A 132739-nucleotide genomic window follows, 5' to 3' on the forward strand; every position below is an offset into this window, starting at 1 on the left:
CTCAATTCTGTTTCTATGAAAATGTGAAATGAAAACTTTTATAAAGGAGAAAGCTGTCAAATGAAAAAAATTTTAAAGGAAATATTTTTCATTTCAAATTTTCATAGAACAAGAATCCAGCCCCTGGATAGGTAGTTTATTCTGAGATTTGTAGTGAAATTTTATGTAAAGTTTTTCTTCTTTTGGTACTATTTGTCTAAAAGTAAGTTTCATGTTAGTTTCATGCATCACTTCGAAAAATGAACGAAACAAATTTCATTAAAACATATTTTTGTGTTTTGTTGGCAAAATTGATATACATAGATATTTAACTGTTATATAATGTAAATAAATACATATTTCATTTCTTCGGTGACTTATAATAGAATTTAACGGAGAATATTTTTGTCTCTGACGTCATCCATCTAGAATGATGTTTTGTGGGACAACTTGGCATAAACATAAAGTACAGCATTAACCCTAAAAAACCTAAAACGTGTTTTTTGATTTTTACAGATTCTCGGCTTTCAGGTAAGATATAGAGTTCTGATGTATTCTAGGGCCTATAATGAAATTATAGCAAACATTTTTGTAGAATATTCGGATCCGATTCGATCATATTTTAAAGGGAATTTAAACGTTTTTTGGAAAAAGGGACCAAAAAGAACAAAATGCTTGAGTAGTGAAGTAAGAGGTGAAGTGTGTCTCAGAACATACCCGTAGGCTTCTATTCTGTTACAACAACAACACAGTTTTACCCATGTAATTTCAATAAATTTAAAACCCTGTTAAAGGGATGGAACGTTATTGGTACGAAAGTATATATGAGCTGAAAGTGGACAATCTCAAGAATATTTTTGCGAAAACGAAACGTTGTTCCATGTTGTCCCCATAATGTTCTAGTCCACTGAAGTTGGAATTTCACTAAAATTTAGTACCTGAAGAAAAATAGATCACTACGTGTAAACGCTATAGGAATTTATTAAAACGTCTGCTAAAAGCAACAATCCTATCTTTCTAACAAAAAAACAATGAACACAATATTTTTCTCCAGAAATGTGCAAAAATTACATATTTTCCAAAATGGGGAAAAATTGTCGTCTCTAGGAGCACGCCATGCCCATTAAAAAATAAAAAAATTACAATGTGCTTGGATGCGATTTTAGTTACAAAATCGTAAGGGGTATTATGTCTTTGTGCATTACTTTGTAACATGCAAAAGGAAACGAGATAGACTCATAGTTCCTTTTAGGGATATACATATAATAGCTTTCTGAGTCGATTTACGTATGTCCGTCTGTCTGTCTGTCTGTCCGGCTGTCCATGTATTTTTGTAAACAAAGTACAGGTCGCATTTATTGTTCGATTCGCATGAAAATTGTGGAAGATAGTTGTTTTGGCCAAAGGACGAACACTATTTATTTTGGTTCAGATTTGGATATAGCCCCCATACATATATATTTTCGCCAGATTTGAGGCATTTGGTGCACCAAACACGTAGGTGATCAAACAACGAAGATATCACAATCGTCGCAAATAAAACCCAAATTTTCATTATTGCGATTTTAATTATAATGACGAATATCACAGCTTTGGCTGGGGACTTTCCAAAAGCAAAGCTTGACTATGAAAGTAGAAGATTCCACCTTTACAATGATGCAAACTAGGTCAGCGTAGGTGACCAAATAGCGGAGATATCGCAATAGTCGGGATGAATTATTTTTCCATTTTTTTGGAAATCACGCTACAGGTGTCAATTTTGATCGGATCGTCACGAAATTTCGAGGGTTACTGAGGGCCTTACAGAGGAAGAAGCCTATTGATTCTGGTGATGGTCGGATAATATTTAGGGGTCGGTATGAGCAAAAACTTTATTTGGAGAAAAAGTCAGTAGGTTGTCGTAGGTGGTCAAACAACGAAGATATCGCAATAGCCGCTAATAGAACCCAACTTTTCATTTTTGCGATTTTAATAATAATGAAGGATATCACACCTTTGGTTGGGGACCTTCTAAAAGCAAAGCCTGACTAAGAAAGTAGAAAATCCCATCTTTAAAATTATGTAAAATAGGTTGGCGTAGGTAGTCAAATAATAGAGATATCGCAATAGTCGTTAATGCATCCCTTTTTTCCACTTTTTCTGCAATCACACTACGAGGGCAGTTCGGAAACTTCTTAGCCTAGCACAAAAAGCGCGGTATAAACAGAAAAAAAGTTAAGTGTTTTGGAAACTTCCATCTCTGTTATGAGCACATGTTAAATTTTGTTTCGATCTGGCAACTCCTTCATATAGAAACCGGTGTTCAAAAAAGACGCATCCGCAATTTTTTTACAATGGAAAAATTAGAAAAGCGTGCTGTCATTAAATATTTACATAAAAAAGGTTTATCGGGACAAGAAATTCATAATTCATGTTAGGTGAAAGTGCCCCTTCATATGCAACAGTAAAAAATTTGGTTGCTGAATTTAAACGTGGTCGTACAAGCATTGAAGATGAACCACGTAGTGGACCATCTTAAAAACAGCAACAACAACAGAAATTGTAGCCAAAGTGCATGATATGGTATTAAATGATCGACGAATTAAAGTGCGTGAAATTGCTAATATCATGGGCATCGCAAATGATCGAGTCCATTTAATTTTGCATGAAGAACTACAGATGAAAAAGCTTTCTGCAAGATGGGTGCCGCCTTTGTTAACAGTCGATCAAAAACGCATAAGAGTGAACATTTCTCAAGCTTGTTTGGATCGTTTTAAGCGAAATAAAATGGATTTTAAGCGTCGCTTCATAACTGTTGATGAGACATGGATCCACCTCCAGAGACAAAAGAACAATCCAAACAATGTACTGAAGCTGGAGGAAGTGCCCCCACGAAGGCAAAAACAATTCAATCGGCTGGTAAGGTTATGGCAACGGTTTTTTGGGACTTCAAAGGTATTTTATTGATTGACTATCTGCAAAATGATAAAACAATAAATTCAGAGTACTATTGCAACCCTTTGGATCAATTAAATGTACAAATTCGAGAAAAACGTCCTGGCTTACAACACAAAAAATATTTTTTCATCAAGACAACGCACCAGCGCACAAGAGTGTTTTAACAATGGCTAAAATCAACGAATTAAAGTACGAGTTGCTTGACCACCTACCTTATTCTCCTGATTTAGCTCCCAGTGACTTCTACTTGTTCCCAAGTCTAAAAAAATTCCTTGCTGGCAGGCGTTTTACCTCAAATGAAGATGCAATTACAGTTGTAAACCACTACTTTGAAGACCTTGAGGGAAACTCTTTTAATCAAGGGATAGAATTGCTAGAAAAGCGTTGGACTAAGTGTATTGAAGTTTCAGGAGATTATAAGTGTGTGTGCGTGCTCGATAATTTGTAATAATTATTACAAATTATTACAGAATGTTGTTTTTTTACACAAATATTCAGTAAAAGAGAATGAATTGAGAAACTTGTTTTGAAATTTTTATTACTGAGAACTTATAATTTTTACTGAAGGAATTTTGTTCAGTAAAGGGGAGTACACACCAACAGTCAAAACTGACAGTCAACGTACTTTTAGGACAATTTTCCGGCAAATAACAACATTTATTTAGCTAAAAACGTTTGAAATACAATATTTACGGTATTATTTATAGATTACAAAAAAAATTTCAGTTAGGCTTTGATATTCACGAAATAGACTTCGATGACTGTCAGTTTTGCTTGTCAATGTGTACTATACTTAACATTTTGTAGCTGTAGGCAGTTGTCAAAAGTTTAAAATATTCAAATATCATAGTCGTAAATATTAATCAAATTGAAAATTTTTACTGAATGTTGTCCTTTTACTTTTTTAATTTTTTCATTTGAAAGAGTATGAAATGCTTTACTCTCTAAAAAGAAGTTACTGAGTAATATTTACTGAGAATGTACAAGGACAAACCTTATATTGAAAAATATAAATATTTTTGAAAAACTAACTATTCTCTTTCATTGATAGGCTAAGAAGTTTCCGAACCGTCCTCGTATAGTCCATATTTTAACCTGATCTATATCTGGTACATACATTAGGATGTGTAAAATATAGACCAATTCGGCCACTCCCTTCAAGAGTTACCGTATGAAAATTTTTTCCGAACATTTTTGAACTTTTGTGGGGGAGGTACCTGAAGGAGTGGGCCGATATGGCTTATCTTCAAACTTAAACTATGTTTGGACAAAATATTACTAAGGCCAAATTTTGGACCGAATGAGCAGATCCGTTCGAAAGTTATCTTGCACTCCAACCACTACACGCGGTGTCATAGGGGTTTTTGCAACTTTCAGGCTATTTTCTCGGAAAGTATGGACTTGCCCCTCATGAAACTTGTACCGTCGTATGGAGGGCAGTGAATACAAGTTGCTAAAAAAAAATCAAAACGATTCGAGAGCAGGTCCTAAACTGAACTTTTCCGAAATTTTGAGTGGGAGGTACCCGAAGGTCTGGACCGATTGAGTCCATATTGGAACCTCATATAAGTTTGGTAGAAATTTCACTATGTGCAAAGTATGGACCAAATCGGTTACTCCCTTCAAGAGTTATCGTGCGCACAAATTTTCCGAACATTTTCGAATTTTTGTGAGGGAGGTACCGGAAGGAGTGGACCGATATAGCCCATCTTCGAACTTAAACTAAGTCTGGGTAAAATATTACGAAAGCCAAAATTTGAACCGAATCGGTTTATCCGTTCGAGAGTTATCGTGCGCTCTAGCCAGACAGACAGACGGACGGACATTGCTCAATCGACTCCAAATTGTCTGAAGAACATTTCGTCCAAACATACTTGGGGTCTAAAACCATTATTTCGATGAGGCACATTTTGCCCGTAGCATCAATGCTGAGAGTGTAAAAAATATAATTTGTGAATATATGTATTAAAATTTTTTCATAACTTCAACTAAGGGTGAAACCTATAGCTCTGCGTGTTGCGTGTGCGTTCAAAAATACAAAAACGGAATACATGTATGTCAAATTGAAAACAACAACAAATACATGTATTTTATTTTTGTATTTTTGAACGCACACGCAACACGCAGAGCTATAGGTTTCGCCCTAAACATCGTGTTTTGTAGGAAAAATTACCAATTTTGGAATATGGATTGAAGAAAAACGACACACTATTCAATCACACAGGGCAATTTTTCTCGTTCCCTTTTAAAATTGCCTCCTGCGTATATAAAAGGCGCATTTATATAAGGTAGATGTATGAATTACAACAACTAACAAATTTACAAAAACAACATTGTTGTTATTGAAAATTAAATGTCGAAGAAAATATTGTATAATAGGGTGTTTTAAAAATTTTCTCGGGAAAAACATAAATACATTTTTAAAATACTCTAAAATAGAACAAATTTAAAGGATCGATTATGGATAGCAACCCAACTCCAGTTGCGCTGCCAACAGCAAATTTAATAATATGAAATTCCAATTTCCTGATTGAAATTCATACATTCTTACAATTAAATTAATGGCTGAATATTCAAAATACTGATATTGGATGAATTTGACAAAAATGTCTGTTGTTTCACATGTTTTAATTGTATGATTTTCTATTGTGGCAACTACAACTACCGTTGAGTTGATATCCATAATCGACCCCTAAATCAAAATGTAAATATAAATCATTCAGTACTTTCGTAGGTCATTTTTATTACAAGTTTAGGATGAAAAGAAGTATTTTATGGTAACAAATTTCGAAGTTTCAAATTTCATGAGTAGACTCTATTACATTTTGAAGCCCAAATTTACCAAAAAAATAAAAATACAGCTGATTGTCACTTCTAGCTTCCATAACCCTGGGTTTACACATGACAGGACAGTTGAGTACATGTATTGATTCCTTTTGTTTTCCGTTCACATATTTTGTTTTTTTTTCATGTTCTTTTGTTTTTAACACATTTCAATTATTATCTCACACATTTATACAAAAAATGTCAAAAATTTTTTAACCCGGCTGTCTGTGAACAAGTGGGAGACAGCCGACAAATGTATGTATGTGTTAGTAAATCAGAGTTGTATTTGAAGACAAATTGTCTGGTGTAAACGCCTAGTAAAAGTGCCTTGCGTCTATACCAAGGCGAATTTAAGAAGGTGATCCATAAGGCGAATTCATACCGTAGTCTTCATTTGCTGTCAAAATTTTTTGCGCGAAATATCCATAAAAGGTAGAAGAAAACTGTAAATTATTCTTCGGACTGCTAAGAACATGATCATAGATGATGTGTTGAAAATAAAGCTCCGAGCCCTTTTATGATTATAATGTATACCGAACAATTAGAGTTGTGCCAATATTAACTAGATGGGACGATCTAGTTCACTATTTGATTCCAACAGTCCACATCACTTGTATGAATCATATTGCGTATACACGTTAGTTTTTATGACGTTACTCATACGTTTTTGAAGTAGAACAGCAGTATTGCCCAACTCTACTAACAATCCATCGGAAGCGATAGTAACTAAAAGCTCCCAAAAAGCTCAAAGAGAAAACCTATATAAGAAATCAATGAAATGATAAACTTGACTTTCGATTATTATTATAATAAAGTTTTTGGAACTTAAATTAATTCTCTTTTTATTAATTATTTTAATATTATTATTAATTTGTTGGTTTTGTTACTTATAAACAAGAAAAAGGAGTAAATAGTAGATAAATATATTTTGTCAACAACATATTGCTTAATTATTTGATAACTGCTTAGATATTAAAGATGCGTATTTTGTTAGGTCAGCAAAAAAGAAAACAATGTTTAGTTAGAGGTTAGGTTAGGAAGGGAGATTGTGAAGCTATGTATGTATGTGGGTAGATTTCGAATGGCATTTTGCATTTTTTTGTTTTTGTTCAAGATTGTACTGCCTAAGAGGAGTTGAATTTTATACTGCTGCTGCGGTATTTTATTGGGCCAAATTGAAGTGAAACAAATAATGGAGAAAAAAGTTTGTGTTTTTTTGTATTTTAATTTGTGGTGTTATATTTTATATATATTTTTCATTTATTTATATTTCTTTTTGGTATTGGAATAAGCATTTTTGTTTGTTATTTAATCTTTGGTATAATTTGTTTGTTTAGTTGTTGTTATTATTATTTAAATTTAAATATAATTTGTTTATTAATTAATTTCTGTATATATAGAATATTTGACTTGTTTTTTTCTCTTGTTGTTTTTTTTTTTTTATTTCAAATGTAAGTAATTTGCCTAGTAAAAATTAATTATTTCTACTGCTACGTCTGCCACCAAAATGCAATACATGTTAATATTTTTGTTGTTTTTTTTTTTGTATCGATTTGTTGTTTATAATATATAATAGTAATTAAATATATATATGTAATAATTATTCATTAATTCAATAATAATAATGTTAATTATATTATTAATAATTTATAATAATTTTTTGTTTATATAATTCATTATGTAATATATTTGTTTTTTTTTTTTTCGTTTGTAGATATAATTTAAAATTTAAATTTTTGTTGTTGTTATTTTCTTCTGGTATCTATTATTCGTTAATATATTGTTCCATAAATGTGCCTATATATTTCTTGTTGTTGGAGAAGTAAACATAGAGGTGGTGTATATATGTGTGTATATATGTTTGTGTGGGTGTGGCTGTTGTAGTATATCTATGATCGTGTGTAATAATTCATCAGCATAGAAAAAAACAAAACTAACAGCCAGCCGCAAATTGGTGTTTGGTTTCCAAGGGGGGTCATACTATCCATTATTTTCATTCACGCTTTCGCGATCCATCATCATCATCATCATCTTATATCTCTTATCACCATTGCCATTTTATTCTATCTATATATCTATCACCATCACCAGCAGCATCACCAAAGAACAGAAGGAGTACAAATTGTAGTTTGTGTAACACCCTTTTGCCAAATGAGATCGGTGCGTTTGATCGGTTATTTGAAATTTGTTTAAAACCAACCGCCAGTACCAAGTTTTGAGCTTAAGCCGCCGATGCCTTTACCGAGGAGATTACCGACGCGACCGGCCACCACGTTGGTAACAGCCGCCGCCTGAGCCGTAACGTCTTTTGGCTGAGGCATTCTAACGCGTGGCCCTGGTTCCTCGACGACACCGTCCTCGCCTTCGGCGCCGTCGAGTGCTCTACCATCCTCGACACCCTCTTCACCTTCGGCGACATCGGGCATGGTTAGAGCACAAGTCGCTTCTTCGGTAGCCATTCGCTGTGCAACAGTTTGATATGCTTTCGAATTCAGCTTTTCCTCTAGCATACCCTGTAACTCGAAATCCGAATAGATCTTTTTCACGATATGCGACAACGCCTGCACCTGAGCATAGTGGAGTGAATGATCCAAACGCTCAGAAAGCCAATTACAAAGCATATTAATTTGCTGCGTGTACCATTGTTCGAAGAAATTCAATGTCCAGAGATCGTCACCAATTTTGCCGCGTATCTGTTCCATATTATTGCGGAAGAATATGACATAGCTTTGGCCGAGATCTTTGCCCGAACTTGAAACGTTGGTGAAACTTAAAATCGAACCAATTAAGCTACCCTCATCGTAGCGTGCCAATTTAGACAAAGTCGACTCTAGCACAGACATAAGTTTGCCACTGAGGCCTTGTGTCATGGCTACATTCGCTTTATCCAGCTGATCGTCAATTTTTGCATGAAATTTGTACAAATCAATTCCGTCGATGGTGGTCAATTTGAAGCTTTGATTTTTAGCATTTAATATCACATTTACCATGGCGCACATTTCCGTCGGCACAATGTAATCGGTTGAGGATACGAAGACGATGTTCTTTTTTAGCCACGATTGGAATGAGGCGTCGGTACGGGCTATACATTGTTCAATCATTTCGGCGGCCATCATTTTCAGACGCTGTTCCAGGTGTTGACGGAATTCGGGCTCCGGCCAGTGCAAATCGCGGATAAACGATTGTAAGGCATCCAATTTCCAAAAGAGATCTTCGGATGTGGCACAACCGTTACCCTTGCTTTCCCAGCGTTCCTTTTCGAAGCCTTTATTGATGGACTGAGCTATGGATGACTCCATCAGGTCAACGTAACGTACGACCAGCGGAGCAAAGGTGTCGCGCAGATGTTGATGGAAGCGACCGTTTCGCAGATTGTCGTCCGCCCGTAAGTAGTCGTTGAGAATTTGGAATAACGGAAAAGAATCCCAGGTGTCCGGTGGTTGCTCAGAGAGGACGCGGTCCATATCGACAGCGAAGAGAGACCAGAATATTTCAGCATGTTCAACCAGCAGATCACTGAACCAAGCAAATGCCTCCGCATAGTGTTCCTCGTTCTGCTGTTGCAAGTCGACGCATAATTCCGCCAGGTGGATTAAATCCTCTAGCTTCTTCGCTGCCGGTACCGACACTTCGCCACGTAAGTCTTCTTCGATTTTAGCTTCCGATGACAAGCGTGTATAATTAACCAAGGCCGCAGATTCTAAGCTCTTTTTGATCATTTGCCGCACCTCTTCGGGGGGCACAGGCGTGACGATGTCTTTCATAAGAACACGTTCCAGCAGTGAGAGTGTGGCCTTGAGGGCACCCTCCGGTCGGCCGAATGGAAAACAAAAACGGAAATTGGTTATCTGGTATTCGAGCAGGACGCGCAGTCGCTCCTTGATTTCGGTGAATTTCTCTTTTTCTTCGTGTGTTATGCTGCCCACGCCGTCGGGCCGATTGCCGTGGACGTGACTGGCGCAGAAGGCAAATGAGTAATGGATTAACGTTGGATCGATCATGAAATCCTTCTCGGCACGATCCAACAGATCGGAGAGGTAACACAAGTGCCGGTAACAGCCTCGCACCCCGTAGCGGGCACAATATTCGTCCAGCACAAACACCTGGCCGGGACTGAACCAACCTAAGGAAGCGTATTGATCATTAAGGCGATATTCTAAAGCGAGATTCTGCAGCAGCTTGAAGAAAAGAGCGTGATCGAGAGAACATGGATCGGCACTGATGTAATCCTCCATGCCGTGTTTGCGTGCCTTGTCGGCATCACCCTGAATTTTCGATATGGCCGAGTTTTTGTCCTGAGTAACTGGCGGTGTCGGTTTGTGTGATTGGCCAGTGGCGCGATACATTGCCATTACCCAGAGGCTACATTCGTTTTCGTCATCACAGGCAAAGGCAATACTATCACCCTCTCGCACAGCGTTAAAGAAAAAGCGGCCACCATTTAGATCGGTGCCGAACATAAGGCTTGCGCTAGCTCCTTCAATGTAATCGACCGTATAGCCGTCTAGCTGCATCATTTCCGACGGTTCGGACTTCTTCTCTTTGTAACTGCACATGGCAAAGGTGTACTGGGAGACTTGTACTAATACAAAATAACGTTTCTTCCATTTCTTCCATACAGATTTGCCAATAGCATACAAGTGGCCGCAGTGTTTCATGTTCGGTGGCTTCTCGAGACGACAGGCTATCTTGATGCGCAAATCCTGATCCGGTAGATTCTTCGGCACCACCATACGATGCCACTCAGGAGTTTTCGATGACAAGGCCGTCGGCTTTAGTGTCACCTTACCCAGCTCTTTGTCCTCTAAAGCTAGCATACCAGGGTTCTCTGTGTACAGTTTAACCTTGACTATGGGCAATGGATGTGTCGTTGTAAAATCGCCTTGTGTGTCCCACATAGGCTTAGAGGCCTCTGCTTGGTCCGTTTGCAGTTTCTCGCCGTTCTCCACTTCCATGGTACAGTAAACGATACGGTTGGGCGCCAACGATTTCAGGCCCTTCACCTCCATTACTATCACTTCCAATTGGAAACTTAAAACTACATCCAATTTTGAAAGCTGAGTAATGCCTTCCTCCGAATCCCCCTCCAGCTTGGACAGGGAGCCGTGAGAACGCAAAATCATCTTCAAAAAAGAAGGCGTGCTATGATTGTAACGTTTCAGCTTCTGTAAACCATATTTACTGTCCATGTTACCCTTGGTAACGGGCAGAGATTCCAAATTGGCCATCAACAGATTGATGGAGGATTTCAGCTCCTCAATGTACAGCGATTCCATCTCCTTGAGAACGAATTTTGGCATCAGTTTGCGATTCTTTTCCATTTCATTTACCCTTTGCATACGGCCGTCCAGCTCACGTCGTATGGCGGCCGCCTGTTCATCGGCCGAATCCAACATTAAGGCATTAAAGAGAATTTGATGTTCAAACTTGCGAATGCTCAGAATCTGTTGAAACATGTCGTACAGTTGCTCCTTCGAAAGAATTAATTCGGAATTGAGTGACTGTTGCAACCGAGCCGGTTTCTTGGAATCCTCCTCCCCGGTGCCTTTTAAGATAACATCGAATTTCGCCATCCACGATGTGAGTACGGTGTCTTTGCTCAGTCCATCAATTTCGGGTAGTGAACGTACGCGTTTCTCAATATTCTTTCGAAAAACCTCCGTAAAATCTTGTATCGAACACGAACCCTGTTGCACCATTTTGAGAACGCGATCCGATTTCAAGAATACATCGTGATAACTTTGTACTGCATTGCGAAAAGCCTCATCGGCCATGATTTGGGTTTCGCCCTTGAGGAATGCCTGAAATCTTTGCGTTATCGAGTCCAATTGTTGTTTGGTAACTTTGGGCTGTCGCTTTGTCATGTCTGTGGGTTGTTTAGCATTAAAGGGGTATGCTATGCAACGCGAAACGAATACATAGAGTTGTATGCGTTTCTTGCGCTCCTCTTCCTCAATACCTGGCTTTTGCTGACCGCCCGATTCATATTTATCACTGGCCACTGATGGGGAAGGTGATATGGGACGTGGCAGAGAATTACCGCGTGACGATGACCCAGCACTTTGGTTGAGCGTCTCCTGGGATATACTACCGGCAGCACCACCTGCACCGCCGCTGGCACCACCCGTTGCTCCGGACGAATCATTGGCAGTTAGCTCATTTTTACTGGCCACACTTGCAGCTGCCAGGGATGTAGGTCCTGGCGACTTGTCTAGACTATCGGAGGCCTTGTGGGGTACATCACCATTTTGTCGAGCCGCACCCACAACAGGTTTGCTGCTGGTATCCGTTGCGGCTGCTGTAATAACTTTTGGCTTGGTGGGTATGCTACCGCCGCCGCCAGCAGCCAAACGTCCCTTGGCTGGTGGTTGGATTGGGACAGTTGAATCATCATCACCCTCATCTTCACTGGAGCTGGGATCAATCATGGCTTAAGCGAAGAGCAGTAGTGCCGTTTTAAAGTAGATTTGTTGTGGTAACAAGTTCACAGCACGCTTGGTGATAACGGTGACGAAATACCAGCCAGTCAGTCAACCGGGCAGAACACAGGGTATATAACTGTAACACACGAATACATACATATTTATATATTTTAACTATCAAATTCAAGGCAAAACAGCTAAAAGAATACAAAAGAAGAAGAAGAACAAAAAAATAAACTTCGTTAATCAAAAGTGTGTGTACGTACGTGCGACGTGCGTGCGTGTGTTAGTATGTGTGTGTAAGTTTGTTTGCACAAAAACAACACACAGAGCTACAAAAAAGAATAAACAGAAAAGAAACGTTGTGCCAAAATACAATTACATTTCGCTGATAAGCAGTAGGTAGGTAGTATTTGCAATGGAGCGGAGCTACCACTTGTTCCAAGAATCCAATTGGGAATATTGGAAAAGGAATGTGGGCCAAATAAAATGTAGTTGTATTTTTGTTTTGTTTTAAGTTTGCATTTGGAATAGAATAGAATCTTATTGGATACGATATATTTACGGTTGATTCAGAGAAATTTTCTTCTTATAGTTGAAGGATTGTGTATTTGTGGTGCGTGGCGTGTGTGTGTCGTCCTGGTCTATTCTGGTATTCCATATATTTCCACTTTTCGCTCTGATTGTGATTAGGGGTGTGAATGGAGAATGTAATCAACAGCAATCAGCAGAGGCAGCGACACCAGCAGCAGAGCGCCGTCTGAGTAGTCAACAATGCAAAGTGAAGAATGTAAACTGTTAATTTTTCGCCATCACTCGCCGTTGTTGCTCTCAGTGGAAGTTGATGTTGTTGTGTGGCGTTTTTTGCCGTTATAGTTGTTTAGTTGTTAAAGAGGAAACGAAACAACGAACGAATAATAAAAAGGATGTCATTGATTTCGTCGGTGAACAGGGTTGTATTTTATGACAACACTACACGATTAACGAACGATTAGTTAGTTAACACTACTACACGACACGACTCTGGTGGTTGCTGGTTAATTCCTTAACGTAATCGTAATCCCCAAAAGCTGCATAGCCAATCGTCGTACTCCAAATAATGCCTTGGTTGTTATTTAATCAACAAAATTTCACTCTTTTTTAGGTTTTAACTACTTTATAGGCAAAAAAATGAACAAGAACACAAAACAGAAACAAGAATATTAAAAAATGGGAGCATTAACTTGTTACATTGATGTGTTAGGAGGTGGTATTATTTTTTTAAACACAAATTTTCTTTTGGGGTGTTACACTCCACCATCACATATACACACACACAACATGACAACATAAACTGCACAAGTACACAATAGTCATGTAGGTGTGTGTGTGGATATGTGTCCACCAACATTCATTCGTTCGTACATATATTTTGCAGGATTTTTTTGGTTCCTTTTTTCTTTTTTTTTTTGCTTTCAATGGTTGGCAATAAATATAAATTTCCATTTAATCATTTCCATTTCTCATTATTTAATTAAGCACAAATTGCTTCTTCTTTTTCTTATTTTTTCAATACATTTTCACTTAATATTATTTACTTTTGAAAAACACTCCTTTTTGTGCTGAATTAAGAAAATTCCACCTTTTTATATAAATATTTTATACTTTTTATTGATTTTTCTTTGCTAACACAGTTATTTTTGTCCTCCGGCGGCCGATACGTTTCAGCTGTGTTTCTTTATTTTATTTTTTCTAACCCCCTTGGAGGAGGGTTTGTTGCTGTATGAACGCTACGTTTTTAAATGTTATGCTCGCAAGCTCTTCTGGTTACTGACTAGTTGTGAGTGACTGAACTGAACTGGAGAGTGTAAAGCAATTTGACTTTTAACGGTAGTTTTTTCTCTTTCTGTTGTCCTCGCCGTCGTTCTGTTCTGTGTTGTTGTTGCTGTTGTTCTAGCCACGAAAGTAACCACAAACATTTTTAACCCCTAAAAACAAAAACATCCATCCAACCATCCAGAGTTGTATACTATGTTGGATACATTCACTGTCCAATAACGGTTAGATATTTATAGACTACTTGAGTAGAATATAGGATTTTGAATAGTCTCTCACAAGAGTGGTGGAAAAATGTGAAATGTTGTGTACAAGTGTAAACAAGTGTTGTATATTAGAGTGGTAGCTTGAAAAAAAATGTAAAAGCAATATTTTAATGAGAATTGGATATTTGATATTGAATGAATACTGACATTCTAATAAGAAAACGATTATTACTATGTTTACATTTACGAAATCCACTCGATATCAACTGTCAATTCCATTGTTCAAACGTGAAATGAAATCCAATCGATTTCAGATGAGTTTTCATTTCACGTATACACAAAGGAATTGACAGATGAAATCGAGTGGATTTCTTAAATGTAAACATAGCATATAGTGCATTTGCGAAATCGTGTGGATTTCAACTGTCAAATTTGACGTTTAAGCAGTGGAATTGACAGTTGAAATTGTGTGGAATTCGCAAATTTAAACCTAGCATTATAAAACATGAAGTACCTACACCGTTTTGTGGTGATTGACACCAGTAGAGGGTATGGCAGGTTACATAAGGCACCCAGTTTAAGGGAGACCTACTAATGTACGACTGGGGAGGGCATGCGAACTCTGTCGATTTTTAGAAGTATTGAAACTCCTTTGGAAGTTGGGAAATTGAAGCTTAAGGAACGATGGAATCTCTCAGAACCCGGCAGCGGGTTTTCTCGTACCTGATTGACCGGCATCACACGACATCAGCGTTCCGGTCAGCTGTTTGTATTTGTTACGTTTTTCTGTGTTGGGAGCAGCATATCCCGGAATGCCTGCTCCGGATTCTTTTGATCGGTGCCGGGTTTGTCACATCCGCATCTTCACCCATTTACAATCTTCGGTGAGATGCAATAGATGTCAGGAGTGGGTGCATCTTAGGGATTACGACAGTGACTATGTTGCTGCATGCTGCGCAAACACAGCCACCAGTGAGTTGTTGTCAGATTACGAAGCTCCTTCGCAGTCCCCTCAACAGCAACCGCGAGCTCTTTATTTAACACGAGCCGTTGTTTCAATCCCAGAAAATGCTTCCTTTTTGCATCGTAAAATAGTGGAATTTATGAATCGGAAGAAGATCAAGGTCGCGGCGTTGCAGAAAACCAAGCTCAACGACAACTGCAGCTTAGAGCGTTGTGATCGTTATAACGTATTGTGGAAGGATCGCACGAGAAGTTGAGGAGGGGGATTAGCTTTCCTATTGCACCAGTCTGTTCAATACAGACCTATCTCGCTTGAGCCTGACTCTAATGACCCGTACATGGAATGAATGGGTGTAGCAGTCAGGTGTAGCTTTACAGGCATGACATTAGCAAGCTTTTGGAAGGTCATAATCGTCTGGTCTTGGGGGACTTTAATGCGCATCATGAGATGTGGCATTCGGCCCTCGGAAACGACCAGAGGGGTACAGCGCTGGCTGAGCAGATTGATAGCTCTACGTTTTGCTCGGTCAATGAGGACGCACCTACTAGAATTAGAAAAAAGTGTCACAGTTCGCCAGACATAACCATCGTGTTTCGTGGTCTGACAAATTATGTTACCTGCCAACCCGTCATTTCCCTTGGATCAGACCATCTCTCAATAATTGTCTCCTTTAGCAGACCACCCGATTTCATCACCTCAGAACGCGGCACATTCGTCAATCATAAGAAAGCTGATTGGCCGGGTTTCAGAGAGTTCACCAATTGCCGCTTTAGGGAACTGCCCAATACTTCTGATGTTCGGGTAGCGGAAAAGACCGTCCGAGACATCATCACAGCTGCAGCCGATCGCCATATACCTGCTGGTCGAATACCCGAAGTAAGACCAAACTTCCCGGCAGAGACGACGGGATTAGCAAATGAGCGTGATGAGCTTCGTCGAACCAACCTTAATGACGGCGAGCATAAGTGGAACAAGTGGTTAAATTATCTGAAAAATGAATTGTGAAGTGAATTGTGGAGTGAATTGTGGTTAAGTCACTCTCGAACCCCGGAAGGAGGGAAGATAGGACCTCAGTCACGTTTGGCGACGTTGCCTTGACTGACCCGAAGGGGTGCGCAAGTTATTTCAATCGACAGTTTGATGCCAGCATAAGTGAATATTGTCGTCTGTAGCAAAGACCCTTGAGGCCTTATAATACGTGGAATTCAGGAAAAAGAAGTCCAAATCCCGTTGAGTGAAACAGGGAGTTCCCCAAGGTGGGGTGATATCTCCGGAACTGTTTAACCTCTACCACTCCTGTATTCCGCCCCCTCCAAACGGCATTAAAATCGTAACGTATGCGGATGATTGTACGATCTTGGCGTCAGGTACCTACCCGGTCGATTGTAGCAGAATTCCGACCACAAACTAGCCCAACACTTCGTTCACGTCATCAGCGCATGCCGCAGCTATCTGCGACAAACTGAAATGTAGGAACAAGGTCCTCAAGTCTCTAGCCGGCAGCATTTTGGGTGCAGACAAATAAACCTTCATGACCACATATCACGCGATAGGTCGGTCTGTGGTAAGATATAGGGTGCCAGTATGGTACCCGAATTTATGTGATGCGCATTGGATGAAGATTCAAGCTTGTCAGAATGCCGCCCTGATAACAGCAACAGGTGCCTCCTCAAGTCTTCAGTAAACCATCTACATGAGGAGGCAATGATTCTTCCAGTAAAGCAACACAATGAAATTCTGTCGTTGCAGTACTTGCTCGGATGTTACCGTGTACTTGCTCGGATGTTACCCACCATCTGGTGGGTAGGCCCGACACATTCAGGCAAAACAAGGAGAATATCCACGATCTTGAGGCAGAGGTCTAACGATACAGGAGAGAACACCTAGATCATCAAGCAGGCTTAAATAACATTCACACGGACGCAGCTGCTAAGGCCATAAGCAAATATAGTGTGAATAAAGTCCTCTGAGTACATCCCCCATCTGTCGCAGCTGAGGAGCGTCAACTGCCACGACAAACCAGAGTAGTTTTGGCTCAACTGCTGCTTTTTTGATTGCAAAGTTCTCAGCTTGGAAAATACTAAAAATTTCGTTCAACATGCATGAGAGCTCTAAATTGAAGTTACCGCTGTAGACGCCTGCTTCTATTTCCATCTTGGAGCCATCGTTATATACCTCTATACCGTGTAAAGGAGGGGAGTTGTGGGTCCAAGTTTCTCTGTGTGGTATTTGTACATTAAGCTCGTCGAAGTTACTTATATTTTCAGTCCCCAACTCTTACCAATTACACGTTCTGCGAAATTCTTTTTCCACATTAATTGGTGGTTCAGAACGATGACGAGGCGTTGCGTTGGTAGAATGAATGGTTTGACGTTTGTCTTATTGAAAAACAGAGCCAGCTGGTCTTAGGTGGGTTCACTCCAGAACCATTGTTGTGTTTCCATCTCGATAGTTTGATTAATGTTCCAAACGTCACCTTATGGTGACAGACTTCCAAATGGAATCCTCACCGATATTTGAGTTTATTATCCAGCTGATGAGCTCTCCGTCAATCCAATTGATAAGTGTAGAGGAAACACCTAAGTTAGTTGATTCAAGCTTAACGTTATTAAAGGCACCTTCTATGTCAAGAAATGCTGCTAACGTATATTTTGAACATTCCATATTCCTCTCTATAAGACCCACCACAACATTCTGTGCGATCTCCACCGATTTGCCTTTGATATAGGCATTCTGTGAAGTACTTGAAAGCCTGGCCATCCACCGATTTGCCGTTGATGTAGGCATTCTGGGAAGTACTTGAAAGCCTGGCCCTGTAGTGCGATTCTCTAACTCATTTTTTGAGTTACCGACAAAAATCGGTAACTTAAGCTCTGTTCCAGATCTAAAAAGTTTTTAAAATTTTTACCACTTTTACACATTTTGCGTTCCCGTACCCAAAATTTATATGAAAATCGTTTACGACTTTTACAACTATTACGACTTTTACCACTTTATAAAGTACGGGAACAGGCCAATAAAAACGCAAAATTTTGAATGAAAAGTTCAAATAAAAATTGACCACACTCTTGCTATCGGTAGAACTTTACGACTACTTTTTGCTCGTCGCTAACTTATCGAAAAACATCGGTAATCACCGAAATTATAAGCATTTTAATTTTACCGACAATTGTCGGTAACTCAAAAAATGTGTTAGAGAATCACACTACTGGTACCAGCAGCCCTTTCAGAGGGTTTTGGGGTCCTTCCAGAGTACCCTATGGGATCTGGCTATGTCCTTTATTTCCTATAGCAGATCCAAAATCTGCACTAAGCCTTCAATGTTTCACTGTGGACAACTTCGTTTAATTCTGTGGGGAATTTGATCCCTTTCTCCAATTTCACAATTTTTTATTTACATATTTATGTCTAAAAAGGGAATATTTATATCTAAAAAGGGAATATTTATGTCTAAAAAGGGAATATTTATGTCTAAAAAGGGAAAAGGGCAGTCTCATAGCTGTCCACAAGAACCTTTGTCACTTGATTCACTGCGCTACAACCTCCTTGGCTGCTGAAGGGTAATTGGAACGTATTCGTTCGGTGAATTTGTTCCAACCAGTTTTCCGAAGATTTCTATGTGATGGTTGTCGAATTCCGTCATTATAGAATTGGAAGAGTGTCTTCAGGTGACCCAAAAAGGAGCACTCTTCCGATACTTTCCAGTAAATAATGAGGAATTTGTTTATGAGGGTTATATCGATAATCTTCCTAACCAACCTCCCCACATCCTGGCATCTGGGCTTTGGAACGGCATGTAGATGGATGAGAAGATGGTGGCCTTGATTAGGCTCATTTTCATCTTTACTTCCGTGATATCTCCTCCGCTGAAATTAGTCTGGAGATTGGAATTTCGACTACTGTCAGTATTCGCGCTGGATCCACAGGGGTTGGTGGCGCCCATGCTGAAAATACCCTTCTACAGAGGATCTCATTCATAATAACAGTCACTAGTCAGCATCCTTCCCAGAGTTCTCCAAGGCCTATCGTGTTGAGAAGGACATATATTTACAACAGATGATCTTGATTCCTCAGTAGGGACAGCGCTACCGAACTGTGTGTGTTTGGAAGGTTCCCCATCACCTGAGAACTCAACGTCACGCGGACGTTCTTCATTTGCAGCCATCTATCGACGACTGCTACTCGATGTTCATCCGGTACCATTGGTCTGCTTGTCTTCTGTCCAGTGCCGCTTTCCTTGAGAGAAGATCCGGAAAACACCTTTTGGCTCAGATTAGCTTTAGAGGCTGCCTTCGCTTTAATGTCTTTCCGGCTCTCACTCTTTTCATAGCCGGCCTTGGGGTATGGTTCTTCCGTTGACCTAACCCCCGTCTTCTTCAAGCCACACGTGCAGGTGCGGTGGCCGATTCCGTGTCAGACTTCCCAACCATCTGCGTCCTTGATTTTAACTGGGGTTGATTCATCAATTTTGCCTTCCTCGACTTTCGAGGGGGACTGTCTTGTGCAGGACCTCTATTTGAAGAGGAAGTTGAAGTCATGAGTGGCGAATCTTTTGCAAGCATTTGTGGCTGCATCCGTATGAATGCTATTCAAACCTGCTTCATATGCTTGTTGATCTAGGGGTTATCTCTTTTAACGCTGGACCTCTCCTTCTAGATCATGAAGATCCCTCTTGACCTGCCTGAATGGGCGGTCCTATCCATCAAATGGTGATTGGGATAGCTCTCACGGTAACACCCGAGCAAGTACTGCAACGAAAGCATCTCATTGCGTTGCTGTACTCAAAGAATCTTTGCCTCCCCTACTGAAGACATGAGGAGAAACCCCTAGGCGGTATTCTGAATATCTTTCCATGGCGTTGCAGTTACGTTCGCGGACCAAGCTGGGGCAGCATGGATTTTCACAGACCGATCTATCGCGTTATATGTGGAGGAGAAAAGGTAGAGGTTAAAAAGTCTCGAAATATCACCCCACCTTGGGGAACTCACTCTAAGCGGCTTGGACTTCTTGCTCCTGAATTCCATGTACGACATATAATTGATTATCCAACGTTTCAGACTTCGCCAGATGGTTGTCTGCTCCATCTCCTCAAACAGCGTGGAGTGTTTGATAGTATCAAAGGCTTTTGATAAGTCAAGCTCCACCATCATTGTTCTATCACACCGCTTGCTCTGGTTGAATCCCCGATTAATACGTTTGGAGATGACGAGCGGCGCTGTTGTCGTGATGTGCCGCATGCAACCCATGCGGATGTTCGGCAACTAGATCGTTATTGCTGACGCTGGGGAGGATTAAAGCAAGAGATTTGCAACAGGCGATAAAAGCGAAATCCGTCTATGCGGTTCAGGGGCATCCGCCCCTGGCTTCAGTGGCGGGACAAACCTCATCATTTTTCAGACTTCAGGAACGATGTGGATGGCTAACGACATGTTGAGAACTTTAGTGAGATACTCAACTTCTGACAGCTGTTCCAGCATTACCATGGAGATTCCATAAGGGACCAACGCTCTGGATGAGTTAGCGTTCCGGATGACATTCGCAACATCATTCATTGTAAACTGTGCCAGTTCATCCTTGGCAGGAAGAGATCTAATGCGACGTAGTACCCTGTCACTTCCGGGGTGCCATCAGCCAGCGCAACGTCGCCAAACGTGATTAAGGTCCTATCTCCCTTCTTTCCAGGTTTCGAGAGTGCGTTAACCGTTGCCCACAATTCACTTATTCCGGCTCCAGTGTTGCCTCTCTTCACATTGATTTAACCACTTGTTCCGCTTATGCTCACCGACCGACCTGTTAACTTCCAGTGTCAACTTTCTGACTCTAGGGTCACTGGGGTTGGCAGGACGAAGCTCATCACGCTCATTTGCTAATCCCGTCGCGTCTGCTGGGAAGTTTGGTCTTACTTCGGGTATTCGACCAGCAGGTATATGGCGATCGTCTGCAACTGTGATGATGTCTCGGAATGTTCATTCCGCTGCTCAAACATTAGAAAGTTTGGGCAGATCTCTGCCACAACTCATGATAAACAATAAAGTCCCCCACGACCAGACGGTTATGACCTTCCATAAGCGGGCTAATGTTGGGCCTATAACCTGCTATTTATCCGCGGAATGTATTGAGCTAGGCCCATTTTCCAAAATTATTTTTTTCCTACATTATTTGACAATATGAATAAACTTTTATGAAATTTGTCGCAGTTCATCCTTTTATGTATTCAAAAATGCACATAAAGAGGTCACTAAAGTAGGAGATAGGCGTGAAATCAGAGAAGGTACAAAACCGTGACTCCAAGGTAGTGGTATCACACCAGCTGTTCGAATATGAAATGTCAAACACCTTTTATAAAAAAAAAATATTTTGTTGTAATTTCCCCAACAATATAAAGAAAATTTTTAAAACCCATATTCAAAATTTTACGATACCACTACCTGGGTAATTGTGCCATGGTACAAAACCCTAAAAATCCCATGTTAATAGGTTTACAAATTTATTTCAGACAATTGGTCTGTTCCAGAACTTCAAGAATCTACTAATTTTTACTATTTTTTCCGATAACATAAAGGAAAAAATGTTATCGTAGTAAAAAATAGTTGCTTCTTTCTGGTTCTGGAACAGAGCAAATTATACACATTATTGGACAAATATGACCCATTACTTGGATTTTCAAATTTATAAAATGGACACTCTTCATTCTGAATAATGGCTGGCTTCCGTATCGTCATTTGCTTTGTGTTGTTTAAACTTTGTTAAAATATGTCAGTTGCACACTCATGCATTGTACTCAAAAATGCAACTGTGAACATTGTTTACATTGACGATGTGAAACAGATGACAGATTTTAAGTCTGCCTGGTTACCCCAAAATTTGTACCAACTTGTACCAATTGTTGCTGGAAGTCGTCTGTTAACGCAAAAAGTCAGCAAATGAGAGCGATTCGAGAGAGACATTTTGACAGCTCTTTCACTGGGAGTTTGCAAATTCTTGCTGGACAAATTTCTTCTAGCAAGCACTACCAACTTTTCTTTTTCTTAAAAACAATCAAACATCTGTTTTTATACCCTCCACCATAGTATGGAGGGTATATTAAGTTTGTTTTTCCGTTTGTAACGCATTGAAATACTCATTTGCGACCCTATAAAGTATATCGTCACCATAAATGCCCGAAGACGTAACCGACATGAAAATCGAAATTCGTTTTTTGACGTACTCTGATACATAAAGCTAAAATACATGATCTGGCAAAATTTCAAACTTCTACGTTCAAAAACTACGATGCTATTCAAGAAATGGCATTTCGGAAAATGGGATAATATTGCAGATTTTGTTGTAATGGAGGATCTCAAAACTAAGTACTTCAGCGGTTTTGGCCTCACTACTAATTCCCCTTCGTATATGATCGATAATATCCCATATACTCGCCTTCATCAGATAAATATTCCATAAAACAGTTTTTAATTTTATAAGGTTTTTTGCTTCTCCTGTAAAGTTTTGGTTTTGTGGGTTACGTCTTCGGGCATTTATGGTGACGATATATATTCTTGATCAGGGTAAAATTCTAAGTCGATCTGAGCACGTCCGTCCGTCCGTCCGTCTGTGGTAATCACTCTAGCATCCACAAAAATGGAGATAGGACGCTGAAATTTTGGGAAAATGCGTCTTTTGTTTGCAGGCAGGTCAAGTTCGAAGATGGGCTATATCGGTCCACGTTTTAGTATAGCCCCCATATAACGGTACCCCCCGATTTGCGGTATTTTGACGTTTTTAGCTACATTTTCAGACCGATATAGCTATAATTTGACATTTAGGGTTCTTAAGTGTAACTAAACTTATATAACAAAAGTTGGGGACCTAGGTCCACGTTTTGGTACAGCCCCCATATAACAGTACCCCCGATTACGGCATTTTGACGTTTTTATCTACATTTTCAGACCGATTTAGCTATCAATTGACATTTAGGGTTCTTAAATGTCAATAAACTTATATAACTAGTGGACATAGGTCCATGTTTTGGAATAGCCCCCATATAACGTTACCGCCCTATTTCAGGTATTTTGAGAATTTTACCAACAAGTTTTAACCGAATTATCTGTAATTTGAACATTTGAAATTCTTAGTGGTCACCACACCTCTCCACCAAAAATTGTCAAGAAAGCCCCCATATAACGGTACCTCCCGATTTTCAGTAATTTGATGATTTTAGCTACAATATTAAACCGAACTAGCAGTAATTTGACATTTGAAGTTCTTAGTGGTCACAACACCTCTCCATCAAAAATTGTCAACATAGGTCCATGTTCGGATATAGCTACCATGTAACGGTACCTCCCAATTTTCAGTAATTTGGCAATTTTAGCTACAATTTTTAACCGAACTAACTGTAGTTTGACATTTGAAGGTTGTAGTGGTCACCACACACCTGCATCAACAATTTTCAACATAGCCCCAATATAACGATACTTCCCGATTTTCGGTACTTTGAGGATTTTACTTAAAATGTTTAACCGAACGTAGGTCCATGTTTTTGTATAGCCCCAAAACAAACCTCCCGATTTTCCGTACCTTAGCTTTATTTTTTGGACGAACTTTCTGTAATTTGAAATTTAAAAGTCAACAAAAATTCTGCAACAAAAATTGTTCATTTAAGTTCATATTTTCGTATAGCCCAGATACCTCCGAACTAGCTGTTAATGACATTTGAAGTTCCCACGTTATGTACCGATTTTCGATATTTTCGATATTTTTAACCGAATTAGGAGTTATTTGACATTAAAGGCTCCCATCAAAAACTGTCAACATAGTCCCATGTTTTATTATAACCCCTATATAACAGTACCTCCCAATTTCTAGCCCACCAAAATTTGTCAACAGTTAGATATAGGCACCACAAAAAAGGGCCTCCCGAATGAAGCATTTTATGTACATTATCTGACATTTTAACGTACTCACTTAAAGTTGGGGACAGGAATGAATATTTTATGGTGGAGGGTATGAAAAGTTCGGCCCGGCCGAACTTAATGCTTTTTTACTTGTTATTTTTTCATTGATTTATGTTTGTGAAAATTAAAAACAAATTTTTATTGTGGAAATAGACAGCCTAATTGTATTGCCTTTTTGGAGAACAAAATTGCAAAGTGCGAAAAGTCCTTTGTTGGGTAATTTTCTTCTTTTGTTTTTAATAAAATACAATATTTTTGCATCCTTCATTGGCGGACAATTTGTTCTGTTTGGCAAGTCAGCTGATTGCTTGCTGGTTTTTGCTGGGAAGGTGCCTGTTTACTTTTTACAATTTTCTAGCAAAAGAGAATAAAAACTCCCTACTCTCTGAGAAATTTCTTGCCGGACAAATCAAAAAACGAGAAAAATCATGAAACGAAAAAAAAAAATCGCCGAGGGATTTTCAAATAAATCGCGGTCAAAGTTCAAATTTTTAGGGCTTTATTATGTTTTCACGATTTTGCTCGGAATCCGCAAGCCCTTTCGAAATGGTATTAGAGCAAATCTTATGGCAGTGAAAATTCTCTACAAAATTGACCTTAATGTTATTTTCGTAGGTTTTACCATTTTTGAGATATAGATGTTCAAATTGGGACAATGCACTGACTGTATCGCCTTATAAAACAATGACATGAAGGGTGCACCTTAACTAACTTTAACAAAATTTAAATGAAAACCGCTCCACACCTGGGAAGTTTTTGCGGATTCTGAGACAGCAATGTTAATAGATGAAAAAATTAAAAACAAGAAAAAATCGCTGAAGAGATTTTGAAACAAATCGCGGTCAAAGTTCACATTTTTATGCTTATTTAAGGTTTTCAGGATTTTGCTTGGAAGCAGCACTGTAATACAATCCCTGGGCATCAATTGAATCAGAAATGTACAATTGTCCGAAACTTTTCGCCCCTATATTGGCGGTAATGATCATAGTACGAAAACTACGTTGTTCACAGTGTAAATTTCATGCTTTTTGGTAGTTCTTATATTTTGATGCTTTGGGAGTAGGTTTTTAACAGAATATTTCACATTTCTGATTCAATTGGTATCCAAGGATTATATATGACCATATTACAAGACAATTCAAGGTCTTTTGTATGTAGTTTGAGCCAAGAATTCCGCGGAATCTATTAACTTCCTGAGATATCCCAGGAAAAATGTGAATTTATCGACACCCAGGAAGGAATATTATGCACAGGGACAAGATCTGCAATCTGACATTAATATTGTGACTTTTATAAACTCAAAAAATGTCGTATCTACGATGCTCAATTCTTTAAATTTTTCAAATCCACGTTTACGGAATTTAATGAAATACGCAATGATCTCCAGACTTTAACGGAAAAGTTTATGAAATATAAGGAAATATTCGATAATACGTCTTCATTCGACCAATTTCTACAGTCTCCGAATGATTCTCTCCGTAAACGGAAGAAGCCATTGAACAGCACTACAAACATACTTAATAATGAATCGAATAATATTGCTATCCCTACGATTTCTATTCAAAATTCTCCATCAAAGACAATATCGACATCTCAAACAATTGAAAAGAATAAGCTAACTGCAGAAAAAACTCCATCAGGTTCATCAGAATTTCATTCAGCTTTACCATCACCAACATCACCGAACGTTTCACGTGCTACTAATCGCCCTATTCCGATCTTGAGGGTAGTACCTCCAAAGAAAACAGTTTTTTTAGCTCGTAATTATGCCATTACAGAGTTAGAGTGCTTAGCCGTTGTGATGGCTATTGCAAAGTATAGATCATATATAGAAGGACAGGAGTTTAAGGTGGTCACTGATCACGCACGTGCTACTAATCGCCCTATTCCGATCTTGAGGGTAGTACCTCCAAAGAAAACAGTTTTTTTAGCTCGTATTGCTGCAGAAACTTCCGAAGCAGATGTTTTGTATTACATTAAACACAATGTAAGTCGATGGTCAGACTAGTAAGGTTTCTTGAAACCAATTTCGGTAAAGTTTCTTTTCAAGTTTCGTTAGTGTCCACACACGTTAACGTGAAATTTAAGATTTTTGCGTGTCCTCTTTATTTTACCATTCGCATTTGTTGTGTTTCTCATACCAATAAAAACAAAAAAAGACATATGTAAATAAACCAAAAAACAACATAAAATAATTAACATTAATAATTAAATTAATATTAATAGCTAAATTTTCACTATTTCATTAATTAAATGTTTTTATTAAATCTTTTTATGCTTGTTTTGTTGTTAACGTTTGCTTGAGAAAATAAAAATGAAAGAAAATGGAAGAAATAATTTTGCAACGAAAAACAAGAAGAGGCAACATAACAAACACAGAAAACCATGTACATGGGTTTCACTACTTCATACCCCTCGCCTATAAACTTGACGTCGCCATGTTGAAATCGTGCTAGTCTGACCATCGACTTAATAGTAATTTTGATATCAGAGTAGTTAAATATAATTACCCTCCAAGGTGTAGTAAGGCTTCTCTTAGAATTATTGTCCCTGTTGAAATATTTGATACTGTAGTAAATCCGTCTTTTTGGCCTCAAAATGCTATAGTACGTGAATTTATTTACAAAGAAACTCCAAGATCTTATATTGCTTATTTGCCAACTTCTAATTCTAATTCAACTAATTCTGAGTCAAAAAACTAATTGTCACTCCCTCTGTTGATGAACTTAAAATTATTTTTTTCTCTAAAATTTATCTCAGACACCCAGAGACATTCGCCAAAAACAATAAAACGTATACAGTATGCAAATTTCATATTCGTACACACCTAAAAAATTAATAAAATCGTTATTAATTCCATATTTTATGTGCAAATATGAAATAATTGATAGGAATTACCATAACGAAGAAAGATTTTAGAATAACAAAACAAATTTTGAATTTATTCCGTCATTTAGGTATAGATGGCGCCTGTGTGTGTGGCAAAGTTCGTATTCGTACACCTATAAGCGCTACATATTTGGAGTTTTTAAGGATTTTCAAAGCAAAATACAGCACATTTTTGTACTTTTCTTCTTTTGGAATGCCTCTGCTATAGAAATATGTAAAAATAACGGTAATTTTATTAAAAATTTGGCATGAACAAAAAGTCGGACGAATATTTGAAATACTTAAGAAAAATGTTCTAGATATGATTAACTATTGCGATTTATTCCAGAATTTTGGACGAAAATAGCTAATAGCGGTCCTTCTGTAACAATATTCAAGGTCTAATATGAAAACAAATGTTGTCAGCGTTTGGAAATGCAAAGAAACCTAATCCGGGCTTAGGCAAAGTAAACACATTTTTGGTTTATACTTGGTGAAAATCGTAAGTTTCGTTTTATATTTGACATTAAATGTATTGAAGTTTTAGAATACAGCTTCGAAAATCATTTTATGCCAAGACATATCGGAAATTACGATGAATAATATTTTTTTTAGGAAGAAAATTTCCCCGAAAATAATGCATTTCTTCAAAAGGTTACCCCACGTTCTTTCCTGTACAATTTACTTCATTCTTTTGACATTTTTGTACTCATTTTGGATCCTTCGGTAAAGAAATATAATTTTCAAGAAGTAAAAACAATTATTTTCACGATTTTGGCAGTCATAAACCTCGTTCATAGTAAGCGTGGAATTTCAGTCGTACGCAGACAGTATGAAAACTTGTACAATTTCATGTTTCTTCACAATTTCTCACAGTTTTCGACATAAAATGATTTTCGAAACTGTATTCTAAAACTTCAATACATTTAATGTCAAATATAAAACGAAACTTGCGATTTTCACCAAGTATAAACCAAAAATGTGTGTACTTTGCCTAAGCCCGGAATACGTTTCTTTGCATTTCCAAACGCTGACAACATTTGTTTTCATATTAGACCTTGAATATTGTTACAGAAGGACCGCTATTAGCTATTTTCGTCCAAAATTCTGGAATAAATCGCAATATCTAGAACATTTTTCTTAAGTATTTCAAATATTCGTCCGACTTTTTGTTCATGCCAAATTTTTAATAAAATTACCGTTATTTTTACATATTTCTATAGCAGAGGCATTCCAAAAGAAGAAAAGTACAAAAATGTGCGGTATTTTGCTTTGAAAATCCTTAAAAACTCCAAATATATAGTGCTTATAAGTGTACGAATACGAACTTTGCCACACACACACAGGCGCCATCTATACCTAAATGACGGAATAAATTAAAAATTTGTTTTGTTATTCTTAAATCTTTCTTCGTTATGGTAATTCCTATCAATTATTTCATATTTGCACATAAAATATGGAATTAATAACGATTTTATTAATTTTTTAGGTGTGTACGAATATGAACTTTGCATACTGTAAATATTGTTACGGAATTAGATTTAACTAATGTCCGTGTAGACGTTGTTTTATTCCCCAGTACGATTTGTACCAAATAAAACAGGGTTCGTTTTAGATTACGTTTCTACAATGCTTTATTTACTTTATTACACTTATTCAGAACCGACTTTAATTACTGAGCACACAGCTTGTATCTAGTTAGCACGCAGCACTTCTTTAACCGATCTGTTCAGTTCAACGCTTAAAACACAACTACTCCGTCATTGCCAGTTCCCCTGTATTTATATCCCAAAGTCTCCCTGTTCTAGAGTCCTCCAGAACACATATGGCAACATCTCGAATCTGTGCAGCGAACACACAGACGCACATTCGCACTAAGCGAACAACCATACTCACATACATACATGGGGGAATACAATTGGACGACAAGCACAGTAATGACGTAACGACAACAAACAAGTGCAAAGAAGTAACAAACTAAACAATAATTACATGATTATGGCAAAACAAAATAAAAGCACATTAATGAAAGGTAAAGTAACATCTAGAATAATGAAGAGAGTTCTACATGGTAGTTGTTGTTGCTTAAATAAAGTAACTGCGTAATAAAAACTTTACGTTACAATTCAAATTTTTAAAAAACTAAACTAACTTAAACCTATCAGTTACATTCGTAACAATATTGCTGCTAATTCCAGAAAGTTTACGAAAATACTCAAATTTCTTTTGGGCGTGCGTAAACTTTTGTAACTATAATTTTTTGGTTATTGTAAAATTTACCGTTATTTATATTATGGAACATACTTTTGTTGTATAAAATATTGTTTATAAGTGAGACGAAATAAAACTTGGAATTTCATAAATATCATTACTTTTTCTAAAACCCGAGATTTATGGGGCGTACGTAAACTTATGTAAGACTGTGTACATTACTAAGGTTTACACAGAGAACCCAAACATCGGCCCGAATATATATTATAATTATATGGATCTGGCTAGACTTAAATCGGGTACACACGATCAGATTTGACTGACAGCTTTGCTCAAAAAAAAGTTGCTTGATGGTGTGGCCACTCATTTTAACGAAATACTTAAGGAATTTGACCAACTACGAATAAAAGCAGTAGCATATTATGACGTGGTCATAATGCAAGGAGCTCTAGTCAATTTATCAAGATGGGCACACAACAATGGACTTGGAGTGAACACATATAAGACAGAGCTGGTTCTATTTACGAACAAGAGAAAAGTCAAACCATTCACCCTACCAACGGTGGATGGAGTGGCCCTAAAGCTCTATCTAGAGGCCAAGTACCTTGGCATTATCCTGGACCATCAACTAACGTGGAAAAGGAATGTCGAAGAACGTGCCAAGAGAGGCCTTATAGCCCTTTATTAATGCAAGAACTCTATTGGTAAGAGTTGGGGATTAAAACCACAGGTCATCCACTGGATTTTTACGACCATAGTTCGCCCTCTTCTGACTTATGGTTCATTGATATGGTGGAATGCATTAAGTCCCTTCTCCACAATTGAGAAATTATTTTAGAGAGGAGAGCGAGTGAGGAGGTTTTGCCATATTAAGGCCAGGTCAGGCAATGTGCGCTTGCTGAGAGCAAGTGAGCATACATTTCAATGCATTTTACATTGAAGTTTTCGCTCACTTGCTCTCAGCAAGCGCACATTGCCTGAACTGGCCTTAATATGGCAAAACCTCCTCACTCGCTCTCCTCTCTAAAATAATTTCTCAATTGCCTTTCAATCTATAGCACTTACTTAACTATTCTTAATTACTTACTTACTTCTTAAGGCCTGCGTACATAAGCTGCTTTGCCTGGTTGGCTTGCTTTCCTGCTTCATTTTTGACATAATAAAAATAAAAGAATAAAGGAGGCCGAGCAAATTTCGTTCTGGGTTGCCATTTTCTTTTTTATTCTTTTATCAGAAGCAAGCAAGGCAACCCGGTAAGGCAACTTATGTACGTAGGCCTTTAGTTCTTCCCTCTGTTTCTATGAAAATGTGAAGTGAACAATTTTGTAAAGGAAATAAATGTCAAATGAAAAAAATTACAAGGAAAATATTTTTCATTTCAAATTTTTATAGAACAAGAATCCAGTCAATTCTGTTTCTATGAAAATGTGAAATGAAAACTTTTATAAAGGAAACAAATGTCAAATGAAAAAAATATAAAGGAAATATTTTTCATTTCAAATTTTCATAGAACAAGAATCTAGCTCATGATACAATAAGAAGGTAGCAGCAACTGCCGGTAACATAAGATGTCAAAATTTGACATAAATTCAATGCAATTGACACATTATGTTACAATCAGCTGGGCTGATAATGCTACCTTCCATGGTAGAGCTGGCAAACCATCGATATTCCCAACATTAGATATTTTCGATATAATGTTTTAAAATATCGATTGCTATCGATATTATCGTTAAGTTGTCATCGTCATTAATTTGGAGATGAAAATGGCGGAAATATCAATGATTTTCTTGAAATTATGCAAAAATAGTTCACAGAAATGTTAAGGAGAATAAACAACTGCTTTTATTTTATAAAAAACTAGCGGACCCGGCGAACTTCGTCTCGCTATTAAGGAATAAAATTTCATACAAAAACTCAATTTTCGTTTTTTCCAATTTTCCGACTTTTCCAGAGAGATTTTCCAAAATTTTCTTCCGTAAAGACCTTCTCCTCGAAAATACGAATAACTGACAAACAATTTTACAGAAATCGGCCTAGCCGTTCTCATTTTATGAATTACTATACATTTTTTACACCATTTTTATATATATATAAGATGTAAAAAATACATTTTATTTTAACGGAAAATGTGTACGTGTGACTACGGACGTACTTTCTTACACACATAACCGAAAAGCAGCGACATTTCTATTTATTTCAATGGATTTCAGGTTAGGGGTTTTTATTCCGATAATATCGATAGGAAAAACTATCTATCGATATTGAATTTTTAAATAATAATCGATATTATCGATAGTGCCATCGATTTTTTGCCAGCTCTATTCCATGGTTTACTTATACCATGCTACCTTCTTATTGTATCATGATTTAGCTCCAGGTGTCCAACGAAGGATTAAATGAATGACTTTGACTGACCTAGTTCTATGGCTCTCACAGTGAATCGGTAAATTGAATACTTCGTCGTACAGAACAGATATTTGCGAAATTTCTAGTGTGAAAGAACTGCGAACAAAAGCAAAATAAATTCAACAGAAGTATGTAAGTGAAAAACAATTATATTATGGACATTCTGAAACTACTACACAGCTCTTAAAAGGATTTTTAATATTCTATATTAAAAACAAACATAAAAGATACATTAATTTTTGCAGAAATTGAATTTCACAATATGTTGCGACTTGCATCATCATTGCCGGCGGGTCGTTTGGTTGTGACCAACATTTCATCATCAGCCAAACAAGTCCTGTTGGCACCACGATTGATTAAACCCAACAATAACAATGTTCTTGTGCGTAATTATGCCCGTAGTCCACGTGAAAATCACATCGTACGTGGTGAAGTACGTCGTGAACCAACTATAAAGGAACGTTTAATGGCTCCTCCATCGGCTAAAGGTAAGTGCAGTTCGATTTGGGCGGGTTTGCAAGTAGATAATTGCTAATCTTTTGTTATTTTGTTTATAGCCTATTCATTGGGTAAAGGAGCTGCTGCTGGTGCCGCCGGTGTTGGTTTAGGTGCATTGTGTTACTATGGCTTGGGCTTAAGCAATGAAGCTAGCATTCAAAATAATATGGTGTAAGTATGGATTGATTATGGTGATAGCAAGCTACGAATGTTGGCAAAAAGAAACCTTAGGCAATCGAAAGGGGAACTGAAAAGGCGACTTGAAATACGATCAAGAGAGAGACCCAATAAACGCCCAGAAGGGAAATTTAATAGACGAGCAGAAGGAAGTCTTTATAGACGACCAGAGGGGACTTTTTATAGACGACCAGAAGGAACATTTAATAGACGACCAGAAGAGAGTTTTTAGAGACGACGATGACAGTTAATTTCTATAAACGAATAGAAGGGAGTCTTTGTAGACGAACAGAAATGCTGGTTTGTAGAAGGAAATCTTTGTAGACAGGAGTCTTTATAGCGAGATGACTGTCGTCTTTGTAGGCTACAAGAAGGGGAAACATTCAAGTATTCGGCCCAAACATTCCCCGTGAGTTTTCTCACTCTTTCCTATAAGTTGAATGGCAGAGAGGCAAAACTCGGGCGGAGTTTACATTCATAATCAGGTTGAAAATCTCTACAAATTGTTACATTTCAAACCTTTTTTATTACAGCCTCTGGCCCCAATACGTTAGAGATCGTTTGCACACCACATACGGTTACTTCGGAGCATCTTGTGTACTTACCGCTCTCTCAGCTGCAGCAGTTTTCCGTTCACCACGTCTTCTAGATTTAGCAACACGTGGTGGTTGGTTGGTAAGTTAAAGAATAATATGAACATGTTCCTTGTTTCCTCTGTTTCATGTTGTCCATTTCAAAATAATTTTTTTAGTCTACCTTGGCAACCTTTGCTTTAGTTATTGGTACGGGTGCAATGACACAATCGATACAATATAAAGAGGGTTTGGGCCCCAAACAATTCTCATGGCTATTGCATTGTGCTGTTTTGGGTGGAGTTATTGCTCCATTATGCTTCCTCGGTGGTCCTTTACTAACACGTGCCGCCATTTATACGGGTGGTGTTGTTGGTGGTCTATCCACCGTGGCTGTTTGTGCTCCAAGTGATAAATTCTTGTATATGGGTGGTCCTTTGGCCATTGGTCTTGGTTTGGTAATGGCATCATCCTTGGCTGGTATTTGGTTGCCTCCCACCACAGCTTTGGGAGCGGGTAAATAGAAATACTTTTCTAGTTAAAACACAATAATAGTAATTTTCTTTCTATTTAAGGTTTGGCCTCTTTGTCCCTCTATGGTGGTTTGATTTTGTTCAGTGGCTTCCTACTTTATGACACCCAGCGGATTGTACGCAAGGCTGAGGCATATCCCCAATATGCAATGCAACCGTTTGATCCTATTAATGCGTAAGTATTGAGACATGTTTTGCAGAAATCCTGCAGTGCTTGAATGACTGCAGAGCTGCAGGAATAGCGTATTGAAAAAACTAATACTTTGCCGCCCTTTCAGGAGCCTTTCTATTTACATGGATGTCTTGAATATCTTTATTCGCATTGCCATGATCTTGGGTGGAGGTGGTGGTAATCGCCGCAAATAAATTTATTCTTTTCGAACGGAGTATTTTAACTTTTTAAAAGATTGAAGAATGTCTTAATGCACTGAGTGATTTATCTGAGGCTTAATAGAAAAAGCTGAAGGATACAAATTATAGCTGTAGTTACTATTATTAATATATTAACCTGAGAATAAACTATTAAAACAACTTAAAAATTTCTTTCATCATTATGAAGTGTTAAAAAAGACAACTTTGATTGAAATTTTGCTGCAAATCCCCGAATCCCCCACTATATCCCCCTATACATAAGCCGAAGTCCCTCTATGTTACACTCAAGCCATGCTCCCTCCATGTTATATACAAGCCATGCTCCCTACATGTTATACTTAAATCATGCTCCCTCCATGTTATCCTTAAGTAACCCCTCCAATTGTTATAACACCTCATCGGTTGTTTATTTCTTATAGCTTAGTTATTGTTTATCCAAAATGTATTTATTTTTATGTAAATTAAATTTGCATATAAAAAAGATATCAGTCATATAAGCAGCTTCGTGTTTACATCATTGCAGCCATTAGCAAATTTACAGCCTGTTCAATATTTCCATTGGCTAAATTTAAGAAATTCAAGTTTTCTTCATGATTCAAGAAGCCCATCTGTTGCATTGTCCTCAATTGCTCAGCATATGGATGTGTTCTCAAGGCCGCAGGGATATCACCATCATCTGTAACGGAAGTATTGACAGCTTGCTGTTCTGTAGTGTCCATTGGTTGGACTAATGTGTCCAATGCTCTTTGCAATTCATTGCGTAAAACATCAGCCGAAATACGCTCTCCACTTGCTAAACTTGACAAAGGAGTGGATGTGGTTTCTGATGCAGATGCTGCCACAGAGGTTTCACTATTTCTCTGGGCAATATTCGATAGAGAATTTGCCGAACCAACATCGATTTGTGCCAAGGCAGCCTGTAATTGTTGACGACTTATCATACGTATTCTGGCATTTTCAGATTGACTGCGTCCCCCACTACTGCCACCCTCATCATCACGGCTGCCGCGCTCGTTGCTACCAACGGAATTTTCTTCTTCTGAAGAATTTGTCGAATCTGTTGCCGGCTCGGAGAACTTTGAAGACGAACCATTCCTGGCCAATTCCTTACGCACTGTACTGACAATAAATGGTGCAGCTTCTATGATAATGGGATAATGTTCGGCAATTTTCTTAATCACTTCCGGTTGATGCAATGTGTTAAACAATACCGAATCTCTTATCAAAGCCAATGCAGCCGAATTTCTACGAAATTCAGGATATTCTTGTAATATCTTTTGCAAGATATTCACCCTGCAGCTTACATTAATTTGTATATTGCCTATAGTATAGAACAATGATTGGGCAGTATCGACAGCATCTTTCAATTTCTCTGATGGTACATAGGGAGTATATTTCTTTGTCTTTTGGAAACAATGAACCGTGTGTATTGTGTTGTCTCCCACAGGCTTCAGGGTCTCACTTAGTTTCTCCTCATCTGTCAATGCTAAGCCGTCATAGATGACTTCAAGTTTTTCAGCTTGGAATTTACATTTTTCGGCGATTTGTTGTTTCAGGTGCAGTACATTTTTGTCAAGATCTACGTCGTCCAGGGTGAGAAATTCATCCGGCTTATTTGGTAAATGTAGACCAGCGTATATGGATGGCATTTTTGTATTTATTTTTGAACTGAACTCGAATAACTTTGCTTTGTTTTCTTTGTATTTGTATGAATCGTATGAAATTGAAATTTGCAAAAAGTAAACAAACACAAAGCCCAACAATTTACACTTTGACGGCGACTTGTCATTCGTACTAGTCAGCCGACAGCGCTGCCAGATTTGACGACTGGATGAAATAATCGAAACAAATGTAGGCCACAACCTATAACTCTGCGTGTTGCGTGTGCGTTTTAAAATACGAAAACAAAATACATGTATGTATTTCAATTCTGACGGCATAGAGATCGTAATGAATGCGGATGATTGTACGATCTTGGCGTCGGGTCCTATCGTCGATAACACGTGTCATATGTTAAATATCTACATAGCTGACCTACCGCAGTTCTTTCATCTGAGGAATACGAAAATATCCGACGTTAAATCTACTATCACCCTGTTCAGCACCTGGGCGGCTGAAATGAGGATCCCCCTGAACACATTGGATCACTAACTACCCAATGATATTGGGTGTAACGTTCTACAGCATGCCACAGCTATTTGCGACAATATCAGAAGCACGGATAAGGTTCTCAAGTCGGTGGCCGGCAGCACTTGGGTACTTGATGTGTACAAAGAAACCTAGTTGACTTTTATAAAGCAATAGGCCGGTCTTAAGAGGTAGTTTACACTATCTATCAATGTCATATGACACGAAATAAAAACATTCCATATTTACCCACGGAGGCAATGTGGAGACGTAGTTTTTTTTACATTTTTGCTGGTGTGGACGCACAGAGTAAATGGCGTAAGGAAAATCTCCAATATTACACATATTAGCGAATATATAACGATGGAAAATTTCATGTCATATGACATTTACATATAGTGTAAACTACCCCTTAGTAAGCTATGCGGCGCCGATGTGGTATGCAAATGCTACCGCTACACAGGGCAAGAATATTTAAACCTGCCAGAATGCCGGCCTAAGGACTGCAACGGGAGGAGACGAACAATAGGTTGTCGATGGACTACCTGATTGTGTGTTACCGCCGTGATCATTCCTGTTACGATTTAATGAACATGCTTCCCAGGGAGATTTCATGATCTAGAGACAGAGAGAGGTCCAAATGTACAAACGAGCACCTCTAGATAACGAACCTTTCGACCAGGCTTGAATAGCATTTACACTAATGTAGTTACGCAGGAAGTAGTGTGATTGCCATACTCGGAGACCACACCCGTCCATCGCAGCAGAAGAACGACAGCTGCCAAGGCAAACATGAGTGGTTTTAGCCCAATTAGGATCCGCATGATGAATCCGCCTCAATTCATATTGGGGCCGAATTGTTAGCACGGTACCCAACATATGCCCTGTATGTGGATTGGGACCGCACGACCCCCAGCCTTTGTTGGAACAAGTCAGGATTACACGCGACCTACAGTTTCTTCTACTTTCGTGTCCAGGACAATAACCTCTATTTGAAAAATATATCAAAGAAATCGCAGTGGCGCCCTAAGCCCTACTAAACCCCAAATGTTTCTTATAAATAGTTATATTTCCCGAATAGCCGGCTTTCGTCCCGGTATTTAAGGCTTTCTCCTATGGACAGATGCAAAAGTCGGCTACGCGAACTAAATTTTCTTATAAATTATAAAATTGTCCTAATAACCGATCTCTTGACGGGGATCTAAGAGTTTCACGGCATTTTGTAACGATCTTTTGGAACTTTAAAGGCCTAGATCTCGGAAGTATCAACTACCCATAGAAAAAATATACATTGTTATAATTAGGACAAAGAGGCATGCTTCCGGTAAATATTTCAAGAAGATTTCGAAGGTCACACGTATAACCGCCTACTTGTTTAAACGGAGTTTGCATTAGAGCTTTTTGCCGGGTTTACCTTCTTTATGAGAATTTATTTGACAATTGAAACACTGTGGGTTTATTAAATGCGGTTAAGGGCAAATGAGGTATTAGCTGCCCAGCAAACCCCACACACACATGTCTCCCGATTGTTTAATTGCCGCTAAAATATTTGCAAACTTTCAGCCGATTACACAAAAAATGTTTGAGTGAAGTTTTGGGCCATTTCTGGTAAAAGATTTTTTGTTATTGGAACAATATTGCTTTTAGGGAGGGATCTCTAAACAACTGCAAATAAAATATATCAAACGGTGTGCATTTTTCTCTATTCTATGTGGACTGCATCGAAACATGCAATGAGATCACAACTTCCAAATTATTTGCTGGCTATATTGTGTGTGTTTGTTTACTCAAAATTCGTACAAATTGTTACTGGATGTTGTTCGTTTACTCTACAGTACAATGCAAAAGACCTTAGTCGTTTACAAGAAGTTACTGGACTTGTACAAATTTGTACAAATTATTGAGTAAACGAACACACCTATTGAAAACTGTCTGTCACTTTAATGTGTAATCTGTGCGATTCTCCAACACATTTTTGAGTTACCGTCAAAAATCGGTAAATCGCTATCTAACCGAAATATATCGTTAATTACCGAAATTATAAGCATATTAATGATTTTTGTCGGTAATTCAAAGAATCGCACTAAAGGAGATAGCAATTATTACCTAAATAATTGTTATCCCCTTGTCCCCATAAAATATATAACACTGTGCATCACTGAAAGTGCAAACAACTTCTAGTGGACATTTTCTGAAAGTACATATTGAGATTACAAAACCCCTAGTTGGGTTTCGTATTTTTAGATCGGGTTTGGATTTTAAGGCCTCACCTATATCGGGCTAAAACGGCAATTTTTTCCATTGATCCGGGCTTGCGGTCTTCAGCAATATTGTAGTTCTAAAGTAGTAGAACTTTGAGTTTTGGTCTAATGGGTCAGTACTTTCATAAAAACCGCATTAGAAGTTGTTTGCACACAATTACCTTGAAAATCTTGCACAGTGTAATATGAACAAGATATAATAGCACGTTTATATATAACCGGATTTAACAAACCCATTGGGTTTCAAATGTCAACTCCATTGCTTATATTTCAAATAAATCTTCATAAAGAAGGTTAACCCAGCAAAAAGCTATAATATAAACATGACTTAAGTCAGCAAAAAGCTCTAATGTAAACAATTGGTTTGTCTTTTTACGTACTGAACTTTACTGAACATTTTTTCTTCAGTAAAGTTTTGACAATTGTATAATTGAAATGTTGCTAAACATTACTGAAGAAACAATGTTCAGTAAAGTTCAGTACGTAAAAGGATAAACCTATTCTATTAACAGTTTTGTGAACAAAAAGAGCCTTCAATTTCAACCAGGAAACCAAAAACTATTGAATACTCCGAGCTTAATGTCATTTAACTTACAACCCTTTATCGTTCAGTTATCCCATTTAATCCCAACTTCCCAGTTTTTTCGCCGAACGACATCCCTATAAAAAACATCTGATTTTTGCTATGAATGAATGCCCAGCATTGCGCAACAACCATGACAGGTTACAAAAAACACAACAAAAGGTACCAAAGTACTGCTAATACTCATCACAGACCCCGGCATTTGGCATTTATTTTTACGTTGCAGGATACTACGAAGCGAGCGAGAAGTTTTAACTCAAAATTTACTTATTAAAGTTTATTTTAGTTGCAGAAAGTCTCGAGAAAATTGTTTATCCCCATCACAAGAGGCTTTTATACGAATAGAACGGGTAAGAAAAAATTAATCTATTTTATTAATATAGAAATAAAAATAGACCGCACCCTGAACATTTTTTAATGACCTACCACTCTTAAAAAGGCAAAAGGACTAGACAGGACGACAACACATATACACAGTAGAACGCGACACACAACGAACGATGTCAATGTCAAATAAGCTATTAAATCCTGTATCCTTTTGCTTTTTTGCTTGCAGAATCAGAATCAGGTGATAAACACAATAGCAGCAATATGGAAAAACGTTATTTGGAAAATCCTTTTCCCGACTATGTTAACAAACAAACAACGCCTCTTAACTTGGATGAGGAGCATGTTAAGAATTTAATATGTACTTATGTGGATGCTATACTGGAACATTGTCGTCCCGGCTGTGATGATGAGGATAATCGTGGTGATTTGTATGTGGGCAATGCTGGCATAGCCTATATGTTTTGGAAAATGTCACGGTCGAATCAGTGTCATGATTTGTATCCAGCCTCATTGGAGCATGCCCATGCCTTTATACGTAATGCCAAGGCAAATGCAGATAGATATAAGAAGCGCAGGGAAGAACGTTATTCCTTTTTGTGTGGCAATGCCGGAATATATGCGGTGTCGGCAGTTATATCCCAGGATTTAAAGTTGGTACAAGACTTGTCGGATGATTTGACAAATTTTAAGGCTGGTATTGCACCCAGCAAGGAACATTTACACACCAAATATGGTTGTGATGAGGTGTTGGTGGGCCGGGCTGGCTATTTGTCAGGCTGCTATTGGTTAAATGATGTTTTGCCGGAAAAGAAAATAACCGATGATGATGTTATATCGATATGTCAAATGGTTATAGCCAGCGGACGGGAATATGCCAAACAGACAAATGCTCCATTACCGCTTATGTACCAATATCATGGTACAGAGTATTTGGGAGCTGCTCATGGTCTATGCTCCATATTGCACATGTTATTGGATAGTCCTTGGTTTAACAGTGATCCCATATCGGCTCCTTCGGCGGAGCTAAGGGATATCAAAAAGTCCATTGACTTTTATTTAATGTTGCAAGATGAAGAAGGTAATTTCCCAGTGGCCTTAGAAGATTTACGCAGTGGCCGCGAGAAGAGATTGGTTCACTGGTGTCACGGGGCGCCGGGCGCTGTGTATCTATTTGCCAAAGCCTATTTGATTTTCAAGGAAGAAAAATATCTGCAATCTTTGAAAAAGGCAGCCGATTTGGTGTGGAAGAAAGGATTTCTACGCAAAGGTCCTGGCATTTGCCATGGTGTTGCCGGCAATGGTTATGTGTTTTTGTTACTTTACCGCTTGACAAATGATCCAAAATACTTTTATCGGGCCATTAAGTTTATGGAGTTGCTTAGCAATGCTGAATTTAAGCTAAGGGCTCGCACCCCCGATCGCCCACATAGTCTGTATGAAGGTGTGGCTGGAACGGTGTGTTACTTAATAGATTTACTCGAGCCAGATCAAGCCCATTTTCCCTTTATGGATGTTTTCCATTGAAAAGAGGAGCAAAATTGGAATGAAATTTGTGGAAAAACGTCGTCAGGAACACAATCAAAATTTGATGCAAATCTGTCGGACAGCAGACCTCAAAATGCAAAGAAGAGTACTTCAAAAATATATTTTGTTGTCTTGTTTACAACTTTACACTTAAAAAATAACCTCTCTATCATCATCACCACATCACGCATATCAGGGAAATTACTTAAGCAGTTTGTTTTTTCAAGTAGAAAATTCAAAAACAAAATAAAATATTTCTCAAATTTCTTTGGCCAATAAGAATACTTTTTGGAAGCCATGGTTTAGTGTAGAATTATTGATAACTTTTTCTTCACTCAAGTGGCAAGGTATGTGTCTTAAGACTTATATAATCTTATGTATGTTTCAATTAAACAAAAAACAACAAGAATAACAAAATATTTATAACTATTATATTCCCAAAAAATAGTAAGTAGTATTTATTCGACAATGAAATGCAAATTGGTAGTGAATGAATTCCCAATATCCCAAAACCAAAAAAAAGCTCAAACCAAATCCCAAGTTTTTCCTCCAGCCAATCAAGCAATCCATAATAACATAGCTAAGGAAAGATTGATAAAAAAGAAATGTTTCTTTGTCCATATTGCAAAGACATCATCAATATTGTGCTTTAAATATATTTACATACTTACGTACATATTTAGTATGTTTTCTTCTGTATTTTTTGAAATAAACATACATACAAAACTACATATTAAAATTTAGTGTATATGAATACAAAATGTAAAATCGAATTCAAACTTAATGAAATTGCAATATTTTTTCTCAAAATTTAAACAATAAATAATCCAAAATACATGCATATATACACAATTCAAGTGGTGTTTTATTTCAAAATGAGAGTAATTATTATTCAATGCTAATGATTTTTAGAAAAGACACTAGTGGAATCCCACGCTCAGTGGTATTATTGATTTCTTCAAGAGGACCGTACAACCTGAGATAATGGACCATAAAATCTAAAACTCCCATCCATAAACCCCATAAACCAAACATATAATAGAGTCCTTTAATTGGCCGGCTAAACCCATTCAACTGATGCACTTCGCAGAATTTTTGAGTTTAAACACATTGGATAATTAAATTTAGGCATGAATAAAAATATTTGAGTTGATATAACTACAAGAAAGATTACATAGTGGACAGGCGAGCAAGGTAATAGGATTTGTCCTCTCGTTTTTAAAATTTAATCGTTTTGAAACTCGTCTTATGTCGAATAATTATAATTTAAATAAAATTGTGTATCGACTCACCTCTAGTGTCTGTGAGAGTTCTTCCCCACTCCTTGCTTGAATCTTCGGGGTTTCGTATGGCCTGACATATTCCCGCTTCTACTGAAATGTCACAGAGGACTGATTCTATCAGGCAGTCCAACTACCCTGTTGTATGTTATTTATGTTATTATTGACGGGCGTAGAATGTATGTAGTTGGAACGATCTGACCACACTGTCGTCGTACGCAATGGTAATGTTGAGTATTTTTTATTTATTTATTTATTTATTTTTTTTTTTTTTTTGTGGCGGAATGAATATTGCCTCTTTAGGGATGGAAACTGCATCGAAATTACTCCTTTCACTTAACTGGTTTTGGTTTTTCTGTGTCCAAATTCAAAAAGTCTCCTAGTATGGAATTCACACTGTTCCTTCCAACTGTCTTGCGCAACTGCATCAACATGAATGCTATTGAAGCCTTGGACCCTCTATCAGATCATGAAGATTTCTCCGGACGTGCATGGGTATAGATCGTGGTAGGGATGCTCACCCAAGCAGATACTGCATTGACATCTTGTGTTGTCATCTATTAAAGTCCTCAACGCGGCATTCTGGCAGGTTTGAATATTCTTCCACTGCGCAGCGCTAACATTTGCATACCACACTGGCGTCGCATTGCTTACCACAGACCTGTATATTGCTTTATAAGAGGTCAGCTAGATTTCTTTGTCAACCGTGCTGCCGGCCAACCTTGTTCCTACTTCTGATATTGTCGCAAATAGCTTTGGCTTGCGCGGACGACTTAAACATTCTGCTCCCAATATCTTGGAATATTCACTTATAGGGAAGTTTAAGTTTTTCATAACACTTGTTTTGTGTGCAAGGCCGGCATGTTTGCAAATGGATTATTTCTGTTTTAAATTTTGACTTTAAAATTATCGTCGCCGTCAATACTTATATTTTTGGTCTGCTCCTTCTGTTGCTTTTTCGATAAAGACTATCCATGTCCAAATTCGCACATCACAGACTTTAAAGCGTTGGCGAGGTCGTATTTTTTATTACTCCCATATTATTTAATTTAACACAAAGTCACTTTCAGTTACAGAATTCAAAGAATTCGACGATTCTCAAAGCTACACGATGAAACTTTCATACGAAACTTTCATATGGCGTTTATAGATCGAATTCTATAGTCTTATGTCAGACTATGAAAAATTTCATTAACATAAAGATGAGTTTAAAGGTAAGAAGTGTGAAGGGGGTGAAACTCTGTACCCAAGGTTCTGTAATCTGAAATTATTCTTTGTTTTTAAATTCGTAACTCTCAAACCAATGCAAAGCAATGAAAATATCAATATTTTCATATGATTTCATATATATGTGTGGACGTCAATGAAAATTTAAAAGAGAATAACAAAGAATTTTCTAATGAAAATTTTCGTAGTCTGGCATAACACATACTAAAGTGATTTTATGAAATTACTGCATTGGCACACCAAGAACACCAAAATAATGGGAATATGAAGGGCTGTTTACACCATCTATCAATGTCATATGAGCTGTCATTTCTTTCACCCATTCGACATTCTCTATGTTTGTCAAAATTGACGTCATCCATACAACTTTCAATTTGTGCGTTCATACCTACAAGTGTTATTTTCGTATGACATAACCTATAAATATAAAACAGCTGTTTTTGTCATTGTTCACATTTATTGTTGAGTTAAAAATTTGCGCAAATTTTTAATTTTAGTTGAAGGAAAATGAATATCTAGCATGTTTGATGTGGTAGAATAGGTTTTTGGGGTTATAGAGGCATTCATGTTTTGCCACAAAGCAATAATTTCCAACACTGCCCCTTTCGACCAATCGATCTGAAAATAACATTATAAACACCCTTTATTTACTTTTATATATATTTAAATATACATAACTTTCCATTTTCTTTTTTAAAAGATTTTGTTTTTCAATTTTTTTTGGGAATGCCAGAAAACAGCTGATAAATTTATGTTTACATACGAGAATGCCGTATCAAATAGAGCGCTCCCTAAAGGGTTGTTTACACCATCTATCAATGTCATATGAGATGCCAAATTTTCTACCTGCGAATGTTGTACACATAGTGTAACCACTATGAAAATTTTCATCTATCAAAATGATTTGGCAACTCATATGTAAATTTTTCAAACTATGTGTACAACATTCGCAGGTAAAAAATTTGACATCTCATACGACATTTATAGATGGTGTAAACAACCCTTAAGAAAACCAAAATAATGGGAAAGTTTCGTATGAAAGTTTCACCGTGTATCTTTAGAGATACTAAGTCTTGTGCCAGACTATGAAAATTTTCATGAAAATGTTTTGAGCTAACTCTTATGTTACACGCTAAAACTTTCATACGAAACTTTCCCATTATTTTGGCGTTGATAGATCGAGTTCGATACAAAAGTAATTTTATGAAATTACTGTAATGGGGAACTCGACCTAAGAACGCCAAAATAATGGGAAAGTTTCATATGAAAGTTTTAGCGTGTAACATAAGAGTTATGGGTAAGAAGGGAGAAAGGGAGCTCCTTCACCTCCGCTCTCTCCTAAGAGCTAAAATATTTTCATGTGTTATTTTCAGTGTCTGGCACAAGAGTAAAGTGATTTTATGAAATTAGTCCCGGGCCACACTAGAGTAATTTCATTGAAATTTTGACATGAAATTATGCGTCTATAGATCGAGTTCCATAGAAGAGGAAATCATGAAAGCTGTGTTCCTTTACTTACCTGAGGTTACCATTTTTAACTTGCAAAGCGCTCCTTAACCCCAAAAAGTGGTAAATCTGGCAGCAATTTTTAAGAGAGTGATAGAGGAGAGAGAGCACATATGCCTTTCTCTTCTGCCACAGGCATGGCACAATAATAAAGGTACAACGGCAAAAACATCTGATTATCACATTAGTTGTCAAAATGTATTATTGTGAATAAAATTACATACAAAAGGTAAACAAGCAATTCACAGTAATGCGTTATTTTGACGTTTGGTGTGGTAAATGGCCCGATTATTGTTATCGATGTAACACCTTCTTATTCCGCCATGACCACAGGCTACCAGCAAAATGCCTGCAGGTAAAAAAATGGTAGAACTGATTTTTCGACTTTTTTTTGCGATTATTTCACAATGAAGAAAAAAATGGACGAAGAACAGAAGAAAAAGTCGAACGCTGACAAAACCAAATTAAAAACTATGAAATAAAAGACGAAAATTGATTTTTATGTTTCTTTTTGCCATTGCTACCAGTAGTGGGATTCTGTAACTAATTTTTGCTGTTACCGACAAAAATCGGTAAAATTAAATCGTAAAATTATGACTAAAAACATAAAGAAAAGTTGGCATCGCTGTTTGTGTCGGTAGAGGCTAGCGACTACTTTTTTTTCATCGTTAACTTACCGAAAATTTTCGTTAATTATCGAAATTATAAGCATTTTAATTTTACCGACAATTATCGATAACAGCAAAAATGAGTTACAGAATCCCACTACAGATCTACCATTTTTCCGTTCCTTTACTTTTCTGGTAGAAATGTTCATGAGAGAGCAATTTTGAAAAATGTTGACACTTTTCTCTTTTACCACTTTTACCAATAAAAAAGTAAAGGACCATGATGAAATAATAAGGTGGCGTAAAACGACCAGCTGATTGGTTTCAATCTGTCAATTTTTTTGTTATTGTGAATAAATTGTATGAAAATGTAAACAAACATTTTGACACATTGAAGAATTTTTGGCTAAAACAGAGTTGTATTGGTGCTACTTACGTGACCTGTTAAATAGATCTTGTAAAGGACCAAAGCTGAAATTGCTGTAGTGGGGAATTCAAGCTAAGAACACCTAATTTCATGAAATTTTTTAATGAAATTCACTCTAGTGTGGACCGGGACTTACTGCATTGGGAAACTCGACGTAAGAACGCCAAAATAATGGGAAAGTTCCGTATAAAACTCTTATGTTACACGCTGAAACTTTCATACGAAACTTTACCATTATTTTGGCGTTCTTAGGTCGAGGTCCCCATTACAGTAATTTCATAAAATTACTTTTGTATGGTTCTCGATCTATGAACCCCAAAATAATGGGAAAGTTTCGTATGAAAGTTTCAGCGTGTGGCTTTAGAATATGTTTCAGAGTGGGGCTTTAGAGTTTGTTACAGAGTTGTATTTTCCACTAGGGACACGCAAGTCGACTTTCGCTTACTAGGCTTTTACACCAGACAGTTTGTCTTCAAATACAACTCTGATTTACTAACGCATACATTTGTCGGCTTCTTCCAGTTGTCCATCATTTTCTCACAGACAGTCGGGTTAACAAATATTGAAAAAGAAGTGAGATGATAATTCAAATGTGCTAAAAACAAAAGAATATGTACAAAAACAAAACATATGAACGGAAAACAAAAGAAATCGATGATTTTCATTCATAATTTTACAATTGTTTTTGCAATTGTCTGGACGCCTACGTCACACAGGCAAGTTTGGGGGTTTTGAAATCAATAAATGAACAAAACTGTTGTTAATAGAAGTGTGTCCGATAACTCAACAATTTTTACAAACTTTTACAAAATGCTGTTCATTAACAAATACAATTTACTTTTACGAACAAATTGCAAGTGTAGCTACGAACTAACTTTCTCACATTTATGGGTACTTTACACGATATGTTTTTTACATATGAGTTGTCACTTCGCATACACATTTTGTATAGGAGAAGTGACAACTCATATGTAAAAAACATATCGTGTAAAGTACCCATTACAAAACCGGAAAGCCGCAAAATTTCTATTTATTTCCATAGATTTTTAAGAATTTTTAATCCAATAATATCGATAGCATGGCACAATTACCAAGGTAGTGGTATCACACCAGCTGTTCAAATATGAAATGTCAAATGCCTTTATAAAAAAAAAAATATTTTATTGTAATTTCCGCAACAACATAAAGAAATTTTGACATAACATATTCAAAATTTTACGTACCACTACCTGGGTAATTGTTCCATGATCGATAGACAAAACTATCTTTCGATATTGAATTAAAAAAAAAAATAATCGATTTAATCGATAGTGCCATCGATTTTTTGCCAGCTCTAGGTTAAAACTGGGTTTACACCTGACAGGACAGTTGAGTACATGTATTGATTGTCGAAAACCCAAAACTTGCCTGTGTGACGTAGGCGTCCAGCCACTGGTGTAAACACATATTAAAGTTTTTTAATCCGAAAAGTCCTTGGTCACACTAGATGGTTTCATTGAAACAAATTCATGAAATCCAGGGTTAGGTTAGGTTAGGTTAGGTTAAAGGACGCGCAGCTGTCGTGTTGGACAGCCACTCCACTCGGAGACCTTATGGTCCATTGTGTTCATCCTATAGTAAGGGTAGGAGAAAAGAAAAGAAATAATAGCATATCGAGTTTAGAAATAGGAAAAAGGAATAATTAAGTAAGTTAGAGGATAGTTGAGAATGATTAAGTAAGTGCTACGGATTGAGAGATTATTTGTAAGGAGAGAGAGAGAGAGCGAGTAAGGAGGTTAGCCGTATTAAGATGCTGTAGTTTGTTCGTGTTGAAGCCACTTCAGACCCTTGGCGAGAAGATGCAGTGTTGTCGGCTCGGCTTGGCAGAATGTTGTCAGAGATGATAATGTATGTTCACCCATTGTTTGAACTCTCCTGGTCCTGAGCATTGGACAACGGCATAATAAGTGCTCAATCGTCTCTGTTTCTTCTTCGTCTTCGCATAATCTGCAGTAGTCCGTGGGGTCATCTCTATCCCATTTGCAGGTCATTGATCTTATCCTGCAGTGTCCCGTGATAACTCCAATCATTAGTTTTAGATCGGGTTTTCTCATAGAGAGTAGGGAAGTGGTCTTCCTTTTGGAGAGGTTGGGCCAGATTGCCTTTGATACCTTGCAGCCAGGTTCGTTATTCCAGATCTGACCAGCCTTCTCCCTGTATGTTTGTTCTAGGAGCCGCATGAAGTGACACAGGGGTGGCCTGATTGAGTTATCGATTTCAATGTCGTTTGACTCAGATCCGCGACGTGCCAGTTCATCCGCCTTTTCATTTCCCTCGATGTCGCAATGCCCCGGGACCCAGCACAAGGTAACGATTGATCGTAGGGCCTCCAAAGCTTTCCTGCAGTGCAAGACCGCAGCAGATTTGATTGAATGGGATTTAAGTGATTTTAGGGCCGCTTGGCTATCCACATAGATAGTCACCGGTCCGGCTATATCCCCTTCCATGTTTTTAATCAATTCTGCTGCTTTCGTGACCGCAAAGATTTCGGCTTGGAAGACGCTACAATTTTCGCTTAGCTTGTACGAGATCCGTAAGTTGAGGGTATCGCTGTAGACGCCCGCTCCTGTTTCCTTTTCCATCTTGGATCCGTTGGTATAAATCTCTATACCGGGTAGAGGTAGGGAGTTGTGGGTCCAGGCTTCTCTGCCAGGTATCCGAACTTCAATGTCGTAGAAGTGTAATTGTGGTGATATATAGTCACTGATTACCTCCAAGCCCACCGATAGTCCAGATTGTCGTAAGATAGCAGCATGGCCGTAGTCGAAGTTACGCCATGAATTTAACTCCTTGAGTCGGAGAGTACTCTTTGCTGCCAACTCCTGTACCACGAGATTCATCGGATGAAGATCCAGTAATACATTGAGAGCAGCCTGTGGAGTGCTTTTCATGGCACCGGTAATTAGGAGAGATGCCGCTCTTTGAACGACATTAATCTTACGGAGAAGGGATGTCTTACTCAAAGCATTCCACCATACCAATGAACCATAAGTTAGAATGGGGCGAACTATGGCCGTAAAAATCCAGTGTATGACCTGTGGTCTCAAACCCCAACTCTTACCAATAGAGTTCTTGCAAGAATAAAGGGCTATAAGTCCTCTCTTGGCACGTTCCTCGACATTCCTTTTCCACGTTAGTTGGTGGTCCAGGATAATGCCAAGGTACTTGGCCTCTAGGGAGAGCTTTAGGGCCACTCCATCCAGCGTTGGTAGGGTGAATGGTTTGACTTTTCTCTTGTTCGTAAATAGAACCAGCTCTGTCTTAGATGGGTTCACCCCAAGTCCATTTGTGGGCCCATCTTGATAATTTGTCCAGAGCTCCTTGCATGAGTTCCGATAGCGTTTGTGAGAACTTCCCGGTGATCATTATGACCACGTCATCAGCATAAGCTACAGTCTTTATACGTAGTTGGTCAAATTCCTTAAGTATTTCGTTAATCACCAGGAGCCTGGTGATTAACGAAATACTTAAGGAATTTGACCAACTACGTATAAAGACTGTAGCTTATGCTGATGACGTGGTCATAATGATCACCGGGAAGTTCTCACAAACGCTATCGGAACTCATGCAAGGAGCTCTGGACAAATTATCAAGATGGGCCCACAAATGGACTTGGGGTGAACCCATCTAAGACAGAGCTGGTTCTATTTACGAACAAGAGAAAAGTCAAACCATTCACCCTACCAACGCTGGATGGAGTGGCCCTAAAGCTCTCCCTAGAGGCCAAGTACCTTGGCATTATCCTGGACCACCAACTAACGTGGAAAAGGAATGTCGAGGAACGTGCCAAGAGAGGACTTATAGCCCTTTATTCTTGCAAGAACTCTATTGGTAAGAGTTGGGGTTTGAGACCACAGGTCATACACTGGATTTTTACGGCCATAGTTCGCCCCATTCTAACTTATGGTTCATTGGTATGGTGGAATGCTTTGAGTAAGACATCCCTTCTCCGTAAGATTAATGTCGTTCAAAGAGCGGCATCTCTCCTAATTACCGGTGCCATGAAAAGCACTCCACAGGCTGCTCTCAATGTATTACTGGATCTTCATCCGATGAATCTCGTGGTACAGGAGTTGGCAGCAAAGAGTACTCTCCGACTCAAGGAGTTAAATTCATGGCGTAACTTCGACTACGGCCATGCTGCTATCTTACGACAATCTGGACTATCGGTGGGCTTGGAGGTAATCAGTGACTATATATCACCACAATTACACTTCTACGACATTGAAGTTCGGATACCTGGCAGAGAAGCCTGGACCCACAACTCCCTACCTCTACCCGGTATAGAGATTTATACCAACGGATCCAAGATGGAAAAGGAAACAGGAGCGGGCGTCTACAGCGATACCCTCAACTTACGGATCTCGTACAAGCTAAGCGAAAATTGTAGCGTCTTCCAAGCCGAAATCTTTGCGGTCACGAAAGCAGCAGAATTGATTAAAAACATGGAAGGGGATATAGCCGGACCGGTGACTATCTATGTGGATAGCCAAGCGGCCCTAAAATCACTTAAATCCCATTCAATCAAATCTGCTGCGGTCTTGCACTGCAGGAAAGCTTTGGAGGCCCTACGATCAATCGTTACCTTGTGCTGGGTCCCGGGGCATTGCGACATCGAGGGAAATGAAAAGGCGGATGAACTGGCACGTCGCGGATCTGAGTCAAACGACATTGAAATCGATAACTCAATCAGGCCACCCCTGTGTCACTTCATGCGGCTCCTAGAACAAACATACAGGGAGAAGGCTGGTCAGATCTGGAATAACGAACCTGGCTGCAAGGTATCAAAGGCAATCTGGCCCAACCTCTCCAAAAGGAAGACCACTTCCCTACTCTCTATGAGAAAACCCGATCTAAAACTAATGATTGGAGTTATCACGGGACACTGCAGGATAAGATCAATGACCTGCAAATGGGATAGAGATGATAATACACCTCCTTGTGGTGTGCCCCTGGTGACAGACTTCCGAATGGAGGTCTCACCGATATTTGAATTGATTATCCTGCCGCTAAGCATTCCATCGATCCAATTGATCAGCGCAGTGGAAACACCTAAGTTCAAGAGTGAATTGTGGATGGATTCGAGTTTGACGTTATTAAAGGCGCCTTCTATATCTAGAAACGCTGCTAACGTATAGTTTGAGCCCATCATATTCCTCTCGATTAAACCAACGACTTCATTAAGTGCAGTCTCCACCGATCTGCCTTTGATGTAGGCGTGTTGGGCAGGACTAATAACACTATTTCCAAGTTTGGACCTTATTCCTAGGTCAAGCAGTCTTTCTAACGTTTTCAATAGAAAGGAAGATAGGCTGATTGGTCTGTAGTCTTTGGGAAGCGTGTGACTTGACTTCCCCGCTTTGGGGATGTATGTCCCCGTGACCTCCCTCCACAGAACCGGTGTGAACGATAGACGTAGACAGGCCCTATAAATATGATCCAGGTGTGGTATCAACACCTCCAATGCGTTTTGTAGCATAGCAGGGAAGATACTATCTGGACCAGGTGATTTAAAGGGCTTAAAAGTGTTTATCGCCCAAGCTATCTTTGTGTGACTTATGATCTCCTCGATGACACTCACTTCCCCTGTGGCTTGGTTACACATTGGTGGATCGGCTGAGCGATCTGGTGCATCCATGCAGTTGGGAAAGTGGGTTTTGGCCAGGAGATCCAGAGTTTCTAGACCGGAGTTAGTCCATGTGCCATCATCCCGCTTGATACTGCCGATGGATTTAGGGTCCTTCGACAGTACTCTACGAAACCTGGCTACATCCTTTACTCCCTCTATAGACTCGCTAAAGCAGACCCAAGATCTGCGTTTAGCCTTCTTTATTTCGCTGTTGTACTTATTGAAAGATACCTTGTAGTTCTCCCAATCTGTGGACAAATTCGTTTTGTTGGCTTTATTGTAGAGCCTTCTGCTAATCTTCCTGAGATTAGCCAGATCTTTCGACCACCAGACCGGTTGACATCTTCTGCCTGGGTAAGTGAGTGGGCAGGCGGTCTCATAGCTGTCCACCAAAACCTCTGTCACGTGATACACTGCACTATTAACCTCTGTGGCTGTTTGGGGGTATCGTGACACTCCCAGCTTGGAGCTTACTAGTTCATTGAATTTGTTCCAGTCGGTTTTCCGTGGATTTCTAAATGGTGGCTGTCGAATGCCATTAACAGAGACTTGGAAGAATATCTTCCGATGATCCGAAAAGGAGCATTCTTCCGATACCCTCCAGTCACTGATAATAGATTCGTCTTTATTAGTGAGGGTTATGTCTATAACCTCCCCCCTGATTCTATTTTGAAAAGTGTATTCATTTCCCCTGTTGCATATTCTGAGATTATATTTTAAGATAAAATCGAATACGGACTCACCTCTGGCATTTGTGTCTCTGCTGCCCCAGTGGAAATGGTGAGCATTGGCATCACATCCTAGGATGATGAGGCAAGTGCTACCCATCTCTTTGACAAGCTTCTCCACGTCATTACCCGGTGGGTCAGGGCTCTCGAATGGCATGTAAATGGACGAGAATATGATGGCTCCATGGGAGCTGCATTCCATCCTTACAGCCGTAATATCACCTCCGCTGAAATTAGAGAGGAATATTAGTTTAAGACTCTTCTTAGCAACTACACAGGTTCTTATCTTGTCCCCGTTGGATGTGGCGAAGGTGGTGTAGTTGCTATCGTTTAATCCAGCAACCTTATTCTTGTATAAGTACCCAGCAAAAAGTTTGCATCCACGGAAGCAGTTAAATCACTGGTGCAAGTGTCACGAAGTGCTTCTTTTTCTATGAATTCCTCAGTGAATTTTACAAGGGAGCGCGCAGAAAGGAATCACTCCATTTTGCTTCCGCAGCACGCAGTTAGGAAGCACTCCATTTTGCTTCCGCAGCACGCAGCTAGGAAGCACTCCATTTTTACAATTTTTACCACTTTTACGAGTTTTGCGTTCCCGTATACAAAATTTGTATGAAAATCGTTTACGACTTTTACCACTTTGTAAAGTACGGGAACAGGCCATTAATAAGACATTTTAATTTTATTCTTATAGGCCGTTTATATATAACAAGGTTAACCCAGTGGGTCTGGGTTTCAAATGTCATTTCCATTGTATATACTTCAAACAAATCCTCATAAAGAAGGTTAACCCTGCAAAAAACTATAATATAAACGCCGTATTACTTTAATTTCATTTGTTGAATGAAAATTGAATTTTTTATCGTTTATACATAAAAGTGCTTGTTGGATGTAATCCAAATGTGAGGAAAAGGATTGCCTTTTTCATTAGTCCACTGGAAGCGCATGCATGCATGTAATGAAATCCTCACTCCAACTTACACCACTTCCATTTTTTTTGCTGGGTAAGGCTCCTGGATTAAGACGATGTCAACTTCAGACTTCTTGAGGGCTAGAAGAAGTTCAGCAGCAGCCGCTTTGCAGTGATGCAGATTAATCTGCATTATGCGAAGCGGCTGCTGCCTCCGTTCCTCCACTACTTTCGTCCTAGGCGGAATCTGATCCATCCTAGACCAAAGTGTAGTTTGCCCTCACGAGTCCTTAAGTACTCTTGCCCCTGAGTGTCTATTGACACCCTGATGGCAACACCTCCATTTTCCGGATTGTGGCTGACCAGATTCCATGTGCTGGTCCGGAGATTGGGGTTTTGTCTGCCGAGTATGTTCAGTATGCGCGCGGGATCCACAGGTGGAGGTGGCACCCAAGCTGACAACACTCTTCTGAAAGGGACCTCGTTGACCCCAACGACTGCCAATTGACATCCCTCCCAGAGTTCGCCAAGACCCTCTATCGTGGAAGTGAGGAAATCCAGAGATTCCCTATTTTCACAACAGATGACCCTAACGCCTCTATATGGAGCGGCACTGCCAAATTGGGTGTGTTTAGGAGGTTCCCCTTCTCCTGCGAACACGATGTCACGCAGACGAGTTTCGATAAGTAGCCATCGATCCTCTCTGATTATCCAATCAGGGTCAGATTTATCGATGACCGCTGCTCGCAACTCATCCGGCACCATCGGTCTGCTTGTTCTTTTTCCCCTGCTGTTGGTCTTGAGATGGGAACTGGAAGATTCCTTGTGGCCCAAGTTAGCTTGTGAGGCTGAACTGGCTGCGGCATCTTTCCTGTTCCCAGTCTTAGGGCAACCGGCTGGGGAGGTATGAATAATGGGTTGTTGACCTGAAGTGGGCCTCTTTGCACTGGGGAGTGGCTCCTCCATTGACCTGTCTCTCTTCACCGCGATTTTTGGTGAAGATGGATTGGGCTTGGTAGGTGCTCCCCCAGGCGCGGAGACCGGTGTTCGGTCGGACTTCCCAGATTTTGAACTTTTATGATGCGTCCCCTTCGGCTTGGCTGCCTTCTTCTTTGAGGTTTGCCCTGTCTGTGTGACGGGACATCCCTTTGAAGAGAGCTTTGAGGTCGAAGGAGGCGAATCATTTGATGGTTTACGGATCATGTCAACATCGCTCCCAGTTTGGCCCTTGGGGGCTGTGGGAGTCGATGTAGGCATTGACCTAACCTCTTCGTTTGTCGTAATAAGAGAAAGCTTGCTGATATCAGGTTTTCCCTTGGGTAAGTGAGGGTGAGATCTTTCGATCTTTTTCACTACCTTGAGATTAATCCTGATCAGCTTGCATTCTCTCAGCGTTATGGATGAGGGTTCCCTGTCAATGAACTTCCTGAGGAAGTGCATTGCTCTGTGGTACGCCTTCCTCTTTTTGGCCCATTTACTAGCAGAGCTATCTGAGGTGGTGGGAGCTTTTCCGGCCGTTATTTTGGTCGCAGCTCCTTCCTCAACAGCAGCCAGTCCTTTTGAGCCAGCAACATCGGCTGCGGCCGATGGTTGGGTAGCTGGTGCATCGGTTGGTCCAGAGTTCATACAGGTGGCTGCTTCCACTGAGGTCGAGGCCGACTCATCGTTGACTACAGTCGCTGGAATGACTGTGGTGTTCATTTCGTCATCCGATGAGCCGTCCTCGGCCCCAGTAGAATAGCCACCCTGACTGAGACGCAGGGCCAACGTCTGCTCCAGTATCTCCAGGAGTTTCCGGCTTTGTTCAGCCAAACTGTCAGTGACAGCTCCCAGAGTGGGTACCTTTGGTCCGTCCCCTCCCGACACTACCGTCCCGTCAACCGTTGGCTGGGTTGCCCCAGACTTGGTAATAGATTTTGAATCTGAAGAATTGTCCTTTGGCATTGCATTGTTGTCATCAATCGGATTAGTTTTGGTTGTTTTTTTGTTTAAATTTTTGCTCTCCATACGTCATAGATTTAGTGGGGGAAGTGAGGTCCACCATGGCATAGCCCTCCTGTACCATGGCAAGGACATGACAACTAAGCCATTACTGCGTTGAGATGCCCAGGTATCAACGAGGCTCCGTTCTAATACAGTTGGTACCCTAACTGCAAACCTTAGAACACCGATGGGCACGGTTTCGCCTGACACCCCGGCGTTAGGGGGTCTCTAATAAGTAGGAGACCGCTACTTGGATAACCTTTGGTCGGTCACAGTTCCCCAACTAAACACTTCCAGGGTGTTGAGTGTGGAAACTGTGACCTTAAGCCCCCGCATCGCGTCAAGATTGTTATCCCTGGCGAGGGATTCCTAGGCCGATTTCCATACTAGAATCTTGAAGTTGCTGTAGTGGGGAACTCGATTTAAAAATCCCTAAAAGTTTCAATGAAACCAGCTTAGTGTGACCTTCGACTAACATCGATAGCCAGAACTATATATCTAATCAATACAATCGATAGTGCCATCGATTTGTGCTAAAAATTTGTTGCTTGCCAGTGTACTCGTTCATTTTTGATTGTCATCAGGCTACTACAGTTTGACAATTGAATGACAAAAATGAACGGCCACACTAGCAAGCAACAACAAAGCTGTCATTCAAAACTGACAATGTGTACCCAGCTTAAAGTGCAAAAGGTGTATTATAGCTCTTTTCCAGAACAAGAAAGTTTTTACAAATTTTACCACTTTTACACATTTTGAAAATCGTTTACGATTTACGACTTTTACAACTTTATAAAGTACGGGAACAGGCCATATATAAAAATTAAATTTCATCATCTGATGGTGTGTACCCCGCTTAATGCTTGGTTAACATTTACGAAATCCACTCGATTTCAACTGTCAAATCCATAGGTTAAACGTCAAATGATATCCATGCTATGGATTTGACAGTTAAAATCGAGGGGATTTCGTAAATGTAAACTTAGCATAAGGTAATTTTTTAACGAAAGAATTCCGATCATTTTTCGATAACGATTATTAACTACAAACTAGAGTTGTATAGTTCATGAAAGAACTAGTTCAATTGAACAATTCATTGAAAAGAGCGTATGAACTAGATCAGTCGATATAGTTCATTATAGTTCACTGAACTATAATCAGTCGGTGAACGTACGATCAACGAACGAACCATGGTACAATAATTCTTAGGTAGGCCACAGCTAACAGCTGATTACATTTTTTTTTGTTATGGCTTAATCTGTCAAAACCGTGTTGACATGCAGAGTTGATATTTCTTATTGATCAAAAAATTCAACTCTGATTTGTTTTCATTTCAACATTTCGTTCTTCTTCTTCTTTGTTTACTCATCCGTTATCATTCATCAAAACAATTTTGACGTTTTACGCCATAGCGACAGGGTTGTATTTTTTTGGCGATTCTCATACCTGGCCTACCTATGAATTATTGTACCATGGAACGAACGATTCGCAATCTAGTTAAACATGTCGTTCACAAATGCAAAGTGACCCGTCGTCTGTTTTAAGTGATGCCTTCGTAATGTGATGAGTTTGTTTACGTTTTGGATCAAAGTACATTGAAGATTTCTACAGAAACATAAGGTGCGTTCGTATACTCAAAATTTGTACAAATTGTTACTGAATGCTGTTCGTTTACTCTTCAGTACAATACAAAAGACCTTAAGGCCTGCGTACATAAGCTGCTTTGCCTGATTGCCTTGCTTACCTGCTTCATTTCTGACGTAATAAAAATAATAGAATAAAGACGAAATTTCGAACTGGGTTGCCATCAGTTGGAAATTGGGTCGGCCTTCTTTGTTCTTTTATTTTTTTATTGAAGCAGCAAAGCAAGGCAATCAGGCAAAGCAGCTTATGTACGCAGGCATTTAGTCGTTTGCAAGAAGTTACTGGACTTGTACAAATTTGAACAAATTATTGAGTAAACGAACACACCTATAAATACATAACATATTCCAATATATCGAATCCATTACCTATTGAAGTGCCTTGTTTTGGATAGAAAAAATAAAAAGAAGAAACGCACCCGACGCTCAAAGCTTTTTTCAAAATGACAATTTCTACACACACAACATACGATTTTTGGCCAGCCACCCAAATGAATGGAATAAAACTATGTAAATATGTATAATATTTTTGTTCTGGAGTACTTAAAATAGTTCCAATTTACATTGGGCGAGTTTACTTGCGGCAATTGCCATTTTGTAGGAGACAGAGGTGAGGCATATGGTAACCCTTTGCCTCTCAGCACCCTCTCTCACCATGGTAGAACAAGAAAAGGTAACAGCAATACCCAGCTGACTGAACTGGGTTGTAGTGTTAGTGTCAAATTCCATTCGACATTTTATGTATTTATTTCTATGTTCGATGTATATTAGGGATATATATTTTTGAAGAACAAATTTATTCATCAGAAAAAAACTTATTTCCCATAAAGACGGCTTCATATCATTGACATGTAACCTCCTCCAGGTCCGAACGACATGCCGCACACTAAAACACCGCTTATAGAGGCGGTACAATATTTGTTAATATGTGTGGTATTTTGTTAAACTTGAAAATAATAAAGCCCTAATAAACATGTGCTTTTTTGTTTCCAAAAGCAAATGATTGAAACAGCTTCTCTTTTTTCAATGAATTACCAGCGACCCGAAACATTTTTGCAAGTATTCTACTTTCTGCGAGAAATTATGCATTTAGTGGAATGATATGAAACATTCAAATTGAAAATCTAACGAGTTTTCATTCATGTTTTCCAAAATATTCAATCAAATGTGAAAAATTATTAGTTTTTTAAATTCCAATAATTTATAGACATTTCCTTGTTTTGTTTACATTTACATTGACACTAAGGTTTACAAACAAAAACAAATTCCTTTGTGGTTGTTGTTCGAGTTGTATTTGTTGTAGTATTAACTTTACCTTGTATTTGTTCTACCATGCTCTCTCACCTACAAACTGACAATTGCCGCAAGTAAACTCGCCTAATGTAAATTGGGACATACATTATTCAACTGTTTGTTTCTATTTGGTGTACGTTTGCGTCTTCATCACACGAATGATTAAGAGCCGGTGAACGATTCTGATCCGAATAATTGAACTGGATAGTGAACTACGAACTAGATTACTGAACTAGTTCGGTTAAAACAGCTGAACTATTGAACTAGATCTTTCAAATGAACTAGATTGTACAACTCTACTACAAACAACGATGAGACAAAACTCGACTTTAGATCCCTAGCAGTATTGTACAACTGTCAGTGTGTATCGCTCTCACACAACACAATAACGCGACGAAACAACGGGTAATTTTCTTCTTTGCAACGCAAACTCAAAGCAGGAGAAATAAAAATTTGGTTTTCGTGAAAAGTTTAACGTTGAAGGCATTGTGTGAAGGCAATATTATTTATATTTGATCGAAGTATATTGTGTAATCAAGTGTTTGATGATCTTTTTTCCCCCTGATCGATCGTTCGTTTGTTCTTACCCACCAAACCAAACACCTTACAAAAATAAAACACTGAAATTTGCCTTGCCCTCCATTTTTCATTGCGCACCGACCGTCTCTTCTGACAATTGAGTTTTTGTGTGTGCGTGTGTCAAACGCTTGGTTTGCTTGCTTTTTATGAGTAGAAGCAAAGGAAAAATCAAGAAAAACTGTCCATAATTTTCAAGTTGCAATAAGAAAAAGTTTATAAATTTCCCCCTACCAAGTGAAAGTTGATAAAATTTTTTGTGTTCAATTTCAAATAGCAAACATAGAAGAAAAAGCAAAAGAAATTTGAAGTGCATAGTGTTTGGTTTGTTTATAAAAATAAAATATCAGAAAAAAAATACGTTGATTGCTTGGGGAAGGAAGAAGTGAAAAGAAGAATAGTAGAGATAGAATACAACAAACAAGAACAAGAACAAAATTGGAAACAACAACAAAAATAAATACTTATTAACCTCAAAGAGAGTGAGTGAGAGAAAAATTCTCTGCATCAAAACTAAATTGTCAAAAAATAGGGGTAAGTGTCATTTCTGTTTTGGAATAAAATGATTTTGATTTGATTTTTTTCTATTTGAGGGAATTGAAAATGCATCTTTTTACGTTGATTGTTACGTTTGATTGTTGGCCTTTGATATAAAATATTGCTAGTCTTCTTATCTGTACGTCTGTCGCTACATTAAAGGCAGGGGGCGTATATTTTGTTATTGTGTTTTCTCGTTGGGAATAAAAAGAATAGAAAATATAGTTTCATGGTGAGTTATTCCTTCAATAGATGGCATTGTTAAATTGCACAGTGTTTTATTTTCCTTAAATTTTAGTTTATCAAAGTGCAATAGGCGACCATCACAAAAATACATGATTGAATATCTGTGTTATATAGAAACAAATAAGCGTCAGACCACGAAAGTCGTTGTAGACGAGCTGAACGGAGTCTTTATAGAAGAGTTGAGGAAGTTTTTATAGACATGCAAAAGGGAGTCTTGATGACGAGCTGAAGGGAGTTTTAATAGACGAGCTGAAGGGAATCCTTATAGACGAGCTGAAGAGAGTCTTTATAGACGAGCTGAAGGGAGTTTTTATAGACGAGCTGAAGGGAGTCTTTATAGACAACCAGGATGGAGTTTTATAGGCGAAAAGAAGGGGTATTTATAGACGACCAGAAGAGAATCTTTAGAGATGAGCTGAAAGGAGTCTTTATAAACGGTCAGAAGGAAGTCATTATAGACGAGTCGAAGGGAGTCTTTATAGACAAGGCAAAGGGAGTTTTTATAGACCAGCCAAAGGCAGCCTTTATAGATGAACTGAATGAAGTCTTTATACACAAGCTAAAGACAGTTTTTATATAGGACAAAAAAGGACCACTAGAGACGACCAGAAGCAGCAGCAGTAGGGTTTTAGGCATAAATAGAATACTCTACTAGCAGGCGGAAAAATCTGAAATTTTTACCACAGGTAGATCTTTACGTCCTGATTACAAAAATGTAAAGTTTGTTGGGGGAAGTCCATACTTCCCGAGATATGGGCCCCTGAAGTTCCGAAAATACCCTTGTTAAAGTAAGAAAAAAAAATTAATTAAAAAAATGTTGTTTTCGTGCCCTAAATTGGCTCCTGTCCATAGGAGAAAGTCTTAAATCCCCGGCCGAAGGCTGGCTACTTAGAAAAAACTTACAATTTAAAAAAAAAAAATTCAGATTTTTTCCGTCAGCTGGTAGAGTATTCAATTTGTTCCAGGTTTTATAGACAAGTTGAAGAGAGTTTTTATAGACGATATGAAGGTAGATTTTTAAAACGACCTGAAGACTAGAAGCGATTCTTTACCAAATATGGCTTTATAGAATATCTGAAGCGTCTTCGTAGACGATCTCCGGAATCAAGGATATTTTTTTCTAATCCAATATTGCTTAGCAAACACCGTGTTATAAAAAGAACAAGATTTTGTAGCAAAGCTTTCTCAAAATAGCTTTGTTCAAATTTCATGTGGTCTACATTTGGTAATAATGGGTTTTTACAGAATTTGAACATTGGATATTTTAAGAGACCACAAAATTTACCACACACGGATCCACAAGTTTTGCAATTAAATTAAGAAATGTGTACATAACTAAACACGTTTTATAATTTTAATTATAGACCTTAAAACAAACCACATTAACCAGAAAAAATAATATAAAATAAAAATACAACAATTATTGTTGCGTTTGTGGCACTTGTGAAAAGGAAAAATTAGTCGTCTTTACAAAAAAGCTACAAAGTGGTTTTGGTGTTAATTTTTGTCCAGTTAATGTATTGCACCTTATCTTGATGTTATGGTGGTCACCGCCTGATTGTGAAGAATTCCCATAAATTTCATATTTGAATGGAAGCAAGAAATAAAAAAAAAAAATAGGAAAACCACAAAATCTCCTTTTTTCTTCTTTCCCACACTTATTTTTTTTTCTAACGAAGTTTTATGTTAGGTTATGAAAGAAAATATAAAAAAATAAATGTTCCAAAGTTATAACTCAAAAGATAATGGTTCTGAACCCTTATTTTGTAATGAAAATAACAACCCTTCACACAGTTATCTTTATTATGTTGAGTTGGATTCTTATCAAATTTATGATTAGAACAACAACAACTACCATATACTAACTAGACAGTTATATAGCGTAAGAAATTGAAAAAAGTCGTTAAAACTGGGGAAATATTTAACTATTTTCTTAAGGAAGAATCTTTAAGAAAATGTAATTAAAACGTGTTTACATCCCAAGATGTTTTAAGTTATGATGGGAACAATTTAACCGCCTTTGAAGGTTATAGGTATAGTATTTTATTGGTTTTCATTGTTACATAGTGACATTTTTATATTTATCAATCTGAAACTAGGCCACAAAATTGATGTTTTTTAATATACATATTTGTTGATAACAATTTCACGGTTTTTTTACATTTTGGACAGTTGAAATTTCAATTGAGTTTTATAGAAACTTCTAACGAATGGATTAAAGTATGTGCATAAAATGTAGCTGAAATATATTCCAAGTTATTGAAAATGGGACATTAGCTGAACTTTCGAACACAATGGGTAATGGGGCGTAAATTGTTTTTTTTTTCATGGAGAGTACTGAACAACCCTATCAAGGGTGTTGGTATATCTCGCTTATAACGGTAATGTACGATTTAATGTATTTTGAGCTTATTATAGTACGTTTATATATAACCGGATTTAACAAACCCTCTGGGTTTTAAATATCAATTCCATTGCATATACGTCAAACAAATCCTTAAGGTTAACCCGACAAAAGCCTATAATATAAACATGGCCTTGGTCACAATTTTCGACCGATTTGTTTTCAAATTGGAAATTTATTTTCCCATAGAAAATATCCTAACAAGAATTTTTCAATATAGGTCCACAGTTTGCCATGGAACCATGTACGGGTACGGCTTGTGTCATATTTTTCAATCGAATTGGATGAAATTTGACAGTTTGTGTTTGGGTTTTGGTATAGCAACCACAATTATTGGTCTGTTCCAGAACAGCAGGAATCTACTATATTACAATTTTCTTCGATAACATAAAGGGAAAATTGTTATCGTAGAAAAAATTAGTAGATTCTTGCAGGTTCTGGAACAGAGCATAAGTTTGCCTCATGGTATTAAAACTATGTTATGCTTGTGCAAGTGTGTCATTGACATTTTAGTTTTATGTAACGTCATAGTGTTGCGAACCTTCATTATAAGGATGACTTTATTTTGTGGAGTTCAATGAAGTAAAATCTCAGCGCAATAAAATTGTGAAAATATTTCAATACTTTACAACCATTTAAATACTTGTCATAATAAAAATGCTTACTCGAACTTGGGTGGTAATACGAAAGGATCCGAGACTCATATGGCTACTCGCCCTTATCCCAGCCTAAAACAGCAGAGAGGCCTTCATCTATGCTGGATTCATAAGTACAGAATATCAAATTGCTCGGAATTGTCCTTCCGAAGGTACAATCGCGCCTAATTTTAATGCAGATCAAACCCGTTATTATGTTTAGGGTATTTGATTATAATCGCTGACTTCCATAGGGACAAATATCAAATTGCCCAACTTAAAACAACCCTTTGGTCACCAGGCGGCGGTATGGACATTAAATATTGCTCGCCATATACTGGGTATACCTACTTCTGATTCTTTGGGGAATGAAAAAGATGAAAATAAAAGGCTGCACTTTGGTTCATCAAAACTCAGCAATTGAGGATGTCCTTTTAAAGCCAAACATATAAGGGATTGAGGTTTGATTCATCCCCTTTGACTTTGAGGGGTGTCCATCCTCTCTTTCAAGAGGTTGTTGTGGTCGAAAGAATGGAATCATTCGTGAGACGTTGATTCAAGCCAACATCGCTTCTGGTTCGGCCTTTAGGGGTTATAAGAATCGATGTTGGCATTGGACTCAACTTGTTATCTACGGTCATCGGGACGAGAGAAAGATTATTAAGGTCAGGAGTTCTTTTGGCATGTGAGGATATGTTTTTTTTTTGAACTTGCTCCCCACCTTAACATTGATCCTGAATAATTTACACTCTCTCAACGAGATGAATGAGCGTTTCTTGCCAATGTACTTTCTGACGTAGTGCATCGACCTACGGTACGCCCTCTTCTGCTTAGCCAATCGATTTACAGAGCTAATTAGGGCGGTTGGAACATTTTCAGCCAAAACTTTGGTAGGCTAGTTCTATCGGACCACCGTCTACTCCAGTGGGCGTTGCAGAAATGTCATCATTGGGTTTTGGGAATTTTGTTGTATTAAAGCTCAGATCCATACGTCCTCTTCTGCTTAGCCAACCGATTTACAGAGTTAGTTAGGACGGTGGGAACATTTTCAGCCAAAACTTTGGTCGGCTAGTTCTATCGGACCACCGTCTACTCCAGTGGGCGTTGCAGAAATGTCATTATTGGGTTTTGGGATTTTTGTTGTATTAAAGCTCAGATCCATACGCCCTCTTCTGCTTAGCCAACCGATTTACAGAGTTAGTTAGGACGGTGGGAACATTTTCAGCCAAAACTTTGGTCGGCTAGTTCTATCGGACCACCGTCTACTCCAGTGGGCTTTCCAGAAATGTCATCATTGGGTTTTGGGAATTTTGTTGTATTAAAGCTCAGATCCATACATCATTGATTTATTTGAAGAATGGAGGTCCACCATGGCGTAGCCATACTACGTTAAGACTTCCAGATATCAACGACGCTCCGATCTAAACAATTGGTGTGAGTTGTTGATAGAAATATCCACTTCGTGCCAGTTAAACCCCGACTTTATTCAATCGACTATTAAGCCTGCCTTCTAATTAAAAAATATATGTATTTATACAACTCCAGTTGCCAAAACTCTCTTTTGGCCGACAAAAAAATGTCCTTCTGGTCCTCTATAAAGCCATCCGATCGCCTTCGAAGTCATCAGACGTGTAAAGACGTCCTCTATGTCGCCTAGAAAACTCCGTTACGGCTGTTTAGAATGATTGTTTCCGGTCATATAGAAATTCTTGATTAAAGGCACTTGATAACGTTTTTTCAGGCAATTTTGAGAAGAGCGTTTGTTTGTCTAGCTCTTGCGTACGAAAACTCTCAAACAGAGTAACCGATTTGTTCCAAACTTTGCCCCTACTTGGTAAAATTTTTCCAAACATAGATATGGATCGAAGTTGATTTATATCGACATTTTCCTTCAGGTATCTCTCTCACCTATTAAAGTTGAAACCTTTTCGATTAGGTGCAATTTAAGATCTTTTCGAGAATCATTTTAAAAATTCTACTGAAGGTTGTGAATGTGATCCTGATTATAACGATATCATTTTTTTCGTGTGCTCGCCCATATTCCATGAAGTAATGAACCAAAAGGCTAGAAAAAAACTACGCCTAACCAATTAAAACGACTGCTAAGAAGACAACTTTCTAATTGATTTGGTTCTAATATAGTAAATCGTAAAATTTCTTTAAACATACCTACTTCGAGTTCGAAGTTGCACTATATCGGCTTTTATCGGTAATGACCTAAAAGGTCTAAAAATCCTGGGTTCCACAGATAAAATGATATCTTAACACGACAAATAGCGAATTGATTACCAAATTTTGGACATCGTAATATTTTTTCCAAACTTACCTCTAACGGTCCTTCTGGTATTACATTAAGATGTTCTCCTCGTGGTCTATTTATTGTCCCTTTCAATAATTTCACTCTTTAGGTTGTTCATTTCATTCTACTCTTATCGCACATAAAAACATTATTCTGGCGGTCTCAACGACCACTTTTGTCATTCATAAATTCTTCCTTCTGGACACCTATCAAGGAAGTTTCCTTCTCGTCTTCCCGTTTGCTCATCTACGAAAATGCCTCTTAATTAATAATAAATATTTATGGTACTGGAGGGCTACGATTCAGCCAGGCTGAATTGAGGTTTTCCTATAGAAAACTTCATTCAGCCAGGCTGAATTGAGGTTTTCCTATAGAAAACTTCATTCAGCCAGGCTGAATTGAGGTTTTCCTATAGAAAACTTCATTCAGCCAGGCTGAATTGAGGTTTTCCTATAGAAAACTTCATTCAGCCAGGCTGAATTGAGGTTTTCCTATAGAAAACTTCATTCAGCCAGGCTGAATTGAGGTTTTCCTATAGAAAACTTCATTCAGCCAGGCTGAATTGAGGTTTTCCTATAGAAAACTTCATTCAGCCAGGCTGAATTGAGGTTTTCCTATAGAAAACTTCATTCAGCCAGGCTGAATTGAGGTTTTCCTATAGAAAACTTCATTCAGCCAGGCTGAATTGAGGTTTTCCTATAGAAAACTTCATTCAGCCAGGCTGAATTGAGGTTTTCCTATAGAAAACTTCATTCAGCCAGGCTGAATTGAGGTTTTCCTATAGAAAACTTCATTCAGCCAGGCTGAATTGAGGTTTTCCTATAGAAAACTTCATTCAGCCAGGCTGAATTGAGGTTTTCCTATAGAAAACTTCATTCAGCCAGGCTGAATTGAGGTTTTCCTATAGAAAACTTCATTCAGCCAGGCTGAATTGAGGTTTTCCTATAGAAAACTTCATTCAGCCAGGCTGAATTGAGGTTTTCCTATAGAAAACTTCATTCAGCCAGGCTGAATTGAGGTTTTCCTATAGAAAACTTCATTCAGCCAGGCTGAATTGAGGTTTTCCTATAGAAAACTTCATTCAGCCAGGCTGAATTGAGGTTTTCCTATAGAAAACTTCATTCAGCCAGGCTGAATTGAGGTTTTCCTATAGAAAACTTCATTCAGCCAGGCTGAATTGAGGTTTTCCTATAGAAAACTTCATTCAGCCAGGCTGAATTGAGGTTTTCCTATAGAAAACTTCATTCAGCCAGGCTGAATTGAGGTTTTGTTATTGTATTTTTAATAAAATTGCTTTTTTGTAATGTTTAAGATGCTGCCCGTTTCTTAAAAATATTTAAAAAGTAAAAAATTCTAAAAAAACGCTGTTTTAATGTTTCCCTTAAAACATATTTAAGAGTTATTTTGACCATCTATGCTCTTAATAGTCGTTTGAAATATTCCTAAAGAAAATCAAAATTAAAGCTCTGTTGGTCCTTTACATTTGCCACAAGAAAGAAACATTTCTCTTGTTTACATTTTATTTCCCCTGTATTTGCTTTTTCTTATAAGAAAGTGGGAGAGTACAAAACTCCTTCAATGACGTCACACGCATTCAGTTAAAAATATATGGACCAAAGGACAGCAGCAGGTTTGTAAAAAAATACAGACAAAAATCAGCAAGTAGTATACCACATTGTTGTTGCTTTTGTTGTTGTTTAGGCTTTGTCCGTCCATAATATTAGGGTTATTTTTATAATATTTCTTTCGTCTAAAAGCGTGCTGCCTTGTCTGGTTGGTGGTGGTTGTTTTGCCGGTCTTCGGTTACGGTGTGACATCTTATTATGTGACGCTGCTGCTGTGACGTACGTACCTACCCTAACTGTAAGTTCTCGCCTGCTTACCTTTGGCCATGCACACTTAGATTACAACACAGATGTACAGTTTTAGTTTTATTTTCTTTTTTTGGAAACATGCGTGAATGAGCGTCGTGTGGCCAAAGACCTCAGGAGTTGGCTTAACATGCTCACGTACATAGGTACAGAATAATGTTGATGAAACACAAGGTAAAGTGAATAAATAACAACAACAACCCATACTAATTTGGAAATTCTAAAATCAAAAACATAGACACCCTTAAAAAGTCATACTAGAACTAGGTTTACAACCGGCGGAGGATCGTATGTAGCGCCTGTGTATGTGTGTGTTTTTGATCAAAACTACCCATTACTCCCAAATGAAGAAAATGTAGATTTGTTTTGTTTTTTAAATATCACCACCACGAACTTCATCATCACCATCATTAACGCTTCCTCCCCCTCTGAGTTGTAATAGACAGACAAACAGACAGACATTCATGCATAAATACAAGCCTCTCGTCATATCATGCTCGGAAACCCTGATACGATTTTGTTTCTTATTTATAAAATCAAATCACATCGTATAAGCCATTGTGTCGCATGTCGTAACCAAAATATTACAAATTTCAATTTGTTTCCTCTTTTCCACTCTCTCTCTCTCTATCTTTCTTCCTTCGTGTCTCTTTACACCCCAGAAAAAAATTCAACATAATGACATCCTCCATAGCAGCATGTATATTTATGACCTGGCATGGGGTCATTGTGCGGCGCTTCTCGGCTAGACTATCTCTATTACCTCTGTATTGTATTTGCTACCCCCTCTTGGAGTGTGAAGGTGCGGTTATTCACTCTGCATATCACATGTTTTGCTTAGAATTTTGAATTGATGTTTGTTTATTTTCCATTTCCATTTGAAATTACTTCTCTTCCGTTTTCCTCGCCGCATTGCAGTTTATGGAAAGGGAGGAAATAGGGCAGATAATACACTCGGATGCCAGCTGATTTTTATACTTCAGATTATATAGCTGCATATTTTTAGCTAATTGAATACTCCACTCCCTCTCTCTGTTGGTGCCTAATAAAATTACAAATATCTGGCAAAAGGGGGACATGTTTTTTTTTTAATATCAAACAGCTGAGATTTTTCGGAAGAACCTTAAGGTGATTTTTGAAAATTAAAAATGATAGAAGTTGGAAATGTTCTTTATAGAAGCTCTGAATAAAGTATTTATGGACTAGCAGAAGGTAGTCTTTGTAGATGAGTTGATGGGAGTCTTAATAGACTAGCTGAAAGGACAAGCGGGAGTCCTTATAAATGAACTGAAGGGGATCTTTATAGACGAGCCGAAGTGGGCTTTTTAGAGGATCAGAAGGGAATCATTATAGAAGAGAAGGAGGAGTCTTTATGGAAGAGCTGAAGGAAATCTTAATAGAAGAGCTAAAGGGAGTCTTTATAGACGAGCCGAAGGTAGTCTTTATAGACGAGCTGAAGGGAGTCTTTATTAGACGGCTGAAGGGAGTCTTTATAGACGAGCTGAAGGGAGTCTTTATAGATGAGCTGAAGGGAGTCTTTATAGACGAGCTGAAGGAAGTCTATATAGACGAGCTGAAGGGAGTCTTTATAGACGAGCTGAAGGGAGTATTTTTAGACGAGCTGAAGCGAGTCTTTATAGACAAGCTGAAGGGAGTCTTTATTAGACGGCTGAAGGGAGTCTTTGCAGACGAGCTGAAGGGAGTCTTTATTAGACGGCTGAAGGGAGTCTTTACAGACGAGCTGAATGGAGTCTTTATGGACGAGCTGAAAGGAGTCTTTATAGACGAGCTGAAGGGAGTCTTTATAGACGAGCTGAAGGGAGTCTTTATTAGACGGCTGAAGGGAGTCTTTACAGACGAGCTGAATGGAGTCTTTATGGACGAGCTGAAAGGAGTCTTTATAGACGAGCTGAAAAGATTACTTGAGGTTTTCCCATAGAAAACTCAGGTCGAATTGAGGTTTTCCTATAGAAAACTTCATTCAGCCAGGCTGAATTGAGGTTTTCCAATAGAAAACTTCATTCAGCCAGGCTGAATTGAGGTTTTCCTATAGAAAACTTCATTCAGCCAGGCTGAATTGAGGTTTTCCTATAGAAAACTTCATTCAGCCAGGCTGAATTGAGGTTTTCCTATAGAAAACTTCATTCAGCCAGGCTGAATTGAGGTTTTCCTATAGAAAACTTCATTCAGCCTGGCTGAATTGAGGTTTTCCTATAGAAAACTTCATTCAGCCTGGCTGAATTGAGGTTTTCCTATAGAAAACTTCATTCAGCCTGGCTGAATTGAGGTTTTCCTATAGAAAACTTCATTCAGCCTGGCTGAATTGAGGTTTTCCTATAGAAAACTTCATTCAGCCTGGCTGAATTGAGGTTTTCCTATAGAAAACTTCATTCAGCCTGGCTGAATTGAGGTTTTCCTATAGAAAACTTCATTCAGCCTGGCTGAATTGAGGTTTTCCTATAGAAAACTTCATTCAGCCTGGCTGAATTGAGGTTTTCCTATAGAAAACTTCATTCAGCCTGGCTGAATTGAGGTTTTCCTATAGAAAACTTCATTCAGCCTGGCTGAATTGAGGTTTTCCTATAGAAAACTTCATTCAGCCTGGCTGAATTGAGGTTTTCCTATAGAAAACTTCATTCAGCCTGGCTGAATTGAGGTTTTCCTATAGAAAACTCCATTCAGCCAGGCTGAATTGAGGTTTTCCTATAGAAAACTCCATTCAGCCAGGCTGAATTGAGGTTTTCCTATAGAAAACTCCATTCAGCCAGGCTGAATTGAGGTTTTCCTATAGAAAACTTCATTCAGCCAGGCTGAATTGAGGTTTTCCTATAGAAAACTTCATTCAGCCAGGCTGAATTGAGGTTTTCCTATAGAAAACTTCATTCAGCCAGGCTGAATTGAGGTTTTCCCATAGAAAACTTCATTCAGCCAGGCTGAATTGAGGTTTTCCTATAGAAAACTTCATTCAGCCAGGCTGAATTGAGGTTTTCCTATAGAAAACTTCATTCAGCCAGGCTGAATTGAGGTTTTCCTATAGAAAACTTTATTCAGCCAGGCTGAATTGAGGTTTTCCTATAGAAAACTACATTCAGCCTGGCTGAATTGAGGTTTTCCTATAGAAAACTTCATTCAGCCTGGATGAATTGAGGTTTTCCTATAGAAAACTTCATTCAGCCTGGATGAATTGAGGTTTTCCTATAGAAAACTTCATTCAGCCTGGCTGAATTGAGGTTTTCCTATAGAAAACTTCATTCAGCCTGGCTGAATTGAGGTTTTCCTATAGAAAACTTCATTCAGCCTGGCTGAATTGAGGTTTTCCTATAGAAAACTTCATTCAGCCTGGCTGAATTGAGGTTTTCCTATAGAAAACTTCATTCAGCCTGGCTGAATTGAGGTTTTCCTATAGAAAACTTCATTCAGCCTGGCTGAATTGAGGTTTTCCTATAGAAAACTTCATTCAGCCTGGCTGAATTGAGGTTTTCCTATAGAAAACTTCATTCAGCCTGGCTGAATTGAGGTTTTCCTATAGAAAACTTCATTCAGCCTGGCTGAATTGAGGTTTTCCTATAGAAAACTTCATTCAGCCTGGCTGAATTGAGGTTTTCCTATAGAAAACTTCATTCAGCCTGGCTGAATTGAGGTTTTCCTATAGAAAACTTCATTCAGCCTGGCTGAATTGAGGTTTTCCTATAGAAAACTTCATTCAGCCTGGCTGAATTGAGGTTTTCCTATAGAAAACTTCATTCAGCCTGGCTGAATTGAGGTTTTCCTATAGAAAACTTCATTCAGCCTGGCTGAATTGAGGTTTTCCTATAGAAAACTTCATTCAGCCTGGCTGAATTGAGGTTTTCCTATAGAAAACTTCATTCAGCCTGGCTGAATTGAGGATTTCCTATAGAAAACTTCATTCAGCCTGGCTGAATTGAGGTTTTCCTATAGAAAACTTCATTCAGCCTGGCTGAATTGAGGTTTTCCTATAGAAAACTTCATTCAGCCTGGCTGAATTGAGGTTTTCCTATAGAAAACTTCATTCAGCCTGGCTGAATTGAGGTTTTCCTATAGAAAACTTCATTCAGCCTGGCTGAATTGAGGTTTTCCTATAGAAAACTTCATTCAGCCTGGCTGAATTGAGGTTTTCCTATAGAAAACTTCATTCAGTCTGGCTGAATTGAGGTTTTACTATAGAAAACTTCATTCAGCCTGGCTGAATTGAGGTTTTCCTATAGAAAACTTCATTCAGCCTGGCTGAATTGAGGTTTTCCTATAGAAAACTTCATTCAGCCAGGCTGAATTGAAGTTTTCCTATAGAAAACTTCATTCAGCCAGGCTGAATTGAAGTTTTCCTATAGAAAACTTCATTCAGCCAGGCTGAATTGAAGTTTTCCTATAGAAAACTCGATTCAGCCAGGCTGAATTGAAGTTTTCCTATAGAAAACTCGATTCAGCCAGGCTGAATTGAGGTTTTCCTATAGAAAACTCGATTCAGCCAGGCTGAATTGAGGTTTTCCTATAGAAAACTCGATTCAGCCAGGCTGAATTGAGGTTTTCCTATAGAAAACTCGATTCAGCCAGGCTGAATTGAGGTTTTCCTATAGAAAACTCGATTCAGCCAGGCTGAATTGAGGTTTTCCTATAGAAAACTCGATTCAGCCAGGCTGAATTGAGGTTTTCCTATAGAAAACTCGATTCAGCCAGGCTGAATTGAGGTTTTCCTATAGAAAACTCGATTCAGCCAGGCTGAATTGAGGTTTTCCTATAGAAAACTCGATTCAGCCAGGCTGAATTGAGGTTTTCCTATAGAAAACTCGATTCAGCCAGGCTGAATTGAGGTTTTCCTATAGAAAACTCGATTCAGCCAGGCTGAATTGAGGTTTTCCTATAGAAAACTCGATTCAGCCAGGCTGAATTGAGGTTTTCCCATAGAAAACTCAGGCCGAATTGAGGTTTTCCTATAGAAAACTCGATTCAGCCAGGCTGAATTGAGGTTTTGCTATAGAAAACTCGATTCAGCCAGGCTGAATTGAGGTTTTCCTATAGAAAACTCGATTCAGCCAGGCTGAATTGTGGTTTTCACATAGAAAACTCCATTCAGATGGGCTGAATTGAGGTTTTCCCATAGAAAACTCCATTCAGCCAGGTTGAATCCAGGTTTTCCCATAGAAAACTCAGGCCGAATTCAGGTTTTCCCATAGAAAACTTCATTCTGCCAGGCTGAATTGAGGTTTTCCTATAGAAAACTTCATTCTGCCAGGCTGAATTGAGGTTTTCCTATAGAAAAATTCATTCAGCCAGGCTGAATTGAGGTTTTCCTATAGAAAAATTCATTCAGCCAGGCTGAATTGAGGTTTTCCTATAGAAAAACTTCATCCAGCCAGGCTGAATTGAGGTTTTCCTATAGAAAACTCGATTCAGTCAAGCTGAATTGAGGTTTTTCTATAGAAAACTTCATTCAGCCTGGCTGAATTGAGGTTTTCCTATAGAAAACTTCATTCAGCCAGGGTGAATTGAGGTTTTCCTATAGAAAACTTCATTCAGCCAGGCTGAATTGAGGTTTTCCTATACAAAACTTCATTCAGCCAGGCTGAATTGAGGTTTTCCTATAGAAAACTCGATTCAGCCAGGCTGAATTGAGGTTTTCGTATAGATTCTCTTAATTATGCCGTACTTTAGTCGAAATTTTGGAAAAGGAAATTTTTATTCATGATTGCCCCCTGATGATACTTCTCAAGATATGGATCCTGATATTTTAAAAAATAAAACCTACAGCCACCAACTGCCCATATGACAATTGGCTGAAAGTTTAATAGAAGTTAATGACATTTTCAGCAAATGCGGGTACAAATTTCTTTGCCACACCAATTTTGAGGTTATTTATGACTCGTTCCTTAAATTGTTTTTTTTTTCTAATTTCTAAAACCAAGCTGTTTAATTGTAACTAAAAAGGTTGTTATGGCGATAACAAGGCGGCCCTACCACATGCCATTGTATTGTAAAAAAGGATCCTCTAAATGTCTTTTAAATGGATGAATTGAAAAAAAAGTGGAGGGTGTACAAATAAGACTCTTTACGAACATGAGGGCAGTGCTGCTCAGAGCAGTTAATGTGCACATTGTTATTGATCAGTAGTGTATTAGTCATGGTTAATTTTAATAACTTTTTGACAGTTGAAATTTATTTGTTAATAAGGAGCAGCAGTCGAATGCCTTATTTGTTTTCCTTCTTCTTATTTTTCTAGTGCGTTTGAGTAATGCATTTTATATAGGCTTGGCACGGCTGGCGTAATGGCTTTGATAATGTGGTGAAAATTCTTTTTTTGTTTTTATGATTATTAGTTGTTTTTGTGTTATGTTCCCATTTACCACTCCCTTATGTTCTTGACAAATCAAACATATTAACAGCCAAGTTTTTCAAATTGAAATCCTATTTACTTTTTGATTTGTTTGACCGCTGTCGTTCGTCTCCATATGACCAACCTAATTTTTTCACACACAACAATACCTCAACTGATTATTACTCATTTGCTGGCTGGCGGCTATCTCAAGGGGTTTCAACATAATTTGTTATTCGTTTATGTGTCACCACCACTACCGCCACCATTACGGATGGAACGAGAGAGAACCCCCATTTAGTTACCTCCATATAATCAAAATTTACACTCTACCCCACCATAATGAGCCCCTAGAATCGTGCATTAATCGTTTACTTGCTCAAAAAACCACAACAAAAAGCATTTTTTATGTGAAAATTTGTCAATTTAGAGGAGGGAGGACGGGCGGGGTGGAGTAGGTTGTATCACAAAAGCGAAAGACGACCATCATATGCTCTCTTATCACAAAAACAACAAACGTCAACATAAACAAATATTTGTAAAGATAATGGGCAATGCACTGGGCCAACAACTACCAGGGAATTCTCTGCCACTTAGCTTATCATTGTCCCTCCCTCATTATGGTTTGATTTGCGTTGAGTAGCTTTGCTAATCAGGTTGTTTTAGAATTATTTTTCTTTTTTTTTTGCTGCCTAACATGTGACGAACTGGGGGAATGAGAAGTATGGTATAAAAAGTGGGAGGGTAGGTGGGAATATTTACATAATTTAGTTACCTTATCAATTTTCCCAGAGAAATCATATTTAGAATTTGTAATTCATGGGAATTTAAGTTATCGATATCGTATCGATTACAACCAATTTTGTCAAATTGCCCAGCTAACCATAAACGAGTCTCTTTAGGGAACAAGTAGGACGACCTCAAGAGATTTCTTACGAACGACCAGAAGGGCGTCTTTATAGACGACCAGAAGGGCGGCTTTTTAGACGACAAGGAAAAAGTCTTTATAGACGACCTGAAGGGCGTCTTTATTGGCGACCAGAAGGGGGCTTTATAGAGGACCAGAAAAACGTCTATATAGACGAAAAGAAGAAAATTCAATTCAGCCTGGCTGAATGGAGTTTTCTATGGGAAAATATCTGGCTGAATGAAGTTTTCTATAGGAAAATCTCAATTCAGCCTGGCTGAATGGAGTTTTCTATAGGAAAATCTCAATTCAGCCTGGCTGAATGGAGTTTTCTATAGGAAAATCTCAATTTAGCCCGGCTGAATGGTGTTTTCTATAAGAAAACCTCAATTCAGCCTGGCTGAATGAAGTTTTCTATAAGAAAACCTCAATTTAGCCTGGCTGAATGGAGTTTTCTATAGGAAAACCTCAATTCAGCCTGGCTGAATGGAGTTTTCTATAGGAAAACCTCAATTCAGCCTGGCTGAATGGAGTTTTCTATAGGAAAACCTCAATTCAGCCTGGCTGAATGGAGTTTTATATAGGAAAACCTCAATTCATCCTGGCTGAATGGAGTTTTCTATAGGAAAAACTCAATTCAGCCTGACTGAATGGAGTTTTCTATAGGAAAACCTCAATTCAGCCTGGCTGAGTGGAGTTTTCTATAGGAAAATCTCAATTCAGCCTGAAAAATCTATTTAGCCTGTCTGAATAGAGTTTCCTAAAAAAAGAAATTACAGAAAATTCTGGGTGGAGCACACAAACTTCACCTATTCCTAAGCAACTCAATATGGCTAAATTTTGCTATAATTTTTATATATAAGAATACCAGAAAATGATTCACTAATATTTCCGATTAGCACTTAATTTGTTATTGCCCCTCAATTAGGCCGCTTATCTATGTGCCCAAAATGGCAAAGCAACTACTGTTTTGTGTCTTCTTCCACAACAACCATTATTTCTAAATTACCTAACCTCACTTGAGGTCTAATTGGGATTTTATGATCAGAGCCACCTATTCATTGCTTATTATGTTTTGGTTATTTTTCGGTAATGTTTTTGGCGATTATGTAAAACAAAAACAAATAGTCATGACTTTTATCCTTTCTGTAGTGGCATGCATGCCTACCTCAGCAGGATTAGCAAATATACCTGACTTGTTGTTGTTTGTTCAGTTGTCAATTGGTGTTTTTATTTCAAAAACAAGTGACAAATATTCATCATCAAGACGACGACTCATCCCACGGCCATGCTTAACTTTTGCCTAATTTGTTATTGTTTTGTTTTTGTCACCATTAACACCCTGATGTCGGTCGGCTGTCTGTTGAAGTTTCATTCATTTAGGCAAAGGAATGAGGAAAGAAGTTTTTGTTTTATAAAAGACAACTGAAGTTGGTGAATTGACAACAGTTTACGTGCAGTACTCCATCGATCAACAACTTTAAGAAGAGAGAGAGTGTTTGTGTTACAAATTAAATTTTTAAAAACAATTGTTTTAAACAATTGAAAACTATTTGGTAAATATTATTTTTTATTAATTGTAACAACGTGAGTTATAACAAAATGAAATTTCGGAAACTATTTCAATGGGTTGCTATAGGATATTTTCTCAGAAAATCTCAATTCAGCCTGGCTGAATGGAGTTTTCTATAGGAAAATCTTAATTCAGCCTGGCTGAATGTAGTTTTCTGTAGGAAAATCTCAATTCAGCCTGGCTGAATGGAGTTTTCTGTAGGAAAATCTCAATTCAGCCTGGCTGAATGGAGTTTTCTATAGGAAAATCTCAATTCAGCCTGGCTGAATGGAGTTTTCTATAGGAAAATCTCAATTCAGCCTGGCTGAATGGAGTTTTCTATAGGAAAATCTCAATTCAGCCTGGCTGAATGGAGTTTTCTATAGGAAAATCTCAATTCAGCCTGGCTGAATGGAGTTTTCTATAGGAAAATCTCAATTCAGCCTGGCTGAATGGAGTTTTCTATAGGAAAATCTCAATTCAGCCTGGCTGAATGGAGTTTTCTATAGGAAAATCTCAATTCAGCCTGGCTGAATGGAGTTTTCTATAGGAAAATCTCAATTCAGCCTGGCTGAATGGAGTTTTCTATAGGAAAATCTCAATTCAGCCTGGCTGAATGGAGTTTTCTATAGGAAAATCTCAATTCAGCCTGGCTGAATGGAGTTTTCTATAGGAAAATCTCAATTCAGCCTGGCTGAATGGAGTTTTCTATAGGAAAATCTCAATTCAGCCTGGCTGAATGGAGTTTTCTATAGGAAAATCTCAATTCAGCCTGGCTGAATGGAGTTTTCTATAGGAAAATCTCAATTCAGCCTGGCTGAATGGAGTTTTCTATAGGAAAATCTCAATTCAGCCTGGCTGAATGGAGTTTTCTATAGGAAAATCTCAATTTAGCCTGGCTGAATGGAGTTTTCTATAGGAAAATCTCAATTCAGCCTGGCTGAATGGAGTTTTCTATAGGAAAATCTCAATTCAGCCTGGCTGAATGGAGTTTTCTATAGGAAAATCTCAATTCAGCCTGGCTGAATGGAGTTTTCTATAGGAAAATCTCAATTCAGCCTGGCTGAATGGAGTTTTCTATAGGAAAATCTCAATTCAGCCTGGCTGAATGGAGTTTTCTATAGGAAAATCTCAATTCAGCCTGGCTGAATGGAGTTTTCTATAGGAAAATCTCAATTCAGCCTGGCTGAATGGAGTTTTCTGTAGGAAAATCTCAATTCAGCATTGCTGAATGGAGTCTTCTATAGGAAAATCTCAATTTAGCCTGGCTGAATGGAGTTTTCTATAGGAAAATCTCAATTCAGCCTGGCTGAATGGAGTTTTCTATTGGAAAATCTCAATTCAGCCCGGCTGAATGGAGTTTTCTATAGGAAAATCTCAATTCAGCCTGGCTGAATGGAGTTTTCTATAGGAAAATCTCAATTCGGCCTGGCTGAATGAAGTTTTCTATAGGAAAATCTCAATTCAGCCTGGCTGAATGGAGTTTTCTGTAGGAAAATCTCAATTCAGCCTGGCTGAATGGAGTTTTCTATAGGAAAATCTCAATTCAGCCTGGCTGAATGGAGTTTTCTATAGGAAAATCTCAATTCAGCCTGGCTGAATGGAGTTTTCTATAGGAAAATCTCAATTCAGCCTGGCTGAATGGAGTTTTCTATAGGAAAATCTCAATTCAGCCTGGCTGAATGGAGTTTTCTATAGGAAAATCTCAATTCAGCCTGGCTGAATGGAGTTTTCTATAGGAAAATCTCAATTCAGCCTGGCTGAATGGAGTTTTCTATAGGAAAATCTCAATTCAGCCTGGCTGAATGGAGTTTTCTATAGGAAAATCTCAATTCAGCCTGGCTGAATGGAGTTTTCTATAGGAAAATCTCAATTCAGCCTGGCTGAATGGAGTTTTCTATAGGAAAATCTCAATTCAGCCTGGCTGAATGGTGTTTTCTGTAGGAAAATCTCAATTCAGCCTGGCTGAATGGTGTTTTCTGTAGGAAAATCTCAATTCAGCCTGGCTGAATGGTGTTTTCTGTAGGAAAATCTCAATTCAGCCTGGCTGAATGGTGTTTTCTGTAGGAAAATCTCAATTCAGCCTGGCTGAATGGTGTTTTCTATAGGAAAAACTCAATTAAGCCTGGCTGAATAGAGTATGCTATAGGAAAAACTCAATTCAGCCTGGCTGAATGGAGTATGCTATAGGAAAATCTTTAACTGAGTTTAGAGTTTTATAGATAATCTTCAAATTCCGAATGTAATTTGATTTCATTCCCTTACTTCGCCACCTTAATTTTGGTGTCAAATAAATCTCTAAAAAGTGTCTTAAAGACAACTATAATAAATTTTCGAAAAATTTCTCTAACAAAATAAATTGAATATTCTCAGCACGATAGAAAACAAACCAGAAGAATTCGTTCACCTATCTTTCTCTGATAGGTGCTCGTCGTGCTCTTGTTCGAGTGATTTTCGAGGGCATTTTTCTGTCTATTTTGTGGGATTTTCGATTAACGAAAATCAGCTTTAAACACGTTTACGGTGTTAAGGCGTCATCAGCTTAAAATGATGGCGTATTCACAACACGACGCACCTATGATTCAAATTGTTTGCCCAGACATTTAATCTGTGTCCCACCCCCTACACAAAGACATGAGTGGATTATAATAAGAGACACGTTTTTGTTTCAAACTTCTTTGCTACTTGAGGTTCTTTCTTCATTCGAAATATTTGTTGTTTTTGTTGGATATTGAAGCAATTATTTGTAGCTTGTTACAATGTCTTTTATTGACATTGATTAATTAATTGCTGTTTTGAAAACTGATGGGGTTAGACTGAGAGAAAGAAGGTGGTTGAACATAGAATTCGTGGTTTTTGGCGGGAATTTGAACAATTGGGAATTAAAATTTTTGAATAATTTATGAGTTTTGTTTTTTAATTTTATGAGAATATTTTATTAAATAACAATATTTCTTATTTTTTTGTCTTTTACAGAGAAAATATTTCTTCCTACCAAAATAACCATCACATAACGTGTGTTCCTTAAATTGTATATATTTTTTACGAGGATTTATTAAAAAAACAAATACAAAACACCCTCAACATGTTTAGTCCAGATTATGAAAAACGTATTCTAAAACACTGCAGTCCCGTGGCTAGAAATCTTTTCAATTCATTTGAAGCTGCCTCTACAACATCATCGCTGGATCGATTTATACCTTGCAGGTAAGTTGTTTTTTTTCTTTCATTTCAACTCTCTTTCATCACCACATGCCAAAGATCATTACCCTTTGCCTGACTCACTGGTCGTTTCTATCTTGACTTTTATTTCAAAGAGCAACAACATCAACAAATCATTTCATATGGCCTTCTTTTGTAAGTTGGTTTCTTTTTTATTTTTATCGTTTAATGCTTCGTTGGCATTGTTTTCCATTAGACTTTTCTTTGGAGTCACACAATAATAACAACAACATCGACCCAACAACCAAAAAGAGAAATGAAGAAACTCATCATCATAACCTAGCATTTAATTATAACTTGTATTGTTAGGTGGAATAGCCATTATCTATGACTTTTTTACGTAGGCATGACACAACAAACAACTCTAATACAAGGTTTACCATAGAGAAAACTTTTTTCCTTCCGAAAAGTCTACAGCTGTTTCCTTATGGAACACTTTACACAGCCGGCCGGGCTAAATAGCAATTTTCCTATGGAAAACTCTATTGGACAATGTAATAATGTTCACATTTGTTTGGTTTTTTTCTTCTAATCAAATCGGCCTCACTGTTAAGAACAGAGAGAACAAGTGAATAACAGTGTTAATAACATGGTCGTTTATATGGGGTATGTTCAGTGATCATATGCATTATGTTTACACTAATTTCCTTGTCTACCGCAAATGTTGTATTTTCATTAATGATTCTACTTAATTATACAACAAATCATAATAGTTAGATTAAGCCGGGCTAAATAGCAGTTTTCCAAGGAAACATTTTTTCGGCATCTATGAACGTTTTCAGACGATAAGGTTTGACTGCTCAAAAACGTGGTTTCCGTTTTGACTCTCATTCGTAATTTTCACATCTAGTGTTGCGTTTTTGAAGTCATTTTATACAAGCGTACTTTTTGAACAAAAAGAAGTACGGTTTTACATAAATGTACCAAAAAGGTTCATGTGTGTATTGCCACTTCTTACAGCATTTAACACAAAAATGAGTATTTGTTTACATTTTTTTTCTTACACATTTCGCACACACACATTCATTCTTAATTTTATAAAAATATGTGAGGAAAGAGTTATTACTTATACCATGATCAGATTTACATTAGGCAATTTTTCTTGATGGATTTTTTCGTCCCCTTTTATACAAACAATTCTGTTCGAACATTTTTCTTTCAAAACATTTAAAATAATCTCAATTACGAAAACTATAAAAGAAATTAATTAAAAAATCATAACATGTTCTTGAAGTAATGTTTGTATAATACAAATTAAATAAAAAAATATTTCTTGAACGAATTTATCAAAAAAGTACTTTATGTACGTTTTCGTTCACTTACTTCCACATTTTGTTTCAACACTGACACAATTTACGAATGAGAACCAAAACGGACAACGCATTTTTGAGCAGGCAAACCTTATCGTGTGAAAACGTTCTATGTCATAATAGTTGTGTCTTTTTACTTTTTCAGTAATAATTATTCAGTAACTTCTTTTCAGAGAGCAAGAGAGATTTTACTCTTTAATACGAAAATAGAGAAAAAAGTAAAAAGACAGCATTTAGTAAACTTTAGGTAGATAACAGTTGATAACCAAAACAAAAACATTGGCGCCAATGCATGAACGAAAAACTAACACCAAAGTAATGAAAAAGTTCTTCAATTTTAAGCAAAATAAATAAAAAGTAATTAATATATTAATAAAACAATCAATAAATATAGCTGAATCGTAATATTTATAGAATAAATAAGATAAACATTGAGCAGCTGACCAGTAGCAGATGATTAAAAAACAGCTGATCGAAATTGCTAAATGTTGCTGGGAAAAATTCTTTCAGCTACTTTTAGCAATTTCTCAGCAAGCAACTGTCAAAATCGTTCTCTCACTTCGATCTCTTTTACTGAGCTTTTGTGTAAAAAGACAACATTTAGTAATAATTATTACAAATTATCACGTAAAAAGACACCCCTAATGTTCACGTTTTTTTTTTTCTAATCTAAATCGCATTTTACACTTGCACTTAAAACAGGTGTTTTGGGAGTTTACGTCATTCATTTGACAGATATTGTATGGAATTGACAACTTAAGCGGGGTAAACACGATCAGTTTTGACTGTCGATTTTTCGGAAATATCGATAAATGGCATACTGGCCAACAACCACAAAATATTTTGTGGTTGCCTGATGACTGACAAAAATGAACGACCACACTGGCAAGCAACCGATTATTTGAGTAAAACTGACAGTCAAAAATGATCGTGTGTACCCCGCTTTAAGTGATGGATGGATGGATGGATGATGGAGCAGCTGACTATTAGCAGATGATTAAAAAACAGCTGATCGAACTTGCTAAATGTTGCTGGGAAAAATTCTTTTAGCAATTTCTCAGCAAACAACTGTCAAAATTGTTCTCTCACTTCACTCTCTTTTACTGAACTTTTGTGTAAAAAGGCAGCATGTAGTAACATTTCGTAATAATTATTACAAATTATCACGTAAAAAGACACACCTAGTGTTAACTCTGCCTTTTCTGCAGAGTATGTTCAGTGATCACTTGCATTATGCTTACTTTGCATTCTTTGCCTGTGGGTAAATGACGTATTTTGATTAATGATTATTCGATTCAATTGCACAACAAATGTGAATAATTAGAATAAATTATATGCTATTCTATATAAGAATTTACATTTTATATCATTTATTTAGTAAATCGGCCAAAAAATTCTTTGAGGTATGTTCAGACTATCCCACAACACACTAAACATGAATAATTACTCCTCTTCGTACTTCGTTAAGGGGTATTCAAAGGAAATCAATTAAAATTATAACAACTGGAGCAATTGTTAAACGATTTGCACCTTAAATCACAATTAAAGTGATTAATTTCATATTACTTTATGTGATTAATTATCATATAACCCCTTTATTAACAAAATGAAGATTATAATTTACGATTTGTATTTGATGGACAGACAAACTCATTGTATACCCAAAGAATATGGGGCGGAATAATTATATACCTATTATACTAAACTCCTTTAATTTGTATTTTTCATTAATTGTTTTCAGGGGAATTAATGTTTGTAGAAGAAAAATTGTAACAGAGTAAATATCTCTCTTTCCCACATAATTTTCAAATTGTGTACGTGATTATGTGGGTCTTCATGGCAAACGAAAAAAACCTTGTCATATTTTATTAGCATTGCATTAAAACAGTTTCTGAATAAATTCTAATCAAGCATAATAAATATATTATTTTGTTAGTAAAATATAAAAGTCATTGCATTAGAGACACATAAAAACCTTGTCAAAGTTCAGCAAATCATGCATTCATAATTCATGGGATAATTGCATAGATACGACAAGTAATAAATTGTTTCTACTTTGTCAGATTTATATTCTTTATTAATATTTATTGTGTGCGTTCTGCAACCATGCAGAATTTTAGCCTCCCGTCTTCGATCGATATCTACCTGTCCTGCCTGCATGTACCAAGGTAATCTAATACTACCTCCCCAATTGAATATGACACACAATATACCCACTTGCCGTCGCTAACATACACTTATTGTCATGTTTTTTCTGTTTTTATTTCTTGTTAAATAAAAATATGAATACGTGCAGTTTTTTTGGCAACAATTTTAAATAAATTTATTGCAAATTCCCAAAAACCTCTAATGCTGAATTTGCAATTATTATGCAAATAATGCCAAACTGAGACACACACACAAAAACAAAACGACTCACAAGAGAAAGACCTTCAAAAAGCACTGTGTGTATGACACCCTTGATAACATTGTACTGTGAGAAGAAATTTGTGAGATACTAGTTCATGAATTACCCTGGATTGTAGTTTTATTTTTACAGGTGACAAGAGTGCCTTTTTGCAGTCTATAAAGGCAAGTTTCTGGTCGTCTATAAAGACTAGCTTCTTGTGGTCGTTTATAAAACCTCCCTCCTGGTCATTTATAGACTTTTTTCTGGTCAGCTATAAATACATCCTACAGGTCGTCCATAAAGACTTCCTTCTGGAAGTTGATAGACTTTCTGTTGGTCTTCTTTAAAGACTCCTCTTTGGTATATAAATACATCCTTCCGGTCATTCATATAGACTTCCTTCTGGTCGTTTATAGACTTTCTTTTGGTCTTCCGGAAAGATTCCCTTCTGGTCATTTTGTAAAGACTGGCTTCTGGTCGTTTATAAAGATTTCCTTCTGGTCCTTTATAAAGACTCGTTTCTAGTTGTCTAAAAAACTCCCTTTTGTTCGTCCATCTGGACTCTCTGCTGGTCTTTTATAAAGAATTCCTTTCTGTCGTCTATAGATAACCCTTCTGCTCGTCTATAGAGACCCCCTTCTGGTCGTCTATAAAGATTTACTTTTGGTCGTTTCTAGACTTTCGTTTGACTCGCTTCTGTTCGTCTACAAAGTCTCCCTTGTATTCGTATGAAGACTTTCATTGTGACTTCTATAAAGACATCCTTGTCCTCGTTTATAGACTTTCTTTTGGTTTTCTATAAAGACTCCTTTATGGTCGTCTATAAAGACTCGCTTTTGATCGTCTGTAAAGTCACCCTTGTGGTCGTCTGTAAAGTTACCCTTGTAGTCGTCTGTAAAGTCACCCTTGTTGTCATCTGTAAAGTCACCCTTGTGGTCTTTTGTAGACTTTCATTTGGTCTTCTAAAAGACTCCCTTCTGGTCTATAACGACTCTCTTCTGATCGTCAATAAAGACTCGCTTCTGGTTCTATAAAGTCTCCTTTGTGGTCGTTTGTAGACATTCATTTGGTCTTCTATAAAGATTGGCTTCTGTTCTATAAAGTCTCCCTTCTGGTCGGTTTTTAGACTTTCATTTATTTGATCGTCTAAAAAAACTCGTTTCTGGTCGTGTATAAAAACTCCCTACTGGCCGTCTACTAGTAACTCCCTTTTGTTCCTCCATATGGACCTCTTGCTGGTCGTTTATAAAGAATTCCTTTTGGTCGTTTATAGACTTTTATTTGGTCTTCTATAAAGACTCCCTTTTGGTCGTCTATAAAGACTTCCATTTTGTCGTTTATAGGCTTTCTTTTGGTCTTCTATAAAGACTCCTTTCTGGTCGTCTATAAAAACTCGCTTCTGGTCTTCTATAAAGTCTGACTTGTGGTCGTTCGTGGACTCTTATTTGGTCTTCTATAAATACTCCCTTCAAGTCCTCTATACAGACTCGCTTCAGGTCGTCAATACAGTCTAGAAACTGACTCCCGTCTGCTTGTCTATAAGGACTCGCTTCTGGTCGCCTATAAAGGTTTCCTTTTGTTTCGTCTAGAAAGTATCGACTCTGTTCGCCTACAAAGACTTCTATCTGGTCGTACTTGCTTTTGCTAGTCTATGAAGACTCTCTTCCGGTTGCTCTATATAAACTCTCATTTATTCGTCTATAAATATTGCGCGGTTGCTCGCTCACTGGCCACTGTTGTTCGCTTTTAAAGATTCCCGCTCGTATATTAATATATTTTTGTTGTTGTTTTTGTCCATAAAAACATTGTACGCATGTTGTAGACACTTTACACCACGAAGCCGAATAGTAAACACTCCCCTCTTCTGCCACCTACCCCCCGTATAAATTATAATAATAACGGAAATTTAATATTTTTGTTTTGCTGTTGTTCAAGAGACAAGCCCTTTCCTGTACCTACAAAAAATAAAACAACAAAAACATGCTTCTGCTGACAAGAGGTACAACATTTGCATTTGCATTCCACCTGTGTTTTTGAGTTAACAACAATCACCTCACCAGTTGTTGTTGTTGCGGTGGTGGGTTAATGATTTCATTTGAATCATGAAGCCGTCATAGTGTCAACTTCCGTTAAAAGTTTGTTTGACTGGATATGACACTGACCAATTGATCAGGCAAGCCATTCTTTTGGCGGTGTGTATTATTTTAAAACGCACACCCATTTCAAGTAAAACACACACGAGAGCTTTCTTTCCTGTCGATGACTGTAAGGTTTTGTAAATAAAGAATGGGGATAACTGTTATTTAATTTCCTGAATTCAATAATGAGGAATTTTACAACAATGAGGATACATGCGACAAAAATGACATGTGTAGGGATTCATAGGCTGAATGTAACTTCTGAAAAGTCGTCTCCTGGCATGCTTTGACGAGTTCTTATGTAGATTGCCACAGGATTGTTTATGAGGACACTTCTGCAGCGATCTCCTTTTATATGTAGGTGCCCAAAGTATTTAATTTAATTTTAATGAGCATCCAGGAAATTATTGCTTTCTCCTAAAGTCTTTGGTCGCCTAAAGGGACACTTTCCCCGGTAGTATTGGATACTATTTCTACACGTCAAGAAGGGTTTCCTTGTTAAACTCCCCAAAGGCTTCCATTTTGCAAAACCTGCCTCCCAGAGCTTCTAAAATGTCTTTTCCAAAAAACGAGCACTTGCTCGTCTATTTATACAAAAAAATCCTGGTTCAACTCTGCCTACGTCCCATGGATCCTCATTTGTCTATCAAGCCCCTCCTCTACTCTTCCAATTAACTCTTTAATTTTATTTTCTTTATCAACATGTATTTAATTAATTTTCAACTTCCTTTTTTCCTCTTCTCATTTTCTTTGCAGAGCAAACAATAATTGGCAAACAAATTTCGCTTCAATAAATAAATCAAATGAAAATTCACCACAGACTAGTAAAAAGCAAAGGGATTGCGGTGAAACAGCCCGTGACAGTTTAGCCTATTCGTGTCTGCTCAAAAATGAACTGCTGGGCACTGCAATTGAAGATGTAAAGGCCATTAGTGATGAGCGTAATGAAAATGCATATACACCAACAGCGAAAAGGAGTCTTTTCAAATATCAATCGCCAACGAAACAGGTAAGTTTTTCAAAAAAAGTAACCACAACCTTATTTAATTGCAAACCAACCACAAAAATAGAATTAAAGACATAATTTTAAAATCTCCGCAATCAAAACATGACTACAAATCATGGACGGAAGGAAGGCCAATGACCTTTTCTTATTGAATTTTTATGACTTTTTGATTTTTTGGCGCTGAATTTCCAAGTGAGATTTTCCTGTCCGCTTGTCTTCTTATGGACTTGGGATTGCATGATTATGTCTCATGACTGTCTTTATTTTCTTAGCATTTCATGTTCCTCTTTACTTGTTGTGTTTGACGGGCATAAGCCGTGAAATCAAATTCGTTCGTTTCTGATTATTCTATTTTTTTTTCTTTACAATTTCCTCTTCAATTGTTCTTGTTGTGGTGGACTATGATGATATGATAGTTTTTCTTTTATTCCAGAACACACAAAATAGATTGACTCACATGCAAGCAATCTCCGGCTACTACATGTACCTACTTATTTATTATTATTCTTGATGTTCTTGTTTGAACTTATAAATAACTCAATTTTTGTTTACATTGATTTATTTCCATTCCTTTGTCTTGAGTGTTGCTTTTCGTTATTGTTTCTTATCTCTGCTTTCATTGTTTCATTGTAATATAAGACAAGTAAAAAAGTGTCAGTCGGCAGATCGAATGTATTTAAGGGCTCTTCAGAATTTTGTGGCCCTTTTTGGACATTTGAACTTGCCGACAAAAATGTGGATTAGGAAGTAACTGCACTAAGACACAAATGTTGAACTTTTGTAGGGCAGGTACCCTTAGGGATGACCGATATGGGTCATTTAGGAAGTTAAATTAATTTTGGTAAACTATTAGGAGATCCAAAGTTTGGACCAAATTGGTTGCCCCATTCAAGTGATATCGTTCTAGCATTTTTAAATATTGGGGAGAAGTACCGAATGTTGTGGACCGGTATTGCCCATGAAACTAAGTTTGGATATAATATGACGAAAACAAAATGTTGGACCAAATCGGTTGAACAGTTCGAGAGTTATCGTGTTCTCCGACCGCCACATATGGTGACATAGGGGTATTTTACACCTTTCGGGCTGTTTTCTCAAGAACTATGGACTTGCCCCTGAAAACCCGTTTATCGTCGTAATGGAGGTAGCGAAAGCAAATCGCTTCAACAAAAATCGAAGTGATTCGAGAGCAGGTCTTAAAGTGAACTTATCCGAAATTTTGTGTCAGAGGTACCAGAAGGAGTAGACAAATATATTCAATATTCGAACCTGATCTATATCTGGTAGATATATTAGGATGTGCAAAGTATGGATTACATCGGTCACTCCCTTCAAGAGTTATCGCGCGCAAAATGTTTCCGAAAAATTTGTGAAGTTTTGTGGGGGAGGTACCTGAAGGAGTGGACCGGTATAGCACATCTTGGAATTTAAACTATGTTTTGATAAAATATTACGAAGGCCAAATTTTGGACCGAGAGTTGGAGAGTTATCTTGCGCTCCAACTACTACACAAAGTGTCATAGAGGGGTTTTACACCCTTCGGGATATTTTTCAGGAAGTATGGACTTGCCCCTGAGAAAACTTGTACCTTCGTATAGGGGACAGTGAATACAAGATGTTACAACAAAAACCAAGGCGATTTGAGAGCAGGTCCTAAACTGAACTTTTCCGAAATTTTGTGTGGGAGGTACTCGAAAGAGTTTACCGATTGACTCCATATTGTAACCTCATCTAAGTCTGGTAGAAATTTCATAATGTGCAAAGTATGGACCAAATCGGTTACTTCCTTCAAGAGTTATCGTACTCACAAATTTTCCGAACATTTTCGAACTTTTGTGGGGGAGGTACCGGAAGGAGTGGACCGATATAATCCATCTTTGAACTTGAACTAAGTTTGGGCAAAATATTATGAAAGCCAAATTTTGGACCGAATCGGCAAATCCGTTCGAGAGTTATCTTGCGCTCCAACCTCTACACATGGTGTTATAGGGTTTTTTGTAACTTTCAGGCTATTTTCTCAGGAAGTATGGACTTGCCCCTAATGAAACTTACAGCGTCGTATAGAGGACAGCGAATACAACTTGCGTAAACAAAAATGAAAGCGATTCGAGACCAGGTCCTAAACTGAACTTTTCCGAAATTTTGTGTGGGAGGTACCCGAAGTAGTGGACCGACTGAGTCCATATTGGAACCTCATCTAAGTTTGGTAGAAATTACACGATGTGGAAAATATGGAACAAATCGGTTATTCCCTACAAGAGTTATCGTGCGCACAAGTTTTGCGACAATTTTTGAACATTTGTGGGGGAGGTACCTGAAGGAGTGGACCTATATGGCCCATCTTCGAACTTAAATCGAATCTGGACAAAATATTTCGATACCCAAAATTTGAACCGAATCGATTGATCCGTTCGAGAGTTATCGTGCGCACCAGCCAGACAGACAGACAGACGGACAGACAGACAGACGGACGGACATTGCTAGATCTACTCAAAATTGTCTGAAACGGATATCGTACAAACATACTTGGGGTCTAAAACCATTATTTCGATGAGGCACATTTTTGGTCGTATCAAAGTGTAAATACCCTCTTTAGCCTAAAGGCTGAGGGTATAAATATTTAAAAAATTTATGTTTTGTCTCCCCCACCATGGGAGGTGGTTATTTTTGGTTAAACACCAATAATGGTCTCCCCCGTTGTTTGCCTAAAAAAGTTATCATTTCGCTATGAATAAATAGAAAGGTCCATAAAATTGGCAGCCAATAAAGTCTCTTCTTTGATTGTTCCTTTCTCGTCGTCTTAAAAGTTCCTCAAAAATAAGTGTGTTCGTTTACTCAAAATTTTTACAAATTTTTACTGGATGTCGTTCGTTTACTCTACAGTACAATGCAAAATACCTTAGCCGATTACAAGAAGTTACTGAACTTGTACAAATTTGTACGAATTGTTGAGTAAACGAACACACCTAATAATATCCCTGGATTGTCATCAAAGTTCCAAGTTCCAATCCCCTATGACGCTTGTCAATAAAGCCTTAGGTTTGGCCGTCAATAGAGCCTCCGATGTGAAAATCTCTTCTTCGTCTTTCACAACTTCGCTTTGATCGCCAATAAAAACTCCCGCCAACATAAATTCCCCTAAAAATAAATCTCTATGAAATCTCTTCGTTTTTACGAATATTTTAAACACATGTTTATGTTGTTGTGTAAGTTTTCTTTCACCTGTTTGATTGCTGTTTGTTTAGGTCAACATTGTTGTCCAACCTTTTTGGCTTATATTCAACGTCATCGTTTATCTGTAGAGGAAATGATGCTGACGATTATGTTGATGATGGCCATAAAAAAGAAATCCGGTTCCTTGGAGAGAATACTGACCTCAAAAAACAAAGTGTTTTTTGGTTCATCTAACATTTTTGTCAGTTATAAACATGTGTGTTTTAACTATCTCCCTCCCTCTACCTCTCACTCGATAAATTAGAAAATAGTAAAACTGGTTTTGCTTTTGATTCAATCAAAAAACATTGATAATAAACAATAAGAAGATGATGTTGAAGGAAAATAAATAAAAACACACACACTCACACATTTTGACTTTATCGGTAAAAGAAAGAAGAAAAAAACTTGTTGCTAGGAATGTGTCTTTCAATAGAAGAAAAATGTGACGTTACAAGTTGTAACATAAAAGGCCTGTTATACATGGCACATCATTGTACAACGGTGACAGGTAGAAACGTCACTACTACATCAAACAGCAATCCCAACATGAATAGTACAGGTGTTAGACAGTCAGGCAGTCATGGATGGGCAGTGGGTTTTCTTTTGATTTGTACTTTCTTTGATTTTGGTGGCAGAGAGAGAGATTGGGAGAGTGGAGAGAGAAAGGTAGCAAGTTTTCCTCGATTTTCTATTATTCTTTTATTTTTGTATGTGGACAACAAGTTATTGTTATAAACACCTGAAACGAAGGCTGTCATATAAGTAACAACAATAACGGTTTCTTTGTAGTGGACAAAGTAAGAAGAAGAAGCAGTGCGTAACATAACATGCATTTACATGTGCTTTGTGTAGGTGTAGGCTTTAGAAAAGTTCCCCAAATCTTCTTCTGTTCTCTAAAATAAAAAAAGAAAATATCTGTTATTCTATTGTTATTGGGGGAGAAAGAGGGAAGTAAAGAGTAAACTCTATTATTCTCACAACCTGTTGATGTTATTAACACCTGAGACGATGGGCAGTCAAAGAAACACGAATAACGGTAACTGGCATTTACACGTGATTTATAAAGAACGTTTGAAGAGATTAACATGAATGGCGTTTACACGTGTTTGGTAAATGTAAGGAGATTTAGGTGGAATTGATTAACGTTAAAGGGTCAAGACATAGAAAAATAAAAGAATAGACAAAAAAATCCTCTCACCTAAATTCTCTCACTGAGTGTGAATTGAGTCATTTGGCAATGCACTCAATTTTTAAAATGACAATATCATAGATTTTAAACTATTTTTTTTTGTAAAAGAAAACAAGTGGGTAGTCTTTGACCGATCTACATCCTTATATAAAAAGATTCAACTAAATCTTGCAATTTACCTCCCAAAAATTGTATTTGAGAATACCACGTAGATATGCAATGACAACGCCTAGAGAAAACAATCACACTACAATTTCCGTGTTTATACATTAATTAGTCTATGATGTAACTTTAGTAAATCTTGACTACATCCAGTCTATATAAAGAGATTTAATTTATTATTTTTTAATATTTTACTTTTTGATGTTTTTGATTAGTGAAAGTGGGATCTTTTCATAATGATCTGTTTATTCTATTATGAGATTGAGGTCAATCTCAGAATGAAATGAAATTGATTAAGAAATTGACCTCAGGTTTTGATGTATAATTTCTAGGTCCTTTTTTTGTAAACGGTATAAAGTGTTCCAAGGAAAAAAATCGAAGAAGGAAAGTTAAGGGAATAATTTACTAATGGAATAAATAATAGATCGCTTTCTTCCATCAATTTGTAACAAACAAATTTTTTTTTATTTATTTACATAGAAAACCCGCTTTAAAAACGACCAAATTCAATTTGTTTAAAAAAACATGCAAACACAACATTTGTTCCCATCAATTAAAGCTCAAAATGGAATTTCCGTTGCGTAGAAAATTTCTTTCACTTGAGACATATTTCATTGTTTGCCACATCACCTCAACTTACATGTCATACATATCATGTTTAAAGGCCCTATATACGTTACGAAACAATAACAACAACAATTCATTTAATAATATATTTTCTCTTTGACCTCCCTCCTCCACACAAACAATCACCCACACAATTTGTTCAATTTGTTCGTCTCTCAAACTTACATTATTTTGACAAATTTTGTTGAAGGTATTATTTTTGTTCTTGTCTCGTTTAAAGCAATTGAGTCAAGAACAAAAATATCAATGATGACGATTCTTCATTGAGATGGGATCTTCTTCAGAAGTTTGTCATCAACGCATTGTGTGGTGCGGTTTCATCTCAAAAATACAAGAAAAGTACAACAATCTTCACATCACGAAGGCATCACTTACTAGACGTGCCTATCAGATAAAATACCCAAGCGTAATTTGTGACAATAAGACGAAACAAATGGATATGAGAAGTATGACACTTGTGTGTGATTCTTATTATTATAGTATTTTTTTTTTTTTGAAATTATTGTGAGATTTTTGACTACCCATTCCGTAAAGAATGCGTGTGGAATATACAGTACATTTCATAAGAGTGAAAAAAAATATGGAAAACTGTTTACAAATCGGCTAAGAGGCAGATCTAGATTATACAAATTGGAATTCCGATAGGAAAACTATTCAGCTAAAGTCAGCCATATGAATGTTAAAAAATACCCAAGAATGTAAGACATAGTTCAGATTTCTTGCAGAATTCATGTAAAATTATCTGAAAACTATCGAAAATCTCCTCTGATCTCGTTAAGGTTCATATGCCAAAGAGGGCAGATATTGTTTAGAATTATCGGTTATGCAGATTTAATTTGCCTGCAACCATGTCCTATTGCTTTTAGTTTGTGGTGATTGACGAAATATTTTCGAGAAAATTTCTTTTTGAGGTCCTTCCTTTGCCATCTACTGTAAATAAGACTTCCATTGCCTCTCCCTGATAATCTGTGAAATTCATTTTAATACGCTTAATATCAAGCGCGACATAACATAATGTCATTGGCACATGCTAAAACAGATGATTAATAATTCTTTTAGATAATAAATTTCAAAAATATTTCACTTGCTTAAAGAAGCCGACCGAACCTTTGACGAATGGCATGGAAATTACACACTCAACACATCATCTACCCCCATCGTCATCGCCATCATCAACGACACTCTTTAACAAATGTCACTTGATGGTTTGATGCCATTAACATATTTATAAATCCACAAAACCACATTTCGAAATGTGACACCACAATTCCACCAATGTCTAAGCATTTGATGCGCCAACAATGAGAGTGAGAATGGATTAAGTGAATTGTTTTGAAGTTTTTTTCGAAGAAAGGAAAGTTAATCTTTAATCTATGAAAACGCTTTAAAAAATACTCTTCTGCTTATATGTAAACACGCCCTTTCGTGACGACTTCCTTTTCGTCTAGGAAGACTCACTTCGCATCGTATATATAGACACACTTCTGGACGTCTATAAAGACTTCCTTCTACTTGTCTATAAAGACACTATTCTCGTCTTCTATAATAACTTCCTTCTTGTCATCTATAAAGACTTCCATATAATTCTCTATAAGGGCTAACTTTTGGTCGTATATAAAGACTCCCTTTTGGTCGATTATACACTCACTTTTGGTCGTCTATAAAGACTCTCTTTTGGTCGAATATAAAGACTCTTTTTGATCGTCCATAAAGACTCACTTTTGGTCATCTATAAAGATTTCCTTTAGGTCATCTATAAAGAATCTCATTTGTCGTCTATAAAGATTCCCTTCTCGTCGTCAATTAATACTCCCTTCTATACATCTATAAAGACTCCCTTCTAGACGTCTGTAAAGACTGTCTTTTGTTCGTCTATGAAGACCTCCCATCTTTGGTCGTCTATAAAAACTTATTTTTAGTAATTGTAAAGACTACCTTCTTTGATCGTCTATAAGGACTTTCTTTTGTCGTCCAAAAACACTTCCTGTTTGCAAATAAGCCCAAAAGCTGATCTAAAGGTCTATTTTGTCATGTGGTTTTGGTTTGTTTTTTTTTTTTGCAACATTTAGCCAGCGTACGTAAAAATACTTTATGAAACAATTCCAATGCTTTCGTTTCGTATTTTCCATACAAAACGAAACATAACCCTCGTTGACCGAACTCGCTGTTTTGTTTCGTTTTGTTTACAGTCGTGAGTGTGAACAAAACTAATAGCGAAAAGTTCTCAATTCCACAACAACAGATAGAAAACGAAAAAGTTCAAAACACATGAACAATTCAATGAATGATTCGTTTGTGGTTTAAAACATCAACCGTAGTATGTTCCAAGTATGTTGATGTTAGCTGACAAACTTCCGTTTCGGTCGTATCTAAAATCGCACTTGGTTAATTTCTAAAGTCGTCGTTTTGTTTTAGTCGTCTCTAAAAACGCCCTTTTTGGTCATCTATAAATACTCCCTTTTTGGTCGTCTCTAAAACGCCATTTTTGTTGTCTGCTCTTTTTGGTCGTATTAAAATACGCCCATTTTGGTCGTCTTTAAGGAAATCCTTTTGGTTGTTTGTAAGATACCGTTTTTGGTCCAATCTAAAAAAGACCTTTTTGGTCGTATCTAAAAACACAATTTTTGGTCGTCTCTTAAAAAAAGCTATCGACTCTAAAAACGCATTTTTTGGTCGTCTCTAAAAACGCCCTTTTTGGTCATCCCTAAAAATTATCTTGTGAGTTGTTTAACAAAACGTCCTTTTTTGGTCGCATCTAAAAACGCCCTATTTGTTCCTATCTAAAAACGACCTTTTTGGTAGGTTTTTGGTCGCCTGTAATACGCCCATTTAGTGGTCTGTAAAAACGCCCTTAGCTCACTATAGAGATTTCCTTAGATACCCTTTTTGGTCCAATCTAAAAAAGACCTTTTTGGTCGTATATAAAAACGCATTTTTGGTCGTCTCTAAAAACGCCCTTTTTGGTCGTATTTATGGAAATCCTTTTGGTCGTCTGTGAGTTACCCTTTTTGGTCCAATCTAAAAAAGACCTTTTTGGTCGTATCTAAAAACACAAATTTTGGTCGCCTGTAATACGCCCATTTAGTGGTCTGTAAAAACGCCCTTAGCTCACTATAGAGATTTCCTTAGATACCCTTTTTGGTCCAATCTAAAAAAGACCTTTTTGGTCGTATATAAAAACGAATTTTTTGGTCGTCTCTAAAAACGCCCTTTTTGGTCGTATTTAAATACGCCCATTTTGGTCGTCTTTAAGGAAATCCTTTTGGTCGTCTGTAAGATCCCTTTTTGGTCCAATCTAAAAAAGACCTTTTTGGTCGTATCTAAAAACACAATTTTTGGTCGTCTCTTAAAAAAAAGCTATCGACCCTAAAAACGCATTTTTTGGTCGTCTCTAAAAACGCAGTTTTTGGTCATCCCTAAAAATTATCTTTGAGTTGTTTATCAAAACGTACTTTTTTGGTCGCATCTAAAAACGCCCTATTTGGTCGTATATAAAAATGCCGTTTTTGGTCGTATCTAAAACGCCCTTTTGGTCGTATCTAAAAACACAATTTTTTTAAAAAAAACTATCGACTCTAAAAACTTCCTTTTTTGGTCGCATCTAAAAACGCCCTATTTGGTTTTTGGTCGCCTGTAATACGCCCATTTAGTGGTCTGTAAAAACGCCCTTAGCTCACTATAGAGATTTCCTTAGATACCCTTTTTGGTCCAATCTAAAAAAGACCTTTTTGGTCGTATATAAAAACGCATTTTTGGTCGTCTCTAAAAACGCCCTTTTTGGTCGTATTTAAATACGCCCATTTTGGTCGTCTTTAAGGAAATCCTTTTGGTCGTCTGTAAGATACCATTTTTGGTCCAATCTAAAAAAGACCTTTTTGGTCGTATATAAAAATGTCGTTTTATGTCGTATCTAAAACGCCCTTTTTGGTCGTATCTAAAAAAACAATTTTTGGTCGCCTCTTAAAAAAAAGCTATCGACTCTAAAAACGCATTTTTTGGTCGTCTCTAAAAACGCCCTTTTTGGTCATCCCTAAAAATTATCTTCAGTCGTCTCTAAAAACGCCCTTTTTGGTCATCTATAAATACTCCCTTTTTGGTCGTCTTTGATCGTATTAAAATGTGCACTTTTTGCTGGCTGGCTTGAAAATGTCATCTCTAAAACGCCATTTTTGGTCGTATTTAAATACGCCCATTTTGGTCGTCTTTAAGGAAATCCTTTTGGTCGTCTGTAAGATACCATTTTTGGTCCAATCTAAAAAAGACCTTTCGACTCTAAAAACGCATTTTTTGGTCGTCTCTAAAAACGCCCTTTTTGGTCATCCCTAAAAATTATCTTTGAGTTGTTTATCAAAACGTCCTTTTTTGGTCGCATCTAAAAACGACCTATTTGGTTTTTGGTCGCCTGTAATACGCCCATTTAGTGGTCTGTAAAAACGCCCTTAGCTCACTATAGAGATTTCCTTAGATACCCTTTTTGGTCCAATCTAAAAAAGACCTTTTTGGTCGTATATAAAAATGCCGTTTTTGGTCGTATCTAAAACGCCCTTTTGGTCGTATCTAAAAACACAATTTTTGGTCGTCTCTAAAAACGTCCTTTTTGGTCATCCCTTTTGGTCGTCGTTAAAAACGTCCTATTTGGTCGTATCTAAAAACGCCCTTAGCTCACTATAGAGATTTCCTTCAACTCATCTAAAGTGATTTGTACCACTTTTCCTTTTACCGAGTGCTCAATATTCTCTCACGTATATCAAATATAAAGTGGATATAATGTTGCTGCATACATAACTCTAAACTTTGATAACAACAAACATTCAATGCTATAAAACATTTCTTGTTAATGTTTATAAAAACCAGTTTGCGGACCTCCATATGACAGTGACAAATATGATCAGAAAATATTTCATAGGTATTTTTATTTCTTCTCTTTGAAAACAAAAAATCACAAAAAAATAAACAAAACAAAAAATGCGTTGAATATCGTTTATTAAATGACAAAGAGATTGGAAAGAGAGAACGGCAGCCACTCTGATGCCAGCATAGCTATTGTTTTGTTATTTCTATTGAATTGCTGCTGATGATCAATAATGTCCAATTTTGATGTTTAAAGAAAGAGTTTCACATCGTCGCCGTAGTCTTTTGTGTTTGTTTATTTAAGTTTGGCAACTACCAGCCCAACTTCACTTCAGTATGACATTCAGCTGGCAGTTAAAATGACACTTGAATCAATAACTCCTCTATTCCTCTAATGACAATGTGTCTGTCGATGGGTTACTTTAATGAGTAATGAGAGACATTTAACTGGTTTGGTAAATGTTTACTTTCGCCACAATGATATTTGATGTGGGTTAAATAGAGTGTTGTGAAGAGGAGTATAGGAGGGGGGGTATTTATAGAAAATAAATTTCTTTCACATGTGGTTCACTTGTGATAAAATATCCTTGTGGTAGGGCAGAAATGCCAAATTTACATCTAGCAGGTTTTATAAAACCTGCGTTATTTAGGTTGTCAATTCCATAGAATATCTGTCAAATAAATTAGGTGTTTACCTTGAATACTGGTTTTAAGTGCATGTGTAAACCGGACCTAAGAATGTTTAAATATTCTAATGTTGGGTACAGCTGTTTTAGCAGTTACAACTATGCAAATATTGCAGGTATTAATTCATTGTGAATGTTTATGAGAGCTATCATTTATCTCACCTTTGCTCTTAAAGGCATCCATTGACTTGCACTAAAATTGAAGAGAAAAGAATAAAACATGTGAAATATCAACTTAATTGTTTCGTATAGTAAACTTTTCATATTTTTACATGTCGGGATATAATACTTTAGTGAAAATTTTATTAATTTATCAATTTAAAGTGCTTAGACTAATGAAATATCTGCCTAACAGTTGGGATAATCATTTAGTGCTAAGACGAATCATATTCATTCATTAATTATATAATCAATCACAAAACCAACAATTCAACTAATTACATTCATACACATTTATTACGCCTACAATTGTAATCTTGATTTCATCTATCATCTCCCATCTCCCCAAGCTGTATAAATTGAAGTTGAAAACTCAAAATTTGAATTATGTTTTCACAACCACACACCACTACCTGCCTGGCTATGACGCCAAAAAAATAAATAATTCAAATGTTATACATTTTGTGTCTTGTTTTTTCTGTTCATTTTGAATATTAATCTACTTTTTTGTGTAAACCCGGACAATCATAGATCATTTCAAGAAAAAAAATGTTAAAAAACGACAGTAGCTTACCACAGACATTATTTATAGGTGCAATTTTTTGTTACACAGAAAGAAATTTTCGAGGAGACAGAAATTGATTTTATTTCTTTCTTTACCTTGATTACCATATGGGATATCTCGACTCTCAAGAAAGGCGATATTACACCACACCGCCTTCCATTATTTATATTATTTTCCATATTAACATCAAAAGCTTCTTCAAATTAGATCATAATCCGCACCAAAAAGTGAATAAAATTCCACATCCATTCCATGTGTGGCCTATAACTGTGATATATAGAGAATTTCTTCTCTGTTAACAAAATTTAATTGATTCCCCAGACAAACAGAAGGCATATTTACAATCAAATATACTTACTTGACCCTGTTCAAACAGGGCAAACAGCATAAAAAACTCCCATCTTGTCGATAAATCCCTCAACAATCTTTCATTTGGTGGTGGTTATTGCTCTCTGTTCCGCAACAAAAACTCTATTTCTTTTATTGAATTTTCAAATTAAATTTCAATTCAGAAATAACTTCATACGGCGGCGGCGGCAAAAAGTGCCAAAAGATAATTTAATTAAAGCTAACATTGTTGAACTTTAAAAAGGCAACAGCAACAACAAAACCATGATAATGATAATCAGCACCAACCCGAGTCTTCAATGGCTCTCTCATCGTCGTCATTGTAATGCCACAATTTGAAATCATTCAGAACATCGTTTTTTGGGATACTTATTTTCCATTGAAAACATTTACAGGTCACTACTGGCCATTGGATGATTGTGTACAGGAATTTGTTTCTCGTTTTAATCATGTTTTCCCGCCATTATTGCTTTGGTGGCTGTACTCCGGATCATACATCATTGAAATAAGCCATGACGTTATGGAATTAAATGTTAATCAAATGTATTCGTATTGATTGTTTCTTCATTTTGGTTGGGTATTTTGGATTTAATGTGGGGGAAGAGCTTTATAGATTGCAGCAGTGATCAGTGATTTATTTGAAATTTATTTAAATTAAATCACAAAAATATTTTTAGAATTTGCGAGTCACTTGTTTGTTTCCTCTATTCTGAGATTAGAATACATTGTAGCCCGGGTTTGAAAATGAATGCTGAAAATTTTCCAATATTTTCCTACAAAAAACTGATATGCTATTATGGCGCCCAACGTAAAATATAATAGGCAAAATTTTCAAATAAAAAAAAAATAAATAAAAATCAGCTTGAGCCAGGCTGGGGTTCGAACCCACGTCCTTGAAAAACACATGGAAAAATGTGTTGTCACGGCGTGTTAGTGTTCAGAACCAAACTCATAACTTTCAAAGGCTACGCTAAGCATTTGTCATGAAAGCCATACAAAGATTTGAACAAAAAATTCAACTTTGTAAAAAACCGCCCCACAATCGATGTGTCTGAGGAGCCTTCCTAAACCAAAGGCGAAACATGTCATGTCACACAGTGGTGGTTGTGTGGGTTCGTATCGTCGGCTTTCCTTTTTCAAAATGCATCTTGGTCAGTAAGCTCGTCTCTAACGAGAAATTAAGTAAAATATGTAGATTGGAGAATAATCGCTACATTATTTTAGCCAGACTAGTTTAGTGCCAAAGCATTCCTACACATTTTTTAAAGGAAATGCGATTGTTAAATGTTGTGATTTTGGCGCCCAACGTGATATTTTTTGAGTATAAAGAAAATTCGTCTTTTGATTTTAGAACCTTTAACTCCATTTTAAGCCTTATAAAAATATTGAATTCAAATTCAAATTACGCATTATCGATGATATCAAAATGTGGCGCCCAATGTGATGTATTTTAAGAATAATAAAAAATTGTCTTGTGATTGTAGAATATTTTGTCTACATTTCAATCCTTATCAAAATATTGAATATAAATTATGCCTTATTGAAGATCACAAAATGTGGCGCCCAACTTAATATTATTTTTCTTCAAGTGTTATATCCCTAAAAGACATGTTGTCAATTATCTATGCCATACGAGATTTACAAAAAATCTTTGTCTAATACAATTGGCATGTGTCAGTCAGCCAGTAGCTAAATCAACAAAAATTAAAAAAAAAAAACAAAAAAAAAAAAAAAAAAAAAATTAAAAAACATAATTCAACAAATGTAAATATGTATGTTTTGGAATTTATGCAAATTATTCAGTATAGGCCTAACACACAATATTATATTTATGTTATGATGGAGCAGGTTCAACCACAATGACTGGTTGTCTTTTTACAAAAAAAAAATGTCTATGACATGTTCATGTTTGTAATATTAATTGAATTATGCATAATTGTTTATCTATCTTAAGATTTATGGTATAAAAGACAGATATCTCTATTATTATTATTATTTATTTTTTTTTTTTTGAAAGAAATATGTTTTTATTATCCACATGCCAAATATTGGTGCATATCGTTAGTCAATATCTTGTCAAGCTGTATACTATATTTTGACACATATCTAAAGGGGAAAGGTGAAAGGATTTTAATCATTTAATTAGGCGTTATCTAAATAGTTCCCAACGCTGTTGTGGAATTTTGTAACTCATTTTTCGAGTTACCGACAAAAATCGTTAACATTAAAATTCTTATTATTTCGGTAATCACGACATTTTTCGACCATAATTTTGCTTTTTTATTTTACCGATATTTGTCGGTAACTCAAACAATTTATTCAGTTCCATTTGAAATTACAGTTAATTTATAAGTCTTTTTTTGCAACAAAAACTTTCGACAGTACGAGAGAATTCGGTCATTAGGAGTTCGCCCCCTGTGTGATCCTCTTAAATTGTCAATAACTCTTTCCGTCTGTGTCCCTCTCTCGAAAAAATTGACAATTGCATCAATAAAAACCAGTAAAGAAAGGATCAAAGTCGGGCGGGGCCGACTATATGATACCCCACACCACTGTGAATATGTAAAATATATATGGGAGCTATATCCACATCTGAACCGATTTCGATATAATTTGGCACATTTATTTCTAAGCCGAATTCAGTCACACATTCCAAATTTCATCAAAATCGGACATATACAGCGTGTTTGGTACAGAAAATATGTGAAATCGGCCGAAAATATATATGGGAGCTATATCCAAATCTGAACCGATTTCGATATAATTTGGCACACTTATTTCTAGACCGAATTGAGTTATACATTCAAAATTTCATCAAAATCGGAACCGATTTTCACCAAAAGCAATAGCGTTCTTCCTATGGCTAAAAAAGTTGCAGTCCCCAATTTTCAGTTGAATCGGACAAGAAATGCGACCTGTATGTTGCGAACAAAAATACATGGACAGACGTATATCCCCAAAAGGAACTATGGGTCTATTTCGTTTCCTTTTGTATGTTACATACAAATGCACAAAGACATAATACCCCTTACCACAGTGTGGTGTAGGGTATAAATACCCAATATGAATTTAATCTATCAATTACATTATACTCCTTTTACACTACCATTTGAACAATGTGAACCCACATATTGTTTAATTTGTGTAACATCGGCCATCGAAACAGCCAATTCCTCTCTCTCTCTCTTCCAGCGACATTACAATTACGTCAAATAAAATTATTTTTACACTACCATTTGATCAATGTGAACTCACATATTGTTAAATTAGGGTGATATCGGTCATAGGAACAGCCAAAATTGAATTATTACATATTAAACGCTGACATTATACACCATTTACACTACCATTTTATCAATGTGAACCGCCACATATTTTGATTAGTAAACATCGAAAATCTTTGAAAAGCGCCACGTCATTTTTCTTTAAATATTTTTTAAACTTGAAGCATTGTGGCGTTTTTGTATTGGGATAGCGTTTGCAATTTTGTTTTTTTTTTTTCTTCAAAATAGTCTGGCTTAATCCCATTGTTGTTGTTTTAATATTTTAAAACAACTATTTTATTAGTGGAAAAGATTTGGCATTGTTCGCCAAGGGGTAAGGCAGGCAATACTATAGTTTCGATCCACGCCACTGGATCTCATCAGTTCCCTTGTTTCTTGTTTGTGGATATTCTCCACCGAAGTTATTTTTCAATAACTTCTTCAACAAGAAACTTTTTATACCCAAACATCAATCGTCAGCTCGAAGTATAAAGGTAAGCAAAGAAAAAAGTTCAATGAGAAGTTTTTCCTTGGCAACCTCATACAACTCCGACGAAAGTGTCTGCGAAAACAATTCAAACCTCTTCCACTTGTATGTTTCGTCGAATTTTGACGAATGCTTACTTACTTACTTAGTTGGCCCATTACAGAACATTTGTTCCATAGACCGAACTAAGAAAAGATCTCCATTCCTCTCTGCTTTTCGCTTGACTTTTTGGAATACCGCGCCTTTTCACTTCTTCATCCACTTGTATGCTCCATCGAAGCTTAGGCCAGCCGATTCTGCGTGCACCGCCATGTGGCATGTATTCATACGCCTTTTTAGCGGGTTCATCATCGCTCATTCTCATGATATGGCCTAGCCAACGCAATCGTTGCATCTCGATATGTTTAACTATATTCATGTCTTTGTATAGCTTATATAGCTCGTGGTTCATACATATTCACCGTCAACGCAAATCGGCCCGTAGATTTTTCGAAGAATTTTCCTCTCAAACACACCAAGCACTGCCTTATCTGCTTGCGCAAGTACCCATGCTTCGGAGCCATACATTAGCACGGGTAGTATCAGCGTTTTGTATAGTGTTATTTTTGTTTGACGAGATGTGGCTTTGTTTTTAAATTGCTTACTTAGACCATAGTAGCATCTGTTGGCCAATACAATTCTTCTTCTTATTTCACAACTGATGTTGTTTGTTGTGTTTATGGCAGGGCCGAGGTAGACGAAGTCTTTAACTACCTCAAAATTGCAGTTGGTCCGAGCTCTATGGACGCTTTGCGCGTCGACACCATCAATTTGGTCTTTTCGCCGTTTACCGCCAGACCCACTTTCGCAGATTCTGCTTCGACCTTCCTAAAGGTATCAGTTACTTCCTTTACTGATCGTCCCATGATGTCTATGTCATCAGCATAGGCAAGTAACATGTGGTGGCTATTGGTGTAAATTGTGCCATTTCTTTTGACATTTGCATCTCGTATTACCTTTTCCAGCAAAATGTTGAATAGGTCACACGAAAGGCTGTCTCCTTGTCTGAAACCTCTTTTGGTACAAAATTCTTCGGAGAGGTTCTTTCCAATTTTAACTGAGGACCTAGTATCAGTTAAAGTCATTTTACAAAGCCGGATGAGCTTTGCGGGGATACCAAATTCAGACATTGCGTGGAATACCTTTGATCGGAGTGGACTGTCGAATGCTGCTTTATAATCGACAAAAAGGTGAAATATGTCGATCTGCATCTCTTGGGTCTTCTCTAGGATTTGCCGCAGGGTAAATATCTGGTCAATGGTGGACTTGCCAGGTCTAAAGCCACATTGGTATGGTCCAATTATTTCGTTGACCATTGGCTTTAGTCGTTCGCACAATATCCCTGACACTATCTTATAGGCAATAGGGAGAAGACTTATGCCCCTATAGTTTGAGCATACAGTCTTATCTCCTTTCTTGTGGACGGGACATAGGATGCTCAGGTTCCAATCGTCGGGTACGCGTTCTTCCTGCCAGATGGTGCTAACTAGCTGATGCATACACCTTATCAGCGCGTCGCCTCCGGTTTTAAACAGCTCGGCTGGTAAGCCATCGGCTCCTGCTGCTTTATTATTCTTCAGCCGGTTGATTGCTGTTTTTACCTCATCTTGGTCGGGCGGTATACATTCTATACCATCTTCTGCGATTGGATCTGTGGTATCATCGTCTTCGCTACTATTGGATACCAACAGATTGGAGAAATGTTCCTTCCATATCCTGAGCACGCTATCTGTATCTGTTACCAGATTACCTTGCTGGTCTCTACAGGAGGATGTGCCTGTACCAAAGCCATCTGTTTGATGTTTCACTCTTTGGTAGAATTTTCGGACTTCATTCTGGCTCCTGTACATCTCGATTTTTTCACACTCCCGCTTTTCCATTTCTCTCTTTTTCTTGCGGAAAAGACGTTTCTCTTCTCTCCTTTTCTCCCGATATCTCTCTCGTGCGATACGCCTTGCTACTGATTGTAAAGTAGCTCTATATGCCGCATTTTTCTCTTCGGTAGCAGCACGACACTCCTGGTCATACCATGAATTCCTTTGTGGAGGTCTCTGGAATCCAAGTATGGATTTTGCGGCTGTTTGCATGGAGTGGGCAATATGTTGCCATTGTGTTGTTATGTTATCGGGACAAGGAGTGCTCGCGTTAAGCAATTGGGCTAGTTGAGTGGAATATGCTGTGGCTATCTGTTGTGTTTGCAGCCTATCGATGTCCAACTTCCGCGTTGTGTCTGTTCGTGCTTTATTTGCAACGTTTAGACGGGTACGTACCTTTTCTGCAACAAGGTAGTGGTCCGAATCAATGTTTGCACCTCGGAAGGATCGTACATCCAACACGCTGGATGAATGTCTTCCATCTATTACAACATGATCAATTTGATTAATTGTTCTTTGATCTGGAGACAGCCAGGTGCCCTTATGAATATCGAGATGATTAAATCTGGTACTGCTAACTACCATGTTTTTTGCAGCTGCAAAGTCTATCAGCCTCAAACCATTGTCAGATGTTTCACTGTGGAGGCTGAATTTCCCGACTGTTGGGCCAAATATATTCTCCTTTCCAATTTTGGCATTAAAATCGCCTAGAATGATTTTAATGTCATGGGCAGGGCAACTGTCATATGTTTCTTCTAAGCGCTCGTAAAATATATCTTTGGTCTGTTCGTCCTTTTCTTCAGTGGGAGCATGAGCGCAAATAAAGCTGATGTTGAAGCATTTAGCTTTTATTCGAATTGCAGCAAGTCTTTCATTCACTGGGGTGAAGCTGGATACCAGACGTTTTAGTCTCCGACTAACTACGAATCCGCAACCAAACTCATGCTTTACGTCATGGCAGCTATAATACAGTGCGTCACCTTTAGGTGTTGTTGTGACGCCTTTCCCAATCCATCGTATTTCCTGTATGGCAGTAATATCGGCCTTGTACTTTTCAAGTACGTCTGCCAATGCGAAGACTGCACCTTCTCTATAAAGAGTGCGAACATTCCAGGTGCAGATTCGCAGATCATGGTCCTTAAAACGTTTGCGGGGTTCGTCAACTTTAGAGGGGTTTGTTTTTCTTTTCTTTCGTTTTTTCATAGTAGGATGTTTTTTTTTTTTTTTTGTTTTGTCAGCGTTCGCTTTTTCTTTTGTTTATTTTTTTCATCATTGCCAAATAATCGTCAAACAAATGTCAAACAATCAGTTCTACTATTTTTTACCCGAAGAAATTTGTCTGGTAGCCTGTGGTAGAAGAGAGCGCTATTTTTGTTCTTTCTCTCTCTCTCTCTCTCTCTTAAAAACTGCTACCAGCTTTACCACTTTTTGGGGTAAAGGAACGCTTTGCAGGTTAAAAATGGTAACCCCAGGCAAGTAAAGGAACACAGCTTATGAAACCGCCCCGAAAAACACGTTTTATGATATGTTAAGCTATGAACCCCCCTTATAATGTAGTCAACCGTTTATGACGTATGTGTGTGCATATCTTTTTGTCAATTTATTTGTGTCATTGCAATTTCATCTAAAAAAACTAAGCGGGCTAGAAAAGCAAAAGCTATAAAATGTTGTTTTTCCAAAGACGCACACAATCACGCATGAAAATGACCCACATTTTTTAATTGACATACTTTACGTTTACGTTACATATGCAGGCATAATAGCTGTCACAAGTTATTTACATTTTGTTTTACTTGCAAAATGTGCCTAAATGTATAACACCAGTCCGATCGGCCGACATTTAGGCAGTCGTTTGTAATGTGAATGCAAATGACATTCACACATCATTTGAAAGTTGTTATTGTTTGTAAATAATCGAAAACAATTTGCAATGCGTGCGAAGAGCTACCATTGACACTTCCCCATTTAAGAAGTTTACTACACACAAAAAGTCAATAAACAAAAAGTGCGTAAATTTAATGACCATGAAATGTTGGTTCCTAATTTATGTTCAAATTCCAATTGCAATCCAGTGTGAAGTTCACACGCACTTCAAGCGTAAATTTTGCAAATAAAACAATAACTTTTTCAATGTCAATTGGGAACTTTTTAAAAGGGAACAGTAGAGGTTAGGATTAGCATTGTCTCATATTGTATAGAAATCGTTGTTTCTCCAAAAAAAAAAAAAAAACGGAAAATTTTAATGAAGTGATTCAATATATAAATAACTATTTGAAGATTGAAAAACAATTTATTCAGCTAGACCTTGATATTAGCGAAGTACACTTTTGGCCTGTTCCCGTACTTTATAAAGTGGTAAAAGTTGTAAAAGTCGTAAATGATTTTCATATAAATTTTGTGTACGGGAACGCAAAATGTGTAAAAGTGGTAAAAATTGTAAGAACTTTTTAGTTCTGGAACAGAGCTTTTGTTGTTGACTGCCATTCATATTACCGAATGTATACTTACAACTTACTTTTTCAGAGTGTTTGTCGAACAACTCAGGCCTATGCAGCACAAATATGGGGCTTTGGTTGGTTCGATGAAGTAGATAAGCTTCAGCGGTATTTTCTCAAAAGAGTCTTAAGACTACCAGATTCCATACCAAATTATGTGTTGTCATTAGAAACGGACATTCCTGATAACCACTTTTACACATTAAAGCTACATTTGGATTATATTACCAGTACCGTGCATAAATATAACAATGAAAGGCTACCACATATCCTCTCTTTGAAAATATGGGAAAAACGTAAATTCTGGGCAAAAGCCATAGTAACTCTTGCTGATTGTGTAAATATATCTACATCAAATACGTACATAACATACCAGGAATGGATAAGCTCAATATGTGCAATGATGGATATGCTCAAAAGCAGAAGCTATTTTGAAAAAAGAGAAAAGGCACTTTCTAGCCATAACAGATTTTACCGCTTTTTGAACCCGGATGTTGGCACAGAATACATGGTAAATATATGGAATTCGAACAAGATTTCAACCTTAATGAAAACCAGAGCCGATGTACTTCCTTTGAATGGGAACAAGTTTGGAGAAAATTAAAAAAAACAAGTAAAAAAGTATCAGTCGGCTTTGCCGACAGAGATATACCCTCAGCCTGTGTATATTGAAACAATTTTTTTTTTCCAAAAAACGCATGTATTTAGAGAGTTTTAAAAATTTTGGGCGTTTGAACTGACAAAAATTTTGATTAGGATTTAATATCAAAAGTTTTGCGGAGGAGATACTAAAAAGAATGGATCTGCAGCCACTACATATGGTACCATAGGGGTTTTTTAGAACTTCAGGGATGTTTGCTCAAGAAGTATGAACTTGCCCCTGAAACAACTTTTACCATCGCAATTGAGGCAGCAATGCAAGTTGCTTCAACAAAAATCAAAGTGATTCGAAAGCAGGTCTTAAAGTGAACATGTATCCGAAATTTTGAGTGGGAGGTACCGGATGGAGTGGACAAATATAGTCCATATTTGAACCTGATCTATATCTGGTAGATATATTAGGATGTGTAAAGTATGGACCAATTCGGCCACTCTCTTCAAGAGTTATCGTACGCACAATTTTTCCGAACATTTTTGAACTTTTGTGGGGGAGGTACCTGAAGGAGTGGACCGATATGGCTTATCTTCGAACTTAAACTATGTTTGGACAAAATATTACTAAGGCCAAACTTTGGACCGAATCGGCAGACCTGTTCGAGAGTTTTTTTGCCCTCCAACCTCCTCACACGGTGTCATAGGGGTTTTTTTGCAACTTTCAGGCTATTTTCTCAGGAAGTATGGACTTGCCCCTGATGAAACTTATACCGTCGTATGGAGGGCAGTGAATACAAGTTACTAAAGCAAAAATCAAAGCGATTCGAGAGATGTTCCTAAACTGAACTTTTCCAAAATTTTGTGTGGGAGGTACCCGACGGAGTGGACCGATTGAGTCCATATTAAAACCTGCCCTAAGTGTGGTACACGCTCCACGATGGGCAAAGTATGGACCAAATCGGTTACACCCTTCAAGAGTTATCGTGCGTACAAATTTTCCGAACATTTTCGAACTTTTGTGGGGGAGGTACCGGAAGGAGTGGACCGATATAGCTCATCTTCGAACTTAAACTAAGTTTGGACAAAATATTACGAAAGCCAAAATTTGAACCGAATCGGTTCATCCCTTCGAGAGTTATCGTGCGCTCCAGCCAGCCAGACAGACAGACAGACTGACGGACATTGCTCAATCGACTCCAAATTGTCTGAAACACATTTCGTCCAAACATACTTGGGGTCTAAAACCATTATTTCGATGAGGCACATTTTGCCCGTATGAAAGTGTATATACCCTTCATAGCCTAAAGGCTGAGGGTATAAAAACAATGTACCTTATGTAATTCTGGTGATGTTGAAAACATGCAACATTTCATTGCCAAATGTCCGATTTTATGCGAAATTAGAAGAAGTTTTTTGGGAAGATCATATTTAGAAGAAGGCGAATTAAAAAACGTTCTAAATGGATATATAGAAAATGGATGGGAAAAATTATTTAATTATGTACAAAATGCCCTCAAATATAGAAAATGTATAATTCAACAACTCTTTTAAATGTAAAACAACTTTTTTTATAACGTACACATTAACAGAATTTAAAGCATTTGCAAATTTGACAGACAACTTTACAGTTATTGTCAATATATGAATCTTATTTTGTTTTTTCTTAGTATGAAATATATATTATTATATGTACATTTGAATTGTAAATCATGAAGAAAACAAAATAAATCTAATCTAAATCTACTTACAACTTTTCCATATACGTAGTTTGTATCTAAATGATTATGACCATTGATAGTAAACGTTTTTGATGAGACGTCACTATATCACAAAACTAGGTTATGGATACAAACTATTACAATATTCATTCATTACTTAATAAAAAAAAAACAGTCATGTATGATGTACTTTATAGTTATCAGCAGTTTTGTTTCTGCTTTTAAACCTTTGCTTAAATGCGGAAGTTATTTTTGTAGCTTAACCCCCGAAAAAATGTCACAAATGTCATTCACCATGGCGGCATAATCATGTCATGTCATTATTTTCATGTGTTAACATGATGAGTTTACATGTTTTCTTCATTCCTCTTCATCTTTTTCAAATCGGGTTTTGCCTTTCTTTCAACCAAAAACTTTCGTAACTATCATCATCATTTGAAAAGATAAATCTAAGTTCATTAAACATTATGTCGTTTAATGTCCAAATAAGAGCCGCACAATTTCAGAACATTTCTTCTTTTTTACGTAAAAGTCATGTTTTGACAATTAAAAACAACAAAAGGTTAAAGATTTTGTCTCATTAACGGCGACAAAAAGAGAGAAATAATGAAAAAAAATCACTGCACTTTGTACGTGAGTTTAAATAATTTACAAAAAAACAACAAATTCAACCAATTTTAAAACCGTTAACAAACCAGCATTACTCCACACTAAGCTTGATAAATGGTTTGCTGCTTTAGAAAAACCACAAAATATTTTGAAAGAAGATTTGTCATTATTTGGAATTTGGTTTTAAAGTTTTTTTTTTGTTGGCGTTTTTTATTGTTGGACTGCAGAATTTTACGGGCGAAGTTGCGGGCGAAGGGTAGGGAAAACTATAGTATTCCCTACCCTTCGCCCGCAACTAATCAATTTCATATCCACTTTAAAATATTTTGTTGTTATTCAAACAATTGAATTACAACAAAATATGGACTAAAGCTGAAATAAACACAAAGATGTTTTTTTTTACAAAAACTTTAATATTTTGACAAACAGGGATTTAGGATGGCATGATTTAACGCGATTTAAATCCCACTACATTACCATATAATTCGTTTCACTATACTCGGGAATATTTTATGAAATATTTCTTGGTTTGTTTTGGGGCTAGAAGTGGGAGGAATTAGGTTGATTCGGTTTTTAACCCTCAACAACAATTTCTGTCCATGTAGAAACATTGCTAAATGTCGAATATAGGTAACAAATTGGCTGGGAGGGTTAAAAAAGTTAAGGCTTTAGCTTTTCTATTGGTATAAATGCTCATTCAGTGCGAATATACCTTCGATGTAAAACTATGATTCTGCACTGTTGTTTAATTTTGCTTCAGTTTAAGAAATTTAATTGGGGGTTTCGTTCCCATTACAGACGAAAAACAAATATGCAAAATTTCTTTAAACAATTGTTAAGCTGAAAACACATCCATCAACGTAAAGTTGATGGTGGTATTTAACCCTTTCGGTGATTCTATGCAATATGGCATAGCCAGTTTTTTAAGCCCGTTTTAAGGCAAAATACTTATTGTTGTTGTAACAGTGTTTTTGTTATGTTCATTTGTTCGTTCCTCTGTTCAATCTGGCTCTGGGTCTATCTCCAGTTCCAGAAAAGTGGCTGCTGCGATGGGATGTAGCCACAGATCCACTGGAGTTAGATGGGTAGGTTTGGCGGGGCAGTTAAAAAGGTGTTGTGTGTCGTGCGGGCCCATGCCGCACACTGGGCATATGTCTTGCACGGCGCGATCGATTTCCGCCCAATACGAATTTAGGCGACTGCAATATCCCGAGCGTAGTTGAGCCAAAACTACTCTGGTTTGTCGTGGCAGCTGACGCTCCTCAGCTGCGATAGATGGAGGATGTACTCCGAGTACTTTATTCACACTATAATTGCTTAAGGCCTTGGCAACTGCGTCCGTGTGAATGCTATTCAATCCTGCTTGATATGCTTGTTGATCTAGGGGTTCTCTCCTGTATCGTTGGACCTCTCCCTCTAGAGCATGGATATCCTTCCTGATCTCCCTGAATGGGCCGGGCCTACCCACAAGATGGTGATTGGGATGGCTTACACGATAACATCCAAGCAGGTACTGCAACGAAAGCATCTCATTGTGTTGCTTTACAGGAAGAATTTTTGCCTCCTCATGTAGATGGTCCACTGAAGATTTGAGGAGGCACCCTGTCGCTGTTCTCAGGGCTGCATTCTGGCAAGTTTGAATCTTTTTCCAGTTCGAATCACACAATCTCGGGGACCAGACTGGAGCCGCATAGCTTACCACAGACCGACCTATCGCGTTATATGTGGTCAACAAGGTTTCTTTATCTGCACCCCAAGTGCTGCCGGCCAGGGACTTGCGGACCTTGTTCCTACTTTTCAACTTGTCGCAGATAGCTGTGGCGTGTGCGCACGACGTGAATGTAGTGTCGAATGTGACCCCTAAAATTTTAGGGCAGTTTGTGGTGGGAATTCTGTTATCGTCGACCACGACATTCAACTCACGTCCAAACTGCGCTGTCTATGTGGTGAACAGAGTGGCTGTAGATTTTGTGGCGGAAATCTGCATATTCCTCGAATGGAAAAAGGTGGTAAGATCGCTTAAATAGTTGTTCAGTCTCTCACAGATGTCATCAGGATAGGTACCCGACGCCAGGATCGTGCAATCATCTGCATACGTCACGATCTCAATGCCGTCTGGAGGGGGTGGAATACAGGAGAGGTAGAGGTTAAACAGTTCCGGAGATATCACCCCACCTTGGGGAACTCCCTGTTTCACTCTACGGGGTTTGGACTTCTTATTCCTGAATTCCACGTACGACTGGCGTCCACACATATAGTTGACTATCCAACGTTTCAAGCTTGGCCTGAGGGTTGTCTGCTCAATGTCCTCAAACAGCGTGGAGTGCCTGACTGTATCAAAGACTTTTGATAAGTCAAGCGCCACCATCACTGTTCTATCGCACGGCCGTCTCTGGTTGAGTCCTTTACAGATATATGTGGTAATGGCGTGCAGCGCTGTTGTCGTGCTGTGCTGCTTACGGAATCCATGTTGATGATCGCTGTTGATGATCGCTGCTTCAACATTACCATGGAGATTCCATCAGGGCCCAACGCTTTGGATGATTTAGCGTTCCTGATGGCATTGGCAACATCATCCATTGTAAATTGTGGTGGTTCATCCTCGGCAGGAAGAGATCTGATGCGACGTAATACTCTTCTCTTCGCCCTGTCACTCTCGGGATGCTCGACGAACTGTCGATTGAAATTACTTGCGCACCTCTTCGGGTCAGTCAACGTAACGTCGCCAATCGTGACTGAGGTCCTATCTTCCCTTCTTCCAGGGTTCGAGAGTGACTTAACCGTTGCCCACAATTCATCTATACCGGCTCCAAAGTTGCAGCTCTTCAGATGATTTAACCATTTGTCCCGCTTATGCTCGCCGACCAGCCTGTTAACTTCCAGTGTCAGCTCCCTGACTCTGGGGTCATTGGGGTTGATACGACGAAGGTCATCACGCTCATTTGCTAATGCCGTTGCCTCTGCTGGGAAATTTGGTCTTAATTCGGGTATTCGACCAGCAGGGATATGGCGAGAGGCTGCAGCAGTGATGATGTCCCGGAACGTCCTTTCCGCTACCCGAACATCAGAAGGATTGGGAAATTCTCTGAAGCGGTGATTGGTGAACTCTCTGAAACTCGGCCAATCAGCTTTTTTATGATTGACGAACGTGCGGCGTTCAGAGGTGATGAAGTCGGGTGGTCTGCTAATGGAGACAATTATGGGGAGATGGTCTGATCCAAGGGAAATGACGGGTTGCCAGGTAAGGTCATTTGTCAGACCAGGTGACACGATGGTTATGTCAGGCGAACTGTGACACTCTCCTCTAATTCTGGTAGGGGCGTCCTCATTGACCGTGCAAAACGTAGAGCTATCAATCTGCTCAGCCAGCGCTGTACCTCTCTGGTCGTTTCCGAGGGCCGAATGCCACATCTCATGATGCGCATTAAAATCCCCCAGGACCAGACGATTATGACCTTGCAAGAGCGGGCTAATGTCAGGCCTATAATCAGGGATACAGCTATTTCTCGGCGGGATGTATACATTCAGCAACTTTATCTCGGCAGCTCCACACCTGACTGCTACCCCCATACATTCCATGTACGGGTCTGTATTGGACAGACTGGTGCAATAGGAAAGCCAATCCCCCACCTCCACTTCTGGTGCGATCTTTCCTCAGAACATTGTAACCATCACAATGCTCTAAGCTGTGGTTGTTGTTCAGCTTGGTTTCCTGCACCGCCGCGAAATTGATGTTCTTCCGACTCATAAAATCTACTATCTCCTCGATCTTACCTCGGAGTCCATTGCAATTCAATTGCAAAAAGGCTGCATTTTCGGGGATTGGGACAACAACGGCTGGTGTTAAAGGCTGCGTGTGCGGTTGTTGTCGAGGGGACTGCGGGGGAGTTTCGTAATCAGACGACGAGGGAGTCTCGTAATCCGACGACGACTCACTGGGGACTGTGTTCACACAGCATGCAGCAACATAGTCCCTGTCGTAGTCCCTCACGTGGACGAGTCCAGAGCAACCCCTTAGATGCACCCACTCCTGACATCTATTGCATCTCACCGAAGGTTGGATGTGGGTGAAGATGCGGATGTGACAAATTGAGCACAGATATATTGGTCCTGGGTTTTCCTCCGTCCCGGCTCGGACCAATAGAATTCGGAGCAGCCATTCCGGGATATGCTACTCCCAATACAGAAAAACGAAACAAATACGTACATGTACACACTGAGGTGGCAGCCGCTGGCCGGAACATTGGTTTTGTGTTGTTCCGGGTCAATCCGGTACGAAAGAACCCGTTGCCGTGGGATTGCAAAATACTTATGGGTACCCTTTTTTTATAATTTTGTATTTTTCCCTTTAGTGTTATCTAAAAATAAATCAACAACAAAATTTGATTGGTGGACAATATACATTTCAGCAAACCAAATGTCTGATGTCCGACACGTCTCAACAATTTCGGAAGCAAAGTCGTTCAGATTTCGTTCCGATTTCTAAACGATTTTTCGGATAGGAAATAGTTCAGATTTTGTACCGATTTCGTTCCGATTTCGGAACGAATGTCGGAAAGAAATTTCCTTTCCGAATTTCCCAAGGATTTTTTTCAGATTTCGTTACGAAATCGGACCGAAATCGATCCGATGTCGCTAAGACATTTCGTTCCGAAATTATGTCAACCACTTCATACAACTTTCGTTAAGATATCGTTACGATTTCGGATCAGATATCGGACGTATCGTCCGAATTTTGTTCCGATTTCGTTACGATGTCGGTACGATTGGTTTGCTGGGTTATTATGTCTCAAAGAGGAACGCTCGTGTGATTTAAAATTTGCAAGAAAATACAATCTTATACTTTTATATATTTTATTAACTTTTTGTAATAATAATCATTGCCTTAATAATGAGAACGAAAAAAAGATCCGAAACATAGTTCAATAGAGCTGCCAACTGTTAAACAGTCTGGCCGAAATCAACGTATCATCTCACCCAAATATGTGTGATAGAAAATAACAGAAGAGAGCGTCATTTTTGTTTAAAGATAAGTGCTTTTTTTTGCTACTTTTTGGGATACAGGAACGGTTTTTAGCACAAAATTGGAAAAGTAGTACTAAATAGTACTATTTTGTAGATTATGGAACAAAACTTTTTTATTGCACCTTTATTTAATAGGTGTAGCATCGGCCATTTGGTGCAACTAAATTTAAATTCGTTCCTGGCCTTAAACAGCTTATTGGATGTCTGATTTGAGTTCATTATTACAATATATGAATATTATATGAATATTTAAGGCCAGGGCGGAATAAATGTTTCAGAACATTTTATTTATTATTTAACTTTTCTGTTTACGTTTTACGCAAATAATAACCCAAACTTTAATTCTGTTTTGGCATTTAGTTGCGTTCTCTTTCTTAATTTGCCAGCTTTAGCAAATATCTACATACATTTCGAATTTCCATATTTTTGATTTGTTCATCTTCAATTAACACAGGAAACACAGAGTTCGAATAGCAAATCAACGAATCTATTTTCCCATTAAGCGAAAACGTGATGCCTTGGCAAGTTCACACCAATTGCCATTGAACAATTTGCAGATTTCTTTTTGTTGGGAAAACCGCAAAGTCTTAATGTCTGGTCAGGAAGTGTGGGAAATTCAATTGTTATAACAAAAAATGAGTATTATTACGAATTTATTGACTGAGAAGAAAAAAGCAAGGAAAATTATGAAAAATACGATAAACGCGGTTTTTATCTTTCCTATGAGAACTTATGCTTATTGCAGCTTTATTAAGTGCCATCCACATTAGATACAAAAATATGGACCGAAGAAATTTTTCTTCATAAAGCAAATATTTTTATGAAATAGACTGATAATTTAATATAGCATTCCCGAAACCACCTAACAACCTATTTCCCTGCAAAACTCTTTGCTTGACAACCCTAGACTTCCTTGAGTCTCAAAATATTTGTTTAACGAATCGTTATTTATAGATAATGATATTCACTTGGCTAGCTTTAAAATAATTTATATCCCAATTGCAAGCATTGTCCCCAAAGAGCAGTGAGAGTAGGAGAAAAATCAAGACATAATAAATCAACAGGAGTCATTCAAAAGAATGTTTGTGCTCCAGAGTTAAAGAATCAGAAAAAGGGGTACTTCTGTGTTTAGAAATTCATGATAGTCCCCTAACGCAAAAGCAAGCATTTATCTCCTCTTTTTCTTTTTAATGATTTCAAGCAAAACAAAATTCAATTGAATGCTTGTCATTGCACGTTTCATTTGCTGTGGCTGCCGGAGCCAATAACAAGTTTTCATTTGTTGTTTTGGAGTTTGTCCGATGTGTGTGTTTAATGTCTTTTTTAGGTTTCTTTCTTTATGGTCGTTATTTGGGGAATTATCATTGAAAGTGGGCGGTGCTTCTTATTACAGCCAAATAAACGAGACTTTAAGCCGGCATTATTTGATGAAAACTTGTTTAAATTGTTGTGGCTTTTATTTGGTGTTGAAGTTAAGTGTGTTATGGCCTAAAATGATTTATAGCAACCTTATAAAGGGGAACCCTTAACTATTTGATAATATTTGAATAATAATGTATTTTAGGGTTAGATGGATTATTTAAATTAAGTTTCTTTTTAAGGAATTGGGATTATGTAAATCTCGAATAAAACAAGTGAATTGAAGGCCAAGATGGTTTGTTATTTGGTTAAAAACGTAATAGGAAGAGGTTTACTAAAGTTTTTATGCCAATTTATACACAATTCATAGTTGATTTAATGAAGTCAAAGAAAGTCTAAACGAATGAATATTTCCCGAATTATTCTTGTTCCTTTAACTAAGTTCAAGCGGTTAAATTTCAGCTGATGAAGCATCTTCCCTGATTCTATTTTACTGTACTGTTTACACATTGTTATTTGGCCGATATTACACTATGGCGAGGGGTTCACATTGTCGGTCTGTTCCTTTACTTTTGCAAAATGGTAAAACTAGCAAAAATAGTAAAAGTTGTAAACTGCTCCCATATGAATTGCATTGTGTCTGAAGTAAAGGAACGCTTTTCAAGTAAAAAGTGGTAAAACTTGAAGATTCTTGCACGTAAAGGAACAGGGCTTGTGTGAGTGAGAGCCTTCTAAACTGATGTGACTGAAGAAGACTTTACTATCAAAAACGATCATACATAAATTTTGAAGTACTTTCCAAGTTTTCATAATTTTATTGCTCCCCCTGCCTAATATAAACTTCATTTGTATTCGTTTTAATGGTTATTTTCTTCCTAAAATGTATGCCACTATGTGTATTGCCTCTCTCTCCGCCTGGAAAAATATTTCACATTAGTCTGTTAATTAAGCAACTGTTGTATGGCATTTAAACAAACATTATGTTTGTACTGTAAACATAACAGAAAAATCATGAAGAAGCTATTAAATGAATGTAAATAATTTTAAACTAAAAATAAACTAACACATATTACTAATACAAACTTTTTCTCTCTTTTTAGGATTTCAATGAACAATGCCCCTATTCATTATCTCCCGTTAGTACGAAAAGTCAAAAACTTTTGAGGTCACCACGAAAGGCCACAAGGAAAATATCACGCATTCCCTTTAAAGTAAGTTTCCACTTACAAAGTATACATTTTTCAAAACTAATTTTTATTTTTTTTTTCTCCTTCCTCTACAGGTCTTAGATGCCCCTGAACTACAAGATGATTTCTATTTAAATTTAGTCGATTGGTCATCACAAAACGTTTTGGCTGTAGGTTTAGGTAGTTGTGTTTACCTATGGAGTGCCTGTACAAGTCAAGTAAGTAAAATATTCTCTGCAAATAGTTAGGCTAATTAACTACTTAAATATTAGTTGCAAAAAAAACCAACACAACCATTTGAAGGTTACATATTTGCTTTACCATTATGATGCTCTTTATTGGCTTCTTTAGTTAGGTTTTTCTTTGTTTTAATAATTTATTTATTCTTTAAATATTTTTCATTTGTTTTATTTTAGGTAACACGTCTGTGTGACCTTAGCCCTGATGCTAATACCGTCACATCGGTATCATGGAATGAACGTGGCAATTTGGTAGCTGTTGGTACACATCATGGTTATGTTACAGTATGGGATGTGGCAGCTAGTAAACAGGTATGTTTAATATCTTCAATACAATATAACGGAAATTTCTAGAGAGAAAAATAACTAGTTATAGGCACAACAGATGGCGTGGGATTAGCTTCCAGTTCCTCACCATGAAGAAAAAAGTAGAATATGTAACTTAATTACGCTTTTCATCATAAGGGAAAATGTATAAAAGAGAAATATTAGGTATCGGTACAAAGCTTTCCTGCATACTTTATTTCTGTAAGAGTAAAAGGCATATTGCAACCTGGTTCGAGTTTGGCCTGTCCTTTATTCTTTTATCAGAAATAAAAAAACATTTAAAACTCTCAGGGTTTTCATTATCCAGTATTAGGTATTAGATGACCATTATAATAAAACGCTTTCTTACTTTGTTACCTTTCAAACAAAGGGTCGATCATTTGAGAATTTCCTAACTTTATGGCAAATCAAACATTTCGCATGTCGCTAAACAGAAACTGTTTACTTTTTATTAGTTTTCCCAACCATTTCACCTACTTCAGCAAAAAAAATTATAACAAATTACTTAAATTTTGCTAAAAATGTCCTTAAGCGTTGATTAGCTTTTTTTAAATTATTTTGACCATACATTTTCTCATATTTTGCATTTTCAAACATGTTTCCCCAAACGAAAAACAACTGAAATGTTTAGCAACATTTATATGGTGGGTTTACCACATTTAGCCTAAAAGTATGCTTTAATTTTTGTGAATTTATTCATGTCATCAATTACAGTGAATTGAATGCAAAGATCATTGCTGTTTTGTTATTATGTTCATCTTCTTGAGGTGATGTTTTGAAATTGGAACAAAAAAATCTGTAACTGACAACCTTTAGAGGAATTTCAGACCTCTTTAGAGGTAGAGACGGTGAGAGATACTATTTGGTGTAAAAAAAAACAATTCTATATTTGTCAAGATTACACCACTTTTGTTGAATGCAACTTGGGTCCATTAAGAACCACAGGGGCTGAGGATAAAAAACCAGAGTTCCAACCTAAGCCCAATCCCCACCCTTATAGCTATTGAGGAAGAGAAAAAATTTGACTCATCGCAATAATGATTTTACAAGTGTTAAGACCAAATCCGTTTCAGATAATTTAGAGTCGATCGGTCTTTGCCCGTTCGTCTGTCTGTATGGTTGCATGGTGTGCAAGATAATTCTCGAAGTGATTAAGCGATTTGGGCTAAACTTGGTATACCTTAATATTTCTTTCAAATTTAGATGAAGTTTAGATTAGATTAGGGGGATGTGTAGTCCCCAATAAGAGACATTTCCATTGTGATTATCCAATAATATAAAGAAGGAAAAAAAAACAGGTTCAATAGAGTAAATGTAGGAAAAATATGGACTGAAATAAGTCAAAAAATAGAAAGAAGATGTAGAATATTGAATATTTTTATTTTATATTTAGAATTTTAAAGTGGCGATGGTTTGAAGTTCGTCAAAAAAGCAGTTCCATGGTTACACCGTCCAGCCACTTCTAGCTCTTAATGATGTTATTGATGGTGACGGGCTCCATGTTTGTTGAATAAGAGGTTAGACTTGGAGGAAAGTGAACACCCAGGATGTCATGCCGACTATGTTCCAACGCTTCAGTCTCTTCTTCATCTTCGAAGAGTCGTCACGGTCATTGTTCCATTTGCTGGTAAAAGCTGTAATATTATAGTGTCCGGTAAAGGCTCCTTTATTACCTTAATTGCTGATTTGCTTGTTAAGCTGATTGATAAAGTTGGCCAAATGGCTCTAGAGACGTTGCACCTAGATGTGTCATAATTGGTTGGCTCTTTCATCAAAGAAGTTTTAAATTGTTCGAAAATAGTGACATATAGTTGGTTTGATGGATTCAGTGGTTGCTAGACTTGTTGACTGAGATCCATGTCCAGCGAGTTCATCTGGCTTATCGTCTTCCATAATGTCACAATGTCCTGGTAACTAAGAACGACCTCAGATTTGATTCTAAATGATTTCATAACTTTAAGAGTCGCTTGACTATCCACAAATATAGTCGCCGGTTCAAATATCTCGGCATAAAGACATTTTTATTAATTCTGCTTAATTATGAACATTAGATCATTTCGGCTTTCTTGTAGAAAACTAAAAACCGATTAAGTCCTTTTAGAAAACCATTACTCTATAAAAATTTACATGGAGGATCATTGGGATTCTTAACTCTAACACCTTCATTCTGCTACCTTCCTGATCGCGAAGATCTCAGCTTAAAATACACTACAGCAGTATAGGGCACTATTAGAAGTGACAACTAAACATTGTGTCAGTATTATGTTAAGCATCAACAAATACCTCACCGGTAAAAGGAACACTAGGTTGCCTATACTGTACGTCTTCCCTATGCTTATGAGCATAGTCGATGGCCATTGAGTACAGCCGTTGCTCAACTTGTATGAGTTAGACGCCAGCACCATTGAAGAAGGCGTCTGTATAGAAGGCCAGACCGTCCAGAGGAGGATTACTTCGGTTCCAGTCATCCCTACCTGGAATCAAGTTTAAATATGGTCTATATCGTTTACTTTTTCTCTCCCCCACAAAACTGTTAAAAACGTCAAAACAATTTATAAAATTTTCTCACAATTATTTTATAGCCAGAGGAGGATTACTTCGGTTCCAGTCATCTCTACTTGGAATCAAGTTTAAATATGGTCTATAACGTTTTCTTCTTTCTCTCCCCCACAAAACTGTTCAAAACGTCAACACAATTCATACAATTTTCTCACAATTAATTTATAGCCTAAAAGTATGCTTTGATTTTGTGAAAGTAGTCTTGAAGGGAAATAAACCTGTTATTATTTATTTACAAATTGTTTTGTTTCTTCTTTAACATTTTCCCTTCTTCCCTCTCTTACAGATAAACAAATTGAATGGTCACTCTGCCCGGGTTGGTGCCTTGGCCTGGAATGGTGATATCCTCTCAAGTGGTTCACGTGATCGCCTTATAATACAACGTGATACAAGAACACCAGCCCAACAGTCAGAGCGTCGTTTGGTGGGACATCGTCAAGAGGTGTGCGGTCTAAAATGGTCACCAGACAATCAATATTTAGCCAGTGGTGGCAACGACAATCGCCTGTATGTTTGGAATCAACATTCACTAAATCCTGTGCAATCCTATACCGAACATATGGCCGCTGTTAAGGCCATTGCTTGGTCTCCTCATCATCATGGTCTATTGGCAAGTGGTGGCGGTACTGCTGATCGTTGTATACGTTTCTGGAATACCCTAACCGGTCAGCCCATGCAATGTGTTGACACCGGATCACAAGTTTGTAATTTAGCTTGGTCAAAACACTCTTCAGAATTGGTTTCCACACATGGTTATTCACAAAATCAAATTTTGGTCTGGAAATATCCATCACTGACACAGGTGGCCAAGCTAACAGGTCACTCATATCGTGTTCTCTATTTGGCATTGAGTCCAGATGGTGAAGCCATTGTTACGGGGGCCGGTGATGAAACATTGCGTTTTTGGAATGTCTTCAGTAAAGCTAGAAGTCAAAAAGAAAATAAATCTGTTTTAAATTTATTCACCAATATTAGATAAATTATCTAAAAAATTTTCTATAGTCTAAGTTAAAGAATTATGAAACAAACAAAACAAAAAAAAATCTAGAAAGGCAATTATTAATGAAAGAAAAAAATAATTTAAAATTTAAAAAATAGTAAATATGACCATAAGAATTATATAAATTATAAGTAGTTGTGCTTATCATAAAATTAAAACCACCATCGTCCCATCATCTTCATCATCATTGTTTCTCATAAGCCGCCCATGTAACCAACCAAGCAACCATGCCCAAGCAAGCAACACATCCTAACTTTAATGCAAATCACCAAAAATATATTTGTTTTTTTTTTTTTTTTTATATAAGCCTGCTTAAACATAATGACTTGATATATATATAAATAGCTATATACATATATTTGTAAAATTACTTTATTTTCTGTTGTGGAAGACTCTATATTTTTCCATATAACAAGAAAAGCTTTCTTTATATTTTGTTTTCTATTTTTTTTTTTTTAATTTGAAATATTGATTTGAAAATTGTTTTCAAAGCTCCCTGATTTGTTTAATATATATTTTTTTGATTTTGAATATATTTTACGATATTCTTTTTATTTTTTTAGTTATTTTATTAAAAAAATGTTTGAAATTTTTTGCAAAAAAAAGGAAATTCACAGTGCAACAAAGGTTTAAACCAACAGCATGATTTATTGTATATTATATATATTGGATTTTTTTTCAAAAAAAAAAAAAAAAAAAAAACTGCATTAAACGGCATTCGTATTTTTTTTTATCAAAAAGTGAGGTTATTTTAAGAAAGTTTTTTTAATGAAAATTATCTTAATAAGACAAATTTGTCGTGTTTTCAAAAGATAATCGACTTTATAAGATAATACTAAATTGTAATAGTATTCTATCAAAAAGTGAGGTTATAAACGAAATATTTGCTTTATTTATAAAAGTTTTTTTTTTTGCAGAGAAAAAAGGAAACAAAATATCTTTAAAGGGCAAATTATGCCTATTTCCTATAATAGTATTTGTCATATTGTGATTTGTTTGTCATGCATTTTTTGAATAACAACTTCAAGAAGCCCATTAGGTCCTCTTATAGAAATCTTATAAATTACGCTTACAGAAGACTATATGGACTTTATATAGAACACTAAATGCCTAGTATTTACTTGAAATACCATTAGGACGGACTTGCCTCTTCTTATTTCCCAATGGTCTTCTATAGCGTTTAGCCCTTCAAAGAAAAGACCATTAGACCCTCTTAATTATGAACATTACATCATTTCGGTCTTCTTGTAGAAAACTAAAAACCGATTAAGTCCTTTTAGAAAACCATTAACCTATAGAAATTAGGACATCTTAAAGATGGCAAATTGGGGTTTCTTGCCGAAACCCTTTCGGTCTTCTTCTGTAAAAACTGTAAACTGTAAAAACCCGAAAAAGTTGTTTTTTAGAAAAATCATTGACATTCAAAGTACCTAATGGTCTTCTTAAAGAGGACTTCTTAAAGACAACCATTCGGGTCTCTTACGGAAGACTCTTTAACAATACCATTTGGTCCTGTTTAATTACACCATTAGGTCCTCTTTATGAAGAGGACTCTAATAGAAATACTTGGCCTTTACATGGAGGACCATTGGGACTTCTTAACTATAACACCTTCATATAAAATAGCATTATAGCCTCTTTTCCTTTTTCAATAAATAATTAAAATGATTCGACTTTCTTATAAAAAAACCTATTGGTCTTCGGTAATTTTTATAGAAGAACTATAGGGGACCTAAAGGTCTTTTTAAAGACGACCACTTAAAGATAACGATTAGGTGTTCTTACAGAAGACTCTTTGGGAACACCATTTGGTCCTCATTAAGAACAGCATTATGTAGTGTTAAGTGACTATTAGGGCTTTACATTGAGCACCATTATTAGGACTTCTTATAGAATATCATTCACTTTTCTCAACCATAAGACATTCATCTTCTTAAAGACGACCTTTCGGTCTTCTTATAGAAAACCATTACTCTTTAAGAACACGAAATTAGGTCCTCTTTATGAAGACCAAGTCCTTTTGAGGAGGACCATTAGGACTTCATATAGAACACCGCTTATCGCTCTCCTCAACTATAAGTCCTTCATATAGAGGACCATTATGTCCTCTTAAAGATGAACATTCACCTTTCTTATAGAAGTTTTTTCTGTGTTCTTATAGAATGCCATTAAGTCCTCTTATAGAAGTCCAATAAGAATTTTTACAGAAGACCATTAGGTCTTCTTATAGAAGGCCAATATATCTTCTTATTTTTTTTTTATATTTTATTTATTTCATAGTGTAAAGATAAATTCGGCCTTATTTTTGAGAACAAATTTGTTTGAGCCCGAATATGTTTTCTCTTATTAACTAGGCGTACCTTTAGAAGAGCTTATTGAGTACCATCAAATCTTCTTTAAGACATAACATCCATTATAACCTCAATTTTTTATGATACCTATGTTGGAGATAAAAAACAAAACTCAATTAATTTTTACTTCCAAACCTTAGCCTAAACCCACAAAAAAGATTTTTAACAAAAGGCCATAAAGTCTTCTTTAGGACATACATATATTTCCATTATAACCTCACTTTTTCCATTATAACCTCACTTTTGAGATTAAAAACAAAACTCAATTCTTTTTAACTTCCAAACCTTAACCTAAGCCCAAAAAAACGTCAAGTTTTTACAGAATAGACTAAGGTGTGGCAGTCGTTCGTCCAGTGTGGCTCAGTTTGCTGTTTGTTATTCCAGAACTCTTCAGGCCAAGACTCCTTTTAATAACCATAGACGCTCCGTCTATGTATGTGCACAATTATTCACTTTTTACGATCTTGTCTTTCCGATTAAGGCAAGATGCATGCACCCCTTAGAGTTGTCGAATGTAACTGGAGCCTAATGTTTCAAAAGCTGAGTTTTACCTCCGGTTTAGGTTCCGGTTTGAAAAATGGTACATTTGGTATGACTTAACTGTAGTCCGAACAAGAGGTTCTAAAGGTTTCTTCTTATTGTCTATCTCCAAGTTGTGTTGTGGGATGTAGTTTGAGATATAACCAACAGCAGTAGACAGAGATATTTCCTACGGCCAAACTTCTTATTACGGAGTTCGAAAGGTATTCAAGTATCGAAAATGTATGTTGAATATTTCTATTGTCCATAACCTCAAAAAGTTACACAAAAATGTCCTTATGCTTGGTTTACATTTACGAAATCCACTCGATTTCAACTGTCAAATCCATAGGTTAAATGTCAAATGAAATCCAGATGAGATTTCATTTGACGTTTGAGCTATGAAATTGACAGTTGAAATCGAGTGGATTTCGTAAATGTAAACTTGGCATTAGTTGGCGTTTAAAGATTAAAAAATCTTTTCTTTTTGAGAAAAAAAACACTTCCAATACTTTCAATCATCCCCTTTGTTGCAATGTATTATCTGAAAGGAAAAAAACAATTAAACATTTTTTGATATTTCCGCTAATTTTTTTCTTTGAAAAGAAAGGAAGCCCCTAATTGCAATTTAGAAGTAATAATTATTTCATTCATACATTTATAATGTATGTATGTTTGTATATGCACATATTTTAGTAGTCTTGATTATAATCAATCTTAGCTTTTAGTTTAGTAAAATCAAATTTATTATTTTTTAATTGTTTTTAGTTTTCTATTATTATTATTTTATATATATATATATATATATATATATATATATATACCTACTATAAATTTTGGAAAAAGAAAAGAAAAACACTTTGAATTAAAAAAATCAATAAATTAAAAAAAAAACACTAAAGATCTAAAAGGTAATAAAGAAGAAGCCTACGATGGCAATTGAAGGAAGAAGATAATGGCAATTGAAACAAAAGCCATGATGAATGGTTGTATTGAAGATTCATTGGAACCCGTCCCAAGAATTTACAATGAATCTTCATTACAAACATTCTTCATGTTTCATGGCTTCTTTTCTTGCTCGCCTCCACCTCCTCTTCTTATACCTTTGTCTGATTTCGACGCCTAACTCTATATGCCAACTATTTTCATAAAACTGAATTTCTAAACTAACGCAAAAAAATAAAAAAAAAATATTTGAATTTTGTTTTAATTTAATAATAATTATAAAAATAATTGATTGGAATGGAGAAAACAAATAAATTTGTTGTAAAATTTATAATATTAAAAATCTTAACAAATCCAATTGTAATGTGCAAGATATCTAACAAGAAAAAGATGAATAAGTATGTATGTGTTATGATGTAAAAATTGATTAACAACAACAACAAAAAAAAAAAATACAATTATATTTACTATTAATAATTTAAAAAGCCAACTTGTTTTATTAAGTACCAGAGTGAGGGAGTAAGGAAGAAGTGGATTAATTATGCGTTTTGGCAAAGACATGTTAAGTATTTAGCAAATTTAAAAAGGCTATTGGGTCTGTGTCTGAAAAGAAGGTGAGAGTATCTTGTATCCACCTAGTAGTTATGGTTGTGACCAGATCTAAAAAAGTGTTGCAGCTAAATCTGCATTGAAATAATGCTAAAAACTGCTAAAATAAATATTGAAATGCCAAAAAATAATGCTAAATATAAAAACGTCGTTTTTAATAATATACCCTTCGCCATAATATGGAAGGTATACTTAGTTTGTTTTTCGTTTAAAGCGCTTTAAAATAATCATTTGCGACCCTATAAAGTATATCAGCCCAATTATGAATGTCAACTCCCCGTGAGTTTTCTCACTTTCTCCTTTCATTTGCAACGACAAACCTCACGGGGAGTTTTCATTCATAATCACCCTGTATATCTTTTTGATCAAAGGGAAATTCTTAGTCGATTTATGCATGTCCATTAGACTGGTTTTAACTCAAAGGGGAAAAAATCGATGCCGGATTGTTTTATGCGGCAACCCCCAAAAGTGTTTAGTTTTGTTAGATTTTAAGATTGCCAAAGTTTAAGTACAATCGAATGTTAACACGTGCCACTGGGGGGCCTCAAAGTTTCCATAGTAATTTGTACGGAGCCAGAGACGAAATCTCTCTACAGACCACATTTATTGCCCAATCGCTGAAACAATTTTACCAGTTCATTTCTGATGCTAAACAAATGATCCTGATAAAAATTTTGAAAATCGGGTAGGATTTTAGTATTAGCTGTAGGTTAGGTTAGGGGATGTGCAGTCACTAACTTGTGACTGCGTCACTCGGAGACCTACCGGTCCATTGTGATCATCCAGTAGAAAAAAGAGGAAAATGCTGTAAAGAAAAGAGGAGATGGAAAAGAAAGGATAGGGGGAAGAAATAAAAAGAGGAAATTATTAAAAAAAAAGTAAAGAACGAATAAATTACAAGAAAGTTTAACCCCCAGTTTTTGTAAAAAATTTTATTCTTCTCACACGAATTGTCAAATTTTGTAGATCAATTTACTCGCTTTGGCGCAAATGTAGAGCGCTGATTTTTAAATGAGGTATACTTAACGATATATGGAACGGGTATACGAAAAATTAGATGTGTATGTCATATTTTTATTTTCTTTTTATTTTTATTCGTTAGTAAAAATGTACGGCGACAGCTAATTTGTTGTCGCCGGAAAATGAACATTTCGGCGACAAAATTTGACGACGTCAGGCGATATTGCCATACGGAATCGAAAAATTGCATTTGGCAACGCGACACGACTCGCCTCGCTGTACGGAATCGGCCCATTAGACACGGTGGAAAGTGAGCACCTACTAACCTATGCCGTCTACGAGCCAGGGCTGGACAACGACAAAGGATGTGCTCGATCGTCTCTAACTCCTCCTCATCCTCACAGAGTCTGCAGTAGTCAGTAGTCAATAACATCCTCATCCCTGATATAGCAGTGTCCAGTAATGACTCCCGTCGTTACTCTAACTTCAGCTTTACTCAGGTTCAACAGAGAGTTCGTTCTTTTGACTGACAGAGACGGCCATATGGATCTTGCCACAATGCACCTAGGTTCATTATGCCACAATTCACTGGCTCTTTCGTCAGAAAACGTTTCAATTTTTTTTAAAGAAATGACAAATGGGTGGTTTGATAGAGTCAGCGATAGCTAGATCTGTATACTGCGATCCTCGTCTAGCTAATTCATCTTCTCTTTCATTACCCAAATAGTCGCGGTGTCCTGGTACCCAGCATAGCCGGAAGCCGTTAGTTAGCGTTTCCAAGGTGGTTTGATAGAGTCAGCGATAGCTAGATCTGTATACTGCGATCCTTGTCTAGCTAATTCGTCTGCTCATTCATTACCCAAATAGACGCGGTGTCCTGGTACCCAGCATAGCCGGAAGCCGTTAGTTAGCGTTTCCAAGGCTGATCTACACTTAAGGACGACATCGGATTTGATGTTGCAGGATTTGATGGCTTTAAGAGCCGCTTGACTATCCACAAAGATAGTCACCGGTTCAAAGATCACTGCATCCAAACTTTATATCAATTCCGCTGCCTTCCAAATCGCGACGATTTCAGCCTGGAAGACACTACAGTTGCTGTCTAGCCTGTAGCCTTTCACAGTAGACGCCAGCCCCGGTACCATCCTCCATCTTGGAACCGTCTGTATAAAAAGCCAGACCGTCCAGAGGGGGGTTAATGCGGTTCCAGTCGTCTCTACTAGGTATAACGACGTCTATATCGTCAAATCTCAGGACTGGTGATATATAGTCGCTCAGTTTTCCGTGTTGGTTCACATTTATACCTGATTCGTTCAGGATACATCCATGCCCATAGGCACAACCGCGCCAGAGATCCTGTTCATGCAGCCGTAGGGCACTGCGAGTGGCCTGACACTTAATGCTGAGACTCATTGGTTTTAAGTTCAGCATTGCGTTCAGAGCAGCCTGTGGTGTGCTCCTGGTGGCTCCAGTTATGAGAATCGCGGCAGCTCTTTGCACCTTGTCAAGCCTACTGGATGTCGATTTTTGGCGCAATGAGTGCCACCAAACAAGAAAATCATAGGATAAGATGGGTCTAACCACGGTGTTATACAACCAGTGTATAATCGATGGGTTTAGACCCCAACTTTTCCCAATAGAATTCTTACATGAATAAAGCGCAATCAATCCTCTCTTCGCCCGCTCCTCAGCATTCCTGTTCCATCCCATGACAGTCCAGGATTGTGCCAAGGTACTTTGCCTCGGGCGAGAGCTGAAGCTGCACTCCATCCAGTGTTGGTGGTACAAAAACGCCGAGCTTACGCTTTCTCGTGAACATTACCAGTTCTGTCTTGGTTGGGTTTACTCCAAGGCCATTGGCCTTAGCCCAGCGCGACAGCGTCGATAATGCTCCCTGCATGAGCTCCGAAATGGTTGACGGAAACTTACCGGAAATCAATAGTACTACGTCGTCCGCATAAGCAACAACTTTTATACTTTGATTGTCCAGATCAGTCAAAATATTGTTTATAACAAGTAGCCACAGTAACGGTGAGAACACCCCGCCATGGGGGTTGCCTCTAGTTACTGTTTTCCTAATTTTTGTCTCACCTATGCTGGAGTTTATAATTCTGCTTTCTAGCATAGTATTTATCCAACAAGTTAGAGGTTCAGGTGTGTTAATTTTCTTAAGTGAGAGTTTTATGGACTCAAGTTCTACGTTGTTAAAAGCTCCTTCTATGTCCAGAAAGGCAGCCAAGGTAAAGTTTGAGTTTTCAATATTTCTCTCAATGAAGCCAACCACCTCATGCAAGGCAGGCTCCACATATTTGCCTTTGATATAGGCGTGTTGTGAGTTGCTTATAGAGGCGGTGTCTACATGGCTCCTTATCTCCAGATCGATCAGTCTTTCGAGAGACTTAAGGAGAAAGGATAATAAAGTGATGGGTCTGTAGTCCTTTGGTGCAGGGTGACTAGGTTTTCCCGCTTTGGGAATGTAAGTAACTTTTACCTCTTTCCACAGACCCGGTACATACGAGAGAGTCAAACACGCCCTATAGATCTCCTCCAGGATTTGATATAAACGTGGCGATGCAAATTGAAGCATCGCCGGCGTTATACCATCCGGTCCAGGTGACTTATATGGCTTGAAAGTGTTGACAGCCCATTTAATCTTATTTCTGTTAACCACCTTAATAAAGAGATCCGAATCCATAGGCTCTTGAATTTGGAAGTCGTCACATTCATTATTGACGGTGTCCGTATACTTACAGCCTAGAAAGTGGGTCTCTGCCAAGAGGTTAAGAGTCTCGGTAGCAGAGTCAGTCCACGCACCATCTTGCTTCTTGATACTTCCGATGGATTTAGGGTCCTTGGAGAGTCTGCACCAAAAATTGTGGACATAGGGTCCACTTTTTGGAATAGCCCCCATATAACGTTACCACGCGATTTCTGGTATTTGACGTTTTTAGCTGCTGAGATCTGCCCAACTCTTCTGATGTTCGGGTAAGTAGAAAGAACGCTCCAAGACATTATCACTGCTGCAGCCGCACGCCATTTATGTTCCGGTTGAATACCCGATGTGAGACTCAGCAGAGGCGACGGGATTAGCAGATGAACTTCATCGTGCCAACCCCCCAGTGACCCCAGAGTCAGGGAACTGACACTTGAAGTTAACAAGTTGGTCGGTGAGCATAAGCGGAACAAATGGTTAAATCATCTGAAGCGTTGCAACATTAGAGCCAGAATAAGTGAATTGTGGGTAACGGTTAAGTCACTCTCGAATCCTTGAAAGGAGGAATGTAGGACCTCAGGCACGTTTGGCGACGTTACGATGACTGATCCGAAGAGTTGCGCAAGTTATTTCAATCGACAGTATGTCGAGCACATACTGGGCAAAGAGAAGAGTACTACGTCGCATTAGATATCTTCCTGCGGAGGATGGACCACCACAATTTACAATGGATGATGCAGTGAATGTCATCAGGAACGCTAAATTATCCAAAGCTTTGGGCCCTGATGGAATCACCACGGTAATGGTGAGCCAGGGGTCAAGTAGTTCTCTGACGTTCTCAACCTATCACCCACATCGTTCCCGAAGTCTGGAAAATGGGCAGGGTGGTCCCATTACTGAAGCCATGCAAGGATGCCAGCAAAGGTGAATCGTACAGACCGATTTCGCCTTTGTCGCCCGTAGCAAAGGCCCTTGAGGCTTTAGTCCTCCACAGCGTCAGAAATAACTATCCACTTGTCAATCATCATCTGTATTCTCCAGACGGCATTGACATTGTAACATATGTGGATGATTGTACGATCTTTGTGTCAGGTATCTTTTCTTATGTCATTTGTTATAGGCTGAAGTTATATTTTTCTGATCTAACCAACTTTTTCCACGCGAGGAATGTGTCACAACATGGACGACTGAGGTGAGAACAGAATTGAATATCATGGTCGAAGGTAGAAGAATTCCTACCACCAACTACCCCAAGATTGTAGGGCTCACATTCGATATCGATCTGCGACAAGCTGAGATGTAGGAACAAGGTCCTCAAGTCGTTAGCAAGCAGGACTTGGGGTGCAGATAAAGAAACATTGTTGACCACATATAACGCGATAGGTCGGTCTGTGGTAAGCTATGCGACACCAGTATGGACCGCGAATACAAGTGCAAAGCGATGGAAAAATAGTCAAATCTCTCAGAACGCCGCCTTAAAAACTGCAACAGGTTTCACCCTCATGTCTTCAGTGGACCATCTACATGAGAAGAAAAGATAGGACCCCCCAGGCATGTCAGGATGGATCTTCATGACGAAAGAAAGAGAGCCTTTCAAGCAGGTTTAATTAGCATACACACGGATGCAGTCGCAGATGTCATAAACAACAACCGCATCTACCGCAGCTGAAGAGCATCAGCTGCCACGACAAATCAGAGTAGTTTTGGCTCAACTACACTCGGGATGGTGCAGCCGTCTGAAACATCTGTCCAGTATGCGGCACAGGCCCGCACGGCGCACTGCACCTTTTCAACTGCACTGCAAAGTTCACTTAACCAACTTCAGTAGATTTGTGGTTATATCCCATTGAAACAGATCACATTCCTAGAACTGGAGATAGACCCAGAGCCAGATTAAGCAGAAAAACGAACTTACAAATATATCATATACTGTTACAACAACAACCATAAGCCAGTATATGACTTGTGGCCTGAATCCCCAATTTTTTCCAATGTAATTTTTGCAGGAGTAGTTCAGGAGGAGTAGTAATAAGTTAATTGAGATCACCAACTTTATGAATGACAATAACATCCGAATTACTGCACTCCAAGAAGATAGAGAGGGATAGAGAAAGGAACCATGGTGGTGGTCTCCCATTTGCCATCCAGCGGCACGTCAGATATACACTGACACCACCAACCGTTCTCATCATCCTGATACTTCCCTAGAGGTTATGAACATTTCAGACCATTACGTCGATTCTGAAATTGAAATCGTCAATGTATACAATCCGCCCGGTAACACCATTTGGGTGTCACCGAGCCTTTTCCACCTCCTGCAAGGGCATAACAAAATTATTCTTGGAGACTTCAACGCTCGTCACGAGATTTGGTATTCCCAACTTCCGAACGATCCATGTGGTCTGCTTATTGTGAACCTGATAGATTAACCCGATCTCGACTCCATCTATGAGAATTTCACTATAAGAATTACTGTCAGATGTTCGAGCTCTTCTGTCATTTTCATCGTCAGTCCATCGCTTCTTCCTGTTACATCGTGGCAAACAGAGGTCGCATTAAATTCAGACCATTTTCCAATACTGGATTACGTTGAACCCACCAACCCATATTCATGAATTATAATAAAGCAAACTGAAATGGCTTCACAATGAGTCCATTGTGGGCTAAATTTCTATTATTAGACCAAATTTTCCATCCAGATTGCCATACGGATGCGACCAACTTTGTGCTCATGAGCGAATTGAGCAGTTGAGTGTCGTGATTGCTGTGTTTGTTGTAGAGCATAGGTGCTTCAAATGGTTGGAACACCATAACCACTCCAACATCAATTCGAAGTGTGGAACACAGTTCTGCCGTCTATTTATTGAACATCCATCTTCGCAGAGTGAAACGAGCTGTTGTCCGGAGATGCAAGAATCTCAAAAGTGATCTGCAACCAATTTCTTTCACATTCAGTGATGTATAGACGGCTATCTTCAAAACTAAACCATCCAAAGCCCTTGGTCCAGATGGCATGCGGATGTCCTAAATCAGTAGCGGCCGCCTGAACGGACCATTGTGGCAGATCTTGACCTGTCGAGGCGTTATATACAGTCGATCACTCAATGTTGATTTCTGTAATCATGAATTCCACCCTTCCAAATGATGTCTAGCGTTGCTTTGCCAATTACCTTAATGGTAGGCATGCCTTCATGGAATTCCGAGGTAAAAGTGCCAAATATTGCAAGATCAAAATGGGAGTGGCGTAAGCGGAGGCCCTTTCACCCATTTTGCTTAAAACTCGAAACGCTTAATCTTGCGAAACTCTCCAATCCACTAGCAAATATTTCGATGGTGTCGTACGCTGATGACTGTTCCGTTATCGCACGACGTAACTGCTCAATTTATTGACCATCCATCCATTCTTTTGGGAGCGCAATCTTGTTTTATTTCCAACAATAATCTGTGTCACTTTTCACTTCATGGACACGAAAAGTAAACCTAGAACTTGATACACAGTTAATAATCCAAAAGTACTGAGGTAGTCTTCGACAATCTCCTCCTTTTTTTGTAACACGTCACCTATATAAACCACAAAGTGAAAGTTAAAGCTAGGAATAAAGTCCTCAAAGCAACAGCTATGATAAGAAAACGTACAAAGCCATAATAATATAATATAATATAATATAATATAATATAATATAATATAATATAATATAATATAATATAATATAATATAATATAATATAATATAATATAATATAATATAATATAATATAAATATATAATATAATATAATATAATATAATATAATATAATATAATATAATATAATATAATATAATATAATATAATATAATATAATATAATATAATATAATATAATATAATATAATATAATATAATATAATATAATATAATATAATATAATATAATATAATATAATATAATATAATATAATATAATATAATATAATATAATATAATATAATATAATATAATATAATATAATATAATATAATATAATATAATATAATATAATATAATATAATATAATATAATATAATATAATATAATATAATATAATATAATATAATATAATATAATATAATATAATATAATATAATATAATATAATATAATATAATATAATATAATATAATATAATATAATATAATATAATATAATATAATATAATATAATATAATATAATATAATATAATATAATATAATATAATATAATATAATATAATATAATATAATATAATATAATATAATATAATATAATATAATATAATATAATATAATATAATATAATATATAATATAATATAATATAATATAATATAATATAATATAATATAATATAATATAATATAATATAATATAATATAATATAATATAATATAATATAATATAATATAATATAATATAATATAATATAATATAATATAATATAATATAATATAATATAATATAATATAATATAATATATAATAATATAATATAATATAATATAATATAATATAATATAATATAATATAATATAATATAATATAATATAATATAATATAATATAATATAATATAATATAATATAATATAATATAATATAATATAATATAATATAATATAATATAATATAATATAATATAATATAATATAATATAATATAATATAATATAATATAATATAATATAATATAATATAATATAATATAATATAATATAATATAATATAATATAATATAATATAATATAATATAATATAATATAATATAATATAATATAATATAATATAATATAATATAATATAATATAATATAATATAATATAATATAATATATTA

The 132739-nt window shown here is 37.2% G+C and overlaps 5 protein-coding genes across 24 annotated transcripts; 3 read left to right on the forward strand and 2 right to left on the reverse strand.

Moving 5' to 3' along the window:
* Positions 1-7475: 7475 nt before the first annotated feature.
* On the reverse strand, positions 7476-42827 carry Cadps (calcium-dependent secretion activator 1). Of its 15 annotated transcripts, none has more exons than XM_073972838.1 (4): positions 13742-14102; positions 12730-13318; positions 12431-12496; positions 7476-12300 (listed from the first exon to the last, which is right to left on the reverse strand). In XM_073972838.1, the coding sequence occupies exon 4, from the start codon at positions 12168-12170 to the stop codon at positions 7932-7934; it is 4239 nt and encodes a 1412-aa protein (XP_073828939.1). In that variant the 5' UTR covers positions 12171-12300; positions 12431-12496; positions 12730-13318; positions 13742-14102; the 3' UTR covers positions 7476-7931. The 15 variants fall into 15 exon arrangements, with proteins under 15 accessions (XP_073828939.1, XP_073828951.1, XP_073828950.1 ...); XM_073972850.1 differs by having other exon boundaries at positions 12730-13315; positions 13834-14098; XM_073972849.1 differs by having other exon boundaries at positions 12730-13315; positions 13809-14079.
* On the forward strand, positions 31468-33892 carry LOC141396934 (growth hormone-inducible transmembrane protein). Of its 3 annotated transcripts, none has more exons than XM_073972666.1 (7): positions 31468-31705; positions 31819-32061; positions 32131-32242; positions 32782-32923; positions 33000-33336; positions 33396-33528; positions 33632-33892. In XM_073972666.1, exons 2-7 carry the CDS (start codon positions 31836-31838, stop codon positions 33717-33719), a joined length of 1038 nt encoding a protein of 345 aa, XP_073828767.1. In that variant the 5' UTR covers positions 31468-31705; positions 31819-31835; the 3' UTR covers positions 33720-33892. The 3 variants fall into 3 exon arrangements, with proteins under 3 accessions (XP_073828767.1, XP_073828769.1, XP_073828768.1); XM_073972668.1 differs by having other exon boundaries at positions 31525-31701; XM_073972667.1 differs by having other exon boundaries at positions 31585-31705; positions 31801-32061.
* LOC141396933 (uncharacterized) lies at positions 34131-35516 on the reverse strand. Its single transcript, XM_073972664.1, has one exon. The coding sequence runs from the start codon at positions 35372-35374 to the stop codon at positions 34235-34237; it is 1140 nt and encodes a 379-aa protein (XP_073828765.1). The 5' UTR covers positions 35375-35516; the 3' UTR covers positions 34131-34234.
* On the forward strand, positions 38780-41402 carry LOC141396935 (lanC-like protein 3 homolog). Of its 3 annotated transcripts, none has more exons than XM_073972669.1 (2): positions 38780-39046; positions 39253-41402. In XM_073972669.1, exon 2 carries the CDS (start codon positions 39288-39290, stop codon positions 40548-40550), a length of 1263 nt encoding a protein of 420 aa, XP_073828770.1. In that variant the 5' UTR covers positions 38780-39046; positions 39253-39287; the 3' UTR covers positions 40551-41402. The 3 variants fall into 3 exon arrangements, with proteins under 3 accessions (XP_073828770.1, XP_073828772.1, XP_073828771.1); XM_073972671.1 differs by having other exon boundaries at positions 38816-39046; positions 39265-41402; XM_073972670.1 differs by having other exon boundaries at positions 38894-39046; positions 39259-41402.
* A 15321-nt stretch (positions 42828-58148) lies between the features above and the next one.
* On the forward strand, positions 58149-120426 carry fzr (fizzy and cell division cycle 20 related). Of its 2 annotated transcripts, none has more exons than XM_073972752.1 (8): positions 58149-58228; positions 58677-58933; positions 78155-78385; positions 84994-85246; positions 115610-115720; positions 115792-115914; positions 116113-116247; positions 119108-120426. In XM_073972752.1, exons 3-8 carry the CDS (start codon positions 78264-78266, stop codon positions 119798-119800), a joined length of 1437 nt encoding a protein of 478 aa, XP_073828853.1. In that variant the 5' UTR covers positions 58149-58228; positions 58677-58933; positions 78155-78263; the 3' UTR covers positions 119801-120426. The 2 variants fall into 2 exon arrangements, with proteins under 2 accessions (XP_073828853.1, XP_073828854.1); XM_073972753.1 differs by having other exon boundaries at positions 58172-58319.
* The last annotated feature ends 12313 nt before the right edge of the window (positions 120427-132739 follow it).

Source organism: Musca autumnalis, unplaced genomic scaffold (genome assembly GCF_047663935.1).
Source record: "Musca autumnalis isolate F117 unplaced genomic scaffold, ASM4766393v1 scaffold_3, whole genome shotgun sequence".
NCBI classification, from domain to species: domain Eukaryota; kingdom Metazoa; phylum Arthropoda; class Insecta; order Diptera; family Muscidae; genus Musca; species Musca autumnalis.

Excerpts from the sequence above, each read along its gene's own strand:
- Cadps (XM_073972851.1), bottom strand. The coding sequence starts at position 12,170 with ATGATTGATCCCAGCTCCAGTGAAGATGAGGGTGATGATGATTCAACT.
- LOC141396934 (XM_073972666.1), top strand. The coding sequence starts at position 31,836 with ATGTTGCGACTTGCATCATCATTGCCGGCGGGTCGTTTGGTTGTGACC. Across the intron at positions 32,243-32,781 it reads AGCATTCAAAATAATATGGT|CCTCTGGCCCCAATACGTTA; the intron begins GTAAGTATGGAT and ends TTTTTATTACAG. Across the intron at positions 33,529-33,631 it reads CCGTTTGATCCTATTAATGC|GAGCCTTTCTATTTACATGG; the intron begins GTAAGTATTGAG and ends CCGCCCTTTCAG.
- LOC141396933 (XM_073972664.1), bottom strand. The coding sequence starts at position 35,374 with ATGCCATCCATATACGCTGGTCTACATTTACCAAATAAGCCGGATGAA.
- LOC141396935 (XM_073972669.1), top strand. The coding sequence starts at position 39,288 with ATGGAAAAACGTTATTTGGAAAATCCTTTTCCCGACTATGTTAACAAA.
- fzr (XM_073972752.1), top strand. The coding sequence starts at position 78,264 with ATGTTTAGTCCAGATTATGAAAAACGTATTCTAAAACACTGCAGTCCC. Across the intron at positions 115,915-116,112 it reads GGAGTGCCTGTACAAGTCAA|GTAACACGTCTGTGTGACCT; the intron begins GTAAGTAAAATA and ends GTTTTATTTTAG. Across the intron at positions 116,248-119,107 it reads ATGTGGCAGCTAGTAAACAG|ATAAACAAATTGAATGGTCA; the intron begins GTATGTTTAATA and ends CCTCTCTTACAG.